This window comes from Thamnophis elegans, chromosome Z (genome assembly GCF_009769535.1).
Source record: "Thamnophis elegans isolate rThaEle1 chromosome Z, rThaEle1.pri, whole genome shotgun sequence".
Taxonomy (NCBI): domain Eukaryota; kingdom Metazoa; phylum Chordata; class Lepidosauria; order Squamata; family Colubridae; genus Thamnophis; species Thamnophis elegans.
In genome coordinates, this window is record NC_045558.1 from 86,790,267 (window position 1) to 86,934,445 (window position 144,179).

At 38.3% G+C, this 144,179-nt stretch overlaps 5 protein-coding genes and 2 long non-coding RNA genes across 10 annotated transcripts; 3 read left to right on the plus strand and 4 right to left on the minus strand.

Moving 5' to 3' along the window:
- Positions 1–1,823: 1,823 nt before the first annotated feature.
- On the minus strand, positions 1,824–23,202 carry PSME3 (proteasome activator subunit 3). Its single transcript, XM_032235300.1, has 11 exons — positions 22,976–23,202; positions 18,373–18,405; positions 17,947–18,009; positions 17,689–17,793; positions 17,443–17,491; positions 16,433–16,545; positions 14,138–14,206; positions 8,184–8,251; positions 8,015–8,069; positions 7,132–7,218; positions 1,824–3,891 (listed from the first exon to the last, which is right to left on the minus strand). The coding sequence occupies exons 1-11, from the start codon at positions 23,123–23,125 to the stop codon at positions 3,811–3,813; spliced, it is 873 nt and encodes a 290-aa protein (XP_032091191.1). The 5' UTR covers positions 23,126–23,202; the 3' UTR covers positions 1,824–3,810.
- A 44-nt stretch (positions 23,203–23,246) lies between these two features.
- BECN1 (beclin 1) lies at positions 23,247–34,094 on the plus strand. 4 transcript variants are annotated; one of them, XM_032235297.1, is made up of 12 exons: positions 23,247–23,373; positions 24,822–24,952; positions 25,281–25,348; positions 25,571–25,629; positions 28,237–28,327; positions 28,535–28,671; positions 29,362–29,556; positions 30,128–30,274; positions 30,982–31,131; positions 31,265–31,325; positions 32,696–32,838; positions 33,308–34,094. In XM_032235297.1, exons 1-12 carry the CDS (start codon positions 23,333–23,335, stop codon positions 33,474–33,476), a joined length of 1,392 nt encoding a protein of 463 aa, XP_032091188.1. In that variant the 5' UTR covers positions 23,247–23,332; the 3' UTR covers positions 33,477–34,094. The 4 variants fall into 4 exon arrangements, with proteins under 4 accessions (XP_032091188.1, XP_032091189.1, XP_032091187.1 ...); XM_032235298.1 differs by having other exon boundaries at positions 23,281–23,401; XM_032235296.1 differs by lacking the exon at positions 23,247–23,373 and adding an exon at positions 23,430–23,809.
- On the minus strand, positions 33,796–39,661 carry CNTD1 (cyclin N-terminal domain containing 1). Its single transcript, XM_032235301.1, has 7 exons — positions 39,486–39,661; positions 39,308–39,383; positions 38,367–38,523; positions 37,748–37,910; positions 36,616–36,760; positions 34,464–34,560; positions 33,796–34,319 (listed from the first exon to the last, which is right to left on the minus strand). The coding sequence occupies exons 1-7, from the start codon at positions 39,655–39,657 to the stop codon at positions 34,212–34,214; spliced, it is 918 nt and encodes a 305-aa protein (XP_032091192.1). The 5' UTR covers positions 39,658–39,661; the 3' UTR covers positions 33,796–34,211.
- An 836-nt stretch (positions 39,662–40,497) lies between these two features.
- On the plus strand, positions 40,498–47,724 carry LOC116522583. Its single transcript, XR_004256982.1, has 3 exons — positions 40,498–40,782; positions 42,047–45,170; positions 47,640–47,724. It is a non-coding gene; the product is annotated as an uncharacterized LOC116522583 (long non-coding RNA).
- A 383-nt stretch (positions 47,725–48,107) lies between these two features.
- Positions 48,108–85,046, minus strand: WNK4 (WNK lysine deficient protein kinase 4). Its single transcript, XM_032237560.1, has 20 exons — positions 84,423–85,046; positions 71,051–71,223; positions 69,422–69,642; positions 68,276–68,433; positions 67,831–67,919; positions 65,510–65,729; positions 64,555–64,888; positions 64,104–64,213; positions 63,931–63,989; positions 62,391–62,532; positions 59,810–59,926; positions 59,528–59,704; positions 59,066–59,123; positions 57,748–57,900; positions 56,392–56,885; positions 55,770–55,866; positions 54,369–54,687; positions 54,078–54,280; positions 53,210–53,307; positions 48,108–50,529 (listed from the first exon to the last, which is right to left on the minus strand). Exons 1-20 carry the CDS (start codon positions 84,990–84,992, stop codon positions 50,527–50,529), a joined length of 3,795 nt encoding a protein of 1,264 aa, XP_032093451.1. The 5' UTR covers positions 84,993–85,046; the 3' UTR covers positions 48,108–50,526.
- Positions 85,047–85,248: 202 nt separating this feature from the next.
- Positions 85,249–110,274, plus strand: LOC116522668. The gene is made up of 4 exons (XR_004256988.1): positions 85,249–85,368; positions 88,034–88,061; positions 106,609–106,738; positions 109,315–110,274. It is a non-coding gene; the product is annotated as an uncharacterized LOC116522668 (long non-coding RNA).
- Positions 110,275–124,631: 14,357 nt separating this feature from the next.
- Positions 124,632–137,498, minus strand: VPS25 (vacuolar protein sorting 25 homolog). The gene is made up of 6 exons (XM_032237377.1): positions 137,394–137,498; positions 134,502–134,647; positions 133,425–133,478; positions 133,085–133,173; positions 132,192–132,267; positions 124,632–127,710 (listed from the first exon to the last, which is right to left on the minus strand). The coding sequence occupies exons 1-6, from the start codon at positions 137,441–137,443 to the stop codon at positions 127,598–127,600; spliced, it is 528 nt and encodes a 175-aa protein (XP_032093268.1). The 5' UTR covers positions 137,444–137,498; the 3' UTR covers positions 124,632–127,597.
- Positions 137,499–144,179: the final 6,681 nt, after the last annotated feature.

The window sequence follows — 144,179 nt, forward strand, 5'->3', positions numbered from 1 at the left end:
AAAAGGGGATACTACTAATATCATGGGATAAGTTCTAGGGATTGTCTGACCTAAGAAAGGCTATTCACTAAACATACTTACACAGAAAAATAGTCCAGATTCTGCACTTTCCTTCCTCTTGTTACCCGTATTTTTCTTCCCTTCAACTGCATCCTATAAAACCAAACCAATAAACTATAACCCCCACAGGAATTTATATTCTAAGAATTTAAATTATCAGCCCATTCAGTAGTGTGACAATCCCTGAGAAAAAAACTTCACAAAAAGAAAAAAGCAAAGTCTAACCAATACCATTAAAAGAACACATTCAAGGTTGCAGTACTATAGATTCAGGTTGAATTGGTGTCAATTCTGATGTAAGGATCACTTTGCTATCATTAGGAATATACCATTATATGTAAATGCATCCCTGGTCATTTTGTGCATTTTAATGAATTGCAAAATGAACAGAAATAAAATCTTTGTATGATAAAAAGGCAAATGACACCTTCCTACAAATCTGACTGTATTATTTATAGGCAGCTTAATATTTCTGAGAAAATCTCTACAAGAAAAATGTGTATGTGCATGAATCCTAAAACAATATTAGCTATCTATGGGAAGCATTTGGAAATTGCATTTCTGCCAAATGCTTTGAATACCAAGGTGAGCAAACTTTTGCTATCATATTTTGCATCTATTCACTGTTCTGTCATTCTGAATTTGCAAGCTGCACGTTAAAAAGCTTCCAAAGGTACAAAAAGATGTCCTGTTTTATTCTACACTATGTAGAACTTGCACCATCTTTTATGCAATTAAGAATTTGACCAGGAGTGCCTAAATTTTTGCATACAACTGTACCTTGCTTTAAAACAATGTATTTGATCATTGCTCTGACAATATACAGAATATGAGTGTTTCCAAACAGTGGATAGTTCAGCAGAAAAATTGAATTTCATGGAAGAGGCTTGAAGAGAAGTTGCTATTCTTATGTGGAGTCAAATATTCTATATACCTTCTAGGCAACACAGGTGTTTGTTCCTATGGGAAAGAGAGCTTTTTGTAGCTAGGTCTATTTCAGCCATACACTTGCTGACACATCTTTACTATGCTAAACTTTGCTTGTCTATCATATTACTGGATTTTTCTTGCACCTTAAGAGTGTGAAATGGAATTTATGCTTGCGCTCATTTCATTCAGCAGTATCATAATTAATTGGGAATAGGAAGAAAGCATTGAGTGATATCATAGAGTGATCCTTATGAAGAGCTGCAGAATTCACTAAACTGGAACCTCAGAGCTTTGAGTTACCTTATCAAGGTTTTTCTGGTCCTTTAGTACCCAATTAGATGAGAGGGATTTCTCCCACACCTAGCATGAACTCGTCTGTATCTTCACTTAAACATACACTCCTTTTGATGTCTCTAGAATCTGTAATTACTTACCTGCATTAGATAAGTCAGATTTTCCACACCAAGAACATTTTTATTCATCTCTCTAGCATGTTCTTCCCTGGTCTGTGGTGGTGAATGTTGGAAGGCTATAGTTCTATAAGCTTTAAGTATTCAAATTCATAATACAACGTTTTAGTTGAGAACTGAATGAAATGCACTGGATCTGCAAAGCTAGTGCTCTTCAACTTCAGTTCAGGAAAAGTTAGCAACGAGTATGGAACAGCATGACTGAATGGGCCAATAGTAGAGAGATACATGTTTTATTTAAGAAAACACACTCTGGCACTATTCATTACTAACCAACACTATCAATTCACATATAAAGATTGCAATATACGTATCTGAGGCTTTGCTCCTTTCCTCTTTTATGATGAAATTCTGTTTCTTGTGGTTTATTGACTATCATAACATAGAGGGAGGCATTTTTTTCTTTGTTTCCGTGGAAGGCCATGTTTCTCTAGAAGTAATCAGTCTAGGCTGCATCACATGCCGAGATGGACAGAGCTAAAACAACTAACCCATTTAGCCAGTTTGCATTTATTCTTTCCGGAATTCCTCTTTTTCACCCCTTTCCTTATTCCAATGCATTCTCTCTTTTCCCCCTTACAAAGAAGACACAGATCAAGGATTCATTGCTTTTGCTAGAGAAATAAACTGATTGATTGTAAAAGACGTTCAATGTCAAGCTGCATGAAATGAGACCAGATATTGCAAGCAGTTTACTCCTGCTTAAGCACATTCTGAATGAACAATATTCATTCAGCTTGGAAGCCAACTAGGTTTCAATGTATACTACAAAAAAATAAATAAAATGAGGATGTCTTCAAACTTCATCGAGGAGACCCACTCAAAATTATACCTCTTTCCCACTAACAGGGCTGAGATAAGAATAATAAAGGGCAAAAATCAAATGAATACACACAGAAATCTTGGTTACCAGTGCACTGGCATCTATGAGGGTGATTAAAGATAGATTCAAAGTTCCTGTTATTTTTAATTTGTTGGCATAATAGAAGTTGTACATAGGTTCAATGTAGCAAGGAAATATAAACAATCCAACAAAGCAACTGATACAAGGAAACAAAAGCAGGGAAGGCTGCTCTCAGGAGCAGGTGGTGAGGGCAGTTGTTATGTGAATTTTTACCGGGGTAAGGTATGGCTTGTCCAGCTACAAATGACAGTGATGCAGAAGCATCTGCAATGAGTTCAGGGCAATGAACGAACCTCCTGTGCACTTGGGAGATGGCAGAGAAAAGATCTCTTTAAAACAAGCAGGGGAAGCAGCCAACAAACTTCATTCATCCTGCCACTGTTGCTGTTGTCTATTTTTTAACAAATCTAACACCACTAACAAGACTACGGCACTAGATGGATATAAAGATAAATAGTAAATCTGAAAAGAAACTGCAGCATCCCAGATAGACAGCATCCCCTTCCTGTTCTCATGAAAACCAGAACGAGAAAAATGGAAGAAGCCAACAGGACTTATTCAGACCTAGCAGGACACCTAGGACACTTTGGGCATTCCTGAAAGTGAGGCAAGAAACAAGTGCTAGGCTCATTTAATTAGAGAAAAAAGGATTAAGATGAATATACTTGACCGTGTTTGATCGTTCATGCTGAAATTTGGCAGACCAATTTTGCTAAACTATCTAATAGGTTTGCTTTATCCCAAGAAAAAAAAAAGTGAGAATGCCCACCGCACTCAAATGCTGTGCTAGAGTTCCTTCTTAGGCAAGAGTAGATTTACTTTCTCATAAACGTCTGGAAGATTTTGTGTGTGATGTGTGTGTGTGTGTGTGTGTGTGTGTGTGTGTATTCAGAATGATAAAATAAAAGTAATGGAAGAAGTACGTGTAGAAAGGAGAAATTTACAGTGGCATTAGAACTTGCATGATTGGACAAATTAGATAAGGGCAAACCATGTTGAGATGAAAAACTGAGTTTCAGTGGGAAGACTGAAGTGAAGCTTATGACTAGAAACATCAGCTCTGAGTAGGTCGACAATGCTTTTGGCAGGGACAACCTACCTAGGAAGCAATTTGTCAGGGATGCTAGATCTGGATCATTTAGGGCTTCTGATCTCGGGATCCTTGCCTGCAGCAGCTTGGCAAATCTCCCATTCCTACCAATATAGGAGAAGATGCTCTGTTCTAGCCTTCTATATCTCAAATACATAGTAGGAAAAGGGAGAAATTTAAAGATCCAATAAAAAAACCAACCAGAAAAGGACTAGGTGAGAGTTTCTTTAGATGTTTAACTAAAAGTATGGTGAGGACTGTTTCCAGCCAGTTTCCCCATCTTGATAGTCACATAAATTGAGGCAAAGACTTTCTTGAGCCTACTGAAGAGTTCATAAGTTCAGAATGCAGCCAGTTCAGTAGAGGGTCTCTGCATTGCTGCTCCGGGGTCGCTTGATCTTCTCAATATTCTTTAGAATCATGTCATGCAGAGTCACCTGGAAGGAGAGAATCTGGTTGTTAGTTTTTCCCCCTGACTTTGGCAAGTATATTTGTTTAGCCATGAGTATCATATTTCTCTCCAGAGAAACTCAGAACAATTGTTGGCCAACAACTTAACATTCTATACTTCAATAAATGAAAGGTTGTTTGGGAACTATTGAGTTAAAATTAAACCAATTTCATAGACTCATGGGTTTCCCACAAATGTTTCCAAGATACTATCAATTGAATAGATGATTCTTTAGGTATAGAGGATTCTTTTTCAATAGGCTTGCATTTGAAGTGTTGACCTGAATCATGAATGCCGTTGTAGTTGTAAATATAAATTGCCACTACCAAGAGTGCAATACCACAAGATTGAAGCTGAAATAAAAAGAGAATATCCTACCTTCAAATTAATCAACGTTACAGTAACATAGCCTTTCCTAGTCCGATACTTAACAAAAGTCATCAGATTTCATCTCCCAAAATTTTCAGTCAGTATTGTCATTTACCATTTTCTTCTCCATTTCCCAATATTTTTAATAAATGAAAAGCATTTCTTTGGCAGACACTAATGTTCCAGACAAGAATCTCAAAGAACAGTCCTGCCATCAGTTACAATTTTGAAATTTTATTCCAGTAGATCTGGAGGGAACTACCAATCCAAGAACATGGAAGTACGTAGTGCCACTCCTGTCTATCATAATGACTAATCTTCATAGTGTTTGTCACCTTTATTTTCATCACTTTAACACATCACGATAACTATGATTGAGAACAAGTTGTCAAAAGACCTGTCAGGTTTACAAATGAGAAATTTGGAATTGCATTTCCATTAGCTACTCCTATAGTACAGTATATGGAAGAAATACTGAAGTGAACACAACACAATGGTATAAATTAGCTGCACGGCCCATGATTAAATATGTTTTTTCTTTCAATTGTTAAAAAAGTATTAGCTGCTATTGACCAGTGCTAATGACTTATGTCACTTGCCCACAGTTTAAATGAAAGCTTTTAAACTTCTGGTTGTAACTTTGCCACATGAAGAAAGATCTCTAAGGATGAGAAAGAAACCTGTCGGTGTGGTAATGTGTCACCAATGCTATATGAGCAGCAATGGCTATCAGTTGGCTTAAGAGTGCAATTCAAGGTTCTGATTATTATCTAAAAAGTCCTACATTACATAGGGCCTGATTACCTAAGATACTAATTCCTGCTCATCAGTTAAGATCCAGCAAAATGGGTGTGTTCCAGGACCCCTCTATTAAATCTTGCCATTTTATGGGATCTAGGAAGTGTACCTTCTCTGTTGTACCCCCACCATGCTGGAATCGCATCCCTCAGACATAAGCATGGCACGCTTTCTTCTAGGGTTCTGGAAAGGTTTGAAAAACTGGCTTTGACCCAAGGGGCTGATGGGTTTCTCTTGTTGTTTGTTTAAAGGCCCATTTGTTTTGTGGATTTTATTAGAACATTTAATATCTTTAACTGTTTTTTACACTTAAAAAAAAATTATATGCAATCCAGACTCCACTGGGATTGGGTGGCTAATAAATTTAAATATATAAATGAAAACATTAAACAGCAATAAGAAGATAAGCATTTCAAAAGCCTTATTTGAGAGAAATGTACTTAAATTTCACATTACTGATGATTTTATTAATAAACTAGTGTTAGTATTTAGGTATACTTGGGTTCTGTATATGTACACTCTTTAGTTTTTTGAAAACAATTTCAATATTTCTTTCACTGAGAAAGAAAAAGAAAGGTTTCTGTTAGAAGATTTTCTTTATGTGTTGTGCTCGGCTATTAAGGAGTTCAAAAAAAGAAGTGATCACATTTCCAATATTTCTCACCACAATTTGTAGGCCCTCAATTAGGTTGCTGCAGGAGACTTTTCACATTTAATTAATTTTAGATCTGAAGCAATTTTAATTCATTGTACTTTTCTCAATGTAACATAAAACATGTAAAATGTCCAAATAAACCAGGGAATTTCTTTTTAAAAAATCTGTAAAAGTAGCATAGCTAATTGATCATGTTTTTATCGTTATGCCCTGGTTCAGAAACTATGTTATGCCACTTTGTTTAAATTTAGTTTGTGGAAGAAGCCATAATAGCCTTGGGTTACATAACACAGTCTGGTTTGAATTAGGTTTAGAATGTTATGTGTGCCCAGTCTGTAAATTCTACATATTATGTGAATAGAGTAATATTTCCCATTTTTATGTCCCCCCCCCTGCAAAAAAAGCATAGGATATGCTTAAAATAGGTGATCTAATTATTAACTAAGGAAGCAAAAGTATCAATTATTCTATTCTTATTTTTCATTACATTCTTCATTTCTATTTCATTTTCATTACATTCTTCATTTCTATTCATATCTAGCATTGATCAGTCTGAGTAGTTACTCAGACTGATCAATGCTAGATATGAATAGAAATTAAATCAGTATCACTTAAGCACTTGTCTGGTATTTGCAAATCCAAACAGATTGGAAAGTTTCATGTTATCTGAGGGTGATTCCTTAAATAAGCAGTGGGACTGTTCTACAATCAAGAAGCCTGCACAATTATATGGAGCCACAAAGCCAATTACATGGGGACTGCGCTTAAATATCTGTTTATGTTTCTCTAATACAACACATTACACAGAAATGTTTTACTTCTTATTTATTTGTCTGTTTCTTGTTTTGTTAAAAGATATCCAAAGATTTGTTTTATCTGTTAACCAGCATATATTTTACTGTATTTCTCAATATTTCAATGGTTTGGACAATACTGACTATTATTCTAAGATGGGCAGCAACCACAATTTCATATACAGTTGAATTATAGACTAAAAAGTATTTATTTTCCCCCCACAAATAATTTCAATCTCTTTCTTAAGGCTTCCAGTATCTATGCAATTTGTTACTCACTAGCTTGCTTATATTAGTATTATTCCTTAGAAAGGATATATCACCATATTTCTTTCAACAAGAAGTTAATTGCTAATTGCTTCTGCTGGACAAATGATAAATCTAAATAAATAATCTAAAACAACAGCACAAAAATACAGTACTCGACATACTATTTATTTGCAACTTCCAATACTTCTCACTTGACTATGGTAGCTAGGAGTTATACGAGTTGAATTCAGCAACACACAGAGGTCAAAAGACTCTTACCTACTTTTGTGACAGGAAACTCTTAATTCATTAGGAAAAGGGATATTATCTTCCAACTTGGGAAGAAATAACAGTAACTTACATATTGATTTCTGAGCTCTGAAATGATGAGGCGGAGACTGATGTATTCTTTTTCATCCATTTCAGTCACTGTGCGGCGATAATCTTCCTACAGAGACAGTTATTTAATCAGAACCATTTAGTCCAGGGCTGCCAAACTTGCTGCCTGTGGGCTGGATGCATCACATGCTGGCCACGCCCACTTTACCAAAGGAGGGGAAAGTTGCAATACATCACATGACAACACAGTGACAATACAAACTTGACACCCTTGATGTAGTCCCTACCAAGCAACAAGTAGGAGTGAAGAATTTTTAGGATCTTTCATTATTACTGTATGGCTGGAAGCTATAGTACAGATTTCCCATCTCTGCACTAAGACAACTTGTAGCTAAGGAGTTTCATTCCATCTCTCAGATTTAACAGTACAAAAATCTGTCATGTTCTCAGGGTTTTCATAAACAGAACACCAACCATTTCTGGAATATTATTAATTAAATTCTAATTAGAAAACTAGTCTTATGTGAAACTTTCAGAATGGAAATCTGAAGCAAGGATGTGCACTTAGGGTAGGATTGGGTAACTTTTTCCAATTGTGGAAGCGAAAGGAGGGCTTTTTTTTTCGTCCAGTGATAAGGGCTGCAAGTTAAGAAAGTTAATCACCATGTTTTAAAATATTTTATACTTTTACCCTAAATCTCGAGAAAATAGTTATCCAGCAATACAATTGTTTCTAGGGGTTTCTAGAGACTTCCCACTTTTTATCTAATATAGATCTAGGCATTTTATTCATAATGTTATTCCCAAGGAAAACATGCTCTAGAATCTTTTCAATTATTTCTAATCCACCCAATGGTCCTAAATCTAATTCAGTAGTCAATTTAATATCTCCACTTAACACTTACCACATGAGGATATTTTGCTATTTTAGAAACCAACTTTGCTCGTGTGATGTAGTATCTGAAATAAAAGGGGGAAAGTGCTACAATGGGTGGTGTAAGTGACACACAATATATACTCTGGAGAGTTACCCATCTAGAAAAAACTTGAAATGGTTTGCAAGGAGATATTCACCTAGAGATCTGGTCTAAATATGAAGCTGCCTCACTCTCCACAGTTCGGAGCTCCGCCACAGTCTCTTCCTGCAAATAAAGAAGTTAGCAATATTAAGAGAAGACTTCAAACTGAGGATAATTATAATTGGCTACATCCAGACAGCATTTATAGGTAGAATACAAGACTTGGTTTAGCAACAGTAACTGGGGCTTGCAGCTCTGTTAATTGAAATGGTTGCTAAATAGGAAATGAAGTGCAGGTAGTCCTTGACTTACAACCATTCACATAGTGATGATTCAAAGTTACAACAGCAGTGAAAAAAGTGACTTATGACTATTTTTCACACTTACAACTGTTGCAGCATCCTCAGTCATGTGATCAAAATTTAGGGGCTTGGCAATTGACCTGTACTTATGACAGTTGTGGTGTCCTGGGGTCACTTGATCACCTTGACAACATTCTCATTGACAAAGTCAATGAGGAAGCCAGATTGACTTAACAACTACGCTACTAACTGATCAACTGCAGTGATTCACTTAACAATTGTGGCAAAAAAGATCATAAAATGGGACAAAACTCACTTAACTATTTCGCTTAGCAACATAAATTTTGGGCTCGTTTGTGCTTATGTCAAGGACTACCTGTAATTGGGTTTGCTTTCTTTTCTTTTTCCCAATCCCTGCTGGCTCAAAGCTGAAAAGACCTATCAGTTTCATACCCTAGGCTTTCCTTTGCTTCCCAACAACTTTTCTATCCTTTGGAATGCTCATCTAGAAAGTAGACACATAATGGGAAATAGACATTGAAAACAATGCATTGGTGCCAGGGCTGGGAGCCATGGGATACTATGCGAACAGCATGGTATATTGCCTATTATGTGCCTGCAAACTTTCCTATAATCCCTTCCTTTCCAATTTCTCTACTCTGCAAAGGGGGGTGGGAAACCAGGCAATTTTGGTATGCAAATCTGTCCTATGCCTGATCTATTTTTGCACTTCAGAGTGGTGAACAAGAAAATAGGGAGATGGATTACAAGAAAATAGGTAGAAATACAATGGGGTGATTGCACAGCATGGTTATGGATCCTAGCCTCAAACTGGTACCATCACATCCCTTTTGCATATATTCCCCATTTTGTACTGTTTACTCTCTTCCAATTCCTTCCTCTAATATCTTTCTGCTCTACAAGAGGTAACCAGATACAGAACAATGTGTACTGATTATAATGGTGATCATATGATTAAGGAACACAACAAATGTCATTGATATGGTTATAGGACATTTTTTTTCAGCACTATCACAATTTTAAATGGTCTCTGAATGAGGCAGTTGATAAGCAAGGACTATCTCTGATCACAGCATTATGCCTATGAATTCTAACTTCCAATTTAAATAACCTGAGTCAAATGAAATAAAAATAATCAAAATGCAGTAGAATAATATAAAACACTAGCACTGTGATGGCGAACCTATGACATGCATGCCCGAAGTGGCACCCAGAGCCATGTCTCCCGGCACATGCAACATCGCCCGTTCATTTTCTGGGTTTCTGGCATGCTTGCACATGTGATGATCAACTGGCCTTTGTGCAAACAGCAGTGCTGGAAATCGGAAGAGCTGGTCTTCAGTTTTCTGGCGACAGCCAGCTGATCAGTGCGTTTGAATGCACAGCTGTAACTGGATGACCTCCTGGAGCGCATGCGCGCGTCAAAAACCAAAATGTTCTTTTTTTGATGCATGCATGCCCCTTGGGTAGCTCCTCTTCCTGGTTGTGGCCAAGATGAGCGCACGTTAAGTACTCCCTTTTCGGCACTTGGTGCCGAAAAGATTCACCATCACTGCTTAGCACAATAACATAGTTGGAAGTGACCTTGAAGATCTTCTAGTCCAACCCCCTGCTCAGGCAGGAGACCCTGTACCGTTTTAGACAAAAGCAGTCATATCAGGGAAAACACTTCCTACAAGTCAGTCAACTTCTAAATAATGATTTGTTCTTCCCCCATTAAGAGAAAGTTCCATTCGGTCGATCGGAAGTTCTCCAGCTGAACAGACGTGGGGAGTGTGAGCTATGAAGAGCCTCACATGAATCCTGTCTGACAAACCAATTCCGAGATCCTTTTTGGATCAGAACCCACCCACCCACTCTGAAGAAAGAGCAGCATCTCATCAGACCCAGAGGGAGTCAACAGGTTCCGCGCAGGTCGGAGATTGGCTCTCTGAATCGGAGTAGGAGCAACAGCGTGGTAACATGGCTGCACAAGAAGCTGGCTTCAAGCCAAAGCAACTGAGCAGGAGCATACAGGACGAGATAAAAGATTAGTAAGAAGATCTAATTAACCCACAGTCATAAATCAAAACTTGGAAAAGGCAAAGAATCTTGAGAGTATAAATAATATTAATGGACAGATCTGTATTTTGGCAAAAAGAAAGAAAGAAAAGCCAACATGGGTTTGTCAAAAACAGATCATGCCAGAATAATCTTATTGCGTTCTTTGACAAAGTGACAAAATTAGTGGACAGGGGAATAGCGTCGATATAGTTTACTTAGACTTCAGTAAGGCATTTGATAAGGTAGACCAAAACCTACTACTAGATAAAGTAGAAGAATGTGGGTTGGATAGCATCACCAGCAGATGGATTCGTAACTGGCTGACCAACCGCACTCAACATGTAGTCCTCAATGGAACTGCATCTACATGGAAGGAATTATGCAATGGAGTACCCCAAGGCTCTGTTTTAGGTCTAGTACTCTTCAACATCTTCATCAATGATTTGGATGAGGGAATAAATGGGGAACTCATCAAATTTGCAGATGACACAAGGCTGGCAGGAATAGCCAACACTCCAGAAAAAAGGCTTAAGATACAGAAGGATCTTGACAAACTTGAACATTGGGCATTATCTAACAAAATGAAATTCAATGGTGAAAAGAGTAAGTTCTACATTTAGGCAAGAAAAACAAAATGCACAGGTGCAGTATAGGTGGTACCTTGATCAATAGTAGTAACTGTGAGAGGGATCTTGGAGTCCTAGCGGACAACCATTTAAATATGAGCCAGCAGTGTGCAGCAGTTGCCAAAAAAGCCAACACAGTTTTAGGCTACATAAACAGAGGGATAGAATCAAGATCACGTGAAGTGTTAATAGTGCCTTGGTAAAGCCACCATTCAGTTTTGGTCGCCATGATGTAGAAAAGATGTGGAGACTCTAGAAAGAGTGCAGAGAAGAGTAACAAAGATGATTAGGGGACTGTAGACCAAAACATATGAAGAACGGTTGCAGGAACTGGGTATGTCTAGTTTAATGAAAAGAAGGACTAGGGGAGACATGATAGCAGTGTTCCAATATCTCAGGGGTTGCCACAAAGAAGAGGGAGCCAAGCTATTCTCCAAGGCACCTGAGGGTAGAAGAAGCAATGGATAGAAACTAATCAAGGAGAGAAGCAACTTAGAACTGAGGAGAAATTTTCTGACAGTTAGAACAATTAATCAGTGGAATAGCTTGCCTCCAGAAGTTGTGAATGCCCCAACACTGGAAGTCTTTAAGATGTTGGATAGCCATTTGTCTAAAATGGTATAAGATTCCTGCCTAGGCAGGGGGTTGGACTAGAAGACCTCCAAGGTCCCTTCCAACTCTGCTATTGTATTGTATTAAAAGGGAAAAATGGAGGGTTGAATCACTAGCTCAAAAAAAAAGCCATTTGCTTGAAACAATTTGGACAAAAAAGGAGAAAGTAGAGAAGTGACAAACCACTCAAGTACAAACTCTAAATTTGGTTTTGGATTTGAAATAGAAACCAAACATACCGAGGAGATTTGCTTTGTCCGAATTTCTTCTAACTAATATATCTTAAGCAACTCCAATTAATGAGAGGTGGAATGTAACAAGGGGAAAAAATCAAGAAAAAAGTACTATTTTCTCACTAATAATTGATAACCTAATCTTGCTGGTGCAGGAAGATTTAATTAACCAACTGCCATAAATCAGAACTTGGAAAAGAAGATGGCGAAGAGAAACATTCTCAAGTTTGGCTGTATGCAAGTTTGTTTCAATAAATATATTCTGAGTAACTATAACCAACGAGAGGTGGAAGGTAACAAGGGGGGAGGGGAATAATAAAATCAAGAAATGGGAAAATACAAAGGTTTTTTCTTTGCAAAAGATCAAGATGGCTCCTGTTTCTCTTCTGCTTCACATTAGCTGAATTAGCTAAATTTAAGGTGGACCAAAACTTTGAAGTAAGAACTGTATAACTACAATTTTGAACTGGACATTAAGGAAGAACAAAAGACTAAGATGGCTCCCGCCGCTCTTCTTCTCCACATCAGTTGAACTAGCTAAATTTAAGGTGGACCAGAACTCTGAAACTCACGAAAGTCTAAATAGAATTGTGAACTCAGAGAAGCAGGAACTAACTGAAGGAAGAAGTGAAGAAGGGGGAGGGATAATGAAGCGATAGAAACGATGGGAAATAAAAAGCAGACAAAAAACTTCATTGGGTTCGACAGTGGTATAGAGAAAATTGTAAAGGGGGATTTATCCCAACAAAAGGGAATAAAAAGCAGACAAAAGATGTTTTGGAGGTTGACATGGCATAAGGAAAATTGAAATAGGAGGTTATACCCCAACAAAGGGAAATATAAAAGATCTTTTTGACAGAGGTTTGGGGAAAATTGAAGAGGGTGGACGTGTCAAAACAAAGAAAAGGGAGAAGGTACAAATAGAGAAGTGGGACAAAAGACTTACTAGGAAAAAATCAGAAAACTAGAAATTGTTATATGTGAAAATATAAAGCTAAGATAAGGGGTTATTCCTAAATATGACAATGGAGTTGCTAACTGACTGAATATGATAATGGAAAGATAATTAAATAAAGGTTAAAACATATGGAATATGGACAAATATGAAAATGATATGGGGAAATTGTAAAGCAGAGGTTTGTGATTCACTTTTATACATGATAATTAAACTGAGTTGCTAATTGATTGAATATGACAATAGAAGGACAATTAAGCATGGGTTAAAATATAGGAAACATGGACATATATAGAACTTTTAAAATGATGAACAAAGTGAGATGTGTACCGCTTGTTGTTCTATATAGTAGATTAAGGGAATTGTAATGAACATTGAATAGTAAGGATTGTTATTTAAAGACAATTAAGGTTAACCTAAGCCAAGATAGGGAAAAATGGAGAGGGAACATGAAATATACTTACAATGGGAAATTATTGAGATTTAAAGACAGAATCACAAATTTGGGGCGTGTAAGGATGCATAATGATATAAATATAATGATGAGAATAGCTGGGAATTATAACCAGGTCTACATCTCGGCCAAAAATAGGCTGGGGGTGGATGGGTTTAAAAACACTATTACTATATATGCATACTTCCCCCCCCCTTTTAAAAAAAGAAGGAAAATATAAGTTAAAATTAAATATGTATATTGAAAAAGAATTATAAATACCAACAACATAAAATGGAGCTTGCTCAGAAGCTGAAATACACAAGTAAATGAGATGAACAGTGTGAAGTATAGGAGAGAGGTAAGGAAAGAAAAGAGGGATAGGGGAGAGGGGAAGAGGAGAGAAAGAAGGAGTGGAAAGGAGAGAGAGGAAAAGGAGAGAGGAAGGGAAAGTAGAGAAGAGAAGGACGATAAAATGAAGAAAGGAGGTAGGGAGAAGGAGAGAGGGAGAAGAAAGTGATGGATAAGGTACAAATATGGTGTATGGAGAGCAGAAGAGCCAATAATTGTTTAATTGTTTTTGGGAGTTGATGGTAAGACAAATTGATGTGAACATTTAATAATATAATACGATGTTTGCTACGTAATAGTATACATGTGGTTATATGTTATGAAAATGAAAAAATAAAAAACTTTATATGAAAAAAAGGAGAGAAAGTTCCATCCATAGTACTTTATCCATAGGCATAATTTCCCAGAATTATCTCTTCAATACTTAATTTACCTGAATAGAAACACCAAAGTTGTTTCCATCTTCTATCCTGGGAATCAGCAGTTGTACCCACATTTTGACCTGAAGAACAAAACTGCATGTTAAAGAATTGCTATCCTCCTGGATAGTCTACAAATGTTTTGCTAGCTGAGCTCTGCATGAACCATTTGCTTAACTGAGAGGCCATTTTTTTCCAGAATAGTCATAAAAAGTAACAATTTAACAAACATTTGGCCCTTAGACCCTTATGATCAATTCTAACATTGGGTTAACACTGATTGATGAGTTACAGCCCTTCAGACGCAGGAGCACAGTCATGACTGACTGCACCTCCATCCAATCAAAAATTGATACTCCTAATAATTGTCTACACAGAAAGTATCTTTGTACAGCACAGCAGCAGCCAATTATATCCAAATTTCTCTACAATCTACAATATGTAGAACTGATTATTTGACAGATGACATATACCGTATTTTTCAGAGTATAAGACGCACCAAGGTTTTGAAGAGGCAAATTTAAAAAAAAAGTAGGTAGGTAGGTAGGTAGAGGGGGAGAAATACAGTAGGTAGGTAAGGAGAGAGAGTAGGTAGGTAGGTAGATGTTTCCAGGTGTATTTATCCATGTGCTGGAGAGGGAAATCGGTGACAATTTGCAGCACCTAAGACTTTGTTTCTGCTGGCACAGCACTTGATCAATGTAATTCTCATCAATCAGTTAAAGAGCTTTCCAAAAGGAAAAAAGTTTTTGTACTCTGCAAACCTCGTGAAAACGGGCCCATTTTTTTTTTTAAAAAAAGGCATGAATAGCCTTGGGGGGGGGGGCTTGCAGAGTGCTGGGGGGGGGCAAAAATGAGCAGAAAATGGCCCATTTTTCGTCAAAAAAATTGCATGTATAGCCTTATGGAGGCTTATAGAGTGTTGCTGGGGGCCGGGGGGGGGGGGCAAAAACGGGCTGTTTTTTGCTCATTTCTGCCCTCCCCATCCCCCAGGAGCTCTCTGAAAGCCTCCATAAGAGTATGCACGGCCATTTTGGTGAAAGGAACGGTGCTTTGGGAGGCAAAAAATGCTGTATTCGGTGCACAAGACCCACCCAGATTTTCAGCCTTTTTTTTTTGAGGAAAAAAGGGGAGTCTTATATTCCGAAAAATATGGCAATTTTTTAAAAAATAAAAGAGTACTAGCAGTCCTTAACTTACAACCAAAATTGAGCCTATTTTTTTTGTTGCTAGGCAAGACAGTTGGTTAAGTGAATTTTCTTACAGCTTTTGTATGACAGTTGTTAAATGAATCATTGCAGTTGTTAAGATAATAACAGAGTTGTTAAGTGTTGGGGTCTGCTAATGGCCAGCAGAGCTGGCAGCAGATTTGGACAATGAGGAAGTTGGGGAGGAACATAAGCCAGTCCTGGAGTCTGGGGAAGGCTCTGATGAGGGCTCTGCATCGGAGGCAGTGAAGGGCCCAGGGTCGTCTGACAGTTATCAGCTGCCTTTGAAGCCTGTTCCTAGTGTGTGCATATGCAGAGTTGCCAGACAAAGAGAATAGATAAGGAACAAGGTTTGACTTGGGGTAAGGCCACAGGTGGATGGTGAATGCCCCTCCCAGAGAAAATAAAAGAGGAGGGAAAGGGGATAGAGTTTGTAGGAGACAGTTAGTTCGCTTAATTGGTTCATGTCTCTCTGAGACTCCTTGCCAAGTTTTGAAGATATCATCCTGGCAGCTCTCCAAGCCAGATAAAGTCTCTGACTGTAAATTTACCCTTGAAAGACTTTGCTGGATGTGAATGAGAGGAATAACTTAATAAAAAGAGGTTTGGTCAGGACAAGGAGTCTACTTCGTCATTTGGAGAGGCCTAGGTCAGAACATTACGTAAACCTGTCTTCCCCATTCACTTTGCTTGTCAGGTGATTTCAAAAGGTGATGTTGTGCACTGCATTCATCATAAATACATGCCAATTGTCAAGTATTTGAACTTGATCATATGATCATGGGAAATGCTGCAACTTTTGGTCACATGATCATGGGAAATGCTGGAATCAATTGTGTGGAAAATGGTTGTCCGTTACTTTTTTCCATGGCATTGTATTGTCACTAAATGATTGTTTGTAAGTCTAGATTTGTAACAAATGTTGCCTTAGTATAATACCTCTGCAAAAGATATCCTAGAGGTGCAGAGAATATTTATTGAATTGTAAACTGCAATTTCAGAAAAGCATTTGATTTTATCTCTCCCCTCTTAAAAGCAGCATGTCTAATAATTGTTTTGTAAAACAGAATCTCAAGGCAAAAAAGGCAAACCAATGCTTACTGTATTGCACTTCTCAATCAGCAGCCGAATCTCTGGTTTTACTTTCTCAATGATGTCCACCAGTTGCTGGTTGCTCTTCAGCATACCATTAGGCATGACAAACACTTTGGTACCTAGTGCCATAGAAAGAGACTAGTTGTAGGTCCTGCCAGTTCTTGCCATCAAAGGCTGAAGGAGGGGTGATAGTGGACAAATGGGCAATATGATTGTGTGTACGTGATGGGAAATAGGGAGGGGGGAATGACAGGTGATGAAGACGAGAATCAGGTTTGTACCAGAGACACCACCAAGGCCATGCACCCTGGAAAAGAAATGTGAATTGCCTACATCTCAATGTTCTCATAACTTGGTGAGTTCTGATTGGTGAAGCATGGATTGGTTGCAGAAAACCTTTTCTGTATCTTTTTCATGTGGAAAACCTTAGAACTAGCCTGACTTTACTGCAACCAATTTTCTTAATAACAAAAAACGTTTGCTTCAACCTAATGGAGTCAAGGGTCTTTCTTTGGGGCAAGTCTGACACTAGTTACTTATTCCAGGGAAGCAAGCCACCCCAATTTCTCATAGAAATTCAAATCTTTTTTCCCCATTCCACTTTTAATCCAATTTTTAAACTCCGTAGTACAAGTGTTGATCTCTGGTTGAGGTTATGGTAATAAGTAATCACCTTCCATTCTTTAGATTACATCCAATTCTAGGATCCTACTCTGTTCAAATTATACAGAGACACTGCTTTATACAGAGATAGAAAAATGGCATTTCAGAGGATCATTTCAAATTCCAAAAAGCTTATCAAATATTAAGCAGCCAGCTTAACATGCATTTTGTTCCTAGTACGTCCAGATGCAAAATAAATATACATAACATTCATGGATTTTTTTTTGTTACCATATCAATGTTCTAGGATTCTGAACAGTTTTACCTACTTTGTGATCTCAGTGTTTTCATCAATTAGGACAAATTTCCAAAAACCAAATTGGTAGCCAATAATTAACTAACACAAAATCTACCTTGGAAGGTCTCTTCACAGTCTTCTAATTTTCGCTTTTTCATATTGGACTAAAAAAAGAAGAGAGGAAATATTATATACATAGTCTTCCTTAAGAGTAGCCTCTGGAAACAGATGCTACAAAGCAGATAATTGCTTCAAATGCCAAAAAGCTTTGTTCTCTCTCCAGCTTATCAGCAAGTATAATTAATATAATTATGTTGTTTTAATCAATCATTAAATGTTACAAACAGATGACCAACCTTACCCCATCCAGTCCATCATGACTGTTTGTCAGCAGAATTGGGTCCGGAACAGGAAGGTTCATGTCTGAGTGGATTTGTGTGAGATCATGAATGTTCAGAATGGGATCCTAGGGCAGAATATCCAAAAGAGTGAGGTATTTATGCTCAGGAACAGTATCCAATGGGGTATTAAAAGCTAATAACTAGCAGACTGTTATTTGATAATGTATCATTCTTGAAATAAAGTATCATTCTCAAAATAAAGGAAATAAAGCTCTTACCTTAAGGAACCCATCAAGTTCTAAAAGCTTCTTTGGGAAAAAATTTGCCACTAGATCCTCAGCCTGAAAGAGAAAGACCACTAACTATGATGCATGAATTTTATTAATGCAACTGCTGATTCCATAAAAGGAAGGCTAAGACCAAGCCTTGGTATGGATCAGGAGAAAACACCAAATAGATAAATGCTTGGAAAGCTGAGCTACTTCTAAAGATACATAACAAAAGCCCTACAATTTTCTGTCAGTAAGCACTAAACTATAGGGAAAGCCTCTTTTATGACAATCAAAAGCAAATGTAACAATCTGAAGCCATATTCGTTTTCCAGTATTGAGGGGCTGCTGCAAAGAAAAGATCAAATTATTCTCCAAAGCTCTGCTCTAGTCAAGTCTATTCTTTGAAATTGCAAGCAGAAATCAGACACTTACTTCACTTGTGATTCTCTCCCTGAAAGAGTCTACCTGCAAAAGAGAAAAGGTGCAGCTTAGTACAGCATATCTGAATCAAGTGCAACATCATCACCCCAAGCACTTTCTTTGCTCACCTGAATAAATTACAATTCTCCTCACAAATACAAACTTCTACTTGCAAGTGATATTTTTGAATCATTGTTGCAGAATATAAGGCATATATAATAAATCAATTAGATACTACAAAACCAGCAGATACTTTAGAAGAGTATTAGATTAAAATATTTTTAATGATTTTCTATGTATTAGGGCCCAGTATAGCCCTCTTCTCAAAATTTCACTGTTTTGGAACCATACACATGTAAGTCCTCAACTTACAACTAGAACTGAGACCTGAATTTCTGTTGCTAAGCAAGGCAGTTGTTAAATGAAGCATAGCTGATTTTACTTTTTGCCATCATTAAGTGAATTACTGCAATTGTTAAGATAGTAACACGTTGTTAGACAAATCTGGCTTTCCAATTTAACTACTTATTAAGCGAATCACTGCAGTCATTAAATGAATCATATAGTCATTAAGCAAATCCAGCTTGCCTCGTTGATTTTGCTTACCAGAAGCTTACTGGGACAATCATAAATGACAAAAAGTGATTCTAAAATGCTGTAACCGTGGTAAATATGAGCCAGTTTGCCAAGCTCTTGTATTTTGATCATGTGACTATTGCAACAATCATGTGAGCACTGGTCCTAAATGACTTTTTTTTCCAGTCATTTAATGGGTGTAAATTGAGGATTACATGTATCACTTTTGCTTCCTACCTAGTTTGATTTTGTATCATTGCTGTTGTTTGCTTTCATCTATTTTTATAAAAAAATAATTGCAGTGCATATACTGCAATTATATACACATACATATATACATTTTTATGACAAGCGGTGAGGTAGCCTAGAGGTTAAGATGCTTGCCTCTCATTTGGAAGGTTGAGAATTTAATCCTAGACAATGACAGACAGTACTATCAGGGCACAAAGAGAAAATATCTGCTGTGAACTCCATGTAGGCATCAGGAAGACCACCTAACCAATAAATTACTCAGCTCCATTCAGTCACCCCAACAACTCTGAATTAAGGGATTGCAAAATTGTAAAAGGGAAAAAAAAACCAAATTTTTATGCTGCCCATCTTCCCTCCAAGATGGAAATTAAAATTAGTCTGTATAAAATAGTACTTATATATTCACAAATCTGTAGTTTGTGAGATATTGGTTACCAAAATTATTGTTTCAGGAAAAGAACAATTTTTTTACTTCTTTTTATTTGTTCATATTACTGCTTGAGCTAATATGAATTTTCTCCAATATTTCAAAAATTCATTAGTTTCTACCTAAACCACTGTTCAAATTATCATTCTTCCATATTGAAAATATTTTTGCTGATTTTTATCTTCTTGCACCTTGACATGCTTATTATTCTCAATTTTTCTGCTTAATTTTCAATTAGATTGATCACTTATTCCTTTTTCCCCCAAATATGATCTGCTTCTTTTGCATTAAATTTTAACGACTTTTCAGCCAAAATCCTAGAAAGACTAACCTAAGTAATATCATATTGAACTGAATGGTTTTACTTTTTTACTGACATGTACAGAACTGAAACATACTCTACTATCATGCCTTGGTTTATCTTCATTTGATCTGAGTTCTTTTTAACTTTTCCCAATTCAAAATTTTTCATTAAAGTTGCAATATATTATTTTATCACATATTGTGTCTTATCCCTCAAAATTTCTGTCAACAGATGTCACCAAGGTCTCCTACTTTTACAAGTATTAGAACTTTCCTTATTAATACTATATTTGATTTTTCTTAATCTCTTCCTAAATTAATTATATTTTGTTAGTGTTAACTTCTTTTAGTTTCTGCTAACTAAAAGTAAATTCCCATCTTTCCCCTTTTAAGAACAGCAGCAAGAACAAGTAGAATTTCAAATGAAGATGGTGTCAATAAATTTTATTTACCATTATCCTATTGTTCTATAGTGCATTCAGAAAGTATTCAGACCACCTTCACTTTTGTTAATTTTGCTATGCTGCAGCCTGATTTTATAGTTGAAACTTTCTTTTTCTCATTAATCTACACTCAGTAGGCCATCATGACAAAGTGAACACAGCTTTAGAAATATTTGTAAATTTATTAAAAATAAAAACCTGAACTATCACATTAACATAAGTATTCAGACGCTTTGCAACATGTGAAATTTAGTTCAGGTGCCTCCAATTTCTTTTGATAATTGTTGACATGTTTCTACACCTTGATTGGAGTCCACCTGTGGTAAATTAAATTGATTGGATGTCATTTGGAAAGGCATACACTTCTTTATAGAAGGCCTCACAGCTGACAATGCATACTGCAGCAGAGCCAAAGCCATGAGGTCAAATGAATTGCCTGTAGAGCTGAGACAGGATTATTTCTGCTGCATTGAAGGTTCCTAAGAGCACAATGGCCTCCATAGTTCTCAACTGAAAGAAGTTTGGCACAACCAGGACTCTTCCAGGAGCTGGTTACCAGATCAAACTGAGCAATCAGGGAAGAAAGCTTTAGTAAGAGAGGTGACCAAGAGTTCAATGGTCACTCTGACTGAGCTCCAAAGATTCTATGGGAGATGGGACACCTCGCCTTGGTGCCAAACATATAAAAGCCAGCTTGGAGTTTGCAAAAAAAACACCTGAAGGACTCTGAGATTGTGAAGAACAAGATTTTCTGGTCTTGTAGTCAGAATTCTTTAAATCGTAGGGTCCCATAAAAAATTGAAAAATATATAGAGAGATATAGATGATGCAATAGAATTTGCTGTACTATTTATATTTTAAAAAATGGAATTGCATTTTACAAAGCCAAAACTAATTTTAATTTTATTGGTGAATAGAAATAAACAATGTTATTCAAAATGCATTAACATTTCATTTTATTAATGTGATGAGGTATCATATTAATAAAACAAACATTATGGTAGAACAAAAAGAAAAAAAAATAAAGAAATTGGAGCATTCTTAACGTATTTTTTTTACTTGAAGCACTTTTTTAAAAAAAATCTGGTTTAAGTTCATCTTTTATACACTTCTGGCAATAAGGCTCATTACATTCTACTACTCTTGTTGCTGGTTGCGAATTTGTGCCTGACCATCGTGACCCCATGGACAACGTTCCTCCAGGCCTTGTTTGCCTTTGATACTGTCTGAGTGGGTTTGCCATTTCCTTCTCCAGTGGACCACATTTTGACAGAGCTCTCTGCTATGACCTGTCCGTCTTGGGTGGCCCTGCATGGCATAGCTTATAACTTCAAGGCAATAATCCATGAAGGGGCTGTTAGTTTTATTTTTGAGCAATTTTTAGGATTGAATTATAAAGAAAAATTAAAAAACTGCATTCATAATTAACATTACATTTACATATCTTTCTTAAAATATAAATCCAACACCACTGGTCAAATTGATTTGGCTTAAAGTCTGCTGTTTTATTACAGCCACTAAAAGGAATCCATTTTACTTTACGCAATTTTTTCACCCATTCAATCATTTAAAGGGTGAGAAATTAAATAGGATTTTGAAGCAGTTATATATATTTCTCAGAATACAATTACTATTGTGTGCAAATCTTTTCTACATATCAAGATTTACCTTTGAAATATATACAACTACGACTATTGCAGATTCATTATTATTTTCTTTCACAATTATTCATAAGTATTCTGTAATTACATTTTGTCAATAACAATGTAATTTTGCTTACTAATCTGCATACTAGACATACTGAATATTACTTTTTAAAATTCAATTTAAATGAATCCTATTTAATACTATAAGACATTGTGGAAGACCTATAACAATGTCAATATCAAATGGAACCTACCGTTTTACCCAGTAAATTAAAAAAAAAACTTTGTATGTGCTGTATTCAAATAATAGAAAATTACCCCATACAGCCTTTATAGAATAAAATCCTACATAACATTTGTTAAAATCAAAATTATTGCTATAAAGCTACACATCTAGGTTTTGCAGGAAGCATGGTGGCCGAATAATTAATAGTCTTGAATTATGTTCCTAAATTATATAAATTGGGGTGCTTTTCAAGGTAAATAAATATCCCATCCAAGAAATGTGTGAAACATACAATTTTCGTGGAATTCAATGATCTCGCTAGATAAAAAAATATTCTAACGCAAACATCTTGTTTTCATTGCCATGGGAAGCTGGAAGAGTTGCACTGCTTGGCGGGTTTTAACTCCCATGATAAGAATAAACAGCAAACTGTCGTGTTTGTTGGCCTACAACCTGCGTAACTATAGAGGAATTTGCGGTTCCTCTAAGCAGACTGGCTGACGAATGGAAGCCCAGTGACGCCCTACCAGTAAAGCTCCCAACGGCAGATCACTTGATCCAAACACGGGTCTGTGGCTTGTCGCTGTAATAGAAATAACTACCACGCTTAGATCACGTTCGACTGGCAAAAATAGTCGCCGTGGCGGCAACTTGCTTGCGTTGACCTTCTATACCACTCTGCACATGCCTAAAGGCACGCTCGCGGCGGGCTTATTAGGACTTCCCCATCCTCCCCGCGTACCTTGATCTTAACTTCTGGGTCCACCTTGAGCAGAGAGGCCATAGTGGGGCGGGGAAGCCAATATTCCGAGCCAGATCTGTTTCCTTTTATCCCGCGCGCGCGACCACCTGAGAAAACCACCGGCTTCGTTACCGCCGGAAGTGAGAACATAACGCCCCGCCACCGCCCTTTCTTAACCAATCACAGAACGCGATTTTAGCCAACGTGATTGTTCCTTGAGCCTTTGTGGGACAGGCCTTATCCGGTGCTGTGCACATGCGCTGAAGAAACAACTTCCGGTTGATATGGGTGAAGCTCGGTAGTAATAAGTGAAGTGATTGACGTGGAGCCAATCAGCATAGAAGTAGGAAGTTGAGGATGGTTCGCGTTCGAAGTGACTTTTTCCCTGCAACTTACAGGTTATCTTCCGCTGTGTAAAAATCCTAGGTATTATTTCCTTCTGTAGCCGTTTGTTCTTTAGTATCTTTTGCCCCTAAGAGATGGCCTACCTTCCATGGTTCTCTTTTTGATTATTGTATTGCCTTTAAACTGAAGCATTTTTGCGTTTTGGATCTAGCTGCGTTACTATGGTCAGCAGATGGCAGCAAAGAGCCAACCAGATACCCGCAGCCCCAACATTGTGGTGAAGCCACTTCGTGGGCTTCCTCTCTGCTGCTGTGAATATGGGGGTGGTCGTGACAGTAACACGTATCAGTTGTGCTGTTTCCATTCGTGCAAGAAGGACATCACCGACTTTGCATCTCTGCAAATAGCTTTTCCAGTCCAGCACACAGGCTCCCTCTCTGATGCCACGGAGAGCGAGAAGGCGGCCCCGTCTCTGTGCCTCCTACGGGCGTGAGCAGAGTGCGATTTCTCCGGAAGAGAAAACTTTCTGCGAAGTCGTTTTGAGAGGCGGCGGGGTTGCTTGGGAGGGAAAGCACTTTCAGAGGAAGAGAAAGTCGACCGTGTTGTTGTGAGGGAAAGGTGGTCTAGCGGTGATTTTTTTTAACCAATCGATTTCGTTCGCTCCTGGGGAAACTTTAAATACGTATCGATTGGGTATCCCTCCCATCGTCAGGGAATCTGGTTATGGCCACTTAACAAGCACATTATTAGTTCGTTGTTGGGCGTGAGGTAGGTAAGAACGACAGAGAGACTTGGATGGAATCAAGGTAGATTCCAACGAATTTACCCTTTTGTATTCCCAGCCATAATTTGTCTACCAGCTTCATTTTAAACTGGACCAGAAGAAGGAAACTAAAGCTGTGTTCTTTATAGGTAGTAAATATCAGTAAACTGCAGTAGAACAGATTATGCATTCAAAGTACCTCAAAGATAAGTATGTGTATTGTTCCATAAGATGGGGTTGCACTACCAAAATCATGTTAAGGATTGAACCGTACTGGTACCTGACTAATTTTTGTGAGTAGATTCTTAGTTTGGACAGTTCCTGTTTTCCCCAAAGATACTTAGTATCAGAACCTAGCTGATTTTCTTGGGAGTTACACTTGAAAAGGTGATGATTAAATCATATGTCATTAATTGGATTGATTCAATATGTGTCATCAAATTGATGTCCCACAGGCATAGAGTTAAGGTCTGTCTATGCATAGATAGGATATATAAATAAATGTTCTCCATGATAATGCCAGAGGAAGAGATGGATGATCACTGTAATAATAATGGCAGAAACATTCCATTCATGCTGCATGAGAGAAGATACCTAGTATAGTAGTAACCATTCCTGAATTTTTACAATAGAACTACATAGATAGAAAACACAAACTGGATAGCAAATATAAAATATAAATGTATACCTACCTACAAAATGTTAGAAACATTGTATTGACTATCTTTTTACTTTCAGAGATATGGATGCATATAAGTCACCTGCTTGTACCATGCAGGTCAGCTTTGTTTGCCAGCGTTGTAGCCAGCCCCTTAAATTGGACACATCTTTCAACGTTCTTGACAAAGTCACCATCCAGGAATTGACAGGTAAAAAAAAATGTGCCTAAAGCCAATGCAATCATGAATTCCATATTGTGAATGCATACACTTGTCAATGGCTGAGAAAATTCAATGAAAGTAGAATGTAAGATTGTTGGAAACAGTCAGTAACACAGTGTTGTTATGAAGAATTCAGCAGAGCTTAATCTGAGGCAGTTCTCAAATCTGAACTCTGTTTCAGAAATCTCCTTGGAATTGGGAAGCAAAACCTCAAAGGAAAAATATTATTGACAGATATAGTAATATTTCTGCTGAGTTTAGCGTTATATGCAAATATTTTTATTTTTTCTGTGGTAATTGTTTATCTTTTGTGTAGCTCCTCTGCTTACCACTGTTCCAACAAAACTGAGTGATGCACAGGAGGAAGAGACCCCTTTGACTGAGGTAAAGTTAGCATATGATTCTAAATTAAAAGCAATACATCATTAGAAGTTAAACACCAGTCATTATTAGGAAGTATTATTTTTTTGGCATTTAGTCTGCAAATTTTCCTTATAATATGTGTACATTGTAAAGTGGCAGGTTATTAAAAGCTGTTTATGGACTTAAACATTTATTTCTCTTTGGTAAGGAATCACAAGATGCTAATGCTAAATTTCTTTTTAGGAAGTGTTTATTGAAAATCGCCAAGATGGAGTGTCCAGAAGATTCATTCCCCCAGCCAGGTATTAATTATTATGTTCTCTGCTCTAATACATTTGTAGTAAATGCCATTCTTTCACAGACTGGACATTTTGATCAAATTCTGATACTGAAGTCTTTCTGAGGTTGTTGCATTTTAATTCGGGTGGAGGATGTGCACATGCACACACTCATCTCAGCTGCACACTCAGCTGCTAATAAAAGCAAAAAAATAGAGGAAAAGCTAGAGCTAGAGCAAAAGATAATAAAAGAAACAAGAATTCTCCCTACCTATAGGAAGTGAAAACAAAATATATTTTAGTTCTTTCAGCCTTCCTTTGAAAGGAAACACAAATAGTCCTATGACAACTTATTAAGGTTCAATTCAAGGTTATGACAGCACCACTTACAAATGGTTCTTGCACTCATGATCAATGCAGCATCCCTACGGTCATGTGATCAAAATGTGATTGCCTGGCAACCATCATGTATTTATCATGGGTGCAGCATCTCAGGATCATGTGATTATCATTCGCGACTTTCCTTGAGGGCTTCCAGCTAGCAAAGTCAATGGAGAAAACTGGATTTGCTTAATGACTGACAAAAAAGGTTGAAAAATTGTAAAATCACTAAGTCAATAACAATTGATGTAATGTAATCTGGTGCTGAGCTGTGGGAGGGAGGAGTAAAGTGAAATATCAGCCTTGAGTTGTCGTTATGCAGAAAGTGATGCAGAAGAGACCCTCCCTAATTTCTTCACAGTTTTTATCAGATAGGTATGAAGAGTTTACTCTGGCAAGATTATGCCCTTTTGTGAACAGCAATTTAAAAAAATGATTTGAACATCTACACATTTAGTACTTGATTTCCCATGCCTGACTATTGCTTAGCGATAGATAGTTCTGGTCCCAATTGTTGTCATGTCAAGGACTACATATAGTTCATTTTGAACTGGATTCTCTATTATAGAACAACAATTAGTACTTGATTTCCCATGCCTGACTATTGCTTAGCGATAGATAGTTCTGGTCCCAATTGTTGTCATGTCAAGGACTACATATAGTTCATTTTGAACTGGATTCTCTATTATAGAACAACAATTTTCAGAAGGAGTCTAGGAATTAGGGGAGTTGGTCCAATATTATTAGTTTGTTTAGTTGCAAAAATTTAAAAAGCTAGTTATGTTTGCCCTCCACAGTAATGAGACCGAAGTATCCCCCTATTATTTCTGCCATAGGACATTCATCCCTGCCATTTTTTTTCCAGATCAGAGCAACCATTCTACAAAAGATTTTTTATGTGGCCATGGTTCTTGATAACTTGTATAAACTAACTAATATATATTCTAATGAAAAGGAATAGTTTTCTAAGAGGCATTTAAATTGAATCCAAGTGATTCTTGGATGCAATGAATCCAAACAAAACTTTGTTATTTTTTAACTCTATTGTTTATCTCTAACAATTCAGACATCTTTTTCTTTGTAGCTTAAGCCTGCAAATTATAGATTCTGTTTTCAAATATAGTGTATAGCAGTGATGGCGAATCTTTTTTGGCTCCTGTGCCAAAAGTGGGGGGGAGTGCAGGGGGATCATGCATTGATGTGCCACCCATAATGCTATGGACGCGACTCCCCCCCCCCCTGCTTTTGGCGTGGTTTTTTCACCCTCCCCAGGCTCCAGAGACTTTCTAGGAGCCTGGGGAGGGTGAAAACAGCATTCCCTCCCTCCTTCCACGCCCTCAGGGGGCCTCAGGAGCTTCCCTGAAGGCTCTGGAGGGTGAAAAATGGACCTATGAGGAACCCTGAAGTTCGGGAATGGTGATTTCCGGTTTGCTCGCAGGACCAGTTTTTGCCCTCTGGAGCCTCCAGGGAAGCCTCCTGAAGGCCTCTGAAGGCTCCGGAGGGCGAAAAACAGACCTATACGGAACCCGGAAATTTGGGAATTATGATTTTGTTTGTCCATAGGACCATTTTTCGCCCTCTGGCGCCTTCAGGAGGCTTCCCTGAAGGCTCTAGAGTGCAGAAACCAGCCCTACGAGCAAACTGGAAGTCCAGTTTGTCCTTAGGGCCAGTTTTTGCACTCCGGAATCTTCAGGGAAGCCTCCTGAAGGCCCCTGATGTCTCTAGAGGATGAAAAACGGCCCTATAGTTTGGCCATAGGGCTGTTTTTCGCTCTCTGGAGCCTTCAGGGAAGCCTCCTGAAGGCGAAAAACAGCTTCAAAAGAAGGCCGAAGTCAGCTGGAAGCCCGAGCATGTGCACTGGCCAGCTGATAGAGCAACACCTCGTGTGCCTTAGCAAATGGCTCTGTGTGCCACCTATAGCACGCGTGCCATAGGTTCGTCATCATGGGTATAAAGAGCAAAACCTATTTACTATTTAGGAACTGGAAATTGTTTGTGGAACAAAATGTAAACTACTATGGTTTAACATCAGAATTTTTGATGTTAAAAACCTCAGCCCTCTCTGGGCATGCATGCCGTCATCAGCTGCTCTTCCAGGCTCCATCACGTGCATGCGCACCGGACAGCTGCTCTCTTCTGGGTTCCAGCTTGTGCATGTGCACTTCAGTTTCGGCACTCAGTCCCAAAAAGGTTAACCATCACTGATCTATGAGAACACAGCTTATAACAAAATCTTGCTGCATTTTTCAGGATGATGTCAACAGAAAGTGCCAACAGTTTCACTCTGATTGGAGAGGCCTCTGATGGAGGAACCATGGAAAATCTCAGCAGAAGACTCAAGGCAAATTTATCCCTATTCTTGAATGTACTATCAGTGTTTAGAAAAGAGTGGTTGGAAGAATAAAATACAATAATTTTCAACTTTTTTTATCAAAACAAAGCTCTAATGAATAGTAGTTTTGTTTGACAAAAGCTTTCTGTCTCATTTAACAAATTGTAGAACTATTTTCTCTTTTCTTTTCTAAAATGAGCTTTTCTTTCCTTACAGGTCACTGGAGATCTGTTTGACATCATGTCTGGCCAAACAGATGTGGATCATCCTCTATGTGAAGAATGCACTGATACACTTCTGGACCAGTTAGACACACAGCTTAATATTACAGAGAATGAATGCCAGAACTACAAGTGAGTAATAAATTTCAGAAGGACTACAATATGTTCTTGACAGAATAAAGACACAGAGTTTTACTTTTGTTCACTAAAATATTTTTTACTGAAAAAGGTACCATATGCTCTCAGACACGTATATACTCAAGCTGTCGCAATTCAGCTTCTATTTTAAAATATAACAAATTATAGGTAATCCTTGACTTGTGACCATAATTTATGTTGCCAAGTGAGAAATTTGTTAAGTGAATTTTGCCCCATTTTATGACTTTTCTTGCCACATTTGTTAAATGAATCACTGCAATTGTTAAATTGGTAACATGTTTGTTAAATGAATCTGGCTTTCCCATTGAGTTTGCTTGTTAGAAAGTTGCAAATGATGATTACATGACTTCGGGACACTGCAACCATCATAAATATGAATCAGTTGTCAAGCATCTGAATGTAAATTACATGACCCTGGGATGCTGCAACAGTCATAAGTGTGAAAAATGGTCATAAGTCGCTTTTTTCAATGCTATTGTAACTTCTTACGGTCACTAAGTGAACTATTGTAAGTCAAGGACAACTGTATATCTACACAGATTTGATACTCAGAGATTACTGGCTGGGTTTCCAGGTACATAATTGTGAAAGAAAGTGAGGTTAAAGGGTTCTATATGGTTCATTGCCACCCCATATAATCACTGGTTTTTTGTTTTTTTTTAGGAAATGCCTTGAAATCCTGGAGCAAATGACTGAAGATGACAAGGAGAAATTACAGTTGGAACTGAAAGAATTTGCTCTTGAGGAAGAGAGGTTAATTGAAGAATTGGAGGAAGTAGAGCAAAAGCGCAAGGCACTGACTGATGATTTTGAGAAGGTCAAAACTGAGGCTGAGAGGCTGGATCAGGAGGAAGCTGAGTGAGTGAAATATTGCTTAAATATGTTGTTGGAGTTCATATCCAAGTTTTCATGTTTATTGGTGACTGTTTTTCCATTTTTTTCCTGCTTATACTAAAATTTCCATTTTTTATGCCTATACTAAACATCTTCCCGCTTTTTATACTGCTTTCCCAGCTATTACTTACCACATTCTGCTACACTTCATTTTCTCCTTATCCCTGACAGAATTTTTATTGGTTCTTGTGTTTTTCACATTTCCTTTAATATCCTATCTGTGGCTCACTTACTCTAGCTATCCTGAATACTTGATAGGAAAGTCCAGATAGAAGTAAATATAGTTTCATAAGTCAGACAGGGAAATGCTTATCTTTATGCCATCTGTCTAGCACTAGATAGGAACAATTTTTTTTACTCAAATTAATTCTCATGAAATTAATTTCTAATTCATCTGAACATTTTTGAAGCCTCTTAAAATTATCCCTCTTAAAATTTGTTCTTTTGGATTTGCCACTATTCTACATGCTGAATCCTTAAAGGTTTAGGGAGGTCCTCCAAAGAATTAACCTTATTCTCTTGATGTTTCCTGGAGGTATCAAAAAGAATACAGTGAATTCAAGCGGCAGCAACTAGAATTGGATGATGAACTGAAAAGTGTTGATAATCAAATGCGTTATGCGCAAATGCAGCTGGACAAGTTAAAGAAAACCAACGTATTCAATGCTACTTTCCATATCTGGTAAGAAAAGAGATTTGGATAGATAGACTGGGATGGGAGAAATGTAGTAGAGTACCAGTAGTTGAATCTGGATGGAGGAAAATGCATTTAAGTTACAACATATATACAACAGCATATTTGATCATTTGGGCTCAGCAAAGTTGAAAATTTCAGAAGACTGGACAGCATTAGAGCGAGTATAATAGTTTCAGTTTAAGTTTGCTGCAGAAGTCTAACTGAATACTGTTTTCAGTTTATACTTTACAGTGTCCACTCATGGTTGGATTCTTACTTTCCACTTTTTAAGAAGCAACCCTTATTTGAGAGTCTTAGGTCTTTCACCATGAATAAATAAGCTCTTTAATCAATATTTATTCCCTTTTTGGAGGGTACTATCTGTAGTATTTTTTTAATGATAACTAATTAGTAATATTTCACACATGGTCCTGTCCAAGATCCTTCTACCCTTGTTTTAAAGTTTCATATTGCTTTGCCAAACTGACTGGAACTAATAGAGATGGATTTTAAATAATCTGGGCAATATCAGACTGACTTCCTGTGCTAAAGACAGATTTTCATAAAAGCTGTGGATCTTGATGTTTATGTTTGGAAAATCATTTAAATTTTGGATAAGGTCCATAATTTGCTTAAAAAGACTTGTTTGTACTGTGGGTTAGATTTTTCTGTTTTCCTCAAAAGCTTAGCTGATTAGATTTCTTCCTGCATAGGCATAGCGGGCAGTTTGGCACAATAAACAACTTTCGTCTAGGCCGCCTTCCAAGTGTCCCTGTGGAATGGAATGAGATCAATGCAGCCTGGGGGCAGACTGTTCTGCTTCTCCATGCCCTTGCCAACAAGATGGGCCTGATCTTTCAAAGGTAGATACAGAGACATCAAGCCACCCCTCCCTTTGTCAGCCATAGGAATGGCAAGATTAGTTGACTTGTTTATTGGTGTAGAAGCCTATTCAACACTTTTCAATCAAATTATTCTTGTGGCTGTTTCTTGCAGATATCGTCTTATTCCATATGGAAATCACTCTTATTTAGAGTCTCTTACTGACAAATCTAAGGTAAGATCCTCACATTTTAGTTTCCAAAAATCCCTTTCATGCACCTGCATTTTGGATTTCTAGAGTACTGTATCTGTTTGTACTTAGAAGAGATTAGTCAGTTCGGAACAATATATATCCAGGTTGCCCAAAGTTTTTAATCATAGTTTGGCTATTCCACTTTAAATATAATATGTTGAAATATCTTGGTTTCTGAGTATTTATTGATGGGAAATGGGCTTAATAAAAGACAGAATTGATTTAGCTTTTAGCATTTTTAGTTTAATGAAATATTCATGCATGATAAAATACTTAGATGAAGAAATTGAATTTATATTTTGGAACTATTACACATTGTGTTTATGCAGTGTATGTAAACAAATATAATAAACATACAACTTAAATATGTGAACACTGTACTGCATATTTATTTAGGGACGTGTTTGAATATTATCTTCTTACAATTGTACTGTTTAATTTGATATTTTATATAGTCTCCTTAAATATGATACTGAATGTGTGGAACATCAGTATGAATAAGTGTTTTTGGGTAGCATCTCTCTACACTTGTTTTACCATGGATCCCATAGGGATTTACCATATTTTTCAATGTTTAAGATTCCCTCCCCCCACCTCCAAAAAAAGTTTGTGGAAATGTCTGTGCATCTTATACAACGAATGTTGCCAAAGCCCCGCCCATCCACTGGCACCCACCCTTCAACCTCTGCCTCCCAGCAATTTGCTGCACCTATCCCTGCTGCCTGGAACAGGCCAAAAATGGGACGTGTGGAGGTCGAAAATGGGACGCACAGAGGCCGAAAAGAGAGGTGTCGATAGGTGGCAGCGGCAATGCGTGGTGATGGTGGCAAGGGGCAGTGGTTATCACCGTAGCCTGGAACAGCTGATAGGCAGTATTCCAGGAAACAGATCCAATCACCAATCAGCTGTTCATGCTAAATCAGGCTGTGCTAAGGTGACCATGTTTGCTGCTTGCTGCAAGGAGGCAAATTGCTACGGGGCAGAGGCAGATTTTTTTTTCTTGTTTTCTTCCCCAAAAGCTACATGAATTTTATATCCAAAGCATCTTATAGTCCAAAAAATATGGTATTTGTATTTTAAAATGCCCTAGATACTAATTGAAAAAGAAGCTGGGGTTTATGAGAAACGGATAATTCTCCATTGGAGTAAAACAGATTTTATTTTCTTGTTTCCTATAGCCTTGACTTACGGTAGTTTAGAAGAGCAGTAATAAACAACAAAGATTATTCATGCTACCTAACTTGCAATGAATGCTCTTTATTGAGTAAAGACGCTAAGCAGCTTAATTAATAATAATGTAGAACCGTAGGACAATTCCCTGTATTTCTAATATGTACATTTATGTCTTCAAGGAGCTGCCTCTTTACTGTTCAGGAGGCTTACGGTTTTTCTGGGACAATAAATTTGACCATGCAATGGTGGCATTTCTAGATTGTGTACAACAATTCAAAGAGGAAGTAGAAAAGGGCGAGACCCGTTTCTGTTTACCTTACAGGTAAATGTCAATGGTGCAGAAAGTAGGTTTTCTTTTATTACAAATTTTAATTCTGTCTGGTTAATCTAAATTAAGTATCTCTTGCTGAACTATTATATAATTGAATTATTTTCTATTAATTTCAAGGTATCAGGTATACCAGAAGTTTTGCTTTTCTATTTTAACGCAATATAACAACAGCTAGATTATTGTGGTTCTTCAAAGTACTAATAATAAGCTATCACATTTAGTGGTCTTGGTATTTTTTAGTTGACTCTGCTTTGTCATTTGGTTGTTGAAAATATGTCAAATAAAGAAAACTGAAGTTCTCTCTCAGCAAGAGCTTTAACATAAAACTTATATCTAAAGATTAATAAATCAGGGCATTACAAAAGAGGAGTGGGATTTATTAAAAAAAATAATGTAGTGCTAATTTAAGATAAAATGCCAGCATTTTCAGTGTCTAATAGAATCTGTTTTTCCAATACAGAATGGACGTGGAAAAGGGCAAGATTGAAGATACAGGTGGAAATGGTGGTTCCTACTCCATTAAAACCCAGTTTAACTCAGAGGAACAGTGGACAAAAGCGCTCAAGTTCATGCTGACAAATCTGAAGTGGGGTCTAGCTTGGGTTTCTTCGCAATTCTATAATAAATGACAATTATGAAGGAAAAAGAATTCAGCATGGCGCAATATACCAAAATAGGACTTGGGACTGTGACAGCCATACATTAATTTAGAAAAAGAAAAATCCTCAAGCTTGATATTACATTATAAAATGGAATGAAGCAAAAAGCTTCATAGCATAGTTTACATAACATGTAGCTAAAGTATACAACTAAGCTTAGGAAAAGAATCATGTATTTTCTCCAATAGGACAGGAAAAGGAGACAATATTCGTGGTCGAGGCTCTGCTTAGTTAGGTTATTGTAGTTTCATTATTGCACTAAACTAGAAATACAAAATAAATACACTGATTTTTTTTCAGAATAGTTTATCAGTTCTAGAGAGAGGAACACATTAATGTATTTTTTGTCAGGTACATTTACTTGTTTATACTAAAGCTTCTGCTTTTACATGTAATATTTATTGTCATAATCCATACATCTAATATTTGTCTTACATGCTATAATTCTTTGTGTTGTAATGGTTATGCAAGACTGCTGTAAATGGTTTTGATGCCCTAATCACGGACAAGATACCTTTCTTTGAATCTTCCCTCTTAAAAGATTAAGATAACAAAAACTGTGTGATATCCATTAAACTATTGAAGTTATGAGGATGTGTAATGCCTTTTTAGTAGTTATCTGCTTACAAATCCCATGCTTATGTCAAATACTATAGTACATTTCTTGATAATTAGGCTCTTCAACTTCAGAAAAATGAAGGGTTTCTAACAATCATTCACTCTATTACCTAGACTGTGCTTCAGAATTGCATAGACTGCCTCAGTAATGCTCTGCAGACTGATGCCTGTGGTGCTGTTGAGGTAGTCCACAACCTTTCAAAAGAAAGACAGAAAAGGTTTAGATGGATATGCTATATCCTATAAAGCTAGGGATCTTATGGCTAGCAAGTCACATGTAGGACAACAAAAATCTCTTCATTTAATACATGAGTGGACTAAATGATAAGATATATGTACCTGATTCCAGTCTTCATGATTCAGCAGGAAAGAACTTGCACCAATTACTCCTACAGCTAGTAGCATGAGGTCTTCCTTTACAGATACAAATTTGGCTCTATGAAATTAAAATGACAAAAAGAACAAGAACTGTATTTCAGCAATATAATAATGATGTACATTTGGAAGTACAAACTTCCCCTGTTTTCCTTAAAATAAAACCTATCCCAAAATAAGCTCTAGTATGTTTTTGTGCTTAATATAAGCCCTACCACCAAAATCAGCCCTACTTAAGAGTCTACATGGCTGGCCGGCTGACCATTTCATCTGGTTGCTCACTTTGCCATGGCCGTGAGGTGGGGTGGTGATGGAGTTTACCTCAGCGCTCCCACAGCCAGGCCATCCATGCTGACACCTGCCTCGCAGTGGCAGCACAAATAGCCATGTAGAGCAGGAGCCTACATGGCCACCAACCCACTTCTGCTTGCAGCTGCAATGGAGCAGCCACAAGGACAGTTGGGTGTCAGGGTGTGGATGGCTTGGCTGTAGGGGCCTTGAGATAAGCCAGCGTGGGGCGCATTGGGCAGTTCCACACACACCCCCACCTCACCTCGTAGTCGTGGCACTAGCATGTCATTTTGCCACCTCCTCTGTTTTGGCCACAAGTAAGCAGAAGTGGGCCAACAGCCACATGGTGTTCTGCTGGATGGGGCTGCTGGAGCCTCTGCCACAGAGCAAATATCGGGGTGTGGGTGGCCTAACTGCGGGGGCCTTGAGGTAAGCTGGTTTGAGGCATGTGAGGCAGCTCCAACCCCCACCCTCGCTTCACAGCAGTTGCACTGGTACACCACCTGGCCTCCTGTCCCACCATGAGCAAGCAGAAATGGAACTCCCGTAGATGGAGAAAAAATAAGACACCCCCCCTCAAACAAGCCCTAGTTTATTTGGGGGCCCAAAAGAAAATAAGAGCCAGTTGTATTTTAGGGGAAACATGGGTATTTAGCCATATCAAACCAATATGGTAAAATAGTTGATTATTTGTAAAGCATTTCTGTTACATTCACTCATCTTTTGAATCAAAATATATGTTTTGAAGACATAATGGCTAGAATGCCTATCGCATCATTATATTTAAATAGCACATTTCTCACAAATTCATTGTGTTCAGTGGAGCCCACATACTGCTGTGAGTATCCATATAATAAAACAGTATACTTTCTTCTGAATTTCTCCTGTTACATTGAATATATTAGGCAACAGTGCTGAGTGGGGCTGTATTTTGCTGGCAGCTAACAATGAAGAGATAAATTTAATGTTTTCATCTCCCAAAAACTAAACATTAACAAAATTTAATGTATAGCCAACAACCCTATTAGCATAGGAAAAATATTTTTTTTCCAATTTCTGTATATTGCGCCAAAGTGTTAAAAATGTAACATTGGGAACCGAAGGTTTTCTTAAGAAAACATGCAGATTTGTGAAATCAGTGACACTTTTCTGTAATTAAAAAAACCCAGATTCAAAAAGGTTATTTGAAATGTTAAAAGGCAAGTAAAAGGATCCAAAATAAAACCGTTTCTATTTAAAAGTTCACTAATGCAGAGGCTGCCAACCTTTGGGGACCAGAGACCGGTTCTATGGAGACCAGAAGGGGTGTGGTTTCGCATGCTGCCTGCATCCTGTGCATGGGGCTTCGCTTGTTTGCTCAGCCCAGTTTTCAATTCTGCAGCTTTTAATTTTACGCCATAACTCATTCCAGTGGTGTAAAACAAAGTAATTGTAATTATGTCTTCCCAGTAACTCCTCCAATTCATATCACAATAACTTACATAGGGAATATTTAGGTACATTTAAAGTTCAAAACTATCCCAACCAAGTAAAAAAAAATGCTTTAAGCTGAGCATTGTCCATATTTAAACATTCTGCAGAAGGAAAGGTTTATATGATCCCAAAAAAATCATTATGATGTTTGCATACTGAAGCTAGATTCTATCAGGAGAGCATTGTTTACAAACACATCTCTTTTAAAATCTGGTAGTGGAAAACTAACCCAGATATTCTTGGTCTATAAAGTTAATTTCCCATTTGTGCTGCTTCAATATGCACAACTCTCAAATTTTGACTTCCCTTTATGGCATACATTTATTGCTAGCTTGCTTCTTTCAGAACTTACAGTTGAAGTTCACTTGGTGAGGAGTTTTCTATTGAAGACTTCAGCAAGGTATCATAAATATTGTTCCGCAAAAGATATGATAAACTCAATAAATGTTTGCACATTTCATGCAGCTCTTTTGTGGGACGTAAATAGCCATTGTATCCTAGTATTGGGAGGGGAAAGTCCAAGAATTAGATGCTATAAGAAAGAGAGTGGGTTTCTATAAGGTGTGAGAATCTATCTCCTTGATCTTATGATCTGTGAGCCATGGATAAATTTGCTTCCCTCACTCTCTTGTTTCTGTCTATTTCAATACTTTCCAATTAGCTAACTCCATGTCCAAAGCAGGACAAGAACTCATCATTTCCTGGTTCTAGCCTTGTGCCTTAAACACTACGCCAAATTGGCGGTCATATTATAACAACCCATAAAACCTAACTATCTCTGTGATGCCTGTGATAAAGATTGAGAATAATCACTGATCCACAGCCCATTTTATTGAAACATTTAGCTTTCTAACCACTAGAAGCAAAAAAAAAACCCACACACAAAAAAACAAAGGAATAATAGGATTGCTAAGAACAACAGGGACATGGCCCTGTAGTTCATTTGTTAAAAGAAGAAAATGTGTAGTCACTGCCTTCCCCTGAGATGTTCTGTAAATTGTCACTTTATCCTACTGCTCTAGGATGTAATTTGGAGATTTTTTTTAAGAGCAGCAAAAGTTGGATAAGTGCTTCCACCTGCTGTAGAACCTAGGAAATAAAGAGATTTACCAATTTAAGAGTGGCTGCTCAGCTACAGTAAGAGATATAGACAAATCAGAATCCATACCAATTTTTTACCGTTTCCCTAAAAATAAGACCTCCCCGAATAATAAGCCCAATCAGGCTTTGGAGCGCATGCCCTAAAATAAGCCCTCCTCCAAAAATAACCCCTCCCTGAATATATTGCAGCACAGTAGCAGCTATGAGGTGACCACGCTCGCTGTCTCCTGCACCTCAAAAATAATAAGACCTCCCCAAAAATAAGGCCAAGCCCTTATTTTGGGGGTCAAAAGAAAATAAGACCCTGTCTTATTTTTGAGAAAACACGATACTAGCAGGGCAAAGCTGTTTCATAGACTACAGTATATGTTTCCTAGGTATACCTAAAACTTCTAGGAGAACTTCAACATAAGCAAGTGGAACTGGAACATTGACTTGAAAATGCAGAGCCTTCAAAATAGCTAGTTCTGATTCTAATAATTCTTCTGTAGTGTACGAGAAACCCAAAGACTTCAGAAACTTCAGAACCATTTTGTTATTAACAATCTGTGTAAAAGAAGTAAGAACATTACATCCAAAATGCCAATTTTACTTTGCCATAGTGTACTATGTTTTATTGGAATGGGTATGTTGCTGTTTTTAACACAACATGAATCATATTAAAAAGCTGCCCAATTAATTCTTTCTACTGCTAATAGTTTATATTTATTTATATATCAAACTTCTTAACCATCCCATCTCCCTCATAGTTGATAGTTCATCATTGTGAAAGCCAACTTCATATATAGTCATACATCTCCTTCAGCACTAACAATTAACGCAAGCTATTTATAAAGACACCATTGCTGAGCAGTTTATAACATCTATTTTCGTCCTCTGATCAGATTGTCTAGTGAGAAATAATTATATTTTTCTCAAATGCACACATGCATTTAACAGTCCTTTTTCTGTCATTGAGAAAGTCCACAAGATATCTCAGAAACAAAACTTGAATCTCCTTACTTTGTAATGGAAAGAAAGCTTGCTGGCAAGCTGAATGCAAGAGACTAAACGCAGCATATACGTGTCTTCCATTTGTACTTTCAATGAGGCCCAATTGCTGTCTTCTTCCTTTCCTAGAGTCAAATTAGAGACCTCTTCTAAAAGTTTGAGCATATACCTAAAAATACAAAAGCATTGATAATGTATCTAGAGAAAAGAGTAGATACTTACTTGAAATTTGCTTTATAATTTACAGAAACAAGTACCCGTGTAACTACACTGATTTTACAGAGTGACAGCTATTCCAAAGAATCATGAATTAATGTATGAAACAGCTACAATAAGCTTTAGGACCTTCACCACCACCACCACCCGCCCTGCGCGCCCAAGAATCGAATTGTCCATTTGATTCAGTATTTTTGGTGCAATATATTCACAATTGGATATTAACTGGGATAATTAAAGTGGCACAAGAATGCAATTTAAATACTCCAGACTTGGTTTCAGACAAAGTTTTATAAAAACAAGAGATGGGAAAGAAGCATGCAAGAAAAGAAAAAGAAGCATTGAAATCTAAATTGTATATTTGTAGACTGAATGCATTTGTAGTGGTGTCCACAAATTCCCCCTCTGATAGAATTTGGGCTTTTGCTATTCAAAGCAGGCTTGTCATTAAATATCTTTTGATTTGTAACTGTTGATAAAGTATTTCCCACAAACAATCTTTTGAGACTTTAAAAAGGAAGAGTATATATTTTAGTTTATATATTTATAGGTTAAAGCTGTGATTTGGCTGCTATAACTACATCTATAAAACAATAAAGGTTACAAGAAATAAAACTGCAACTTTAAGCACATCTACTTAGAGGTAAATACTACAAAATTAATTTTATTTAATCTGTGGTAAACATATAAATTAAAGGTTCTATCCTAATATCGACAGTCAAAGAGAAAATAAATACCTTTCAAATATTTCTATTGCTTGATATGTGGCTGATTCAGTTAGACTCCACTTCCCAGCTAAAAGAAAAACAAATTCTGGCACAGACACAAAGAAAAATTATCATAGTTAGAGGCTCTTCTAAAATGTCTTTCAGAATTTCATCTCTGTTTCAAGAACTTGTTAAGGCCAATTCTTACCTACTATCTGTGTGACTTTGAAACTGCCTGCCTCATCCCGCAGCTCACTCAAATATCGCTCATTCTCTATAGCCATGTGAAGCAAAGTATCTTGGATAATTCCAGGGGTCACTACTCCAAAGATAGGTTCTGAATATTGGTATCGGGCAGACACCTGTGCAGGTAAGCCCATTCTAAAAGTATTGTTAATACTCTGAAAAAAAATTATCATTAAACTACAGTAATTGATTTCTTCCAACAGTTTGTTCTGTTTCTATTAATAAGGAATATAATGATGGATAAAACAGGGTACAGTGACATCTATCATATTAAGATATTATCTATTGATGTTTTATATGTTAATGCTGTTCATGTAAACTGCTTAGATTTAACAGTATTGAAATGCCATTAAAGCATCAAAAATAAATACAATTCAATGTAAACTTTATGAAAGGGGATAATAAAGTAATTTAGAAATTTAAAGATTAAATTAGTCTAATATAAAATTGTACTTTCTTTAAGCTCCTGCAGGGAATACTCCTAAATGCATCTCTGACTGAAGATTAATTGTAGATGAGAGAGAAGAAAAGTACTGAAGCGGTAGGTACATTCATGATATGGCTAGTAATATATTTCATATAAACCTATCTTTAGAAAATGAACAGCAACCTTATTTTAAAAATCCGGCTTTGTTTAAGGGGACAATACGAAATACATTCAGAGTTGTGCCATTAAATTGCAATAGCACATATTAAATTCAATTAGAATATGTGTGAATTTATCGAGTAAATTAAATACCTAGTCAAGGAAAGAAAAACTGTGCTTCTCCAAGTTTTTAGCTTTCACTTTGAAGGGGAGAAAAAAGACACACAATTAATTTGAGGAAATCCTCATCTACCATACCGTGCCATAAACTGTCAGCTCAAAATATATGTCACACCTCCCCTTTTAATTAGAGTTTGCCCTTATCAAAGATGGCAAAAAAAGCATGACCTTCACAGCAGTAACAGTTTTTTTTTTAAAAAGCCTGGCGTCGCGATAAGCGTACGTCATAGCCCTCAACAAAAATGGCCGCGCGGTCCTCACTGGATTTATCTTCCTGGAGTTGATATCTACTTTCTTGCCAAGGTCCTGGGAGAGATGTCTGCGCCACAACGAGGAGGGAAGTTTTTGCGCGTGCCGCCGATGAATGCCAACCCGCAAAGGATGGCTCCCGCTGGATTTAATCCAGGGCCGGGCATGAGGGTGGTTCGGCGAGGGATGAACACTCGCAACAACGCCTTAGCGCTCGGGCTAGGAGTTGCCGTCGCAGGAATCTGTATCCTTTTGTAATCTGAGTGCCATGGCTGTCCGAAAGGGAAAGCGTGCCGTGAGCCAGTTTCATTGTTTGCGTCCTTGGGCTTCAATAACCTTAAGTTGTCTGGGTTCTTGCGCGTCTCCGTAAGTCCACAGAAAATGGAAACTTTTCTGTTTAAAATCGGGGGCGAGGGCGGAAATTCAGACCTCTTGCATGGCAAGCAATATCTTGGGCCTGCAGACCACTTAGAAATGGATTGTTTTCTCCCTTCCCTCCCTGATTTTAGGAGGGGAGATCAAGATCCCCGCGTGGTTTTCTCCTATTTTGCCCTAGTTTTATTCTTGCAGTTACAACTACTCAAGAAATGACTGGCTGGCAATTATTCTTCAAATGCCCTGGTCCAGTGAATACTGAGTTTCTGTTCTCATAAGCCGAAGCTTATCCACTACACCATCTTGGAAACTGAAATCTAGCAACTCCAGATTATACTATAAATTTTCACAGTGAGTTGCATGAAGCAGAGAGTTTCCTTGTATGCTTTGGCTCCAAGGAAGCAAAATGCATTGCTCCTAGCTATATCCCAGCCTATTTCCTGGATCCAAATAGCTAAGAGCTTTGAGTTAGAATTTACAGGTATTGAGATTTTTTTTTAACTTTTCAAAGATATAAGAAAGGTTTTGAAATGTAAACATGTATTTATCTACATTTTAGTGGTCCTTTCTCCAGAATATGGGAATCCATCACTTGTTCATACAGAATACCTCATCCAAACTGATTGGATCTATCTCTATCTCCCCCCCCCCCCCCTTCCAGAATGACATTGTGTTTTTTTCTTAAAGCATATCTGACATCAAGGGTGGTTCAGTGGCTAAGACACTGAGCTTTCGATCAGAAAGGTCTGCAATTCGGCGGTTTGAACCTAGTGCTGCGCAACGGAGTAAGGAGTAAGCTTCCGTTACTTGTCCCAGCTTCTGCCAACCTAGCAGTTCGAAAGCACGTAAAAAATACAGGTAGAAAAATAGGTATCACTTTAGTGGGAAGGTAACAATGTTCCGTGTGCCTTCGACATTTAGTCATGCCAGCCACATGACCATGGAAATGTCTTTAGACAGCGCTGGCTCTTCAGCTTTGAAATTTTCTCTACACTATTCCTTTGCATCCAGTTTAAGGCAGAGAGAGTGTCATGGTGCAATACCTCTTGACTGGTGGTGGAAATGACTGTAAGATTTATTTAGCAGAGGCTAGTAGCATGCATACTGGAATTTTCCTGAGCTGTCATGTGCAGATACCTACACCATGTATGCTTTCTCCCAAGATGGCTTGCTGAAGGAAGTAGAATCAGAGGCTGAAATCATGCGAGCACAGGCAGCAAAAACCTCATCAGATTGAGATTGAAAGAATTGAAGAATTACTCATTTTAGATGTTGAAAGTCAACATTCCTCTTTGTGCGTTCAGACTACTTGACGATAAGTTGCACAACTCCAAGGATAACACCCTGCATTTCAAAGTGTTCACTGATAACATATATATCGCCATGTCTAAGCTATAAAAGCTATTTAAACCTTTTATCTGCTTTGTGAAACTCCAATAAACAAACTCAATGGAGGATAATTGTGTGTGAGAAGTTATTTTGGGGTAGAACTCCAAACTGCCTGAGGAAGAAGGCTCAGAACTTTATGTACTGAGTTATGTTTTAAAATATATTTTACATCTGTAATGATTTATTAATATTAGAAATAGTATAGGTGAACTCTTTGTGTTCCTCATATACATGTAACTTACCAAGGTGTCAGGTTTTATCAGCATATTTATATTTACTAGAGCTGTGTAAACTTCAAAGTGGTATTTCATTTTCATGGTGCTTTGAGGGGGAAATAGACCTTCAAAGCTGTTTTATGAAGTAACATGACCCCTGCTATCCTACCTTTGCTTTGTATTCTGTAGGTCCCTCCACCCCCACTCAGCTAGAGCACACACACAATGCCTCAATAAGGTTACCAATGTTGCCTCCACAATGGAAAGCTCTGCTAATCATGTCAAATTCTAAATTCCTTGCAAAGAACAAACATATTTATAAACATGACAAGAAGCAAAATTGTAATAAGAATCTTGCTCAAAGGATTGTTTTTTAAATCTTTTAAATATTCTTACTTAGAATTGTAGGTTCTGAATATAATACCTTTGAAGACTATTGACCTAAAACATGTGTAACCATTATATTTGAATTGTTCATCTCTTTTTCTGCAGCTAACTGTAACAATTTAATTAATGTATTTTAATCTTTAAATCTTTCCAAATTGGCAATTATTATTAGAAAAGAAATATTTTATTAGCTATCCTAAAACTCACCATCCATCTTGAGTAATCTGTTTGAAAGTATGAGGTACTATGGAATAGATAAAATGCGAGGTTGCGCTCCGAAAAACGTCTATGGATAGCAGCACAAAAAACATTTTATTGATGAGAAATAATAGACAAAAACAAGGTTAATTTAATGCAAGATATTAAAGTTTTGTCCATTTTAAAATAGAACCAAGAGAAGAACTGATGACAGAAGGATATAATTGTCAGTGATTCTTTTATTTACAATTATTAGAAAAGTAGACAAAAATATAATTTTGAATACTAATATTTAATTTGAAATATAACCATGTATAAATATAAACATATAATTACTAAAATGCATAAACATTTATTGAAATTTGAAATAGAAGAACAAGTAAGAGAATGAATGAATAACGGCGACCAGAGGTGAGGCAGGCCCCATTCCTGACCTTTCGGAAAGATAACCCTGGCCTTGCTTGGAGTACACAGAGCAGCATGCAACCATAGGGCTGGCTAGCACCCTGAAAGCATTCCCTATCTTTTAATTAATTTTTAACATTGAATTTTATTCATATTTGCCTCTTTTGCATTTTATATACTGTTTTTATATTTTAATATTTTATTTGTACACTGCCCAGAGTGACTCTGAGGGAGATCAGCACTTTCAAAGTTTTTGGTTATAATATCCAGATGGAGGCTATTCACAATTTCACAACCCCTTTCCTAATCAATGCCCATATTGGACCCAATCCAATATCTGAATTTAACCAAAATCTGAATTTATAACATGTTTATACCGAATCATGTGCTACTTTAATTCCTGCCCATAATGTTTACAGCAATCTGCAACTCTTTTATTTCATCATTTAATAATTATATTTGTCACTTCATTGGATAATTCTAACTCCATATAATTTAAGTTAAAAATGCTACCCTTTGGAAACACTCTATTTATTACTAGTCATTGTAAAGCTTGTCTTTTCATTGAAACATTTTGTGCTTTGATAATTCTATTAAAATACCTCATCCTATAGTTTGTTCCGAATGATTTTTGAAAGTTATAAGCAGTGCCTACCAAATCCCACATTATACATGTATTTGTTGTTACTTTAGATAGATAAGCCAATTTAACTTTCCAGAAAGTTGTAAAGTTAGTTGAACTCATCTATATTTTCTTGTCCTCTTTCCATCCACAAAAAGATAAGACTTTTTTTTAAGATAAATGTTTGCTTAGTGTCTTCTAGCACAGAGGTTATACTTGGGATTACAGTATATTAGGTTTGAAAACAGACTAAAATCAGGTTCTATAATTATCCAATTGCCCAACTATTAACTTGATTTCTGCTTTTAATGGGTTTAACACTAAAAGAATGAAATTTCTTTAAGAGTCCTAAAAAGTATATGTTTGCGTCTATTATTATTGCTTTACATTCTTTTTGTTATTTAATTACCAAAAAAAATATAGACACTCCCTTACTTATGAACTTTAGAATGACAAACGTTTACCCATACAAACAAACCTATCCCTGACTCCAGTCTAGAAGGTTCTATAAGTAGAAAATACATTAGTTTATGCATGCTGTGAGCCTCCTATCAGGAAGGTGGCAGTACCACATCCTTGGCCAGGAGCATGTCTGGTAGGCTCCATGAGCCTTAACTGAGTGGAGCAGAAACGGACATGAACATGCCTGAACAGGGTCCAAACACCTCAGGAGAAAAGAATTGCTGAGGCACTAAAAATGGTCTCCACCTGAATACTGACACAGGAGGGGGCTCTATCAGAGAAGAACAATTGACTCATATACATGCTTGGAGAGGTTTAATGGCAGGAAAATGGGTGGCATGAGAATGGGCATTGGAGCTGGGAGTCTCTCATTGCTGGGAAGCTCCCACCAAATTTGCTCCTACTTATCCCTGTGAAGAATTAAACGGTGTAGCTTGCTTATCGTTTATATGATCAAGACTAAACAGTGTACACCTCACCCTTTCATTTGTAGATTGTACTGGTTTATCTTGCTGGCAGTTCTTTCCCAGTGAGGGTCCCAATGGCCTGTCTTTGCCCCAGTGGCTGAAGTGTGAGCAAGTAAGTGAGCAATGAGAGAAAGCTGAGATGTTCACTGCTGTTTAAAGAGCATTCAGGGATTAGGGTTAATTTGCAATTGATCAGGTGAAGAAATGTAACATAATTTTTTTTTAAATACTTGGACTTATGAAAAAGGCACTTAGTAATAGCCTCTTGGAAAACAATCTGTTCATAAGTAGGGAACTGTAGCCGTTTCTGTAATAGCTGCCATGATATTGTACATTAAGGGGTTCTTGGCTACTTGGACTTAAAGGTACTTTGCTTACCCTCAGACTATTTATGATTTAGCAAGAGCGTATACGAGTCACAATTCTATTAATGTGGAACAAACGTCTCTTAAAATGTAAGCCTTTTCAGTTCAGATTGATCCTCAAGGTAGCTTAAACTAATAAGGTCATCCAGGGCATGAACTAATACGTAATTTCAATTGAAAATATCCAGAGAATGACTACAGTGTTTAAATAAGATAATTCTATTGTCACACAGAATTAGTACCAGCACACTAATATTTTTTTTCCAGATATTAGAAACACATTACTCACATGTAATTTTTAACAGCTTTGCAAATTATCGCACATTCCGAAGCATTTGATGCTTCGGAAGCATCAAAAGTAACAATATTTAATGAGGCTCAGAATATCTGAGCACTCCTTTTCAAAGCAAAATTTATTTCAAAAAGTGGGATCTCAGGGCAGGTCTGGCAAAAGATTATGGCAAAGATCTTTGCCAAAGGAATTGGTGAGTAAATTAATTCCTTGGAATTTCTCTGGAAAAGGAGATTGTCCATGTATGCTCCATATGACTGTTTCCCACTAGACGGCAGGACAGTCGTTTTCTGTGGATTTGAGTGCTGGGATATGATGAGATTAGCCATCTTTCTCACAACTCCAGTGGGACTTTTTAAAAGAAGCTATGTTTGCAAGCCACACTTTTAGAAATTGCTCATTAACTATTTCTAAGCTATTAAAGACCTTCACAATTACAAATTTGAAAATGATTGTGAGTTTACATTTAATCATGAAAAAATTTTTAATTGTAAGCTTAAAAATTCAAAGAATCTGAAATAAACAGCAAAACATAAAATAGGATTTTGAGCCTAGAAAGTCCTAAATGGATTAAGGGTCCAGATATAAAAAGATTTGGAATTACTTATAAAGCACAAATAGCTTCTGATATGGTTTTCACATGAAATGGATAAATATTTTAATAATTTCAAAAATTGACCATTAGAGGGAACTAAATTTTTTACATAAAGGTATAGAGGCTTGAAAGTTGGTTTATGTTATAACAATAACAACACTAAAGGAGAATTTTAAAGAATGGGATTAGATAGAAAACAGTAGCCACAATGTTAACAATATTAATGATGTCTGCTTCTATGGAGAAACTTACAACCACAATTGAGCCCCAAATTTTTGTTACTAAGCAAGACAGTTGTTAAGTCAGTTTTGCCCCATTTTGAGACTTCTTGCCAGAGTTATTAAGTGAATTACTGCACTTATTTAATTAGTATCATAGTTGTTAAGTGAATCTGCCTTCTCAATGACTTTTTCAAAAAGTTGCATAAGGTGATCACATGACCTTGGGACATTACAACTATCATAAATCTGAGTCAGTTGCAAAATGTCTGAATTTTGATCATGTGACCATGGGAATGCAGTGTGAAAAATGTGGAAAATGGTTGTATTACTTTTTTCAGTGCCATTTTAACATCAAATAGCCACTAAACAAAGGATTCTGAGTCAGGATTGCCTGTATGTTCAAAAGATATTATTGAAAAAATATCAGATATAGAACAAATGTTATTTGACAAAATAAGAGATGGTATCAAAACTGATAGGCCAAGAGAATGATTTAGAACAGCTGTCCCCAACGTTTTGGGTGCCAGGGACTGGTTCCGTGGAAAGAGGTTTTTCCAAGGACTGGAAAGGGCATGATTTCACACACTGCCTGCATCCCACACATGCGCAGATAGGAATTCACTCATTTGTATGGCTCAGTTTCTGGTGCACCACAGACAGGTGCTGATCCACCATAGCCCAAGTTTTGGGGACCCCTGATTTAGAGAAAGGTTTCATTGATTGTACAAAAGAAATTGGTTAAAGTTTGAAGTTGAAAAGGGAAATACAAATGATAAACCAAGAGAGTGATCTAGATAATTTTTCAAAAGAGGTGTGATGGAACATATATATGAAGGTGAGGTGAAGTGATGGTTTACAGAAAAACAGCAGATTCTTTCAAAGGAGGGAACATGTTTGAAGAAAGAGGGCAAGACAAGAAACTTCCACCACAGAGCTGGATTTTGGGAAGCAGAAATAATTTGGGATAGCCGGTCTCTAGAATCTCCCAAGGTATAGCCATCAGTTTAGGATAGTATATGTTTAGTCTGGAAAAAAATCTGCCTATACAGCGTAAGCAAATACAAGAATTGAACTTTGGCGGTTTTGTTTTGCTTTGTGTTGGGGCAAGGCCTGATGAAGCTTGAAAGCTTTCTGTGATGGGACACAGAAGAAATGAAGAGAAATCAAATCCTACAAGAATATTTGAACAAACTGAAGATTGACACTGATAGAGGTAAAAGGAAGGAATATAAAGATGGGTTTATTTTAAATAGTTAAAATAAAATATGTTACTAATAGCTACTCTTTATGGACTTTCTGCTGAAACTGGGACTGGAAAAAATGCTTTATGGAATAGATAGCAGATGGGATATTGCATAAAGTGATAAATGTTTGTAATTTTAGAGAGGCTGAAGAGTTACTAAAATGTATACTTGTGGTGGTTCTTTATATTTTGTTCTCTTTCTTCCTTTTTCTTTGTTTTTGCACTTTTCACTCATTTCTCTATTCTGTTTAAATTTAGTTAGATTTTTCCTATTATAATAAATATTCTTAATAAAAATTATATAGGGGTGACTTCAAAAAGTAGAAAAAATAAACTTGACATTTAGTATTTAAGTGTGCCTGTACTTTTTTTCTCCTTCAAATGACAAAAAAAAAGATTCTTATTGCACAGGTCCCTACCCCTGAATTGTTGAGGTTTTCTATTAAGCAGAATTCTTGCAGGCTTTGGCAAGAATTTCCAGGCCATAAACTTTTTGATGTGCTACTTTGTCAACTGTATTGTTGCTCTTATTGTTTCTTATATATTTGGAGTAAGTGAATCATTAAACCAGCAATTGACTAGAAGCCAGCCAAGGTATTTATCAAATGCATATTTCTTTAAAGCTCAAAGAAAGGATATTTTTCTTTAATAGAAAATGTGTCCTATGCTCTTTGTTTGTAATTCAGATTTTAGCAGCAGGATTTCCCCCTCTTATTAGAAGTGATTCTAGAATATTCTCAGGTCTAGTGATCAGAGCTAATTAAGGCAATTATAACTTAACCTTTTAATACTACTACTTAGAGTATATTTTGTATGAACCAAAGAAGCAGGATTGAGCTCAATAGTACTCCATCACTTTTGTTCTTCAAAAGTGGAATACAAGAATAAACTATTTTCAGAAGAACTACATACTTGGCATGAGTAGTCCCCCCCCCCAAAAAAAAATCAGGTACACCAGAATTATTGGAGAGTAAATGACTCAGATAGTTGAAATGTGTGACAGTTCCTGCTTGTTGCTTTCATCCATTGCCAATTTCATCCATTTGCTTTGTTGTTTCTGTTAGATCCTCTCCTTTCCTTCTAAAGAGTTTTGATCATAATATTGTTCCTCTTTGGTATATTCCAGCTATGGCAGTTTTTATAAATACATTTCTTTTACTGTGGAATATGCCTTTTGCATCAAAGATGTTTACTATTAAAACAATTTTACTGGAGATGTAAGAAAAAGTAGAATACAATGCTTTCTCAGCTTGTGAAGAGAGGCATTGTATGCATTGTTCTTTCTCTTTTACTGGCCCATTTTATTCCCCTGGAAGTTCTACTGATGACAATGGAGGTGAATTCATCTATACTTACTCAACTATTACCATAAATTTGCTGCTTTTGTGCACATTTATCTATCTATAGCACCAAGGAAATGGAAGACTAGATTCTGTGGCTAGAAGTCTTCAAATAGCAATTTGGGGGGGGGGGGGCGGGGGCTCTGCCAAAAGCACTGTAGCATTAATGCTGGTGTGCAGAACATTGGAAGTCAAGAGAGGACTTAGTAGGTGGGATCATCTCAATACAGGAATGCAGCATTCCTTGTTTAGTGAGCGGGGGATTCAAAACACCTTCTGGATCCTGCCCTCCAGTGGGTTAGCCTCCTAATAAAGCCTTTATTGTGCTACTGCTTGCCTTATTAACATCAATACTTGGGAGGAGGGAGGAGTCAATTATTTCCTACTTGCAACACTTGTTTTTTCACTAACCCTGCTTCTCAATATTTGAATCTAAAAAGATTATGGAAGAAAAAAGAATAGCTTTCTAAAAGCTCTTAGTCTGAACACAACCTCAATAGGGAGCTCAGAATATAGTAATAAATATTGTATAGGGAAGACAGGGGAAAAAAGGGTCAAAGAATCTAGACTGTTTTTGTCTGAATTATGTTTATTTTAATTGTTCACATTTTTTTTATTTCGGCCAGGTTGGTGCTGCTTTATGCAATATCATATTTCCTTTCAAAGCCCGCCTTTATATATTATGGTAGATGTACAAAATCTCATGTACAAGGCTTTCACTTCAAAGTGCAGATACCTTTGTAAAAAAAAAAAGTTGAACCTTAATCAAGGCAAAAATTTCCAAAAGTGCAAAGGAGACTGTCACTGCTTTTAGGGCTAAACTTGCAGCTGAATTAATGAGCAGAGGACCTTTAAGGCTAAGGCATATTCATCTCCCATAAGACAGCTGCTTAAAGAGAAGCCTCAGGTGGTTTTCGTAATTAAGGAGAGCAAGTAAGATCCTTCTCTAGGCCCTGATCTCCCTCTTATCAAGGCACATAGTCAATAAAGCTTGAAGCATAAGGATTCCACTCCAGAGCATGAAAGAGCTCATAGAGCACACTTTGCTTCTATTTTAGTTGCATTCTTTAATAAGAGAGAAGCAGCAGAAAAGCACGCACATCCTGACATTTTCATGAGAAATCCTCCCAAATTGCAGGGGCTTGACATCCCTTTGCATATCCAAAGCTTATAAAGAAAAATTCAGTAGCACTGAAGTATGGTCATCCTTATTTGTTTGGTACAGATACAATTCTCAGGAGCATCAATTCTGTTCCTTTTTTCTCAAAATATCTTTGCCATACTAAATAATAGTGACAGCCCTTATAAACAGGGCAAAAGGCATAGGTTGCAAAAGGCCCTTTCATTCCATCCTTTTGAGGGTGGGCACCAGGTTGAGGTAGAATCCACAAAAGCATCCTCCAATGGTCTGGTTACTGAAGAAACAAAAATAATTTGTGAGAACAATGAATTTTAAATAGCAGGCACTTGATGTCTACTCTGATTGATGAAATGGACTTACTTAACGTGCTAAGCCATAAAAATGCATCATTTTGTAGGGGCTGATCATTTTTATTACTCAGATGTTACTATACTTCAACTCATAAAGTCCCTTGCTATTGATATTGCTGGCTAGGGCTGAACTAATGGAAGTTTTAATTCTGGAATGTCACAAGTGGTGCACTCCTAGTACATGATATTTGAATCTTATTACTATGGTTTAATAGATTTAATTCATGGTTAGCACAGTATATGTTTTATTTCATTTATCAGATTTATAAACCTGTCCATCTCACTGATGTGACTGTGATTATTTAAAAAACAATTTTAAATAACCATTAAAAACAACAAACTAAAAACAACTTTTAAATAACTATTAAAACAATAAACTTAAAATGCATCAAATCTCACATAAATTACTTCATGGCCTCCCTGTTCTTGTAGGATTCCCAAGCCTGCTGGAAAAAACCACTCTTAAAGAGATTTCTAGAATCCAATAGGGTTGAGGCTAATCTTGCCTTGAGGGAATGATATTCCAAAGAGTGGGTGGTATGTAGCAGATGGAACCAGTGGTGGGTTGCTAATCGGTTTACTTCCGGATTACTTATGCGTGTCATGCGCACAACGCATGCGCAAAGTGTCTGGGTGGGTGAGTGAGCAGAGCCTCCCTCCTCCGCCACTACTGGTTCAGCAGAACCGGGAGCAACACACCTCTGCATGGGACCCGTAACATGCTTTTCCTGTCAGACCTAGATGGATGCTTGATGTAACCCAGAAGAGGTGTTACATATTATTAACATGTATCTAACAAACCATGATTAATATATTCAACCCAGACAGTCTATTACTATAATGGCATGATTTCTCTAGCCAGAATTTGATACCTGAGAATTTCAGCTTCTATTCAGCTCTTGTCCTATGTTATGCATAATTAGAAATTTGGAGAAAGTATTTCAAGTGTTATTAATGGACATAATTATTCTAATATCTCTTGAAATATTAAACATGGACTTGGTTGTCATATTTTGACAACTATAGCAAAATAATAAAGATGTATAGTTACACTTGTGTTTTTATTTCTGAAACTTTTGAAAACTAGTGTGCTGTATACAAGCTCTGTTGTTTGACTCTTATAGGGTCCTGATCTATATTACATATTATGGATCTGCACAGTAAATCAGTTGTTTAGACTGGATTTGGCATTTTTGTCCATCTATCAAGTCCTTCCCAAGGACATACAATAGGCAGATGTTGTTTGATGATGTGACAAAAATCATTGTAAGATATAATCTGTTCCAAGTAAAGCTACCTTTTGCAATTGACTGACCACAAAATAGAAAAAGTAGTAAAAAATAAAGCAGTACTCTAGAATTATAGAATTCAAACAGACAATACATGTTTAAAAATTATTGATAAGAAAAACAAGGAATTCTGAACAATGGATATGGCACTTGGAGACAGCAGAATAGAAGAGAAAGAACTGGAGAAAAACAGAAACCACAAAGACCTGCAAAATAGAATGACTGGCAAAAAAAAAGCAAAAATGTACCAATAGTAATAGGCACCTTGGGTGCAAAACTACTGGAGCATCACTTGAACACAAAATCATCACCAGTCAATAGCAAAAGGCAGCTTAGTATTATATTTTTATCTCACCTTTTATATATAACTTAAGGCAGCAAACATACATGTTCATGAGTGAGATCAAGTTTTGCCAGGGCAAGTTTTTGATATGAACATTGCTCTTCAGATATTTATTGTTTCCTGCTCTCTTTAAACAATCTGAAGATTTTGAAAAACTTATTTTCCTAATTGCAATTTTTCCAAGTATTTTTATTAGCTTCTTATGCACCCTCGTATACTATTCCTCCCGCTCTCCTGACAATGTATATAATTGAGTTATAAAGTGTCCTACAGTGGCTGTTGGCAAGTCTATACAGTATGAGCCATAATATATTACTGATGGGATAGTTTTACAAACCAGTAAATTTATTCTTAGGTGTGGTTTAGACTTACTAGAGAGGTACAACAGGTTACTCCCTTCTAATGAACAGTGCTTGTCCAGGCATTATTTGCCAAATGCTAATCAAATATTCCACCTTGTCCTTTTTGGTACCATATTTAACATTCTATCTCTTTCATTTTTGTAGCGAATTAGTGAACGTAGAAAACATTTCTGGTTTGGCTAATTCATGCCTGGAATTATCACATTTGGGAAGAATGACAAAGTGAATTTTGCAGTGGGGGAGAGGGGTCAAACTAGTCAGCCTGAAGAAAACAAGATTCTGCTGTGTTGTAGTACAAGTCTGCACTATCTGCATATACGACAATATCTGCATGTACCAAAGGATCAGGGCTTGTGGTCCAAGGCTGTGGGGCTACTTTTGCCATGTAGATGAAAATATCTGGATACCATGCATGGGAAAAATTGATCTAATTTCTTCAAACAAGAAAAAGGCAATATGGGTTGCACTGCCCAACAGAGGGTACTTAACCTCTGGCCCAGAGCAAACATTCTAGAAACATTCTAGTGTTTCTCAAACTTAGCAATTTTAAGATATGTGGATTTTAACTCCCAGAATTCCCAGCCAGCTGCATGCCTAGTCCATTCCTTACCAGACATCCAATATCACTAGCAAACTTCACGCCTTTACTTTGTCGCTGTTCCTGGGAGGCAAGGTTGCTGCCACCCACAGAATTTCTCCTCATGATCCCTGGAGAGGCAATAATCACATTAATGCAAAGACAGCTGTTAACAAAAATCAATACATATAATATGGGAAGCTAACATCATTATACAATATCACACACAATTACAATATGTATGTTACTTGCATTAGGATGGTGGGGGGGGTGTTTAAAAAAAATTATCCCACCCACCCATCCTATCAAAATCTTAATCAAGATCATTAGTTTCTTCTAATATTAGAAACAAGGAAACAGTTATTTTAACTACTGCTATGGGATGAGTGGGGGTGATTAAAGTCTCCTCCCTTCTCAGGGATTTTATGTGTCTGGAAATAGGTAAGTGAATGAATAGCTGTACAATCTGTATGTGAATGAGGCTAAAAGGATTTATCCATAAAAAGTTGCATTTGTTCACTATTAAAGTGTTTTCATTGAATTCAGGGCTATAGTCTTGTTATTTCATTGAAACAATTTTTCATAAATAGGTTGGCATTTATTTAAAATATGAAAGGTTCTCAGCTTACAGACATCCAGGAAAGGCCCAGAGCTTGTTAACAAAACAGCAGTGCTGAATTGTTTCTCACAAAACATTGAGCTGGTGTACACAGAATCAGGGTGGGGCACACTGCATAAGTTCTATATTCCTTTATTTGCCAAGGACATTTTCCAAAGTGCCACAAGACACTTTCTCATTTAAGTAGGCTTACTGAAATTTGCCTTACAACTACCGTAGATTAGTCAATGAAGTCTGTAGCATGCTTGCATGCACTTAGCAAGGAGGTAAGAAAGGACTTACCTTGTGGCTGCGTTGTGTCTGGGCGCTGTAGGCTGCTGCGCCTCAGGGTATTGGAGCTGCCCTTAGAGAGGCGGCGTTGGCGACTGGAGAGTATGGTGGCAGGTGATACAATTCCAGCAGGTGGCACCTTGCCAAGGCGGGCATAAAGCTCCTCTATTTCTTGTTTTTGTTGGGCCTGAAGCTTTTCTACTTCAGAAAGATGCCTGAGAAAAGAACAGAAATAAAGGGATTATTACTGAATGGAATAGAGGGAAAACTTACTTACTGCCAAGTAGTACCAAGACTACTCACTTCTGACGCAAGGCTTGTAGTTCAACCCAGACGTCATCATCTTCTGTGTTATCTGAATCATCGCTGCTGGGGCAGGAAGGGATGTGCATAAAATTCATCCAAACAGTATTGCCATGTGGCAACTCTCCTTCGCCCTCTCCTTCTGCCACAGGAGTAGTGCCCTCCTCGCCTTCCTGCACAGGTGTTTCACCAGGAGATCCACTATCAGATTCAGAAGTACTCGAGATATCGGGTCCATTGTCTTTGGGGGGGGATTCTGATGGGATATTCCGTGTGGGTGTCACCTGGAAACGGCCCAGGATTTGTGGCTTGGTCTCTCCTGATAAAGAAAAATGAAGTATGAAGAGGGCAAATCTTCCTATAGAGTAATATTTTTCAAAATTAGTAACTTTAAGATGTGTGGACATATACTCCTAGAATTCCCCTCTAGATGTTACAGTTACCAGCCACTGCTCACAGGATATTATGAAGCCCAAGCAATGCTACTTAAAGTTCCATGAAATCTATGGCCCCAAACAAGTAACAGAGTGCCAAGCAAAGGAAAGACAGCTGGTACTTTTGCCTCCCATTTCATTTGGTTAATGCCCTGGCTGTGACTCATTTTGAAAGCTGGTGAAAGGTCACGGCTTATAAGGTGCTTATATACATGCTTCCATAAGAGTGGTAAACCTTCCCTGTAAAACAAGACAGCCAAAGTTTCAAGGAGAGGGATGCATTTGGAGCTCAGTTTGGGTGTCAAAAAAATCAAAATAAAAGCAAAAGGGCTAGCTCAGATCCCCTTCTCCCTCGTTCTCTTTATCATGCCTGGGAGAGTAATAAAGCAGGAAAGTATGGTTTTAGAACTTTTCCATCGTTCCCCAAGTCTGATGACTACAGCAGCAGCCTTGTGCCACCTGCAGCAACACAAAAAACTAGCCATTGAGTCAATTGATGCTTGAAGAGAAAGGCACCAGAGAAGATTTTCAGGGATTGGAAGGGACAATTTTGCAGCCTGCCATAGCCAATATTTACTAGTTAGACTTCCCATTAAGGTCACTTAACCACATCAACAAAATGGATGCAGTCAAGCATGTGAAGAGATTTTGCACACTTTGCAACTGTTGGTACTCTCTTAGGAAAAGAACAGAGTTTTATATCAGTATAGCTAAGAACAATTTAAGCCTAACACATAGTATTTGTAGAAGGGAGTGGGGTGTCAAAATTTGCAATGCAGCATTGTGTTGCAAAATTTATCCCGTTTGAACAATATATGCATCACCACATCTGGCACTGTGCTGATTTTGAGCTATCTGAATTATCAATGGATAATAATATATGCTGCTCTTAGTCATGACTTTGCACCACAGCTACTTGCAGAGGGCTTCAAATTTCCTGCTCCAATTCTTCTGAAACACTTCTTACCTTCACTGACAGTTGTGTGTTCAGCAGGGGAACCATTGGAGGTAGACTGATCTGATACGGTTAATTCTGTTCCAGACCATGAAGAAACAGGAGGTACCTGTGGAGAAAGGGAAATAAATCAATAGAGAATTTCCTATTTTTGGTCCATTCACCAGGCAGTGGAACTCTAGTTTATTTCTTCAAGAGATATCTGTGTTATCCATTGATAATTCATTAAATCAGAGGATTAATCTGGGATTCAGACAAGCTAAAATAATGTACATCTCACCCTGATAGGGAGAAAATGCTACAATCAGGAGTTCTCAGTCAATATTTAACTGAGGTTCCTATGGAGCTGAGGTAAAGCTTCCCAAGAATGTTCCTCTGGTATAATAATAAAAAAATCCCCATGCCCATTGTTAGAATTGCTACCTTTGATGACTAAATATAAAGCATTCACTATTCCCTAAAATGAACAAACTTCCATGTAACAATGTTCCCATTTGTATTCACTCATCATAGTTAAGTAATACATTTCAACAGTACCTTAGAATTGAGGCATAAGGATACAAGAGAGCCTCTTGTCCCCATCCCCCACCCCCACATCTATAGGCACACAAGATACTTGATTCAAAAGACTTACTGGATGGTTCCCAGCAACCACGGGGACTGGAGTTGGCTTACAGCCTGGAGACACCACTGACCCCAACATTCCATTGACAAAGTGGGCTGGTTTTGGGGAAGACCCCAGCTCAGGATAGATAAAACGTACGGTAGTTGGGCTTGGTGGACACAGAACTGGTGGCTGTGGGAGTGGCGAGGTATAGAGAGGCCCTGTCTGGGCAGTCCCTACAGATACTGCTGGGAGAAATGACTGGGCCATACTCATCATAGCCAGAGAGAAGACATTGGCGAAGGAGAACAAAGGGGAAGTAGAGGTAGACCACATTGGGATAGGTGGTGCATGCACAGCGGTGCCAATGGATGGGGCAGTGGAATTGGCAAGGGGTAATGTGGGGAGAACAGAATTTGGCAGAGAAATTGGTTGAGGAATGGGGACAAAGTAAGAGGGAGTTGTAGGAGTCCCTGGATACATATGGTAGGTTGGCCAAGTTTGTCCAGGTGTACTGGTGATGCCTGTAAGGAAAAAAGCAAATTGGCAGGTCAGTTGCTCCTAAAAGCAAAGGAAGGGAAATCAGCTGTATTTCACTCATTATGTAGCATTGCAGAAAGCCTTCCCCATGTTTGCAGAGCAGCTGGACCCAGTTAATTTTGTTCTTTGCAGTCACCAATCAAGCTTTATTTTCTAATTAATATTGTGGATCATTTCCCGGCTTTTTCCATCAATGTCCATATTTTGCACCTTGGGAAACTAAAATATGTGATGAGTTTGGCATGGCTGCTTATGTATTGATTGATTCTATTTCAAAAGGTTTAAGATATTTTAAAAAGAAATAGAGGAATGGGAGACTAGTATAAGATAGAGTGAGGGACATAATGTATTGTGTTACATAATTCACTTAGATTTTCCCATATTATTGGGATTACAAAAAGTCTTGCCCCTGCCCAGATCAGAAATACTGTAAGTAAACCATTTACAAGTTTTTCCAAATTCAATTTCTCTCTTTGTTTTTTTTAAAGCATGGTTCATGCAGGATATCAGACTCCTCCAGATTATCCCTTTATTTTTGAATAATGTTATATCATTATCACCAGCACTATTTTGATCCAGTAACTTTTTCTCAGCTCAATCCACTCACAGGGTTGTTGTTGGGAAAGTAGGAAGAGGTGATATTATATACACCACCTTGTGTGGTACAACATAAAGGCAGGAAATAATAGTTGTTATCATCTTAGATATCTAGCCAATGTCCAGCATTTTACATTGCTGGATAAAGATCTTTCAAGATAGCAAGCCTGGTTAGCATCCCTGAATGCTGTCTACTTAAATAGTATTTTACAACTACTGGTAGAAGTAACCACAAACAATCCGTTTTACCTGCAGATGTAGTTGAGAGCAGTGGCTGCCCAAGGTTTTGGGTAGTTGTTGGGGGAATGGTGGGGCTGAAAGGATCATTCTCAGAAATTGCATCCACCACTGAAGTATGGATAGGTGATGACACAGGCTGTCCTGAGCTAAGGCAACCAAAATCTGTAAAAAGTTGAATTCTTAGAATACATATTTAGATCCTTTACTACAGATTAACATCCCTTAATGAATATCCTATAAGGAGGAATATGAATATGAAGAATGAACATCCTATAAGGTCTTTCATCATTTCTCATTTTCATGTTTGCTAGCATATTATTTTTGATAAGGTATAGCAGTGATGGCTAACCTTTTTCTAAAGGTGTGCCAAAATTGTGTGTGCACGTACTATTGTGCATGCATGCATGCATGCATGCGTGCCCACCCACCTGTGTGCATGACCCCCACACCTACACATTTGCATGTGCTCCCTGTACATGCGCGAGTGCCCTCTCCATGCAGGGAGGGGAGTTTTCACCTTCCCCAGACTCCGGAGGCTTTCCTGAAGCCTGGGGAGGGCGAAAATGGCCTTCCCTGGCCCTCCGGAAGGCTGAAAATTTGCTGGCTGGTCCATGTACGTGTGCTGGAGCGGAGGACTGCTGTCCTGGCAAATATGGCTCCATGTGCCACCTGTAGCATGCATGCCATAGGTTCGCCATCATGAAGGTATAGTATTCAATCATTATATCTTCTTTTCTTGTCTTATGAAACACATTTGTATTCCAAAACAGCATAAAGCAGATAAACTCTGTTTCAGTTTTTATTAAAACCTTGAGAATTGGCAATTGCAGCCTAATGCAAAAGTTTACACTTAGAATTAAATAATTCTGAATTCACAAATATATTTTGGGTACCCAAAATGAATGGCATTTATAGTGCCTCTTCATTAAAAAATACTATTATTCCAAGCATTCTTTGTTTCAGCAATATAATCGAGAAAAATTGAGACCATATGAAAAAAAATCATTTTTATTAATTCCCTAGGAATCTGTCTCCTGCACTTTTTTTTGGTGAAAATAATAGAATCGTAGAGGAAACCATAATTCTTTGAATGTATCAATAACTGACTATTAAATTTTGGAAAGATTTATCCTTCCATTTTTATAAATAACAAAGACTAGTAGGAGTAATATTATAATGGGTTAAATTCTCAGAGGATTTCAGTCCTATTTCTTCTCTCATTGCCTGTTAGGTTTCAGTATCTGAGAGATCAGACCCAGTAAATGAAATAGCTTTTCAAGTAGCAATTGAAAAATAATATGGGTTAAGCAAATGTTTGATTACATACCACTGAGAGATGATGATGAGGAGATGGAACATGAGAGGTCTTGCAGTGGCAGCTCGGCCTAAAAGAAAACAGGAAAAAGGTAAAAAATGTAAATAATCATTCAATAGATAATGAAGAGAGATCTCTCTGACCATCTGAAGAACGCTCTATCCTTCTTAGCTATTGTGTATTTGGGATTAATGGAAGAAGAATCGTATTCGAGGTTCAATTTCCAGACAAATCTGAATTTTTCTTGTAATAAAGTGCCTTAATGAAAGTGGCCTCAGCATTTTAAGTTATTGTAGGATGAGTATAGGAAAAGCCAAAGGAAAGATGGCTTATCTCTATTAGTGTGCTTAGCTGACCAAAAAGATGAGGAGATGCACCAGCTACTCATTTGGAAAATAATAAAAATGAGCATTTCCGGATGCTAAATAAATATTTTCTATCCTAATTCTCAACCAGTAAAGATATGAAACTCACTGAGGGAGCGTTAGTAGCTGAAGTAGGAGATTTACATTGCACATCAGGCTTGCCCAGAGCCCCCTGTTCTTTGTTCAACTTATCCTTCTGGAGTAGTGCTTCTACACGCAGGATAATATCATGAATTCCTTGGATGAATTGCTCCTGTTCAGATTTCAGTATAAATTCCTTGGCAACCTGGAAATCCAGAGGCACAGTCACAAGCAGAATTAAGGAGGTTCCATCCTGCCCCCAGATCCTACTGTTATAGATAATGTGAATTAAAAAAATCAACATCCATACCATGGCAGCTGCGATTTCCTCAGGATTGTCTCCATCCAGGTCAAATTTGAAGGTGACCATCTTGTTATTATATGTTTGTAGTTGACATTCAACTACTTGATCATTCTGATTTGGCATCTACAGAAATTAGGGGGATTAATATTAGGGTTTCTGTGAACATGTGCAAGCAACACACACAGACACACATACACGGGAATCCAGCCTTCTTGATGGGCTTCAAACTTTGCAAGACAGTTTGTTAGAACATGGATGATTTGGAGAGGAATTATTCCTGCCAGCATGTTAATCATACAAAAGGGGTTTTTTAATGCATACATTTATATGTATTTCTGCTGAGATATTTTACAATATTACAGTTAAGTAGATTGGCAGAAGCCTAATGCATACCATCCAATTTATATAATTTTGTTTCTTAAAAACAAAAATAGACTATGAAGACACTACAGTAATATTCTGAATAATTAGTTATGATATGTGTATGGTTGGTAAAGATTTTAAACATACATATATAAAAGATTTTGAAATTATGGAAATTCCATTGCATATAAAAATGCTAAATTCCTCTGAATAGATTATTTCTGTATGCTACTTACAACAAATAACCTTCCCCAAAGATTAATATAAAGTATTCTCTGAAAATCTGAAGGTCAGACAAAAATAAGGAGTTTAAAAGTAGTCTGTACTGATTCCTCAGGCTAATTTGCTGAATTAATAAATGTGGAAATCCAGAGCTATTTACCTAACTGAAGTTATAATGAGAATATTTGGAAGGCATTCAAAAAGGACAGTAGGAGTTAGTAGGGTGTAGTTGTTAGTAACTATGTCATGGCCTAGAAATCAGGAGCCTGAGTTGTAGTCCCATTTTAGGAAAATCAGCTGGCTAGGTGATGTTCGGCCAGTCACTCTCTCCCAGTTCAACCCACCTCATAAGGTTATTTTTATAGGAAACTGGAAGAAGAAATATTAAGTATGTTTACCACATTGAGTTACTTATAAAGTAATAAAAGCAGGTTAACAATCTAATAAATAAATAAATAATACTAGATGATCAAATCTTATAATTACAATTCCGAAAGGAGATATTTAGATATTCAGTTCAAATACAAATTGTTTTTTCTGTTATTTACCAATTTCCGTTCCTTGTACTGCAAAATAGTTCTTATATGTTTATATAGGAAGAGAGGGTGATTCTTACCAGGACAGCAGGGAATATAAGTACATAAAGGATTAAGTATTTATTTTATTAGAGAACAAGAAATAGATGAGAAACTAGAACAAACAGGGGAAGGGGAAAATAGAAATGAAAAGAAAGAAGCTCCCCAATGTATAATAGTACAGAGAGAAAAGAGAAAAATCTCGCTAAAAAAAAAACAATAAAAGGAAATCTTGGAGATGGGTGTTCAAATAACGCAACAAAAAGATATAAAGGACACTCAGGAGGGAAAGATTAGTAGATACAAAAAATTAATAAGAGATACAAGAGCTCAAGAAAGAGAGAGAAAAGATTGACCAAAAAAAATAAAAAAAAATGGAATTCTAGAAAGATTAAGAGATGATGGATAATGAGCAAATATATTAATAAAATGGGAAAATACCATAATCCCAATAAATGCAGATTAGTAAATTGTAATCCAAATTAGGCAATGTAACTGTATTATTAATATGAATAGTGTGTTAAAATATATTGTACTCCCAGGATGGATTGAATATTGTTTATAATTGGTGTTGTTAGTATTCCCATACATTTTGACGCTATGGTGGCATAATGAGTGATTTTCATAATATTGAAGGACAACACCTAGGAAGGGATAACAAATATGGGACACAAAGAAATGTTATTTATATTTAAATGAATTAATGGGGAAATATAAAAGAAATATGAAATGAGAAAAATATTGTCAAAGTTGGAAGATAAGAATTTTACATACTATTTGTATTATTATTGTTAATGTTGTCCAAAAAAGATTTGGTCCAGACAATGCAATGTCCACAAATTATGTATGTTTATACATAATACAAAGTATTTTCTCTATCAATATAGTAGGTACTACACTTCTATTCAACTCATTTCTCCAAATTGCTGTCTTTTTAAAAAAAAAAACCAGTCCATAGGGCTAACGCAGACACAAATGTCACAGTGGTTAATTATCTGACTCTAGAATTGTAGGGGAGCAAATCAACATAATAGCAGGGAAAGGACACAAAAAATTTATGCAACTTAATATTGTGTCCTCATCATGTTTTATTTAAGAAAATGGTTCTAGATCTGATAGACATAATTAAATTTTATGCCAAATTGCACGGTTCCATTTTTTCATAAAGAGCCAGCTTGGAGTAATGGTTTAGGCGCTTAAGGTAGAAACCAGGAGATGGTGAGTTGTAACTTCTGATCAACCGTTCTGGAGTTGCTTTGCTTATGATTATAATTTTCCAGGGCTATTTTCTCCTTTTTCCACTATTAATATTATCTCACAATCTTAGTACAGTTGTATCTATATAAATCCTTTTTTCTATTATTGTCTGTTAATTACAACAATAATAACAACAATAAAACCTAATTGTTGCAAGTGATAGCACTCACATTAGTAATGCGCAGACGAGATCGGGCACGACGGCGAGCCAGCCTTCCAGAGCTTCGCTTGGTCAAGGGCTTTGATCTATCCTCACTTGCAGAGAGACCCTCATAGCCATCACTCAAGCCAGAGGCCACATCAGATGTGTAACTATTCACAGATGATGAGGAGGAAACAAATTAGAAATGTGATCAGTTTGGATGTATCATAAAAGTTATCTCACTTCTTGTCCTTTTTAAATTTATTGTTTCAGGCAAAGCTGAGCCTTTCAAGAAATGGCCTTAATTCTTGCTCAGAGGGAATATGTACCTTCTTGTCCATTCCATCCTTTCCAAGCTGGAAAGGATGGAAAGTATAGAGAGGGGAAACAGAAGTATGGGATATTACCACAAGATTCCAATGCAATCCTACCAATGGTAATTTCACCACACCTTTTCTGCTATACATATTCAACCTATACTTGCAATTCTTTGCTACCCTTAACAAATTGCCCTTACTAAAGGGTTTTTTTTTTTTTTGGCCAAAATGAAATTCCCATGAAGTTCTTCTGTGAATGTGAGCATTGTCTTCCTCTTAGGAGAATCTGCTGTTATGTTCCTTGGTCTTCTCTCTCTTTCATTCAAGTAACCGTTTGGGAAAGGCCTTGAGAATAGCTTTCCTGTTTGTTGTGTAATTTAGATTTAGATCTATGTCCTTTCCCAAAAAGCACCATGGTGAATTGAATGCCTTTTTGCTTTTCTTTTTTGTTTCAGACAGCACTGATTATTTGGATTGGGGAAATAAAATCAATATCTGATAAACTTCAAATAGAGAAAGCAAGCCCAGATAGGCTGCATCAGAGTTCTATTGTCAGTTAGTTGGGCACAGTAATGGTTATTAGAAGGTGGTCCATACAGCCCAATACATCTTTGGCATCCCCAGATACCAAAGACAGAGATTTTTTTTTCAATCAAATTTTTATTTTTTATTCCAAAGACAAAGTTGTTGAATCATGGTGCCTTGGAAATTATTTAAATTATTTATTGAAGAAAATGTATATGTCTGTCCAATTCCCTCTCTGTTACTCTGGGCAGTTTACAAAGATAAAAACAACAACATAAAAACAATAAAAAGCAATAATCTCTCCCTCCTGGCAACAACCACCAGTCAATCAAATAAGCCACTTGTTGGGCCCCATCCCACTCTGGGTGCCCCTGCCCCACGTTCATCAGTTCTTCAATGCCTTGCAAAAGGCTGTCAAAGTGGGTCCAATGTTATCTCCATGAGGATGATGTTCTGAGTTATTTAGAAATTAACAGATGCTGGCATGAAGTAGAGCTCTTGTGAAGGCAAGCACTAGAGGGGGAAAGTCCAATATATAACAGACGTTTTAAAAGCACATCTTCCTGGGTAATCCCTATAGAAGTTATCTTTATTCTAGGGAATTCAGCTTTATTTATCTCGGTACAGTATATTTTAGGGTTTAGAAGAGAGAGCAAGCAGCAAGATATTGTTCACTATGCATCCTGAGACATAGCCCATAATAGCTAACCTCTGAAATTCTCCTACCTGTCGACGGGGGAAGAGATGTCACTGATAGAGACAGGATCCAGGCTCACAGCAATGGTCTGTGGGTATAAAGAAGGAAAGGGGAGTTGCAATGCCTAGCCAATTCATCTTCTCCCCATGTCTAAGCCTCAGCCACGGCAGCTGCACATGCCAGGGACAGAATTTCCACTCACCGAAGCAAAAGAATGTCTTGAAACAGTTATTGGGCTAGAATGACTCTTCAGTTTTTCGGGCGAGTCCACAAATCCAGAGGAACTTAAATATCCATCAGTTTCACAATCAGCTGTGGAGGGAAAAGGGGAGATATAAAGTAAGATTTGACTGCATCTAATCTGGTGGCCTTTTAAGCTTCCCAGAGCACTGATAATTTTGCGCAGCTTCAGTGTAAATGTTAGATCCCTCCAAGACAAAAAGAGAGCAAAAAATCTCAGCAAAAACTGACAGAAATATTTAAAAGATGCAAGCTGGAGATTTTCAGAATGCTTGTGCAGCTGAGTCAAACTTCAAATGCCTCTCCGTCTGGGAATTATAGAGACTGTGGTTCATTATGCTGGAGGTCATATGTAGTCATACAGTCAGTCATTGGTTGAAGATAGAGACAACAAAATGAATGGGTGTGCTTACATGTGGTAGAGGAATAATTGGGATGAAACTGGAATGGCTGGTGCTGATCAACCTCTGGCTCTTCTGGCTCTGTGGGAAAAGTTGATCCAAGGGCAGAATCGGCAGACCCTGGTGTGGTGGGGTTTGAGGTCTGGACAGGACTGAGAGGCGAGGGGGAGTCCAGGTCCAGCAAATGCAGGATATCAGGAGTCATTGCTAGAGATTGCTCCTGGCGCTTCTGCTGTTCCTGAGCTTGTTTGGTCTTCTCCCGCTGGCGTTTGATAGCAAGAACTCGCTCTCGCACTGCTTTTGCCACTGGCTTGTAGTCTGCCTCACATACAAAGCCTAGAACCACCTGCATGATGGGCCAGTGAGATAAAGTAGAAGGATAGCAGAGCAGGAAGACAGAAAACAGAAGGACAGTCAGACAAGGTCATACATCTTATCTGTTATCTGCAGTACTGTCCTCAGAGCAGACTCTATTGTAGATGTGTAATTAAATTGTAAGTTTTGGATGTGAGTGTGAGGTAGGTTTGTGATTAGATATATTTACACACACAAATCTCTGGTGGTGTGAGCAATTCCTGAGCTACCAGCAGACAGAATTTGTAGAAAAATATACATCCAATGTGACATTGTAAGGGAACAGATAAAGAGTAAATCTCAACTGTGATAAATCTCACGACACAGAATGCAATGTGAGAGAAAAGATAATATGAAACTACTCTGATTTCTTAAATACAGATTTGAATAAATAATGATTATTCCTATGTTAGGATATGATACTGCCATCATAAGAGTTAATGGATAGCCACTTCCCTCAGAAGATGTGCCATTCTTAGGATGTGCTAGTACAAAATGCAGTTAGAAAAATAAAAGACAGAGATGGCTCTACTCTAAATCCCTTATTTATAAAATATTCTAACCTGGAAAGATTTGGAGAAATAGTAGAGAAATGAATGACAGTAAGGTGTACCATTTCTTGAGCAACTTCCTCAGCCACATCCTTATATAGCTCAAAGTAAAACTCCAAGGCATTGTTGTCCTTGTACTTCCCATGCAGTTTTTTAGTGTCATCCATCCGTAGCCAAAGCTTCAAAGTGGTCTTAATACCATCATCCTCTTCGGCTAATTCAACATGGACCCCTGTATCCTCATGGAAGAAGGAGTGATCCAGAAGATCCTGGATGGTATATCTGCAGGGAAGATAGGGAAGCAAGTTGAATTTAAACTATTCTGGAAAAGGAAGGTAACAGAAAGTAAGTTTAATTCCCCAGATTGTTATTTCAATGTGACTTAAAGAGGTACCCAGGCCAGGATCTTCATAAGTACATGAACACCAATTTATCCCATGCCCTTAACTGCTGTATTTTTCGGAGTATAAGATGCATCTTTTCCCTTCAAAAAAGAGGCTGAAAATCTGGGTGCGTCTTATGCATTGAATACAGCATTTTTTGCCTCCTGAAGCCCCACCCCTTCACCAAAATGGCCATGCATACCCTTATGGAAGTTTTCAGAGAGCTTGTGGGGGCTGGGGAGGGCAGAAGTGACCAAAAACAGAGTGTTTTTTGCCCCGCCCAACCCCCAGCAGCACTCTATAAACCTCCATAATGCTATGCATGTATTGTTTTTGACAAAAAACAGGGCTGCTTTTTTTGCCCCCCCATCCCCCAGGAGCACTCTGAAAGCCCCCCCCCCCAGCTATTCATGCCTTTTAAAAACAATGGACCCGTTTTCGTGAAAAACGGGCCGTTTTTGGGAGGTTTGCAGATTGCAAAAACTTTGGAACCCATTTTGGAAAGCTCTTTAACTGATTGATGAGAATTACATTGATCAAGTGCTGTGCCAACAGAAACAAGTCTTAGGTGCTGCAGATTGTCAGTGATTTCTGTTAGATCGGCGGTAGTAACTTACGGAGGCGTCTGAGGTAACCGTAACCTTTTATTCAAGCAAGAACGTGTTAGAACATCAACAGTAAGTAGACCGGCAAGTCTCCGTCGTTTGACAGCCTTTTATACCCGGATGTCAAACGGTTTAACCAATTGCCTCACGAATGACAGCCCGGCAACCGGCAGGCGCGTCCGATTGGCTAAGATGCGCCTGGCTGCTGCCGAGCTGTCATTCGTAAGTCTGAGGACTTACGAGGCTGCAACAATTTCCTTCTCCAGCACATGGATAAATACACCTGGAAACATCTACCTACCTACTCTCTCTCCCCCTACCTATCTACTGTATTTCCCTCTCCCTCTATCTACCTACGTACCTACCTACCTACACTCTCTCCCTACTACCTATTGTATCTCTCTATTTCTCTCTCTCCCCCTCTATCCCTCTATCTACCTACTTATTTTTAAAAAAAATTGCCTCTTCAAAACCTTGGTGCGTCTTATACTCCGGTGCGTCTTATACTCCGAAAAATATGGTATATAAACTTACTTCTTAACACCCCCCCTTTTTTGTTAGATAGCCTCCTCAATATTCAGCCAGTTGTGAGTGTCTGAAACTTGTTTGGTGCTCAAGAAAGCAGAATTTGGGTTTTGTTGTTAAACCAACCCACCCTACCATCTAATAGTTTCCATGACACAGCTGTCTCCCACATTTAATAATGACAGTCTCTGAAGTAGCATTACAAGTCTGGGGGTCTTGAATTCCAAGGGAATTTGAGATTTAGACTGACTATCTTAATTGGTGATTCAGTATTTTATGTCCATCCTGACAAAAGGCATATCTCAGGGTTGACTCAGCCTTCCATCCTTCCGAGGTGGGTAAAATGAGGACCCAGATTGTTGGGGGCAATATGCTGACTCTCTGTAAACCGCTTAGAGAGGGCTGAAAGCCCTATGAAGCGGTATATAAGTCTACTGCTATTGCTATTGCTGTGACAAGGCAACATCATAATAAAACATGCCAGTTGCCAGGTGTTCAAATTTTGATCAAGTGGCCATGGGGATGCCGCAACAATTCTAAGTGTGAAAATTGATCATGTCACTTTTTTCAGTGCTGTTATAACTTTGAATGGCCATTAAAGGAAGGGTTGTAAGTTGAGGACTATTGTATTTTAAAGGGGTGCAAATAGGTACTGAATTCTTTTTACCCATTCCTTACCTAGGTCTACCCATACTCCCTACCCATTCCTACTTAGATTATTTTTTGTGTTTACCAGATATTATGGAATTTTTAAAAGGGGTTCAACATGCACTTTTACACCCACAGGCAGATATGCATGCAGAAACCACAAAACAACACCGATATTCATTGATTTAGCATAATCACGTAAGCAGCTATGCTGTTCTCTACCTTTCATTTTTGTTCATTCGGATACAACCCTCAATTATCTCCTTTAGTTCAGGCACCTTCACCTTGTGAAAACTGTTTGGTTTCATACCCTGTTTTGAGAAACAAGAGACAGGATCAAAACGGGTCAGGGTAGAAGGGAGAGCAATTCCATCTCTTTTTCTCTTATGACAACAAATCTTGCTTGCCTTTCCTGCTACGAAGAAAAAAAGGCAGTTGCTTAGCCCTTTTCAGTAAAACCTAATTACCTGGGCTAACACACTAAACTAATCTGGATGCCTGGAACATGGTTCCATTCTAAATCCAAAATTGCACTAGCAATCTAATTAAAAAAATTAGAAAGTAATCATGGGAAAGTTTCTTTCTCCCTTTCCACCACATAAGGACACTGCAACAGAGAGAGCCAGGAATGCAGAGAAGTGAGAGAAGGTGGAGGTTGTACTCTTACCGAGGTAACCTTACGATAGATCTGAGCTGCATTCTGGCATTCTGAATAGGGGTATTCTGAGGTTGCCATTTCAAGCATGCACATGCCAAAGGCATAAACATCCACTGCTTCATCATACTTTTCCTCATACATCTCTGGAGCCATGAATTCAGGGGTTCCTGGAAAAGGAAGGAAAGGATTTACTTGAGACTTAATATTAACTTAATATTAAGTGACACCATGGCAGTGCCCAGGACATCTTTAAACCTTGATTTCCCATCTCTACTTAACATCTCAGACAATAGCGCCTGGTATGTACAAAGTTTTTAACAGGCCCTGGGCAAAACTCATTCACATTTAACCATGAGATATACAGATAGTTCTTGACTTATGACCACAATTGAACCCAACATTTCTATTGCTAAGTGAGACATTTGTTAAGTGAATTTTGTCCCATTTTACAAGCTTTCTTGTGACATTTGTTAAGTGAATCACTGCAGTTGTTAAGTTGTGGTTCCCCATTGATTTTGCTCATCAGAAGGTCACAAAAGGTGATCACATGACCCCGGAACATTGCAACTGTTGTAAATATGAGTCAGTTGTCAAGAGTCTGAATTTTGATCATGCGGATGCTGCAATGGCAATAAGTATGGAAATGGTGATAAGTCTTTTTTTTAGTGCTGTAACTTCAAATGGTCACTAAATAAACCATTGTAAGTCAAGGACTTTCTATATAAAGGCCATAAAAGACCCATTTAGTTCAATGGGAACAGTAATACATTATTGAAGCAACCTTGTGAGAATCGAGAAATACTTAAAGTAACAATTCTGTCCCTTAAGGTTTTGCTTAAAAGATTGCCTCTTCCATAGGAAGAATAGAGCAGAGTGGAATAGAATAGAATAGAATAGAACAGAACAGAACAGAATGCATAAGTATATAAGAGTGTGCATATGTTCCCAATCCCAGCAAAGTTATGCCATTTAAGACTACCATCTGTGCAACTTATGCTTATTTCCAAATTTTGGAAGCAAATAGATCCAAATATCTTAGCAAGGTAATCCTAATAATTACTATTGCTGAATATAGTTTTAAGGATGAATGGCTACATAATGTCAAATCAATATATTCTGCTACACATTCTTTACTCTCAAATACACATCAAGTACCTATGACACTCTTGGCAAATGAAGCACACTTGAGTGTGGCCAAACCAAGGTCTCCAATTTTGACTGAGCCAGTAGGGCCTGTGATAAAGACATTATCACATTTCAGGTCCCGATGGATTATTGGGGGGGATCGTGTGTGTAGAAAATGGAGTCCTCGAAGAATCTGTCTGCTCCATCTCTGAAGAACTTTCATCTTCATCTCCTTGAATCGTTTCAAATATCTACAAAGAGAAAGAGAGATCGAGAGAGAGATCCGGTTCAGAGCCATCTCATCATCATTGACTGTGGGCCATGATAGGCAGAACCTAAATGCTTTCAAAATGCCAAAGATATTGATGAGTCAAGAGTCTCCAAAGCAGTGTTCCCAAATAATCCCATGATGACTAGTCTACTCAGTGATATAATCATAAACTGGTGATTAAATGTTTAACAGAAAAATAAAAGAAAGGAATAAAGTGAAGTTTCCTTATCTTTGAATTTTCTGAAGTTCACTGAAAGAATAAAAACAAATTTCCAATTTCATTGTTTTAGAAATATTTCTTTTTTATTATTTTAATGCTTGTAAGCAAATAAATTTAAATAAATAAATACCACATAGTTCATGAAAATACTTTTTAAAAAACCACAACCCAAGGAGAAAGAATGTGATGGGACTCTGACCACAACATCTATCATCCCACTGATGACCAGAGTTGATTCAACTGAACTAACTGGCTACGTGGCTGCCTCCTTCCTCTCTTACTGCTCCATGTGCATCCAGGGTGAAATTTAGCAGGTTCTGACAGGTTCTGGAAAACCAGTAGTGGAAATTTTGATGGGTTCGGAGAACTGGCAAATGCCACCTCTGACTGGCCCCCGAGTGAGGTGGGAATGGAGATTTTGCAATACCCTTCCCCCAGGAGTGGGGAGGGAATGGAGATTTGCAGTATCCTTCCCCTGCCATGCCCACCAAGCCATGCCCACAGAACTGGTAGTTAAAAAAAATGAATTTCACCACTTTACGCATCCCTCCCAAAGTTGCACTCTTGATGAAAGATGACCATCATCCGAAATACAATGCACCAATCTTTGGTTCAAATATATCTCCAGAACTGAATATTGGAAACATGAATTACAGATTCAAACTCATTTGTAGTCTGAAGGAATTCACCTTAATGCAACCCAATTATCTTTGAAAGAAAAACTTCCTTTCATTGTCCTACAATGTAGCAGAGTGGTCCTTATTTGAATCCTATTCCCACACTGATTAATTGCAAATAATTTGTTTTTGCAAGTAATCAGCATTTGGATAAAAAGTTGTTGGTTAGCAATTAAGGGAAAACATGCAGGAAGCCTGAAGATCTCAGTTCAGACACTTCTTTTTCTTCAGCAGAAAGAGGAACGTATCAGACAATCTTTGAAATGTTTTCTAGAGAAATAGCAATTCACCTTAATGCAACCCAATTATCTTTGAAAGAAAAACTTAATATTTTGCTGCACAATGACCCTCTCTGTGGCTTGTAGACCTGTCCTTTAATACAGGAGATGGGTTAAAAAATGCCCCCCCGCCGAAAAAAACCTCAACATAGCTCCTCCAAAGCTGCTTTTCATTCCAGCCACCCATTCCCATCCAATCTGTTGTGTGCTCACGTTTTAAGTGTGCCTGACGTCATGAGTTCTGTCACCAGCACAATGCAGACTTGTCCTTTGATAGAAGACTTCCATGAGTCATAGAAACGGACAATGTTAGGGTGTTGGAGTCCCTTCAGCATCTCTACCTCCTCACTGAAACGTTGCCTTTCCATTTTGGATAATTTCCGTGTCTAACAAACATGAAGAAAAAAGAAAGAATCTCAAAAGCTCATTTTTGAGGCTGTTGAATTCATACCAATATACTGTAGTCAAATTAAGATTCTAGATTTTGAAATCAAAATTTCACATTTTAAAATGCTCACATTTTATTTCAAACTGGAATTGTGAGAGATATTTTTATTCATAATATTAATTCCAAGGAATGAATCCTTTGAAGGGAATGATTTTCCTCTGCCTTACTTTTTCAGATAGTCTCATGAATGGATTATTAGGCATCCATCAATGCTATCTACCCCTCTTAGCTTTCCCAGACCAATTACCTTTATCTCAGTGGAATAATATTGATCTCTGAAGATCAGAAACTTATTACATGAAATACAACCAAAACTGTTGCGAGCAGACACCTATACATGATTATATGTGTGATATCCTCTACAATCTTCACATATCTACCTAACCTTCCACACAATTAGTTTTCATTTGTCCATCCTGACTTTCTCCCTGTCACTTGGTGTCTTCCAGGATCACAGACATTGGTGAGCTCTCCAATTATGTTCATATTCATCACAAGCTTATTTTACATACTTTTAATTGGCTTTATTGCATTTTCTGCTTTTTCTGCCTGAGACATTTAACTCATATCTTCTTTACTATTTATCCTAACATTTTTGTATCTAAAACTGAGATGCTTACTCCTCTCACTCCTCACAGACCTCAACTGCAAGCTGGCCATATTCATGGCTGTCATAGTTAACTTCTTCTATGGTATGTTCCAGTCAGCTGGAGATTATACAAACAAGGGACTGAGATCCACTAGATATTGGTATGGAAAATAAAACAGAGTCAAGTAATCCCCTTAGGAAAATAGAATTTTGAAGATATTTTTATTCTTGTTTTTAAGTCAGAAGAGTGGTCAGTAAATGATTATTAAGGAGAATATGTAAACAATGTATACTTCTTTGGGAAAGCACATTCTGACTTATTATATAGCTGCATCAGTATTCTTTCCTAAACTTAAGGTTTTTAACTAAACACTGAATTCAACCGTGAATAACACAGGTATTGGGAAAATAAAGAGAATATGTAGTATATTTGAGTCAAGTAGTTAGAGCAAGGACCCAAATCTGTCTGAATTTACCTCAGTTTTAATTCCACCATACCTCATCGCCTCCTTGAAAAGAAAAGCCAGCCAGAACCCTACTCAATTCACAGGCCATACTGAGCATTAAGTAGAAAATGGAAGGTCAAAGTGAATAATTAGGCCTGATCTGTCTATGCAAAATGTGAATTAGAAGTAAAACTGATGATGATAAATTAAAGTTGAATTTATAAATGTTCCTTTATATCAAGGTTGTGCAACTCAAGAGTCAGATGAGGCATTCTCTGGTCTGTTGACAAATATAAAATGAAAAAGGTGAGGCCAGAATCTAAAATGGGATAGATTTAGGAGATTTAGGTCCTTTAAAGAAGGGTTTAAAGGGTGGAACATATGTCATAAGCTTTGTGCAATCAGCAGGGTGCTTCTTTAGTAACATTTTACCTGTAAAAGTCAAGATAGTCTGCCTAAGTACAATATTTGATATTCATTTCAAATGACCATGTTAGGTAGGAGAGAAATCCAGACAGCTGAAATCTGGTACTATCCAGTCCGTACCAGCATCAAATTACAAACTGGAGGTCCCTGAGGGAATACTTATTTCAAACATAAAACCAGAAACAAGTACAAAGTCCAGCAGAGCCAATAATCACTTGATATTTTATTGCCTTTTCAGTCTTCACCATAACACTGTATAGTAATTAATTTAGTCTCTCTCTTGTAAAAGAGAGCACTTGAGGAAGGCTTTACAAATTTCCTTGCTCAAAGTTTTTCTATACAAATGTCAATGGCCAGCATGCGGAACATATTTGTTTTTTCAACTAGGAAGCAAAATGGAATCATCAGAAAGTCCTGTGGAAACTCTTTGACCACCATTACAAAACACACAGCAGAATACCAAGCTCCCCAAATTAATGTTCATTTCTCTGACACACAGCACAGAACCAAAAGTCAGAAGAATATTCTGAGAGATAAGGAAGATAACATAAAAAGACAAGAATCCTGGACTCATTTTGCCATTCTTGGGAAGAGAAAGAAGTCTAGAGCAAAATTTATCAACCCTGCTTTCCCGGGTTCATTTTACAGCTATAGAAAAGGAGCACTCTCATATAAAGATACGGATTAAATATCTAGAAAATCACAGTCATCCTCGCTCAAGCAACCTGTTCTTCTAATAGCCACTGTAATTCCCTATCTGCAATGGTTAGATTGCCTTTAAAAAAGCTGCAGGAGAGGGGGAACTAGAGAGGTAGGTAATGGCAGTAATCCAACTATTTTTCTTGCAAATCAGAATTGGATCCAATTGGCTAAGTGCCAAAACTGCTGCCACCACCAAATTCTCTGCTCCATCCACTCAGTGCTGGAACAGAGGCACTTTCTGGGTTGCAGAAATTGACTGTGTTAAGAAATTCCTCTGTGTGCATGTGGGTATTTGCAAGAAGAAGAAAAAAAGAAAAACCAAAGGCCCAGGAAAAAAATACCACACAACTGTCCATGTCTGCCTTCTTTCATATTCCAGTAAGCATATTTGGAAAAGAAACAACAGGGAAACAGATGAAATGTGTTAAAAAGAGGCAGTTTTGCCAGAGGGATAGTGTCTGTGATGGCCCTGTGCCCACCTGTTAGACCACACTTCCTCCCTGTGCCGGCAGGAACCGCCTCACCTCCCTATTGGCCAGAACCTCTGGTGGAGCTGGAGGTGGATCATATTTTTATACTTTGGGGTGTTTATGAAGTTTTGCTACAAATGCAGCTGTGTGTCCTCAGCCACTGTGAAAGCTTCATTGTATGCAGTTCAGGAGGGGCCCGAAGAAGAAATCCAGAGCTGGAACAACTTTATAAATAAGGAAAACCTATAGCAAGGAGCATACTTGTAATTTTTATGGAGGTGGAACTGTTGCACAGGAGGTTCATTCCCTCATGAGAAGTGTTCTGAATTAGTTTCTATGATAACACTTTTACAGTACTATGATAAATGTGATTCTGCAGAGTCTACATATTAATTGTATTCATATATTACACAAAACCAGGATATATTTAACTATGGTTTGTTAAATAAGCCACAACTAACTAGGCTTATACTACATCTGGGTTTACAAAACACAATGGCTGGGTTCTTATAACAAACCCAAATCACATTATGGCCTAATGCAATATTGGAGCCCGCATCTACATCACAGGACTATGTTTCTAAATAAGCTCTAAAAAATCAGCTTAGAAACAATTAGAAATGGGGAAAATTAATTTGCATCATATCTCTTAAATTTCCTGAACAAATAGGTACAAAACTAAAATACTTACAAAAGTGTGTATTAGGACTACAGTATCATTGCAAAACATGTGAAATGCTGTGAAAACATTAAAACAGCACTTAAGAAAGAGTCCTAGAAAAAATGCATATATTTGAAAAAGTCAATATAAAAACGCATTTCTTAAGTAGTACAGAAATGTATGCATGTTTGTATTGCTTACAAAGTTGCTGGTACACATATAAGGCAAAAACAAAGCCAATGTAGCTTTTACTAGAAGCAAGTCTAATTTGGAAGATTTGCCTCTTGAAATTAGAAGATAAGGAGTGAATTATTTAAAAGAAAACAATATTGAATCTCTGTATGAATTTGACACCTATTATATAATTTGATGCATCTTAAAAAAAAGGAAACCAGTTTTCTGAAATGTTCAAATTCTTGAGATTTCTACTCCCTAAGCCTCAGCAGGTTAGCTAGTCATTTAAAAGGGAGGTGCATAAGCAATTCTACCTCCCTAGAAATACCTTCCCTATGATTCATTCCTATTCTGAAGGAAGAAGGGGTGTGTCAACCCAAAAATGTCTGGACATGGACATCACCTGGATTCCCTTAAAATGCCTAGTGACTCTCTAATCTTATGGCATCAGTTGTAAGAGATGACCAGGCTGAGGCTGAGCCTGAGGGAGAGGTCAAACATGTCATCAGTCATGAGTCCCTGCACACCCACAAAAGATCTAAGCCCACCTTGAATTCCTTCTGCTCTTATCTCCTACTACTTTCCCTTGGCCATTAGTAGTTTCTTGTAGAGAGTTCAAGCTTACAATAAACCTTTATAACCATTTGAACTGTCTGATCTCCTGATTTTATTGGTGCTTGACACCAGCCCTATAAAGAGATTGGGTTGCTACTGAGCAAAATTAAAACTTACTAGATTGCCAGCTACCAAGATGTCTTAGTTTATAATAAATTATAAAATCAAAATTCAAACCAAATGAGCTAAAAACAGTTACCAACATCAGTTAAAATTAATCTCCATGGTTAATTTAATTTAATAACAATTAAAATCCATGGTTAAAGGTTTTATCCAAAACAAAGTTTCTTTTGATAGTGAGATGGGTGGCATATAAATTTAATTAATTAATTGAAAGCATGTTTCAAAGCCCCTTTAGAAACCAACAGAATGCTGAGGTCTCTCAGTTCAAGAGTGTGTAGTAGTGCGTTCAGGGCAATTGTAGAAAAGGCTGAACAGAGATGATATGAGGTGACCTTTTGGCAACTATAAACCAGCTCCTTGGGTTACCTCAATGAGATGTGGGGCAAGGGCAGAGATCACATGGAAAAAGATGTCTTTCCAAAATCTGATTAATGGCAGATACAATTTGCTGCCTGATCAATTGCTTAGACAATGTAATATATGAACTTCCATCAATTTGTTTTCATTAACAAGGCAAGATTCAATGAGATGAAATCATCTGTCAGCCCCACAGTGCATCCCCATCTGGAGGGACTAGTCTCCTTTCATGTTGCTTGATAAACTATTAGTTTTTGTAGAAATACTGGTTGTCTAAACTGACCTCCCCCAAATAACAAATTGGTAGAATGAAGGCTGATACAAATGATTTGACAAATGAGATTTACTGTAATTTCTTTGTTTCATTGTTGTGAGCAGCCTAGAGGCAATGAGTTAGGTGTATACAAGTTTAATAAATTGGTTATACAGTTAGCCAGATGTTTAGACTGGATTTGTTATCTATCAAGTTTGGGAATAGGAAGATGTTGCTTTTTGATGGTATTAAAGATCGTCACAGGATGTTAGCTGTTCCAAATAAAGGATATATTTTGCAATTGACTGAAGGTGATTTTGTCAATGCCAATGGTTATCATCATCACTACCACCACCACCACCAGAAAGTGGTCTATGATAGATCTCTATCCACAGCATTCAAGTGCATATTTAGAAGCTTATTTCTTGCTTTTTCCTTCCTTGCAAATTTGCCATCTATTTCTCAGCACAGGAAAATAGCTAACCCAGGAATTCCTTCTCATAGGCAAGACCACAGATCAGATCTTAAGACAAGAGGTAGGGCATTGGGTTCAAATAACAGCTGTTTGAAGAGCTGACACCCAGCCAATACTATTCCAGGCCTTTGCTGCAGCCTCAGGTAATTGATATGGATGGACCAAGTTTGAAGATGGCTATCTCTTAATCTTGGACATGATCAAGAATGCCAGGCCCAGAAAGGGTACCTCCTTGTAATGATACCTTCAACATTTACACTTACATACTCTGCCTATTTCAGCATTTTTCTCCAACTAGATTCTCTTAGAGCAAGATACAGTTTTTGCAATAAAGACCAGTGAAGATTCAAAGGGGGCAAATGGATTACTCATTGGTTATGGTACCTTCTAGTCTACACACACACACACAGTCTCAGTACTGAACCTAAATGCTAGGTTTTGCTCTAGTTGTAGAATCCACATTATAACTAAAGAAAATTGTCCATGTATGTACACTGACCTTTTCTCCCCATTCTGCAAAACCCTAGTTTAATGAGGGCAGTTTTTCCAGTTATGGGATCCCTTTTCTCTCATTTTAAAATCAATCACTGCCCATTCATACTATCTACTCACACTACATAGGAATCTCAGAGCTGAGAAAATGTCATTGCTAAAATTGTAGAAGAACCCTAAGTAGAGTAGTTGCAGTTAAAGAAAGGACATGTGGCCAGAACATTCGGAATAATGGAGATAAGGAATAGGTGGCATACAAATTATGTTGTAATAAATGAATTGGCACACCAGCATTGTACATAATGCATTCGTGATTGTACCTTCTTTTCCCATGTCATTAAAGAAGCGCAGAGTCATTCCTGGCATTTTTCCTTATTTCTTAAAAATAGTGCTCTCTAAGTCCTGTTTCCCAGGCACCTACTTAATTGGAATTAAACAAATTGTGAGGAAGAAATACATATGTCTATATTATTATTTATTTATTGGTTTAGTATTATTGGTCTTAAATTTTTAAGGTATGAGCCTTAAAGTAAAAATAAAGTAAAATAAGTAAAAATAAGTAAAGTAAAATAACATAGGGACTATTGTGCAAATTGCCCATCCTACCAAAGTATCCAATATCTGAAAAAGCCTGGCACATAAGCATATAGGCATAATTACTACTTTGCTTTAAAGTCATGGCACCCAAAATAGCAATGTTTGCATTTATGAATGTATTTATTGAATCCTGAATCCTGATTCTGATCCCACAATATTGATTTCAAGTTTCCCCGCCTTTCTCTTGGGACCACAAACACATCCAATTCTTCCCTTTAATACTTGCAAGATCACTTCAATAAATATTTATCCTCTCCTGACATCCTCACTACTTTTCTTCCCTATACTTCCCCCACCCCACAAAAGAGGGCAGGCATAAAATTGCTTGAACCTACTTCTGAAAACCAGAAATAGACCCAGACAGCCCATTTTGGATGAAGAGTCTGGGTACCAACCGCTTAGGTTTGTGGTTTGCTGACCACAGATATTTTAATAGGTAACATAATGAACAACTGCAGGAAAAAATAGGACAGAAGTTTATTTAAAGAACAAGTGACAGAAAATCCTGTGTTTCTACAAAAGCCTCCATAGTACAAGAACTGATTTTAAGTAAAAAAGAGAAAGAGGGAGGGAGAATGAGAGATAGTAAGAAGATATTGTAAATTTTCGTCAGGTTTTTTTATTTTTAGTTAGCATCTGCAAACTGAAGAACATCAGTGGAGATTACTCATGGCCTATGATTCCTATTCAACTCTGTGACATCCTACAATTATGTCAATGAATTGCGACCAGATTCAGGCTAAAGTAAGAAATCTATCTATATATCCATCCAGTCAATCATTTACCACTTTTTCCCAAAAGATCTCTGAGCGGCTTTGCTTGAGGGCAAGAAATTTAAATCTATTCCAGAATAGCATTAAAGAGCTAATTCTGTATTCGAAAGAAGCCCAGAGATCACATTTGTATTAAAATCTTGCACCACAACAGACCAAAAGGTTTAGTCCTCTGTCAAAACCTGTCCAGTAGGGGCAGCCAATTTTTTGCCCCCCCCCCCCCCCCAGTTTTCTAATTTAGCATTTAAATTCAGTTATGAGAAAATGGCCATTGTTACTTTTGAGCATATGTAGAATGTCTTTTCTTAGCATCTAGTTTCTAGTAAATTATCATCAACTTTGCAACCTTAATGTGAAAAGAAAACGTTCAAGGTTACACTATGTTACTTTGAGGAAAGGCCCAGCCAACATCCTAATTTCCACTCAAGAAACCCACTTTCTTACCATTGAAAAGCATCTCCTTTATTTTGAGGTCAAACTGTAAATGTACTAAATAGGATGGCAAGGAATACAACAGGATGCAGATTCCCAGAAATAATTTTAATACTTATAATACCACTTCTTTATACTGTAGTTAATAAAGATTTATGTGCCCCCCCCCCCCCCAGTACAATCATCAAAGTCCTTGCCATGGATATCTAATAGGGCTATATCAGTAAGAACAGAATGTGGGAGAAATAATCAAGATCTACCTAGTTTCAAGACATAAGCATAAAGAAAAGCTAACAGTTTAAGGCGTTCTTGTCCTGTATCCAGCTAGGGCACTATCTGCTTACTCTAATGACTTCAAGGATATTTACCTTATTTGCAGATAAGAATTTAATCCAGCTGTGGCTGTGACTGTGTGTGGCAGGAAAGTGAGATAGACCTAGACAGCAATGAAGTGTCTCATTGTGTATGAAACAAAACTCATAATATGCTAAACCTGCCTGAGTTTTAAAAAATCAAAATTGGACAGAGAGCAAAGAACAATATTATTTGCTTTTCTGGATGTAACAAGAATTGGGAATTCATGGTCTGAATACATTTTTAATTGACAGAAATGAAGAACAGCCAAAAGCAGAGAATTATTAAGGAGAAACAATAAGTGGATTCCAGAATTTCAAATAATTAAGTCATCTTCACTCTTTGGACATCAGTCACATCATCACAAGCTCTTTTATTTGCTTACTGTAATGAATTAACATCACCACCAGTGATGGGTTACCATTTTTTTACTACCAAATTGCTCATGCGCATGCGTACACTCATGTGTGCATGTGATGATTCTGCACATGCGCAGAAGCATCCAGGTGGATGGGCAGAGCCTCCCACCACTGCTCCCGATTTGGGCTGAACCAGGAGCAACCCACCTTTGATCACCATCTAGCCTTTTGCTAACTACAGAAGAAAAATAAATCAATACCTATGCCATTTTCCCAAAAGATGATAATCCTGAATGTAATAAATAATAACCTTAGTCATGCTAAACCAGAAAAACTTGATTTAAAAAAAGATACTAAAAAGAATTAAAAAACAAGATTATAGAGAAAGGTAACATTGGGTTAAATCTTGACTTTGTAGAAAGACAGAAATAATAATAATAGGAGGTGTGTATTCATGGTTGAGCTGTCATGTTACATGGAGACAAATACTGTAGTGAATCCTCAAATAATTGTGTTTTAATAAGCATGTTGTAGTGGTTGCCTTCAGATTCAAGAAAATTCCAAAATTTCTATAGAAATGACAACAAAGAAATTGCTTCAACAATAGCTGCAAGCACATTTGCTAGAATATAACATGTCTAAAATCCATCATTGCTGTAATACATTGGACATTTCTGATCAATTTGATTTGAGATTTGATAAAATTTGCACAAAGGCTGAATTATCTAAAAGAGTTGTACTGAAATAATGCAAAGGTTTGGTTTTAGAAGGAGCTATGATCAACCAATCATGCATAAAAGAAAACATAATTCCAAAAAAAGAAGCAATTATTGCCATGTACTTCGTAAATAAAAGAATACATGTGTGTGTTTGCATGACACTGCGTTATGAAGTTGTGGAAATAAGCATCCTTTGTTCATGTACTCAAACCAGACTTCTTTGTAGATTTAGGAGATTGTGGACAAAAATTCCATTTAGGAGAAATTACTACATAAGCAAAATGAATTGAGATTGTGGATTATAGCAATCTTCATTCAGCAGCAACAACAGTAAAGTACCAAAAAAAGAAAGAAAGAAAGAAAGAAAGAAAGAAAGAAAGAAAGAAAGAAATGACTAAGACTGGAACTGAGATAGATTTATCTCCTCCTTCTGCAAAATAAACATTTCTTTCTTCAGAGCAGGTAAAGTGGGGATAACTGAAAAATGCCTTTCAAGGGGAGATAGTCATGGTCTATATTTGATAGTTATATCTGCAATCATTAAAACTCAGTTGTCCATGATGACCCTTGCCTAGTCCTAAGCAAAGTGAGAAAATATTGCTTCAACATGGGTTAGGATCAAATATGGATCCCGATTGTGATCAAAGAAATGCAAGTTAATATTCAAATGCAAGTCCTCAGTACATAAACCAGTCTTCTCAGTTAAACCCAGTGATCTAAGCTAAGCCACACATGCCTTTTTAGAATGATAGGTTTAGCCATAGCCTAGTGATGCAAGCTACCATGTGACTAGTCATATTAATGTTTTGCATAATTACATGTTTCATTCTGATATATCTTACCCAATTTCCTCTTGTCCACAGGCAAATAATTTAGGAACACTGAGGTTTTCATACCCCCACCCAAAAAAAGAATATCTCACCACTATGCATTAGGACAGATTCGCTCATTAAACTTTGGCCCATTGATTGTAATTTCCTACTTTTTCTACCTGAGCATACAGCAGAGATCTCTTTTTCTGATATTCCATATCTGATTCCACAATAGTGGAGTCCAGGATTGAATGCTGAAATAAAATTACTGGATACAATATAATTTTCCAGAAACTTCAAAGTGGAGAATGCTGATAATGGGTCCTTATGCCAAGAGCTATTTATAGGGATTCTGGTTCACATCATCAAAACATTAATGCCCTTTATTGCCCATTGGCTGAATGTTTGGGGAATAAAAATATTTAACCCACTTCAGAACACAATGAGAGAAGAAGCATACAAATAAATATCGTAGCTTTTTTTTAGAGAAGAAAAAACTCATAGAAAGAAGAGGAAAGGCTGTGTTCCCTTGGAAAGCAAGAAGAGTGAAATGTTCTTAAGCCGATAGAAAAAATGAATACTGAGCAGTGCAGCAAGAATTAATTTTAGAGAAAAAGAAAATGGAAAAAATGTCCAAAGTGCTTGAGCTAAGGAGCAGGAACTTAAGAAATCATAACATATAGCAGAAGGAAAAAAAAAACTTCTCAGTGAAGGTTACATTTGTTTGCCAAGAATTGGGCAAGCAAGAATTTTGGGGCTGGAAGAACTAAAAAACTTTTGTAAGCAGTCAGAAAGTGGCAGAAAAGAAAAAAGAGAGAAGTCAAGGCTGAGCTTCACATTTGTACTTTTTTTTTTAGTTGCAGTTATCCAATTAGCTACATCAATCTTTTTTATCCTGGTTGCTGTCTAGACTTGACTGACTACAGCTGCTGCCATTTAGCATAACTACCACCAGCTGTAGATGATGGAAGTTCTAGTAACTTAATTGGGATTTGCTACTGGGGTTTACTACTCAAATTAGGTGGCTATATCTGTTTTAAACAATTATCTGACTTTAGAAAACAGTGTTTAGCTGAACTCCTATAAATGGATCTCATAAACAGGACATAGAAATTGTATTTAAAAAATCTGTTTATATTACTTACAGTATTGAATTACAGAAGCTTTCCACAAACACTTAATTAAGCAAAATGTTGTTTTAAACTAAGGTAACAAAGATTCAACAAAGTCCTTTAGAAAACTGGTTTAGTGCCTTGAAAAGTAAGAACTTTGGCCTTCTCTATTTCTAAGACTTTCTACTACTACTTACTCTCAGAAAAAAAATATCATATTTCTCTTAACTATTTTTCTACAACCTGAAGGATTCCTTTTACTATTCTTAGAACACACAAACTACTGGTACTTCTATTCTCATATATGTCCCAGTCATAAATGAACACATAAACATTTACTTCCAGATACTTATGGGAATATACTTCCATACCTTTATGGCACACAACTTGCCAAGCAAGTCACATTGAACTCTGATGAATTAATCCCTCTGGCAACAAAGAAAAGAAAATAGCTGCTAGCCTAGCACTTTCCCTGACTCTATCATGCTATATCCTGGAAACTAGAAACTAATCTTGATGGGATGAAAAAGCAAGGGCAATTGCACCTTTCACTCCATGGGAAAAGGAAAATTTGTCAATATATACTTTTACTTCAATTCATTCCGCAGGAGTACTGGAAGTAATACTCAAAGAAAGGTCAGTTTGTATCAGACATTAGTCTTGGAACCCGGGTGGATAAAAGGGCTAAATTCTAAAAAAAAAAAAAATGTGACTGCATGAGTCCAGACAGAAGATCATTCCCTCATTATTGAAAAATAGATCTTGAACTTGAGATTGAAGACAGACGTCTTCAAATTAAACTTCAAGTACACATTTCTCTAAAAAAACATCCATAATACTTTCCAGGTTATTTAGATTACAACTCCCATCAAATCCAACATCACGAGTATGTAGGAATTCTGGGAGTTGCTTGAAGTAATTATGTCCCAAGGTCAGCTAATTAAAATCAGTATAATTAAAACATCACCTACAATTACTATATCTCTTTATTTTTATGCATTGACACTTTTAGGGTAACAATTTTTCCAGTAAGTTTTTGTAAAAAGAGGGGGGGGGGATGTAATTTGTATATCTTAGCTAACATTTAGGATTGGCAATTGTACTGGTTTTTTAATTGGATTGCTTTGGGAGAAACACCTTTATAAAAATGAATAATTGAACAAATAAAAGTAATCATGATATACAATAAGACTTCCAGAATAGTCTTAGATTATTTTGAAACATATACAAACTAGCAATAGTGGCTGAGACAACTAGACCATCGTAGTGCAGTAGAATACTCCCTGATGTTTTTCAAGGATACATAAGGAAGTTCAACCAATAACCTTGAGATGTGAAGTAGGGTCTTCTTTCCTTACTAAGCAAAAGGAGGACCATCTATTAATTATCTTCAAGATAATGCCACAGGCACTCAGTCCCTGCCTCTTTGCTGATTTGCAACTTTCTCTCATTTACCCCATTTTGGTTTCAGAACATTTCCTACATGAATCATCTACTCATCTTTTCTAATTCTCCAACCACTCCTCTAGAAGATAATTTGTCAGAGGCAGCATTGGTAACTTTCTAATAAAAGTATTTCATTTTGACTCAAGCTTGGTTTAAAGTTTTTTAGACTGGCCTAAAGATTCATTTTACACTACTTCTAAGCACAACTATATTTTCAATGTTCCTTTCCCTTGAAAATGGGAGAAATATTGAATGAATCTGCCTCCAAACTGGTGAAAAGCCTAGTAACAATATAAATTGAACCACCACAAACACAAGATTTTAGAAGTGGCAGGAAAATGTATGTGTTAGGTGTAATACTCAAATACACCATGTGCAAATACTTTATGGAGAAAACAAGGATGTAAATGCTTCAAACTTTGACTAAACCACAATCCAGTAAAATGATTGCTATTTGAATTGTTGTTTGCACAATGGAGCTATGGTATATCTATCTTTACCAGGAAAAAAAGGATTTGGCATAAACCTTCTCGCATTTCAAACGCTCCTCAAATTCAAAAGGTGCTCCCTTCCTCTCTCTTCACTATCCTCCTAACCAGAAATATTTTCGAGGTGTCCAAACTATCATATCCCCAACCAAATATATTTCCAGGGGACTCAGCCATCCGCACTTTGAGCTTTGTCTTTCATCTATTCCAGGACCTCCGGATCCCTGCTTGCTAGGAAACGTGGGACGCCCACTTTACCAACCTGCAGCTCGCACCAAGCCACTTCCACAGTGGTCTCCGTGTCTAGCCCTTTGTAAACAGTCTTGAAGGAGCCGCGGCCAATCTCGATGTCAAACTTGAGAAAGCGACCGTCCGGGGACGTGGCCACGGCCCGGGTCTCAATCTCTTCGTTTTCTTCTTGTTCCCAGTGTTCGCGATCTTGGCGGCTCTCCGTGAGACAGAGCAGAGGATTTGACGGAGCGACTTCGGGAGAACTCTCGCTGCTTGCGGATCCCTCGAGAAGACCTCGAGACTTAGAACTCTCTAAAGCTGTAGCTAGCGGCTCCATCCCCTCCAAATCCATGGGGTCGGGACTTGCGGCTACAGCGGGGGCACCATCTTCGCCGTCGAAGCTTCTTAATCCAAGCTCGGTCGAACTTCGACGGCTGATTTTGTAGGCTGATGCACGGCGACCAGAGACTCCGAGGGTCCGGGGACCCTCAACCTGGCCAGCATCTTCATCCATGCCGCAACTAGTCTGGTCCATCCTATCAGTCTGGGGTGTCAGCGCTCCGGCACCGGGGCCCGAGTGCGAAGCCCGCAGCATTAGCATCGGACGGCCAGTCAAGAAAACGCGCTATATCGGAGCGCAATTGCTTGCCTACTAAACCAGTGCCCAAGCAGCCGCTAAGTGCGCTCGGCGGCAGCACCGCCCCCCTCCAGGCGCTGCTTTCTCCTCCCCCTTTTTTAACTAACCTGTTATGTTCTGCTCGCCGCCTACCTCTTTTTTTTCCAAGGGAGCCACAGTGCACTGCACCGACACGACACGCCCACCCCAGAGGGCTGGAAGCGCGTACCCTTCCAAGAGCCTTCTTTAAGCTCAGTAACTCGTGTGTTCGAGGGTAGCAAAAGGTTAGCAACGGGATATCGTGCTACTGCTGCTGCTGATGCTGCCGCCGCCGCCGCCATTCCTGCTGTTTTTTTAATGGGTAATAGAAATGCAAAATGTGTTACTTTAGCTTTGGGAAAACGCCTTTCAATGAAAAAGGCTCTTAAAATCCCAAGTGCGTCAATGGGGCCAACTGCATTGTCATCGTCATTGCCTTCATATTTTCCTAGTTTTATGGCGGTTGAGAAGGTAAAAGTTTGTGGGCAGAGCAAATTTCTGTATTCTCTGTTATGCCTTGACTTTTTGATGAGACGACATAAACTTGAAATGTTTGCTTTTTAAAACAGGATTGGAGTTTACCAATCTATTTTCATTGCAGCTGATTTCAACCCAAATGCACCTGCAACCTCTGTTGTCCTATATAGCTGCTTCTTAGGAACGACTACCAACAAGCTTCACCTTTTTGCAGTTTAGTGATATTCACTGTTATTTTTCATCCATGAATGTGAGTTAGATACTATTCCTCAACGAATGAAAGATGAAGCTGAATTGTAATAGTTTGTTCAAGATTGTACCAAAAGTATTTTGTTTTAATGAAATTTTGACATAATGACTTTAGATAGAAATCTTTTCCATACTAGAACTAATAGATTCCTTAACTCCAAATTGAAACTTGTAGGCACTTTGACTGTTAATGCATTTTTTGTATGTAATTCTTTTGTGGCTTACTTTTCCTGCACCAAAAGCTGTTCCAGAAGCTTTATCCTGTCGTATATGAATTGGGATGCAGGATGCAAAAAGTGTATAAAGAGAGATTGTTGTATTTCTTTCTGGTCTACAATGTCATGGAAATCCCCAGTTAAGGTAGTCCCCACTGAATCTCATAATGATGAAGTCTACTCTAGCAATATATCCTACATTACACTTAGCTGAACTAATTCCATAAATTGCCTATGTGACATCAGACCAATTGGATTATAAAGGACTTTTTTCTCAATTTCCACAGTGATTTCTTTTTAACCAATCTTAGTGGTACCTGGTTCAGCTTGCTCAAAGCATTTGTGCTGTTGTTGTTAGTTGCAAAGTCATGTCCAATCCATCATGACCCCATGGACAATGTTCCTCCAGGCCTTCCTGTCCTCCACCATCCCCCAGAGTCCATTTAAGCTCATGCCTACTGCATCCAGCCACCTCATTCTCTGCCATCCCCTTCTTCTTTTGCAAAAGTGTATTAGTGTATTCTCAGCATTAGGCTCTTCTCCAATGAGTCCTTCCTTCTTATTAGGTGGCCAAAGTATTTGAGTTTCATCTTCAAGATCTGGTCCAAGGGCAGTCAGGTCTCCTCTAGAACTGACCAGTTTGATTGCCTTGCAGTCCAAGGGACTCGCAGGAGTCTTCTCCAGCACTATAGTTCAAAGACCTTAAATTCTTTGGCGCTCAGCCTTTCTTATGGTCCAACTTTCACAGCCATACATTGCAACTAGGAAAACCATAGCCTTGACTATATGCAAGCTTGACTGTAGTTTAATGCAAAAATGAGAGAGAACTGAAGGCAGAAGACCAAAGAATGCATAAATCTTCTTTCTCCCTCTGATTGATGTAACTTGATCATATAGAAATGTTTTGCCTTGTTCATCTTTCAAAGCATTTGAAAATGTGGGCATTTTTAGTAGTATGATGCTCAATGGATACTGTTCAGTAAATGATTTACAATAGGTATATTATAATTTATAATTAGTATTCACTTAGTTATATCTGACTGTTTTAATAATTCTTATTTTTGCATTCAAGTTATTTTTGTAGTATACTGGCTGCAACTCACAATTATTATTTTTTGTAGGAGGATCACGTTGTCCTTGCAGGTATATTTTCCTCCTCCACCCGTAGCCTTATCTGCTTATCTACAGAACACTTCTTTCTCTTTGAGGCACACTGCATTCTGACATTTACTTCCTTGATTAACTTAAGAAGACTGAAAACTGAATATTAAAAAAAATATTAGCAACTTAAAAAAATGCTTTCAGACTAGCATAGAGGGAAAGAGATATTAAACAACACCTGCTATTTGTAGTAACAGGAACAATACTATTGATGCAAATGAGAATTGTCATCAGCCTGGATTGGGAACAAATTCCACTCCCCCTCCACCCCCCCCTGGCCTGAAGCGATGATTTACTTTAAAAGTAAGCACAGTCATTCAGAGAACCCTCAACTGTGTGAAGGGTCACTTTTAACATAGCTATAGGCTCAGCCTTCATTTCGTGCTTAACTATGTGACCGCACCTGACCTTGATGAAATTATGAGCATAAGAAGACATGATCATGTAACGGCCTACTTTGTTCTGGGAACAGGCCAAGCTTTGCAAAGGCAGAGAGATGCTTTGGAGATTTGTCAGGAGAGTAGAACATACAGAAAAAAGTGAAATAGGTTAACAAGTGAGAACAGAGATATAAGTATGACTGCACAGCAAAGGGGAAAAAATCTGAGAAAAAACAAACCAAAAACATTCAGTGAAGTAGCAGGCCAGGAGATTCTTTATGGAGCAAAATAAGAACAAAAATGCTAAAGCTAACCATTGGGGGAGTCTTTTTCTGCTTGGATGGTAAACTCTTTGTCCTTGTAATTAAAAAAAATTCTTACTGTCACCACTACTAATTGTTCATGGAGTGAACTGCTAATATAAATACGGGGTTGTTGGACTTGTAATGCAAATTAATTATACTGTTGTTTTTCATGAGATTTAATGGATTATCTTTTATTTTAGATTTCAAAGGTGAGGAAATGGCGAACAAGTAAGTTTCTCTTAATGATATTCTTGGAGAATGTGATCATCTTTGCTTATGGATTACAAATGAGAGCTTTTCTGCTCTCATCTGCCTGATCTTATTAGGCTTTCCTTAGTTGCAGACTATGGAGATACTTATTTGTTGTATTAGTCATGATTTCACATGTTGCTCTAAGCCATAATGCAGTTTGCACAGGACTGTGTCTGAATGTAACTACTGTGGCTTATAAACCAACATTTATAGGTTAGCATAATATGTAAAGCCACTATTGTAGCTTATTCATATCCTATTTAAAATTATGTTTTACTGGAATAAACTGATTCCATTTTGGGTAACATTGAAGTTCTTTTCAGAGTCGAACTTCACAGAAAGTATGAAAAAATAAAGAGGAGGGAAAAAGTCTGAAGGAAAGCAAGGCTTAGCTACCAATATCTGGTAGAAGAACAAGAACTTGGAATGCAGCTTCCAGGTATACTTGATATCAATATTTGAAACTTATGAGGCAAATCCTTTGCCACACCATTGAGAAATGCCCAATTCATTCATTTCATTTAGCTACTTTCTTCAGATTCTTCAGATACTGTATATTCTTCTTTCTCTGTTTTTTTTTTTTTAACAAGCATAAGGCTAGATAAAGCCAAGAAGCTGGCCTGGGTCACCAAATAATATTTATGACTGAGCAGGAATTTAATTTGCATCCCTTTGGATTTACTTCATCTAAATAATTTAATTCACAAAGCTGAAATATAACAAAATTATGGAGGCCCCTTCACCTGCTCTCCCTGTTGCTCCTTCTCCCTGGATGAAGTCCGCCTTTTCTTGCAGGAGAAAGCAGCAACAATTATTCTTAACCTCCTCCTGTCTGGAGAATGTTCTCCTTTTTCTGGCTAGAGAGAGAAAGTGTACAATGATGAAGTTTCTTTGGATTCTCCAAACTAAGAGACAGTAGGACAGGGATGTTAGGCACGCTTGTGAATTTATGCATGCCCCTTACAGACCTCTTAGGAATGGAGTGAGGTCAACAGTAGACAGTCTTAGGTTAAAGTTATGGTGGTTTGGGGATGTAACAACAGAGTTAGGTAGTGCATTCCAGGCATTGACCACTCTGTTGCTGAAGTCGTATTTTCTGCAATTGAGTTTGGAGCAATTTACTTTGAGTTTGTATCTATTGTTTGCTCATGTATTATTGTGGTTGAAGGTGAAGTAGTTTAGCTTCCCCAGATTTCCATTCCTTAAAGGGATGGGTAAATTACCCAAACTACTTCCCACAATGAAGAGGAGTGACAGTGAAAGCAAGCAAAAGAATTTTATTTTCATTGATTTATTTAGTCATTCCTTTCTTAGAGCAAATTTCACTTGGTCCTGGACTTACCAAGATTAATCCAAGCCATGATTTTCAAATCCAGTTCCAATTATGGCTTCACATCCTGGTTCGCAGTTAATACTTAGCAGCAACAGCCAGTCATTGAGCTTCCTGAGACTGAGGCAAACATACCAAATTATATCAACCTCTGTTGTCCAATGTTATATTAACTTACTTGAATCAAACTCTATGGGAAGGAATGATGCACGTATATATTCAAAGGTGCCCAATTCACCCATAATTGGAGTCTTAAGAGCCTCGAATGGCTGTGAGGACAGGTGCTGTTTATTTCCCAAAGCATCCAGTTCCAGGTGTTGGCCAGTTTCACTTATGATCTATGGTTATTACTGGCTCTCAGCTAGCAGATAAGTAGCCTGAGCTAATCCCTAAGAGTGGCTGGTCTGAAGAATAGGTCTTGGCATGAGGGATGACAACAGGAGACTTTATCATGAAAACCCTTGTTGGTTTGTTTAATTCACCAAACTGTATTTACTCAAAATAGCAACTGTGGCTGGGATTAATTTTCAGTTCCCTAAGGTCAAATTGTTTCCCTTCCACGATAAGAGGAAGGAAGAAGTAGGGAGGAATGGAGCTGAATGGCCTGCTCTGTTCTAATTCCACAAATATTCCCTGCTAAGAGAAGAGACATAGTTCATGGCACTTTGGTAATGGGCCCTGAAACATACAGAACAAAGCTGCTGACAACAACAGCGACAAAAAGCACATGCCCAACCTTTTCTTCAGGAAAGTTACAACCGTGGAAGCCTGTTTCCTAATCTTATGAGGCCGACTCTTGTTTAGCATTAAAAAATTATTCATATATGCATATGTTCAGGGGAACTAATCTTTATGATCACGTTTGTGGACTAAATCTTTATATTGAAAAAAAGCTTTGACTGATTAAATTCAGAATAAATCACAGTGACTTTTAAAAGGGTGACAGCAAGTTATCTGACATAAATCAAACCCTTGTCTGTTTTTATTTGCTTTCAGTTCTAACTTCAGCCATAGAAAATGTTATCTGAAGTAATAACAACTGTGTGGATTTTACAGAACAAATGGGACTTTTCTTGAATCAGGCAGTATTAAAAATGGCTGTTTTCACCGTCTAAAAACAAATCTGTTGTGATTCAAAACTTTTGTGTTAGTGTTGGGCTTTCCAAAACATTCCGGACTTGCTTCAATAAGTTGCCCAAAACAAATATACCTTTATCTGCTAACAAAAATAAATTTAAATACTGGTAGTTTTATTACATTATAATGCTTATTGTTACAGCATAATGGACAGTGAAATGGAATGAATTGCCATTTAACACTATTAACACTCCCTTTCACTTTCTCTTACTAAAAATGTCTAACAATCTTTTTGATCAAGAAAAGAAACCACTGAGCTATGCAATGATTGGTCTTGGGAAAGCAAGCCATTGAATATAAATCCATGATCCAGCATATGGTGGACTCTTTATGACATTTCATAAAACCCCTACCTGTTCTTTTTGCAGTGGGAGGAGTTGCAGCCTATTATTTGTAGCTTTTTTTATTCCAAATTCTTTAGTAAATTTCCTACAAAAGTGCAAAATTGGAAATGTTGCAAAATTCCAACCTGAAATATAAAAAAATACTTTAAATATTATAAGGACTTGGGTCTTATCAATGTATTAAGGCAACACTTAATTTTATTATGTTTTGGGAAGTATGTCTCCGTTTTCACCTCAGTTCAATCAATTTCCTAGATGACTTTGAAAAAAATGTTAAAGATTGTTGAGTCAAAATAATTACTATTTTTCCACATAGTTTTAAAAATATATATACTGCTTATTGCTCACTTCCACCTATTGCCAGTAGTATCAGCTGCAGGTCAGCTGATTCATTTTTCATCATAGCTTCCTCCATTTGACTCAGCTTCCACCCTTGGTGACATGATTCTCATCACATATTGCAATCATTTTCATAAGTGATGCCTACATTAGTTTTTGTGCTATCTAATATTTGGATTCACAGTTCCTTATGCACACTAAAATCTTTTTTGCCTGATTTTAAATCACTGTACTATGTTAATTATGCTTCCACATTTCAAGTCTAGATTAATGTGTGCCAACTTTGGCAACTTTAAGATGTGTAGACTTCACTTCCCAGAATTCTCCAGCCAGTGTATTTGGGAATACTGGGAACTGAAGTCCATACATCTTAAAATTGTCAAGATTGATATTGGTCTAGATAAGCAGCTATTCTCGACATTATTTGTGAATATCCTGTGTATAAAGGAACAGAGCCTATGGTCCTGTAAGTATTGTTTCGGCACCTCCGCTTTCCCCCTGACCAAGATCATAATTCTCCTCCATCTCTGCACAGCTCTTTGTACTTACAGCTCCAAAGTTTGATCTGTTCTAGCATGTTTCACAGGCAAAAGATATTCCCCTTCTACACCTTGTCTATGAGACCAGAATTCAAACATGATTTGTTGCTTCTTCCTTTTCTGCTGCAATTATAGTTTTCCAACAAAGCTAGTTATCTGGATATCTTAGAGGGTAAATCTGCAACTCAAACAGGCAAGGGTCCTGTGAAGGAAGAACTTTGTACCCTGTGTTCCTTGCCAGTCAGAGTGGCCAAATTTTAAAGTGGGTAATGGAAAATCAGCAGTTCCCTTGTAACACGTGGACATTTATTTAACTCCCTTGCAAAAGTCAAGCTTTTAAAATGCATTTTAGGTGTCTCTGAATAGCTTATAGTAGAAATGTTTAACCTGAACAAAGAACCTTTTTATAAGGTGCTTACTTATTGATTCTGAATCTTTTCCTCAACCAAATAATACTTCCTTTTAAAAAACTTCATTGCTTTCTTTGAAGCTTTGTGACAGAAACAAATCAGATATATGTGGTTTATTAATCCTACCTTTAAAAAGCAGGAGTATGAGATTTTATATTTAAAAGAAAAATGAGTGTGTGAGGCAGAAGAACAAATCTTTCCAAGACCTGCCAGGCTGAAAACAATGCTACAAGTTGAAATCACAGAGATGCAGGGAGAGTTTGGCTCATTTTTCTCAAGGTGTCCTGTGTTCGAGGTAATCTGACAAGCACTTTTCTATCATAAGAATGTTGGAGTTTATTTGATCACAGCTATGACAGATAAAGAGAATTTTTTCCAGGTTCATTGTAATATAGAGTTGAAAGGAACCTTGGAGGTATTCTAGACAACCCTCTGCCTAGGCAGGAAACCCTACACCACTTCAGAAAAATGGTTATCCAATATTTTCTTAAAAACTTCCATTGTTGGAGCATTCACAGCCTCTGGAGGCAAGTTTAATGATTAATTGTTCTAACTGTTAAGGAAATTTATCCTTACTTCTAAATTGTTTCTCTCCTTGATTAGTTTTCACCCATTGCTTCTTGTTCTGCCCTCGGGTGCTTTGGCGCTTGACTCCCTCTTCTTTGTGGCAGCCCCTGAGATATTGGAACACTGCTATCATGTCTCCCCTAGTCCTTCTTTTCATTAAACTAGACATATCCAATTCCTGCAATCCTTCTTCATATGTTTTAGTTTCCAGTCCCCTAATCATCTTTGTTGCTCTTCTCTGTTCTCTTTCTAGAGTCTCCACATCTTTTTTACATTGTGGCGGCCAAAACTGGATGCAGTATTCAAAGTGTGGCCTTCCTAAGGTGTTATAAAGTGGTATTAACACTTCACATGATATTGATTCTGTCCCTCTGTTTATGCAGTCTAGAACTATGTTGGCTTTTTTGGCAGCTGCTGTACACTGCTGACTCATATTTAAATGGTTGTCCACTAGGATTCCAAGATCCCTCTCACAGTTATTACTACTGAGTGAGGTGCCACATATACTGCACCTGTGCATTTTATTTTCTTTGCCTAAATGTAGAACGTTACTCTTTTCACCATTGAATTTCATTTTGTTAGATAGCACCCAATGTTCAAGTCTGTCAAAATCCTTCTTTGTCTTAAGCCTGTCTTCTGGAGTGTTGGCTATTCCTGCTAGCTTGGTGTCATCTGTAAATTTGATGAGTTCCCCATCTATCCCCACCTCCAAATCACTAATGAAGATTTTGAAGAGGACTGGGCCTAAAACAGAACCTTGGGATACCCCACTGCATACTCTCCTCCACATAGATGCAGTTCCATTGAGGACTACACTTTGAGTGCAGTTGGTCAGCCAGTTATGAATCCATCTGGTGGTGATGCTGTCTAACCCACATTTTTCTATTTTTTCTAGTAGTAGGTTATGGTCTACTTTATCAAATGCCTAACTGAAGTTCAAGTAAATTATATCAACAGCATTCATCTGGTCCACTAATTTTGTCACTTTGTCAAAGAACACAATAAGATTAGTATGGCATGATCTGTTTTTGACAAGGCTATGTTAGCTTTTGGTTATTACTTTGTTTGCTTCTAGGTGTTCACTGATTTGTTGCTTGATTATCTTTTCCAGAATCTTCCCTGGTATTGAGGTCAGGCTAATAGGACTGTAGATTCCTGGATCTATTTTATTTCCTTTTTTGAAGATAGGAACTACACCAGCTCTTTTCCAGTCCTCTGGCAGTTCCCCAATTCTCCAGGATCTTTGAAAGATATAGTTCAGTGATTCTGAGATCTCATCTGCCAGTTCCTTCAGAACCTTGGGGTATAGTCCATCTGGTCCTGGTGATTTGAACTTGGCTAAGAGTAGACAGGTGCTCATTTACCATTTTCTTCCCTATTTTAATTTGTGTTCCTAATCTGTTTTTTGTGGTGCTGTTTTTTATAGGTTGGAATGTTTCTTCCCCTTTGTGTAAAGACAGATGCAAAAAATGAATTAAGTAGTTCTGCTTTCTCCCTGTTGCTTGTCACCTTCTTGCCACTTTCTCCCAGCAATGGACCAATTATTTCCTTGACTTTTTTCTTGTTTTTAACATGTTGGAAGAAACTTTTTTGTTGTTTTTTACTTTTGTCACAAGCTTTTGTTTGTTGTGAGCCTTACCTTTCCTCATCTTTGCAGCAAATAGCTCAGGCTATTTGCTGATATTCTGCCTTAGTTATGTGCCTCTCTTTCCACTTTTTATACTTGTCCTTTTTGTCTTTCAATTTGTCAGAGAGTTCTTTATGCAGCCATGCTGGTTTCTTTTGAGAGCTGTTATTTTTCTTCTTCATTGGTATTATGCTAGACTGGGCTTTTATAATCTCACTTTTCAAAATTTCCTGAGCTTCTTGAATTGTTTTCCCCTTGAGGTTTCTTATCCATGGAATCCTTCCCAAGCACTAAGTTTATTGAAATTAGCTCTCTTAAAGTCCAAGATTCTAATTTGACTTTGTTCTACTGCTTGTGCTTGCATAATGTTGAATTCCAATATTGCATGATCACTCACCCCCCCAAGGTTCCTGTAGCTTCACCACCTTCTATCATTTCATCTCTGTTAGTGAGAATTAAGTCCAATATGGCTGATCCCCTTGCTCCCTTCTCTACGTTTTGGGAAACAAAGTTGTCTGCTAGGTTTGTTAGGAACCTGTTTGATCTTCCACTTGGGATAATAAATGATCTTCAAAACTACGGAGTCATCTTGATTGAGCAGAACATAGATTGATGAGATACTACCAATTGATTTAAGAGGATAACTTCTATTCTTTTGTCTGTGGAGAGTCTTAGTCATTAGGTAATAGTTGCCTCAAAGGTGCTCACCCCTCCCCAAGGCAATTGGACTGTTATTTTTGTGAAAAGGAAGAAGAAAATGTATCGCTTCTCATCCATCTCATTCTCATTCATCACTAATGAAGCCTCTTGATGAGAAGTGAAATGTTTTCTTCTACCTCAAAGGGGGGTGGAGTCCAGTTGCCTTTTGAAGGAAAAAGTACTTTTGAGACATCTATTCTTTTGGGGTTCAGGTTTGCTTAAGTGTATATCCTTTATAAGTTCTATGAGTTCTAGATTGATGAGACAGAGCTGTGGCTTTTCAGGACATAAAAATTAAAACTGTACATAAATTGTCTCAAGCTACCCCATCTATGATCATATATCAGGAGGAAATTCAATGGAACAAGTTTTTACTATTACATTTTTCAGTGTTAAGTAGCTTCAATCACATGAAAATGAAAAAAATCTTGTTCACAATTGTTTCAGCTTGGATGCCATGATTAACGTACCCACATTAGATTTAATTAACAACTACTGATCTTACCAGTCAATCTAGCACAAATAATAAATAATGATAGAAATATGCCCCTATTGGTTATTCTAGATTTTTCAGCAGCTTTGATGCTTTCAATAGTTATAACATCTTGACAACCTGCTTTGATATAAGATTCAGGGAGATTCCCCCCTCCCCAATGATTCCTACTACTCTTTAGTAAGTTAACTCTAAACAGTAATTTGAAGAGATTCCTTTATACAACTTTGACCATTATTCTTTTTGAACCAGTAGATGCACGTAGAATATTTGTTCTTTGCTAACAGCATGCATACAAAATGTTTGTCTATCAATCCATTTATGAGAGGACCAACTGGCAAGAGTTACTTTTACCAATTTTTTTAAATATTTCTTAGATTCTCTCTAGTACCTACCTTTTTTTTTTTGCACATTGGTGTACTTCCAAATAAAACTGGGCTGCAACCACTCACATTTATTTTCACAGTGATGCTTTCACTGTGTATGTTGGGCCTACAGGCATTTGTGGAAATACAGATTGTTCCTGAGGTTGTTTCTTTCATTTGCAGATGCTAGCTATTCATAAAAAAAAATTAAAAGACTCTAAAACAATACCCAGAGCATACCAACAATCCCACAGTTCTACCTAGAGCTACAGATATTATCTTCTATTGGAGACTCTAAAACCCCAAAAGACCTAGTGGGGCAGGAGGCCTGAAAGGAGGTGTTGCCAGATGTAATCACATTAATAGAGAACATGTTGGGAAGCATGTCAAGGTAAACATTCTTCATTCTATATCACATCTATATTAACGTCTATATCATTGGTGGATAAAATATCATATTCATGGTAGTAAAACCCTGGAGGTTATATGGAAGGGCAGAACTTGCAATAGTTGGGGCATGGAAAAAGCAAGATGAGACAAGGTAGTGAGGATCAAGGTGATTGGTTTCCTATGGCTAATCACTAAGACAATAGTTCTAATCTCCAATAGAACAATAGTTCTAATCTTCACTCCTGGCTGATGTTTAATAAATTAAACAATAGAGAAGAATGTAGGTAGGATACCGTAACAGACAAGAATAATATGTAGGCCTCAAGTTTGGGTGTTCTTAGAAAATCCATTGCTCCATTACTTAGTTGGATACTGCACTGCAGAACATTGCCTTTGAACAACTTTTAGAAATTTTAGCTATCCAGAATATTGTAGATAAACTATTAGCGAAAGGTAGTTTTAGAAATATAACCTGACTTTAGTTAAACAGCTGTACTGGAATCCAGTGAATTTCCAAAGCCAGTATAAAATGTTGCTCTAGGGGCTTAATGTTTTCAGAAGAAAATATTTATCATCCTAATTGTCTACTTACTAAGGACTTCTAGAAGAACTCTCTTATCAATGTAATTATTGAGTTACAGAACAGAAATCCCTCCTAAATTATTCTGCTGCATACTCACTATGATTATACACTATTTTATAAAACTTATTCAAAGATATTTCACCTGACAGTTGACAAAGCTTCTCCATTTTATTTGAACTAGGTTGAGCTACAATTTTATTAACCTATATTGAATATATTTATTTATTTAGTTGGTGTTGGAGAAAACTCCTGGGAATACTGTGGACAGTGGAGAAAAAAATTCCAAACCAATGACCAATGGATTATTGAACAAATCAACTCAGAATTTTCATTCAGGGTACAAATGACCAAAGTTAAATTATCCTATTTTGGGTACATTATTCAAACACCCAGCTCCCTGGTAAAAATTGACAGCATGATGATTAGATTTAGTTATTGTGGTGATGGGAGCACCATTAGGAGACTTGAAAAAACATGTTATGGATAGATTGTCATTTAGAAAATTATATTGATAATGACTTAATGGCACATAATCAATAAAGTGAATTAATTAGGTAATCCATTCAAATAAACCAATTTGAGCACCTCTTTGATGAAATTAATACTTTCAATAAAAATAATCCACAAGAGACTTTCCAGAAAAATATTAGTAGCTAATTCTTAGTGAAGATTCAATAACATCTACCAAGAATTATTTATTGGGCATGTTAATCCAGATATAATAGGTATCTAACAGAATGCAAATAAAATAAAATCGAAAAGGATGTTTGAAACCAGTTTATGAAAATAGTCTAGACAAGGTATTTGTAATTTGTTGACTACATCTCTAGTATATGGACATAGCATTTGTTCATAAATCATTAATTTAGAAAGGCTTCCCGAAAAATATAGTTTAGCATTAATTAGTATATAAACTGTTAGATCAGGTGAACAGATGAGGCAGACTCAGGCTTCAGCAACAGCAGCTCTTTATTAAGTAGCAACTATGTACAATCCAGCAAAGACTCTGTCTGGCAGCAGCCCTTTTACAGGGAGCTGTCAGACCTTCAACCAATCTGATTTGAACACTGTTCCCGCCAGAACAGAGGACCTTGGTGGAAACTACTATACTGATTCTCAGTATGTAACACCCCTCTTAGTTGGATTTGTCCAACTTGTGACGTAGTGATGCAGGTAGGAAGGCTTTCTGGTGACTCACCCAGACCTGCGCAATTCAGTTGGCGCTGGATCTTCGGTCAGGTCGAATGGACATGTTGTCTCCCTGGCTTTGCCTGGTGCAAGCTCCTGGAATTTTCCATAAGGCGTGAGTGGCATTTATGGAACCGGTTCGCTCGGAACTTGCTGCGGCCCTGCAACCTCTTTAGATAAGTACCCCTGTATCTTCGGGCTTGAGACTTCTGTGGAAGGAGTGAATTCGTGCTCCTTTTAGGTAAGGCTTTGGCTAACTCATGCAGGAATTACCTCTGGCAGCCTAAGATTGGATTGGGAGACGGCTGTGGAGTTGGTCAATGTGCTGCCTCCAAGTTCGACCGTCCTCGAGCTCCAATTGATACGAGCGAGGTCCAGTAATGCCTGTAACCATGGCAGGAATCCAGAGGGCTCCTCCCAGCATAGTTGTGGGTGTAAACTTGATCCCCTATGCTAAAGTGTCTAAGTTTGCTAGTCGAATCAGGGGGTGGACCCTTGGGCCATCCTGTCTAAGAGTCCGGTCTTTCACTGAGTTGGTGGGCGATCTCACTGGAGGAGACAGAACCAACCTCAAGGCAGTCTATGAGCAGGACTGCTGTCTCAGGGGTTGGATCGGCAAACAGTTCTGGTAGAGGGCATCGGCTGATGGCATCAGCATGCCCCAAAGTGGTGCCAGGTCGGTTGAGGCAGTAGCTGTAGGCTGTGAGGAAAATAGTCCAATGAGTCATCTGCGGCAACAGCGAAGCAGGGGTAGGCCAGTCCCCAGCCAGGAAGCCCAAAAGTGGCTTATGGTCTGTGATGATCTCGAAGTCACGGCCATACAAATACTCATGGAACTGTTTTACGCCACCTACTGCAGCCAGAGCCTCACGGTCCAATTGGCTGTAGTTCCGCTCGGCAGCTGACAGGGTCCTTGAGTAGTAGGCAATGGGTTTCTCGGTTCCTTTGGGCATGCAGTGGCTGAGGACAGCCCCGACGCCAAATGGGGAAGCGTCATAAGTCAGCACAAGTGACAGAGTCTGGTTGTACTGGACCAAGAATGTGTCCGCTGACAGCAGTCTTTTCACCACGGCAAATGTGGCAGCTTCAGTTCTGCCCCAGGTCCACTTGGCCTTTTTGCTGAGGAGCCGATGCAAGGGCTCAGCAACTGTGGCTTTCTGTTTAAGAAAGATGCTATAGAAGATAAGGAGTCCAAGGAACGCCTGGAGCTTGGTCTGATTGTGAGGTATAGGGGCATCCTGGATTGCCTTATTTTGTTTGTTTGTAGGGTGAATCCCAGAGCTGTCGATGAGGTAGCCTAGGAATTCAACCCTTGGCACATTAATTTGGCCTTTTTCTTTTTTGAGGTGAAGGCCTTTTTCGCTAATTCTGGTCAAAACAGTCCTAAGTCTTTTGAATAATTGCTCCTTATTTGCAGCTGATACCAAAATGTTGTCAAAATAGAGGACGACTCCTGGTATCCCCTTCAAAAGCCATTCCATGACGCTTTGGAACAGTGCAGAGGCAATACTAACGCCAAATTGTAGCCATGTGCATTTAAAGGCACCCCTATGCGTCACAATGGTTTGGGCCTCAGCTGTGGCGCCATCTACAGGCAGCTGTTGGTATTCCTGCGCCATGTCTAATTTTGCGAAAACTTTTCCATGGTCTAACGAATGTAGTAAATGCTGTACAATGGGCACAGGATAAGCGTTTTGTTGTAAAGCCTTATTTATTGTGCACATAGTCCATGCAGATGCGGACTGACCTATCTGGTTTGGCCGGGGTCACTATAGGGGTCTCCCAGCATGCGTGATCTACCGGCTCTAGGATTCCCTGGCCAATCAAATTGTTCAATTCAAGATCGGTTTTGGGGCGGAGAGCGAAAGGGACTCTCCTGGGTTTTAGGCTAATAGGGGCTATGTTGTGGTCCAAATTAAAAGAAATTGGAGTCCCCACATATTTACCTAGACTGGTCCCGAAGGCATCCTCGAACTCCTTAAGGAGTTCCTCAGTGTTTTTATTGTGAATGGCATTGATTCCGGTCACTCCAAGCCCAGGGATTCAAACCAGTCAAAGCCTAGGAAGCTTTGCAGGGCTCCGCCGACTACTGTCACAGGAAACAGACCGTTGAAAGTACCTTGTCCAAGAACCAGGATTCGGTTCCCCTGGTAGTCGCATATGTCTGGAACCCTCAGCTTGGGCCTCCTCAAGTTGGGGACAGCTCTTTTTAGCGTAGCCCAGGACATAATGGTCAGTGATGACCCTGTGTCAATCTCCATGGAGCATGGAGACCCCTCAAGGAGGATTGTGACTTTCAGCTTTTTAGCCCGCGTCGTGCAGGCTTGACCGATGGTGGTCTAGAATGTTACCCCTTGCTGCTTGTGTCGCGGTTGCTATTCCCCTTGTCTCTGCGGTTTCGGGCATACAGGTTGGCTCCTTGGTTGTCTGGGTGATGTGGGGAACTCGCTCCTGTAGACTCTGGCGATGTGCTCCTTTCATTCACAGTGCTGGCAGATGGCATCCTGGAAACGGTAAACCGATCTCTGGTGGTTTCCTCCACAGCGGCGCAAGGCGGGAAACACGATTTAAATTCATGTGCTGATTCTTTGTGGTCAGCGCACATGCGATAGATGTAGTCATCGCTGTCTGAAGCTTCTGGCTCCGTAGTCTCGCGATGCACTCCTGTAGTTTTGTTCATGCTCTTTGGGCTGTTTTGTCTCTGTAGGGTTTCCATCGACTTGGTCGAGGACTCGGTAGCCCTGGCTTCGTCCAGGGTGATCTGTAGAGTGAGGTTGGTTTTGGCGAGATACCTCCTCTGTAAACTAATGTCCCAAACACCACAAATAATGCAATCTAGCAGGAGTTCGTCTAAATCTCTGAACTCGCTGTAGGCCGCAGCCTTTTGAAGTGCAGCAACGTATTGGTTGATTGTTTTGCCTTTCTTCTCGTTACGGAGGTTGAATTCGTGCCTCCACACGTATTTAGATGATCTGGGAGCTTAATGTGTCCACAGTGTCTGTTGTAGAACTGTCCAATTGACCGAATGGAGTGGCGTTGGCTTGGACAAATCTTTAGCTGTCTTGAATACCTTTGGTCCACAGTAACTCAGGAACATTGATTTTTTTTTTTTTTTTTTGGCCTTCAGACAGGCCCAGGAGGTTGTTTTCTTCAAGGAAGCATTCAAATCTCATCATGTAGGATTCCCAGTACTCGATGGCTGGGTCGTACGGAACTGGTGGGGCGTGCGTAGTCATCTTGTCTTGGCAAGCAGATTTGAATTAACCGATTTAAGATGGCTATTCTCTGCTGCACTTAACTCCGGGCTGGATTGACTTGCTGGATTGCTTTTGCTCTTTTTGGTGCCTCGTTGCCTTCCAATCCCACCTTTGTTGCCAGTGTTAAATCAGGTGAACGAATGAGGCACACAGGCTTCAGCAACAACAGCTCTTCATTAAGTAGTAACTACGTACAATCCAGCAAAGACTCTGTCTGGCAGCAGCCCTTTTACAGGGAGCTGTCAGACCCTTCGACCAATTAGATTTGAATACTGCTCCCGCTGGAACAGAGAATCTTGGTGGAAACTACTATACTGATTCTTAGTATGTAACATAAACTTTTTTTAAAAAATAAAGACATTTCAGAACCAGATGGCAATGTGAGTCATTTATCTAGATTATCTTTTGGGAACGTGATTGATATTACTGGGATGGCCCAGATTCAAGGCCATATTCAGCAAAGAAAGCTCACAGATGACTTTCAATTAATGACTTTTCCTCAGCCAAATTTACCTCAGAGGTTATTATTGTTGGGAGGAATAATACCAGAAATGAAAATGCTATATGTAGTCTGCCGTCTGCAGTTAAGGAAAAATACAAAGATGAAGAAAATAAAAATAAAGCATTGCTTGTAAATCATGCCACAGTTATCATTGGTAACAGTTCTGTGATTTGTTCATTATATACAACTCACTGAGTAATTTTTATCAGTTTCTATCTGAGTTTCTATCTGAGTTAATTACCAATAATCCCACACTCCATAAAAGTTACAAATATAAGATTGTAAATAGCAATAGCACTTAGACTTAAATACTCTTTCATAGTGCTTTATAGCCCTCTCTAAGCGATATACAGAGTCAGCATATTGCCCCCAACAATCTGGGTCCTCATTTTACTGAGCTTTTACCAATTCCAGAAGGATGGAAGGCGAGTCAACCTTGAGCTGATCAGAATCACACTGCCAAACTGCTGGCAGTTGGCAATCAGCAGAAGTAGCTTGCAGTACTGCATTCTAACCACTGCACCACCACAGCTCTTAAATCAGCATAAGGCTTTTTTTTTTAATCATTTAACATTTTTACTGAGTTATAAAATAAAGTAAGATACAAAATACAAAAGTAAATAGGAAAACGGTGGAGAGGAAGAAGGGGAGGAAGAATAAGAAAAAAAAATAAAAAAAATATCGACTTCCGACTTCGTTGCAGTAACAGTTCCACTTTTGTGCATTCAGTGATCTCACTTCTGTCAAAATATATAATAACGAAGTTCCAGATTTTACCCCAGGTCTTTTTCCATTAGGCCAAAAGGAAAAGTTCTGGTTTCATCTTTATCATTTTCAAAATTTTCTGTATTAAAATATTAATCATACTCCATTTTTTTGCTTTATCACAGATAATAAAGTCCCTTTTTTATTTTTATACTTCCAACATTAATTTGATATACCTTTATACATCTTAGATAACTTATCTGGTGTTAAATATCAATGATACATAATTTTATAGAAATTTTCTTTTAGATTATAATTTAATGCAAATTTTAAACTCTTCATCCACATATTTTCCCATTATTTAAGCATCATATTATAACCAAAATCCCTTGCCCACTGAACCTTACAATATTTTACATGTTTATTTCCAAATTCAATTTCAATAACATTTATAGATCTTAGCGATAATATGTTTGTTTCCACATAATAAAATTTCAAATTCATTTTTAACAAAGTCAAATCCATAGCACTTTTTATCCAGTTTAAATCTTTCAGTGGTTGGCAAGTAAACCAATGGAGAACATAACCTTCTGATTCAAGTTCTTCTCTTGGCTTTAGTATTGGATCACCAGAGTTGAGAGATAAGATTTTACCATACATCAATCAGTCTGGTTTTGTCACCATTTCTTTTCTAAAAAAAGGCTTCCTGTGGTTTGACACCCAAAGAGGCAGCTTCATAGAGAGCCTTGTTTATATTTATTCCAAACTCTTAGTATGGCACAAATCGGCATAAAGCTAATGCACTTGATGAAATAGATTCCAGGCCACAAAAGCAGATGCCTTAATAAAAGAGTTTGTGGTTCTGAAGTGCTGCAATATCTTATTTGTACATAGGTGAAGTTTAAATTTCTCTCTGTATCAATCACAGAATCTTGTCCAACTTATTTGTACTTCATTTCCCCATATATACTTTTAAAAAAGAAAACAGTGTGCACAACATGTGTAGAAATATGCTTTGTAAAAGGCTTTGAATAGAGATATATTCTTCTCAGATTATTACAATGGCACATAATACTGCATGGAATTTTAAGTTTTGAATAATTATGAATAGGATACTTATTCCATTGAAATTAATAATTATAGAAACTAGGCTTTTATATATTAAAATATATATCCAACTTCAGATTTTAAAAGGGTATGCCTTTAAAATTGCATTTCTTGAATTAAAATATGTTTGCTGCAGTAATAAAAATGTTTAAATGATTTCAAAATGATTTTAAATCAAATTCTTAACTAACCATACTTGGAAACTGGTTCAATGAATATTCAATGAATATTTTTAACTTTGCTGAAAACTAACTCTGCTGTAAAGTTATAAAAATATCAGTTGAAATATTTATTTATTGTACTACGGTTAAAACTGCATTCTAGTGAGCCCCAAAATGACTTCAACATTATTCAATAGGAATAACTGCAATTACAACAAACTTCCTTGAAACCTTTCTTGCTTACACCCAAGATAAATAGAAAAATATTGGACATCTTTTTGGATGTCCCTCTAATTCCCAGGATTGTGACTATAAAGTATACCCTCAAATATATCCTGAAATCCTTTGCTTTTCACAGAATTCCACAGCCAATGAAGATCTACCTGATAAACGTGTAGAGATATGTAATTATATCTTTTTTTCCCCTATACCTTTTAGCAAAGAATAATTGCAAATCCAAACTCAAATTGGAGCTGCATTTGGAACAAGTTAGACCTATATATGGGAAGTGGAGGGAATTGTATATTTTTCTTGGGTTTGAAGATCCTCAATCTTCCACATGGGTGGCAGCCTTACATAACACAAAAAATCTCTGGGAGATAAATTATGGACCCTGCACGAGGACCAGCAGAAATGTGTTTCTTGGCATTAGGGTACATGTAGTCAACTTTTTGAGGTTTCCCTGTTCTGACCTAGGCTTTCCAAGAGCATGAAGCAAACTCCTTGTCCCGACAAAAAAACCTTTTATTAATTTACTGTGAATTCTGCTCATTCACATCCAGCAAAGTCTTTCAAGGGAGGGTTTACAGTCACAGACTTTATCTGGCTTGGAGAGCTGACAGGATGCAAAACTTGGCAAGAAGACGTGGAGTCACGAACCAATTAAGCAAACTAATTGTCTCCTGCAACCTCCACTTCCCTTTCACTCCTCTTTTATTTCTTCTGGGAGGGGCCATTCACCGTCCACCTTTGGCCTTACTCCCATCTAGCCTTGTTCTTTAGTTGTTCCCTTCGTCTGGCAACTCTGCACATGCACACACTGGAAACAGACTCTAGCTGTTCGTCTGTCTCACTGATGTCTGACTCTGAAGCCAGCTGGTAACTGGCATACGGCTTTGGCCCCCACTCTGCCTCCAACACAGAGCCCTCATCAGAGTCTTTCCCAGAGTCCAGGACTGGCCCATGTCCCTCCCCAACCTCCTCACTGTCCAAATCTCTTGCCAGCTCTGCTGCCACAAAACTGCCAAAACCAGTCATAAAAGTTGTATTAAAGAAGTACAAGACACATTTTTGTCTGGAACGGTATAGGATCTCCTACCACGGGCCAAGGGTTAGACTAGAAGACCTCTAAGGTCCCCTCCAAGTCTATTATTCTATATTCTTTATCCTACTCAGTGAGTTGCTAGTACAGTTCCTCCTTTAGACCTGAAAATATGTGGTTAAGTATACAATAAAAACAACTTAGTTGAAGAAAAGATACTCCGTAAATCAGGCTAGTTCTACCTGTTCTACCTGCCCCAACAATGGAAGTCTTTAAGAAGATGTTGGATAGCCATTTGTCTGAAACGGTATAGGATTTCCTGCCTAGGCAGGGGGTTGGACTAGAAGACCTCCAAGGTCCCTTCCATCTCTGCTATTGTATTGTATTGTATTACTTGTGGGACACATGCAGCCTGGACAGCTAGTAATGTGACCCCCAAGATTATAACATTTTAACATTGTGATGTGATTTTATATGCATTAATATTATTATATATTTTATATGTGACCCAAGACAATTCTTCTTTACACAATATGGCCCGGGCAAGGCAGCCAGCCCATTCTCTAAATAATATTCCTTCTAAGAACTCCACCCTGAGTTCTTTGGGTATAAGTAGAGCCAAGGGATGGAATGGGTAGAAAAAGCTCCATCATATTCATGGACATTCTAACCTTTGGGATTAGAATGATCTTTCATCTGTTACTTCCATCCCGAACTGGATGCAATATTCTAACTAGCTCACCAGTACAGCATAAAGTACTGTAATTTCACGTGATCTTGGAAGCATGGCTCTGTGGATGCAGCCCAGGACTGCACTGGCTTTTTTGACAGCTGCATCACATTGCTGGTTCATACTTATGTGATAGACCACTAGGATACCTAGTTTCATCTCACAGTTAACTGCTATTGAGCTAAGGACCACCTATTCTATATCAGTGTATTTGGTTTTCCTTGCCTATGTGTAACACCTTAATTTGCTCAGCACTGAATTTTGTTGACTAGTGTTCATGTTTATCAGGATCCTTCTGAATCTTAAATCTATTTTCTAAAGTCTTAGCTATTACTCTGGCTTGATATTATCTGCAAATTTGATGTTCCAATTCTGTCCTTTCATCTAGAACATTTATGAAGATATTGAAGAGCACTAGGCTTAAGACAGAAGTCAGAAGACATAAAGAAGGCATGCTTTCTTCCATGTAGATGTAGTTTCATTGAGAATTACATGTTGTTGGTCAGCCAGTTCTGAACCCATCTGGTGGTGATTGCTGTCTATCCCGCATTTTTCTATCTTACAAAGAAGTAGGCTGTGGTCTACTTTGTCAAATGCCTTATTGAAACCTAAATAAACTATGTCCACTAGGCTGATTGATCTGGATTTGTTAATGTTTAATGATAGATACAAGCTGCTTATAATGTTTCAATATCTTGTCTAATTCATGTATATTTACTGGTAAAAGTAGAGAAAATTTCTTTAAGAACTGTTGCCTAAACTATTTTGCATTTCTATATGTCCTCATAGTTTTTACTCCCTCTGAAGAGGATGCCAGAAACCACAGGCAACCCCCCTCCCCCGCCGAACCAGATCCCTTTCCTTAGACTTCTGAAGTGAACAGGAGTCAATCTGTTTGAAGTGCAGAGACAGCCTCAAGGTAATGAGCCTATCCCATTTTCCTTTAAAATAGGACTGGCACTGTATTATATAGGAAATGTGGTAGTAACATATGCTAATACCTTCAGGGCTTAATTTGAGTTCAGTTCTAGAACTGGTTTCCAACAAAACAGCCCTAGATCATGTGAATTATCCTTGTGCACATGAAGAACAGATTTCCTTCATGGGAAATGGAAATTCCCCATCTTTGCAGATGCAGAATAAAAGGTTGGAGTCTAGAAGGATTTTTTTTTCAGTGCATTGAACAGGAACAATGTTACTTCTGGCTAGAAAATTCTGAGATTCTGTTACAAAACAAAAGAAAGAATTCTTATACAGGAAATACTCATTTAGCAATCACGATTAGGGCAGGCAATTTGGTCATTAAGCAAATAATTGCAAAGTAAAACAGCAATTGTAGTTATGATTTTATTTCAGCTTTACTTTGCTTTATAAATTTGCATAGACCATAAATGTGAGATTGATTGTAAAGTTACTCTTTCATCACCATTGTAACTGTGAATGGTTGCTAAATGAAGCAATTGTTTTCTTTCCAACAAGTGAGGATTACCTGTACATACGTACAATCAGTGACGTGCGGTGAGGTTTCTGGCTGGTGAGGCAGCAATTTTTTTAGACTTGTGGACTTCAACTCCCAGAATTCCACAGCCAGGCATGCTCAGTTCTGATTTAAAGCGACAGCATTTGTTTTTCTCCTTTGCTAAATAAGTTTCCTTCATTCTTTTTCTTCTCCCTTCCCCTCCTTCCTTCCTCCCTCCCCCCTCTCAAACACACACACACATAAACACACACACACATAAGTTGGATTGGACTACCTCTCCTACCCCCTTCCTTTCTCTCATTCAAACAAACTCTCTCAAACAAGCGCGCGTGCACACACACACACACACACACACACACACACACACACACACAAAGTTGGATTGGAGGGAGTCAGTGAGACTAGGGAGGAGGTAGGAAGCCAGCCAAAGAGCCATATTGGAGCACACGCACACTTTCCCCCTAGCCCCGGAAGGATCCAGCCCAGCTTCACTGATTACAGGTTTGAAAAGACAACGTGACTCTGCCTGCAATCAAACTACACATGGGGAGGGAGAGCACTTCCCTCCAGCCTTTGCCCAAAGCCCCGCACCAGGAGATGAAGTTTGAATTCCTCCCCCTCCCTCCAACCCACATGTCCCTTTTCCAGCTGTTTCAGAGAGGATTTCAACTCTGCACTTGCCTGTCATCATGAAAAGAAAAAAAATGTAAAAGGAAAAGGGCAAGAGCTGAGGTCAGACTGAGCTAGTTGCTGCCGGATTGTGGATGACTCTGTTTAGTGCTTAACTGTTTAAAAAAGCCTTTAAAAAGTGCCCTCTACAGGAGGAGGCGGGGGAACGTCGTGCCTCATCTACATCAGGAATTTTTTGGCTTTTAACCCTTGCTTAACTCTGCTTGAGTGATCATAAAATGCCAGACTAGATGAGGCACGTCGTTCTCCCACCTCCTCCTGAAGACGGCACTTTTTAGAGGCTTTTTAAAACAGTTAAGCACTAAACAGAGTCATCCATGGTGACTCTGGCAGCAACTAGCTCAGCTTGACCTCAGCTCTTGCCTTTTTCCTTTTACATTTTTTTTTCTTTTCATGATGATAGTGGTGAGGCTCTGCCTCCCCTGCCTCCCCTGACTGCATGTACCAATGCATTCAAAAAGTATTCAGATCTCTTTCACTTTTGTCAATTTTGTTATGCTGCAGCCTGATTCTATAGTTTTGAAAATATTTTTGTCTCATTAATCTATAATCAGTACAACATAATGACAGAAAACAGAATTTTAGAAATGTTTGTAAATTTATTAAAAAGAGAAACCTGAAATATCACATTGGCATAAGTATTCAGACCATTGTAAAAACATGTAAAATTTAGCTCTAATGCTTTTATCATTGCTAACATGTTTCTAAACCTTGATTGGAGCCCACCTGTGATAAATTAAATTGATTGGACATGATTTGGAAAGGCACACACTTCTCTAAAGAAGTCCTCACAGCTGACAATGAATGTAGCAGAACAAAAACCATGAGGTTGTTGGAAGAAATATTCTTCTGGGTTCCGTTCCAAGTGGGGGAAAAGACACTGGAAACATGAAGACTGTTTGGAAACATGGTTTAATGGTGGACAGGATCACATGGCTTGAGTTCCTGAGCAGAAAGGGGCAGAGATGTTGAGAGTCCCTGGGTTTTATGCCTCTTTGGCTTTGAACTTCCTAGGGCACAGGAAGTGTATCCTGATTAGTTGCTGTCAGAGGTCATAGCTAGTTTGTAGATTGTCTGTGTGCTAATAAGTTTGGTTGAAACTTGGTGGGTGGGGCAATGAAAGGCAATAAAATAGGGTAGATCTTTGTTATGTAGAATAGGCTGACTCAGGCCTTAATTGCCCATTGACAAAGGTAGAGGGGGCTGTTAAGAGTGAGTCTGTTTCCTGCCTAAAAACATGTTTCTCCATTTCTCATCCAGCAAAATATAATATTCTGTCTTTTTAATATAGGATATATTTAATATAGGATATTTTGTTCTTCTAGGAGAGGGGTGGGTGCTAACTTCCTACAAGGTCAAAGGAACTTCCTGCAGAGCTTAGAGACAGAATTATTTCTGCTGCACTGAAGGTTCCGAAGAGCACAGTGGCCTCCATAATTTTCAACTGGAAGAAGTTTGGCACAATCAGGACTCTTCCAAGAACTGGTCACCTGGTCAAACTGAGCAAGAGAGGGAGAAGGGCCTTAATGAGAGAGATGATCAAGAACCTGATGGTTACTCTGAGCTCCAGAGATCCTGTGTGGAGATGGGACAGATTTCCAGAAGGATAATCATCACTGCAGCTATCCACTGATCTGGGTGGCTAGACAGAAGCCTCTCCTCAGGGCAAAACCCAAAAACCACCTGAAGGATGACACTGTGAGGAACAAGATTCTCTAGTCTGATGAAATCAAGATTGAACAGTTTGGCCTCAATTTTAAATGTTATGTCTGAAGAAAACCAGGCACTGCCTATCACCTGCCCAACATCATCCCAATAATGAAGCATGGTGGTGATGGCAGCATCATGCAGTGGGGGGGGGGAGGGTATCAGAAGCAGGGACTGGGAGACTGGTCATGATTGTGAGAAAGCTGAATGGAGCATATCCTCAATGGAAATATATTCCATGGCACTCAGGACTTCAGACTGGGCTGAAGGTTCACTTTCCAACATGACAATGATCCTAAACACACAGTCAATACAACACAGGAGTAGCTTAGGAACAACTCTGTGAATATCCTCGATGGCCCAGCCAGAGCTCCAACTTGAACCCTATTGAAATCTCTGGAGGGACCTGAAAAAGGCTGTCTACTGACGGTCACCATCCACCCTGACTGAGCTTGAGAGGATTTTAAGAAAGAATGGCAGAAAATCCTCCCAATCCAGATGTGCAAAGCTTGTCGGGTCATACTCCAAAAGACTGGAGACTGTAATTGCTTCCAAAGGTGCTTCAACAAAGTACTGAGTGAAGAGGCTGAATACTTTTCCCAATGTGGTATTTCAGTTTTTTTCTTTTACATAAATTTACAGACATTTCAAAAATTCTGTTTTCATTTTGTCATTATGGGGTACTGAGTGTAGATTAATGAGGGAAAAAATGAACTACAACAACTGTAGAATCAGGCTGCAGCATAGCAAAATTGACAAAGTGGATCTGAATACTTTCTGAATACACTGGCAGTCCGGTGCACAAGGATCCCTTGTGTCTTACAAATAGAAAGAACAAACCTCCAAATGACTGAACCATTTGGTTTTAGATCTTCGCAGATGGATTGCTTCCAGCACTACTAATCAAATCCATTACATACTTCCTCCAGTTTGTGTTTGATCTCTAACTGTGTATCTTAATAAAAATTAATTACCTTGTTAGAGATTATTTTGTGGAAAAATACTTTAAACTTAATCTGGAATCATCCTGTAACTTACCAAGAGGTTGAAAGATTCTGAAGAGGTTCATAAAGTTGCCTGTCTTTCTTTTGGGTGTGCAGCTTTCTGATAAGACTGTCAATGATATCTCTTCTACCACAGCCCTCTTTTTTTACTCATCTTGTAGTGTAATCAACAACCACAGCTGTGGATGTGACTTCATTGCACAAAATAGGCTCCCCTAAAGCTAAGTAGGGCCTTTTTCATTGTTTTGCAGTCCTGTTGCTGGCCAATTCTTTAGATATTTCAGGAAAGTGGATTGGCAGAGGAGTTTTTAACAAACAGCCTTACCCCAAAGGGCAGGAAAGTTCTCTGCCAAAACCTCACCCCAACGAAATCAGCTTTCATCACACAGCTAGGGGAGAAATGTGGTTTGTAACTGGATTCACATCTTTTTCTCTATACAAAAGGTTCAACATCTCTCTACTTTGAAATATATTAAAAACAGAATAAGCACAATAACTAAACATAAGCCTATCAGTCATATATGAAAAATAAGGTTAGAAACCTACTCATCTCTCCAGCCTGCTATCCAGTATGACACCATTTTTATTTTCATGAGTATCAGTGTTCAGAGGAAGCAAACTGCTGCTTTTGCAGAGAAGTTTTCTCTCCCCCTCCCTCACCCCAACTCTGCGTCTGTCTGTCTGTACACCTCCTGATTGTGCTTGTGGTTAAGAAGGGAAGTTTTTGGAGTCTGCCTGCAAGTGAGGGAAGAACTCAATAGCGAAGAGGCAGGAGCAGTGCAATTGTAGAGTTGAATTTTATATGAAGTGGCTGCAGTTTTAGCAAATATTTATTAAATGTACCTGGAAAATTAAAAATAGAGGAATACTATCATTTATAGTAAATTGGAAGACTGGGAAAAAATAAACTTGTAGAACTCTCAAAATAGGAGGAGTAAACAGTATTTAAATAAAAGATGGTTGTGAGCCTCTTTATCTTATCCTCTATCAGCTGTTTCCTCATGAGGCAGGTTGTTTAATTAAGAATTAGAATTTCATTCAAAGAGAGCAAGGGCAGATGGAGAAGGTGATTTTGGCAGGAATGCAAAGCCCAAAGGCAGGGCTAAGCCAGGGCGTGTTGGAAAGACACGCAAGGACCTTGAGTGCATGTTAAAGATTTACTGCTCAAGGTCAGTAAGATATGGAAGGAGGGAACTCTTGCTTGGTAAAAAGAATAAGAAGACCCACTTCAAATGCTGCCCAAGGCAATACTGTTCCCACAGTATAAGGGAAGGAACTAAACTTGAGGAAGAAACAGAGCCTAAGGGTCACAAGAACTTGGCTAGAAATTTGATTTCTATAGAAGCTTCAGCTATAGAAAATCAAACATTTAAAGAATCTACTTCTGAACATCTGTATAGTTGGTTAACTGCCTCTCTCTCTTACACCCCATACTTTAGCTCTAGGAAACATCATCAAACTTCCAAGTTGTATTGTAGTATGACATCCATCATACTACATACATAAATACTACACATAGAGAAAAAAATAGCCAGTGGCAAATATCATACTATATACAGTATCTTTTTTATTTTAACTTTGTTGTTTGAACTTAGCCATGTTATTTGTAAGCAATGATTCATGGCTTATCATAAAATATAATTCTCATGATTTCACCACAAAACTATGACAATGTATGCAAAGGAGTAGCTAGTTTGTAAGTAGAATCATTCAGATAAAAAACATGGAACTGGTACTAATCACAATGCTTTGTCCCTCAAGCATGTGGTAATGCATTAAAAACCAAATTGGAAACTGCTAGAAAAGAGCCATTTTCCTCAAATTATTTATTCATATAGATAATTAAATCACTTCATCACTTTCTGATCTGCTATTCTGTTGGTTTCCTTACTGTTTGTTTCCTAGAGGCTGGTAACATACCAAGCTGTCTGAACATAAATTTTGTAAGAAATGTTAACAATCATCATGTAATTAATTGGTTGCCTTTTCCCTGAGGATGAGCAGTTGGGGCTTTAGAGGCTAGGTTGTACTTAAAAAGACAATGTCGAATTTCAATGGGCTGAATGCAAAAATTGAAAGAGGAAAGCGGACAGCATGTCAGTAATGTCTATTGCTACTTTTACAGTACATCAGAATGGGTCATGGTCCTTTCCTCTTTGGGCTTGAAATAATGATTTTTATCTTGAATGTGTCTGTATCTATGTTTATGTTTAATGTAATTAATTACTTTGGGCCATCAAGTTGTTGTAGACATTTAGAGGCCACAAAGATTATTTATTTACAGGTAGTCCTAGACTTCCATAAACAGTTCATTTAGTGACAGTTCAATGTTACAACAGCGCTCAAAAAAGTGACTTAATGTCTGTTTTTCATACAACCATTGTAGCATCCCCATGGTCTCATGATCAAAATTCAGACGCTTGACAATTGATTCACATTTATAATGGTTGATAGGGTCATGAGGTTACCTTTTGCAGCCTTCTGACAAGCAAAGTCAACGTGGAAGCCAGGTTCACTTAACCATGTTATTAATTTAACAATTGCAGTTATTCACATAACAAATTTGGCAAGAGAGGTCATAAAATGGGGCAAAATTCACTCAACAAATGTCTCATTTAGCAGCAGAAATTTTGGGCCCAATTGTGGTCGTAGGTCAGGACTACCTGTATTTCAATAACACACCCATTGCTACTATTGTCTATTCATTTTGTGTAATGGACTGTGAGCAAAACCTTGAGAGATAAGAACTGCAGCCTAGACAGTGGTTTGATAAACCATTCTGAGTCCAAATCAGGAATATAATTTAAATAAGTACCTCAGAATTGGTCCTCCCTAGTTGTCTGGAATGAAAAGGCAGACAGGGAGAAAGTGTTTTCAGACTTAACAGAATAACAATTTTTGTTTCTTAATGTGTTAAATTGTTTATTCATTTGTGCTTAAATGAGAACTTTTTTGTTTTGTTTTCTTGGCTTTCTATTTATTTCAGAAGTCTTCTCCAACACCAAATTTCAAAGGCATCAATACTCTTCCTACTTTGCTTCTTCAAAGCCCAACTTTTGCTTCCATGGCTTGTGTTATTCTGATCTTTGTAGTTATAGACACATTCCAACATTTTAATATCTTTTCCAAGACCTTCTTGGCTGTTCTACCCAGTGTTAGAATGTGGCATATACCTTGACTATCGTTTCTTTACTGTTGATGATTGATTCTAAAAGGTGAAAGGTATCTATCTTTTTTATATCTTCCTTTTGTTAATTCTAAGGATGGTTATTCTACCTATTGTAATTAGTTGAGCTTTATATTTAATTTTAACATTTTAATCCTATTTTTTTCTGTGCTCCTTGACTTTTATTAATACAGTTTATGGAGTAGTGTCATCAACATAGCATATATTATTGATATTTCTTCCTCATTTAAAATCATGCTTATTTTCTTTTAATCCACCTTCCCTTAATATATAGGCAAGTCACTTGTTTGAACATGATAGTATATGATATGATAATGATAGTGTGCAGATTTGCCACACTGCTATGTCAACCCCGGAATCAATCTGTTTTACTATGTTCTATCTATATTCTGATTTCTTGTTCTGCATATAGGTTTCCCATGAGGACAAAGGATGCTCTGGATTTCTCATTTTTGAGCATATTCCACATCTTGATGTGATTAACACAATCAACGACTTTTCTATAATTAGTGAAGCACATAGTGACCTCAGGCAGGCAAGCAATAGTTTACTTAGCAGCATGACTGATTCTTCTTCTGTGGCTTGCCATATTTCAGTGACGGTGGCTATTCCACCATTTCCTGTAGGATTGTGACTTTGTAATTATTAGATCGCTGGCCTAACTTTATCTTTTAGTACTACAGTTTCTTGTAATAGGGAATATCCTTTATCTTTGGTTCTAATATCTGTACCATACAGAATTTATAAATTATACTCTTTTACCCCCCTTTGAATGGTTTATTGTCTGTCTAATGGCATACTTTGGCAAATCAATTTGAAGATGGACCCTCATTCTGAATTTGGAGTTCTTTTGAAAGGCTTTCCTTATTTTTCTATGACTGTTTCTAATGCATTTACAGATGCTGTTGAAATATTGTTTCTTAACTCTTCTAACAGTTGTCTAAAATTTCTTTCTTGAGATTTATCTCCTTCTTAGTTTTAGCTTCTCTCCTCTTCTCTTCTTGGAAATTTCCATGGTTGTTCTAACATTGTTTGCTTTCTCCTCTTTCTTCATTTTTGGCAGTCTCTTTTCCCATTCATTCTTAACAATATCATGCCATAATTCCTCTGATTCTCTTATAGTGTGGTTCAGGACTTCAAAGTAATTCCTGATGTTTTCCTTGAAAAAAAGATATGTTCAAGATGATTTTGTGGAAATTGGCCTTTTTTTAAAGCTTCCATTGGAGCTTGCACATGAGTAATACATGATCTGTTCCATAGTTAGCACCTGGCCATGTCTTTGATGCTATAATTGAACTCTTCTATCTCCAAGTGGGTAAGACACTACGCTAGAAACTAGGAAACTGTGAGTTATAGTCCTGCCTTAGGCATTAAAACCATATGATTGACTTTGGGTTATCACTCTTTCAGACCATCATACTTCATGGGATTGTTGTTGTGGGGGAAATAGGAGTTTTAAGTATTGGGTGGATGGATACGCAGGAGCCATGGATAGCCAGTAAGAGGTCTTTATTGTTACAGAAGTAAGATGACAACGATTCCTGGTTTCACAAACACGCCCAGTATTTATAGTAATTGTAACAATCACATTCCAATCAGGGGCCGGGTACTGCACAGCAGCTGCTGATGCAGTACCTCGGCCAATCAGGGAAGATTAGCTGTTAGGGAAGGCTAGCAACAGCCTCAGAATACATAACAAGGAGGAAGAAATATTGGGTATAGTCCAGAGGTGGGATTCACTTACCTTCCCTATTGGTTTGCAAATGTGATCATATGTGCCATGCCTGTGCATGTGCACCACCTTCTGTGCATGCCCAGTGCTTGTGCATTATGTTGGAGCAGGTGGGTAGAGCTTCCTGCAGCCGTCGCTACTGGTTCTCCTGAACTGGAGAGAACCAGCTGAATACAATCCTGCTGTAGCCACTGCCTTGAATTATTTATAAAAATAAAGAGAAAGTTAAATATAAATATGACTATAAAAGGTAAGGTAAAGGAGTCCCTGCAAATTTTACTTTGCTAGTTGTTGATAACTATGGGGACAGTGTTCATCTCTCTTTCAAGACCATTGAGCCAGCGCTGTCTGAAGAAATTTCTTGTCACGTGGCCAGTCAAGCATCACGGAACAGTTACCTTTTCACTCAGGTGGTACTTATTTATCTACTTGCAATTTGCATGCTTTTGAACTGCTCAGTGGAGAGGAGCTGATGCAAGGACTGGAGCTTATCCCTTTATGTCTCAAATACACACAAACATATTTGTGTTTATGTATGTATGTATGTATGTATGTATGTATGTATGTATGTATGTATGTATGCTCTTACATACTATCTTCTGCTATAGAATAGCAGATATATCCATAATTATATAGAGAAAAACTCAATTCCACTGATATATTCTGATAGACTCATGAAAATCCAGTTATTATATGATGTAAAATGTGAATGGCCTTTTAAGGCTGTCAGTTTATATGGCTGTCTATCTTTCAGTTGGATTGTGTTGTTTATGTTAAAGGTATGATTCCCAAACTGGACTCTCTGATACTCTCAGTATGAACGCATAGGATGCCGTGGAATAGTTTAAGTTTTCAAAAGAAACAGATTAATATTTAGACACTGCATGAATTAACCTGGTATTGCTGTTTCCCTCTGTTTCTGTTAATCCTGCAGTTCCCAAACACTGCACTGTATTCAATTTCTGTGAATTGAGAAAGTTTGGGTTAAAGACAAGGCCTAATATGAATAATTCCCAAGTTGTTCAAAAGTGTCTTTTGAAACTATTAAGCTTTTTCTATGAATAAATAACTTTTGTCAATGTCAAAGCTCTCAATCTTGGGTCCTGAGTGCTGCGTACAAGGGGAATCTTGTCTTTATGGTTTCTTGATGGACAATTTGTGAGACATTGTTCTTTGCATTTGTTGCAAAGGAATTATCATATTTGCAGAGACAGATGGGTGTTATAGGGCTGTGGGCACCTATATCAGGTGTTATTGGGGCTCGATGAAGGGACTAATTACCTACAGAATTAAGCATCTATTTTGAGATATATTCAGATATCCACTTAACTGGCAACTGGAATTTTCAGTAAGAAGGATTATGGAATTCTTTGTTTCAGTTGGTCATTTCTTGGACAGTTATAGGTTTTTTATAACTTTGGCTCCTAGTAATTTGTGAATCAGGTTTGGAATGCAAGACATCAGTTGTCTGTTTCTTATGTTTTCTTATTTTCCTTTAAAGTTTTAACTGTGTGAATTCACAGCACTGGAGATCAGCATTCTGTTATCAAGAATGCACATCAAATATCTTTGTAATTTCCAAATTATTTATTAGAAACCATGGGACAGAGAGGGTTTTTTTTTTTTTAAAAAATGTGTTTAATTCCTTCTTTACACCCAGCTGGCTTTCACACATGAAATTATTATTTATATTTATCATATGTACCAGTGGTGGGTAGCAAATATTTTTACTACCGGTTCGGGCTTACTCCCCCACGCACGCAATGCTTCTACGCATGTGTCTGGCCTCCCACCACCATTACTACCAGTTCAGCTGAATCGGGCCGAACCAACAGCAACCCACCATGGATATATACCAGAAGAATTACTCTGCAAGAAAATAATTTTTTTTATAAATTTGGCTCCACAATTATAATATTAACATTTAACACAAATCAAATGCTCCTGATTTCATAATCAGTATAATTTTAGATGGATTTAAGACACAGAATATTTAATATATGAAATTAATATTGTGTATATTTTTCTATACATTTTTATAATTCATAAATAAATTGCACAATATTATGTTACGTATCCAGGTATGAACAGGCTCAGATTGTTAAAGATCAGTCCTGTTAATTTGAAAGAACCTACTCGCCTCCACATTATGGAATGTTTAACCTCAGCCTCTTAGCCATTTATTATGCTGTGTATAAAGATACCAAATTCAGTAATAGATAGTATTAATTTGAAACATTTAACCAATCTGATTCTTAATAGCTAATGGGTAAAGAGTGAACAATTTTACTTATTATTTCTTTTTTATTGCTTTTAGATTAGATGTTTATCCTTGTAAACCACCTGGAGTCACTGAGAGAGTTGTTGGTCATATCAATTTTTAAACAAATAAATTGCAGCAGATCAGCACCATCTTGTGGTCTGTTTAAATGATGGCACTTTCTTTTTATGTGTTTTATCATCAGGGCAGCTTTGGAATTTACCTTTCATATTTTTATATAACATAACTGCTAGATAATATGGGCTTTTATACTAATCTTATTCTTAAATACTTAACTGTTTATCACTGCTGAAATTAATCTACTTGTCAAGGAAAGAAAAAGCTAAACATCTAGTCATACCAATACAGAATACTATACAGCTGGGAAGTTACACTACTGAAATTTTAAAGTGTTTTTTGTCACTTCTCATCAGGTAGCCATACCCTTCTGGGATTCAAACCCAGGCTACTTGCATTTTATGTAGATATATTAACCTATAAGCCACAGGGTTCAAATCCCGGAAGTGTATGACTAGCTGATAAGAGCTAAATATCTGAAATAGATCTTTACTAATCTCCCTTTATTTGTTTTTCGGTAAAGGATAAATTCAACACAAAAATAGTTTGTCGCAAAAGCAACTGCCTGTTGAAGGCTCCTGGATTGGTGCTGAAAGGTGAAAACAGAAGTAGTATGCTCTGCCCCATAATTGGATTGGGTCAATCTGGATAAACCAGATTGCCCTGACAAACAACATGAAGACACAAAGATATTCTGGGAGAGGAGATTTGAGACCTAAGTCTCCTAAGTCTCAGCCATTGTGTTTGAATTTGGCACTTTTGAATAGTTTATGAAAAATTGATGCTTTCAAATGGTTTTTGAAAAACTTTCTCAATTGTGAATGCAGAATGCAGAATGCAGCACAACCATTCTGTAACTAATGAGATCCATTGAATGTTAATATTATTGGCTTATGTTCTCTTCAGTAACTGTTTGTCTCAATATAATACCTGTTCACTCCATTCTAATTTTTCTTAGGCTTATATCGTTTGCAATGAAATGCCTTCTTCAGTTCTAATGTATTACATGTATGCATTCTAATATTGGTGGAGCACCAACATATTTGATGCTGTATCCATAACAGCTTAGTCCCAGTACTTTCTGGCAAGTCTTCTTTGCCTCCAGGAAACTCCTATTTAATATTTTTTTTGTATGCTAATTTATTCATCCATCCACAGATTCCCATGTCATGGTAATTGAAAATAATTCAGTTGGCAAGAGTAAAGCCTTTCATCTCAGTTCTGGAATGCTGTCAGGAACAAGATTGGGAAACTATCTCAGGTCAAATTCAGAAGAATGTTATTTATCTGTATAAAAGCCTTATGTGGCTGCCAATTTTTAAGAAATACAATTGGAGTGGCTCATAATAGTTATATAAAACCAAGCATACAAGCAATAAATAACAAAAATAATTTCCAATAAAAACAAAAATCTGGCACCACAACCTATCTCCTTTAATGCAGCCGGCATTACAAGCTCCAATCTTATCCTATCTCAGCCCTTTGGGAAATTTAAAACAATTCAGGAGCCACTTGCAAATAAACGCCCCTTCCATATGGATGCCACCTTGAAAATGCCAATAAGTGTAATGATCAGACAAGCTGACTTCCTGCTTGCTCCCTATTTTGATTTTTTTTTATTTCCTTGGGCCTGAAGCCACGTTTTGGAATCACCACCAGATGACAGATGAGATGAATAAAAGCAATGGTCAGGAGCAATGTTCCCTCTAATTTTTTTCCCCGGTGTGGGCGGAAAAGTATAGTGTTTGAGCGGGACATTTTCATGCCTGAGCACCTGATTTTTTTTCACAGATGTCACCCAAGACAACAATGAAATCAGTGTTATATCAAATCAAACTAATAAAAATTTAAAAATTGTAAACGAATAAATTTAGAAATATTTGTTCAAAAGCAAACTCACCACAATTATCTTTTCAAACTCATTTTGGATTAAATAAAAAAGAGCTTTGAAATGAATATATAAATGGCACTTAATACTAGTAATATTAAAATAGTAAATGTTTGATATACTTCATTTTAACGAATTTCACTTGATATACTTCATTTTAATATATTATATGCAATTTGCTATTTTAAATGAGTAAAATGATTAAAATCCCCATGCATAAAGTCTCATTCACATCTAACAGTTTTCTTCCATCATTAATTTGTAAACTCAAGGATTTATTGCCTGTCTGTTCAACAATGTTTGCTGATTGTTTAAAAAATTGTGGCAATTTATTCCTTTCTATAAAGGTGGTTTCAGTAACCTATTACTACTGAGCTCTGGGAGACAATTCTGCATATAACTAATGATAGTAACTAGTGACCCAAAATATCCAACAAAATTGCACAGATAAACTGACAGATAGGAAGTGTAATTAGCTTAAAAGCAAAAATATTCTCAATGGCTTTGAAAATCCCAATGAATTATCAAGCATCATGTGATGTCACTTGACCAGTTGGAGACTCAAAGATAGCTAAGATTGCAGCCAGGAGAGGTAGAACAGGGAAGATTTTCTTTGAAAGGGAGAGATGCACGAGGAAACAGATCCTGCTTTCTGCATTTGGATTCTATGGCGCGCACGCTCTAGGTGGGAGTTTAGGATCGCTGCCGCGCCGCCCTGGATTTGCCAATGTGAGTCTCAGGTGGGTAGCCTCAAGAGAAACAGCATCAGTGAGCCTCAAGCCTTCACTTTCTACCTCATTGTGTCACTGCCGCCGTTTCTCTCGAGCGTGGGTTGCTCTTTGCGGAGCAACCCACGCTCGGCTTAGTTGGCTCGTTCTTGGTTCGCGACCAGCCCCCACTCCCACCCCTTGTGGGCTTTTATGTATTAATCGAGGCACGGATGCTGGAGAAGAAGAGATAGCCGGCAGCTTTCACACAATGCGTTTATCTCAGAGGCTGAATTAATCATGCGGATCAGAAAGACACGGAACTTTCTTTCAGCGAGTTTCGGCCAATCACTCCCCCCCCCAACGAGGCAAATTTAGCCTTCTTAAACTTGTGCAAAGGCAGCTGCGGGCAATGGTCCCTCTAAATAGTTGCTCCAGGAATCCCGAGCCACCTCAAGTCTTCAACCCAGTCACTTTGCTGCCCTGCTGCACCTCAAGATTCCTGTTTAGCTGGAGGGGGTTTCAATCGCGATTATGCGGCCACTCTGCAGACTGCAGTCCGTTTTGGGCAAATTACACTGCGCGGCAGTTAGAAACTGCTGCGCGGTGTTTACTTTCCATGTGCGTGCCCGTGCACCCGCGCACCTTAGAGGGAACACTGGTCAGGAGCATATGTGTACAGCTCCTTTGGCATACCATTAAGTCTCTATTTTATCATTCTGTTCAGTACCAGACACATTTAAATAATATTTAGTTCCTTCTTTGTTGGGATGATTTTCCATTGATGTAAAGTGCAGAGACCAGAATTTGATTGGAATCATATACATTTATTCTGTAATTGGCTTTCCAATATTGACACCAAAAGCCTATTTTGGAAGGTTTTTCTCCTGCTCCATGAATTGTCCATTATTAGACTTCTCATTTATTATCCAAATCTATCCCACATTGCTATTGAAAGCTGGACTAATTGGGATATGGGATAAAGATCATATGACTGCAGCACTGCAAGTTGTTTCTGCAGATGGTTTCCCCCCCTCTAAATCATTTTAACAAACTTCGGCCCTTCCTATCCACAAGCTGTATTCTACAAAATTAGTTTCTGTCACCAGTTGTTGCCATCTCCTCAGGACCAATAGATGGGTTGGCCTGTTTCATCATCCCCCCACCCCCCACCCCAACGAAAGCTGCAAATGGTGCTACTGGCAATATAATTAGTTGAACTGATATTTTTGATTATTTATGCAGCAGATATACAATTGTCTGCTGTTTCTCAGTTGTGAATCTTAAGCTATTGGCTGAACTGCTATAATGTTGTGCAACTATTTTATTGATTACATTTGAAGCCAGATGAAAGCATTTAAGACCAGGAAAAACTGAAAAACCAATGGGTTAAATATTTTTAGACCTACTCAATAGGCCATCCGCAGTTGATCAAGCTGTCTTATGGCAGATTTTTCAGCTGTCAGTTTTGGATGCTCTAGACATGCCTTCCTCTGCTGAACTCAAGAAAGCATAGATGAATTTAAATAAGCAAGAGGGTAGGATATCATTCTAAGCCTCTCACTGTGGCTATTAAAAATAGGAAGCAAATCAGACTACAGAAACAACAGACGTATCTCACTGAGGTCCATCATAGGCATATACAGACTTGTCACTTTTTCAGAAAAGAACCTCCCAGGTGGCTTTTGGCCAGAATGGATATTCACAATGTTATTTCCCATAAGGTAAATTCAGGAGAAGTGTATTGAGAACAAACCTCTTTACTCTATTTTCATTTACCTTTTAAAGGCCTTTGCCCCTGCAAACAGGGAGGCTCTCTGGGTCATTCTGAACTGTTATGGATGAATGAAGAAGTCCATGAAATTGATTCATGACAGAATTGACAGGTTATTTTTTTTACAATGGTGATAAATCAGCTGCATTTGCTGTTTCATGGAATAAAACAGGGTTGTGTGCTAGCCTGTACTCCTCAATGTGTTCTTTGCTTCAGATCCTTTGCCAGGTTCTGAAGAAGATAGCTACTTTAGGTACCAACTGGACAGCTCTCTCTGATCTTTGATGCTTGAATAAAGACTCTTGTACAGTTATTCAGGAAATCCTCTTTGCTGATGACTTCGCATTTCAGATGCAAAGACAGTGATCCCTGTAACATTTTTTCAGATGTTGCTATGCTCCTTGGCGTATCACTTCGAACCAGACTTTATTGGTCCGTTCCACATTCCAAACCTATAGGACCAAAAATAACTGTTGACATTCAGCTGATAAATATAGAGTTTCAAATATTTGGGAAGCATCATCTTGAGTGATGGGTCTTTGGACAAAGAAATCTACAGAACTGTGATTCTCCCTTTTCTCCTATATGGATATGAATCTTGAACTCTAAACAAGGCACATCAAACAACTGTAGAATTTCTCCTCTGAAACAGAGAGTAATGTGCTTTCTGCTCCATCCTTGGCATGTGTCCAATTTAAAGGTCTTGGATTGTACCTGGTCCACCAGCATTGTGTCCCCAATTATAAAAGCCCAGATGAGGTGGTTGGGAAACATTAGAATGGATGACCATTGTATATCTTGCCAGTTGCTGTATAGTGTAATGAAGTCTGGAAAGAGTGCTTAGACAGACTATGCCAGTTCAACAAACATGTTATGAAATGAATTGTATTTCACTGTAACACTCAGCTACGAGAACTAGAAACTGCAACTGCTGACAGAACCTGTCTTGATACCCTCTGAGGCCTCCACTGACTGTGAAGACAGGTACAACTGATACAAACCGTGAATAGCATCCTGTTACTGCAACAATGGACTTCTAGTGCCCCCTTCAAACTATTCTGTACTTCCAAACTGGAACTAGAGGTTCCTCCATGTCCAGAATGAATTATACAACAGCATGTCTTCTTCAAACCTGAAAAATCATTATATCTATTTGATGCCAGATGAAAGCATTCAGATTGCTTAAGTTCAAATAAATGTATTTTATCTGGCTTTATAATATTTGAAATCTACATGCCAGTGGAGTGCTGAAGATTTCACAGCAACTTACTAAAATTGCCAGAGAATTTGTTTGGTAAATTATAACTGAGATTAATAGTAGTAAAAGCTATTAATGACTTTGTCTATAAAACACAGTCTCAGCATTCTCCAATTTTGCAATACTATGATCCCTTATGATAAAAAATTAATTTGGGCAACATCCCATGATTACTAATTATTTCATTGCAGTTAGTAATACTTGGAACTTCTGGACTTCATAACCATGTCCGAGCCAACATTTTTAAAAAGTTGGAACTCTCTTCTGAATGGAACATGATTCTCCCAGAAGATTCCAACATATAATTTGAGAACCTATGCACTAAGTCACATCACAATTTAATACAGTCCTTGCTTAACTATATTCAGTTGCATCAATATGAAAAAATAACTTTTTGAGCAACCCACACATTTACAATCTTCACAGGTCTGTAAAGGAAAGGAAAGCTTAAGATCAAAAGCACAATTGCAGTTTCTCTTAGTGACTGCTTTGCTTGATGATTATGTTTCTAGTCCCAATTATAATGGCTAAACCAGGACTACCTATATTGTCCAAATATAGAACTCTGGAATTAAGTTTCTTAACAAAAAACTGTTCTAAAGCTTACATTGAGCATGACTTAAAAGTCATGGTTAAATACTTCTAGTCCTCCTTGCAAAATGAAAGAGGTAAAAGAGCATTCACTAATTTGTAATGCTGTAATTAGCAGTTTTACTGGCTCCATTTTGTTCTATGAAATTCTTCTTTGAAATTCAAGAGTGGAAGATGGATTATCTCCCCTTATGTCAGTTTTTATGGTCTTCATATCAATCCACAACAGTTTTTCACATTGTTTTTGAGAGCAGGGAGAAGGAATAGATTCACCTAGCAGTAAAATTAATGGAATATTGACTAAAAGAAAGGAAGTCGATAAACAATCATCTGTTTCAAGCATGTTCAGTAAATAATGCTGTAATACGACAGTAATAAATATTAAACGTAGGACTACCATATCTGAACTGCAAAATCCAGTCAGCCACTAGATGGAAGCAGACATCTAAAAACTACTTAGTTTTTATTTCCATTTAATGGTACAATAATACAATTTTGCAACCCAAGTATGTCTGTCCTGGTTAAATTAGTGTGTTCAGTAAATAAGCGAATGGATAAATGGGTAAGATAAATAAATTCATTCAAAAGCTTAAAACATCACAATTGTCTCTATGTTCCATGCAAATACATTTCTAGAAAGAATGCACAACTGATTTGAAGACATTTTTACAGAAAGTCACAGTCCTCCTACAGGCCAAAGTAATCATCCAAAGGATTAATATAATACCATAATACTTCATTTGTTAATTTTATTAGAACCACTATCATCATCTTCCCTGAGGTATTTTTGTAGTTTCTCCTGCTCCTTTCGGTTGTGTGTTGTTGCAATTCATAAGGTAATTATAAATAAATGCAAGATTAATTTCCCTTTTAAAAAACTCCTTTCAAAAACATAAAAATGGCAGAAATTAGGAAAGCTTTTTTTAAAGATCTAAGGATGTCAGGATTTAAATTACTATTGTCATAGGACAGTACTATAGTTTTTCATGAAAAATAGATTATATGCTCTAACATCATATTTTAGTTTAAAGTAAAAAAATACCCTAGAAACTTGTTTTGGAAGTAAGAAGTTATTATTCTAATAATCTATGGGTATATTCTCAACATTCACTGGGTCCAGAGAACAGCCTGTCGTTGCATACCTCTTTTTATTTTCAATAGCCATACAAAGATTTAGGAAACCTCTGGTAATTTAACTTAAAAGCCTATTCTCATTTATGTTCTCAACAAATAAGAGAAAATATCTCTATGTAATGAGTTGGAACTCTACCATACAGTATCGGCTGAAATGTATGTTTAAAGGAAGAGGTCTAAAGTAATGTGGCAAAGCTGGGGCAACAATATACCCAATAGCCAGGATAGCTCTTTTGAGCTATGAAAGCCAATTATTCTTCTCTAAGTAGCAATGTTTTGGCAACAATTTTCTCTTTTTGCCCTCTTCCAAAGCTTTTGTGGATAGACAGACTAGAGCGCCATAGTTATAGACCTAATTAAATATTTGCCAGAAAGATGAATCCTTTATGATGTGAATAGGAGGCAAGGGTCTAAGGCAGATAAGAGACCTATATTTATAATTCTCTTTCTCAGCATTCATGGATGTTATCTAAGGACAATATGGCAGCTAAGGGCCAAGGTTCAAAAGGCTGTTGCCTAAGGAAGAAACTTTTTGCCTTGGAGCAGTTTTCTATCACCTGCTACTTGTAATTTGAACACAATCTATGTGACAATATACACTGTAATTTACCATTTATTATTTATTTATTCATCAAATTTCTATGTCGTCCATCTCCCCCTACAAGGTGACTCTGGGCAGCTTACGAATTATCCAACAGGTGAAAAATAATTAAAAGGTTAAAATGAATCAACATAAAAATATTAAGAACTGTGCCTATAAGGGCCAAATGGGACAAGAATGAGATATTTTTATTCCTCAGCCACCTCCAACAGTGCGTGCCTCCCTCACAAGGTCAGCTGGCAAAAGCCAGGTTTTCATATCCTTCTGGAAGGCCAAGAGAGGGAGGGCAGTTCTCCTCTCTGATGGAAGAATGTTCCACAGGGATGGGACCTACCTGCTTCAATATTAGCAGATGTGATATGTAGCAGGCCTCCTCTGCTGCCACAAGTGGAATATGCTTGTCCCATCAGGGAAAGACGACTCCTCAGATACCCTGGACCCATGCCGTGTAGGGTTTAAAGGTAGTGACCAAGACCTTGTTTTGTGAATTCATCTATTTCCACCGGCATGAGCTCTGATTTACCTACTGGAAAGTCATGCTTGATTAACTAATTCTCTAATTGACTAATTATCAATATTCTTTCTCATTTGGTGAGATGTCCTATATGTCAACTGGAAAATCTTTTAAGCCAAGGAAAGGTCCATGAAATTCAAATAATAATCTTTTGACAAATCCAAAGGTTTATCAAATACTACCTTCACTATAGTCTATCAGTTAATTATTTTCACAATACCTACTTAATGCTGTTGTCAATAGGCAGGCTAGGGAAAATACAACTGATTCAGTTTTGAGCATATCTAAAACAAGCTCATGAAAATAAGTTAATTTTGCAATCCTATCGATCCTTTGCATCATACCCTGATCTAAGCAACACATCAAATACATTGCTAAAAGTTGCAACCACTGCAAGTAAGTGATCCTAAGAGCTGCACAAAAATTTCTGAAGAACATAATTTCCCCCCATTTGACAGCAGAAGAAATAGTTTTTCAATACAATTTTCTTGGCTTTTTAAATTTTATGAATGTGATTCAAAGGAAAGATTTCATTTCATAATGAACTTGCAGGACATTAATGCTAAAAAAATCTAGGAGAAATGCCCATCTTCTAGACAAGATGCTAAGTGTTGAAAGATGAAATCAGACTAAATACAGACATGAAACTAACAATAATATGAGTGAGGGAGGGAAGAACTGAAGGTCCCCTTGGTGTGAGAAAAGCACACAGAGATAAGCCAACACAGAGGACTTTTCTGTAAAGACAGTATAGTTTAATTTGTCCAAAGTCTTTAACGCCCCATTCTGTTGTGGATAGCACAGTCTACGTGGCTTTCTGCCCAACTGGAGAGAGTACTGCATTTTTGATCCCCCAAATTATCCCTAAATCATTGCTGCAAGCAGCAGGGCTTATTGTCTGCTTCAATTTGGAAGGCCAAACTCAAGAGCCAATAGTTATTTTGTGTCATATGAGCACAAGGAACATTCTGATTCCTCCATAAATCTATTCAAATCGTCATAGCGCAATAAAAGGCAGAAGCTGCAGAGAGAAGAAAATGGAGTCAAACGCTGAGCCATCAAGATATAATTTGCTGTTTCAGCCTTCAACGCAAGGAAACCAGAGCAGAGAGAAACTCTTTAACCCAGAACACCTTTGTACAGTCATACTAGGCAGCCAAAGCAGAATCTGCATTAGAAGAATTTGACGCCCCGCCCATCATTCAGAGTGAATATTTCAGCCTTATGCTCCTGTTGCAAGGCCTGCAGAGCTCGGAGAAGTACTAATTCTTCCAAACCATGGAATTCTAAAAGAGAATAAAAAATATCCTTGGTTGAGAGAAAGTCACCCATGATTTATGTACAAGATAATACAAAAAATTGGTTGGGGATAGAATTGGTGGCAACTTACCTAGCAATACAGAGAATGAGGAAAAAGTATCTTGCTAGAGCTCTGAATTTGCATAATATAAAAAAAGCATCATGTTCCCTGCATTTGCAGGGAATGCAATAATTCTTTTAAATATCTAACATTATCAAGAAAGGCTAAATATTCTATAAACAATGGCAGACAAAGTTTACAAAAGTTTTCTTCAGTCATGCTGAGATATTCTTGCCTAAGGCTCATCACCTGAACTTAGAACAGCATAACCAATTCAGTTATTTAATATTTAGACCAAAGAATGTACTTTCCAACCACATATTATGAAATATTTACCACTATTGAAAATTTACTTTCCAACCAGTCTGAGACTATCTTATTACTTTGGCATAACAATGTTTTACACAAAGTGTAGAAAAGGAATACTTTTGGATGACCTGTGGCAGAAACAGCACAGGGGTACTATTAGTTTGAATTTATATGGCCACCCATCTAATAAGAAGTTACTCTGGGTGATGTACAGCAAAAAAAAAAAAAAAAGGATGAAAACATACTTGTATTCTTAAAAAAAACACATATAGGAGATTCCATCATATATTCATTCATCCACATTGTTCTTAACTTTAGTGAATTCCATATCATTGATCATGTATTCTTCTAGATCAGCCCTGGGAATGGGGGGTAGGTGGCATGGTTCTGTACTAATTCTCCCCCTTTTTTGGAATTGGCTGCAGTCAATGTTGATGGAGAATGAAAATCTACACACACATACACAGACACAGTCTTCCGGTTGATGTCACAGCGATTTCAGACACAAGGAATGGGTCTCCAGGTTCCTTGTGCTGAGTTCTTCCTGTTTGTGGGCTCAGGAGGGAGCCAAAGCCGCCCTGTAGGCTTTGGTGAAGCAAAGAGGGGCACCCTGTGAGGTCGAGGATAATCGCAGACCCCCTGCCTGACCAGGGGTCTTTTCCCCTCTCAGCCATGGCAAGAAGAAGAGACAGCCTAAAGATGGCTGCCACAAAGCTGGGACAACCAAAGAACAACTAAGACTTGTTGGAATGAAGTAGGTGGACTGTGCTGGAACCGGGGGAGAGGATTTTCCTTTTGCTTTAAATTTAACCCCAAGGAACAATTTAGAACTATCGGCTCAGATCTATATTTTAAAGTGGCATCTAGCACTTTGAGTAAATACCAAACCAGAAATGAAAGGCACAGGAGAGAAAAATAACAAATATTGAAATATATAGGAAATTGGGGGGAAATGGTATTGGGAAGGCATTTTTAAAATGCTGTAATTACTTACCCATGAAACTTATTCTGCTTTTATAATTGTTTTACAATTGTTTACCAAAACAACGTTTGAGTAACAATACTGAAATTTAAGTGGAGAGTGCCACCTGGTAACGAAAGGGGAAACTACACCTACATGAAAGACTAAAAATATCGGACTATTTTTAGCTACCCCATGATTATTGGAGTCCCAAATATAAAAACGAGGAAATTATTCAACTAAAAGGACACTTGAATGTTATGCTAGATGATTGAACTTGAAAAGGGATGCAAAGAGGCTTTTGACAACCTCTGGGACTATCTAAATGAAACTGAGTGTCTATATACGGGATGTAAAGAATTGGGACTAGAACATTCCCTGAAGGGTAATTTAAGGATTGAACTAATAGTTTTTGGATTGTTGGACAAAAGTTGAATCTTTTAAAATAAAATAAGATACTTTATAAGGAAGAAATGAGTGGAATTCTGAAGGAGATGGAGTTACTTTTTCAAAATACAAAAGACATCATGGAGAAAAGATTTAAGATGATAATGGACAAAATGGAAAATACCAAATGAGGAATGATGAGTAAAGCTCAAGCTGCCCAGGAAAGGAAGGAGTCAACAGAAGAAACGAAGGAAGAAGAGAAAGAGGAGATAACAATGAAAATAACAGTGATTGTTGAATTAAACTGGGGGGTAGGGATATTAAGAGAGTTGAAAGATATGTTTGAAAGGGAGATGGGTCTGGGTAGAAACCTTAGAAACTGGGCAGTGGAAGTGGGTAGAGTTAGGAGAAGTGCTTCTTTTTGTTGTGTTGATTTTCTTTTCCTTTTCTCTCTCTGTCTCTTTCTTTTCTAGGTACGTGACATGATTAGAAGTTAGATAGGATAGACGGATTTTTTTTTAATAAAGTGACATGATTAAAAGCTAGAATAAGTGATAGAAATAAGAAAAGGGGGAATATCAGTGTATACTTTATAATAAGAAAAGTAAAAACAAGATATAACATGGAATAATTGAATAATGATGGACCATAGCCTAATATAAATGTGTATTATTATTAGAAATACATAAGTTGACTCAATATAATAATTATGATTAATTTTATTAGTTTTATTCATATTATAATATATGACAGCCAGGTGCCACGCTGTTCACACATTGATTTGATTTTTTTTTTAAAAAACAGAAAATAAAAAAACTTGGGGAAAAAAAGAAAATTTAGCCCCCTGTGAGGCGCTACAGGGTTTGGCACTCTCTCCTCCTGTTTAACGTTTGCATGAAGCCACTGGATGAAGCAAACAGTTTTAGCTGAGATATCAGTGCTTATTTCTACTCCAGGTCACCTCAGTGATGGTATGGAAGTTCTTGTCTAAATGTCTAGAGGCCACGGGAGCTAGATGGGAAAGCTCAGCTCAGGCAAGACTAAGTGGATTTGGGGTTTTGGACCTTCTAGTCCCAAGCCCCTCCATTTTTAGTTGTGGAACGGATGGCACAGCTTTAGATAGAGCCACTGCCCAATCATCCTGAACGCACAGGTCCTGCTCAAAAAACAAGTGACAGTTACTGCTAGAACCTTTGCACACTGGGCATGGGCAATTGATACAGACTTTTTGAGCACATCTGACACTACTGTTCCGCAAGTTGCACTGGCTACACTGTGTGCAATTCAAGGTGTTGGTTCTTACTTTAAAGCCCTGCATAGCTTAGGGCTGGATTATTTACAGAACCATCTCTATCCAGTAGTTTCTATCTATCCTATCTATCTCGCAGTAGTATGCTGTACTATTGGTGAAGCGTGGCACGACAAAACCGCGCTCCACTAAAGTGCGCCCGATTAAACCGCGTCGCTAACGTCATTAGCAGGGCGACAACAGCGACCGCAGAGAAAAAAGGGTGCTTTAAATAGCGCTTTAAAAGCAAGCCGATTCAAGTTAAGGTAAGGGTTAGGTTTAGGGTTAGGTTATGGGTTAGGTTTAGCGTTAGGTTAAGGGTTAGGTTTAGGTTTAGGGTTAGGTTAAGGGTTAGGTTTAGGGTTAGGTTAAGGGTTAGGTTTAGGGGGGTTAGGTTTATGTTTAGGTGTTAATTTTAGCTTTAGCGTTCACAGCATGCTTTTTTCTCCGCGCTGTTGTCGCGCTGTGATGACGTCAGCTACGCGGTTTGTCGAATGCGCTTTAGTCGAACGCGGTTTTGTGGTGGAACCTTGGCGAAGAATGTTGGCTGGTTGAGCTAATAGGAGAACCTTTTCTGTTGTGACCCTTGTCCATTGGAATATCACTCATTTGGAGATTAGAATATCACCCACCTGGTGATTGGGCTGGCCCTAATCCTGCTAGCCTATTATAAGACTTTGAAGATCTGATTTGTGTTCAAGCCTGAGGCTTTGAGTGTGTGACGGAACCCATCTCCTGGTTATCTTGAAGGCTTTTTAAATGATTCTCCAGCTGCTCTGAGTTTTATTCATTTTATTTTGTATATGCATATATTTTCTATTTATTTAATACAAATATAAGTTGTGAGCTACCCAGATTTTTGTACTGGATATGGACAGCCGTATAAGTCAATTGAGACAAAAAGTAAGCCCTCCTGGACTCTCATTTTCTGCTCTAAGGCCACTGTTGCCAGGAAAGCCTTTACACAGCTTCATAAGTAATCTTACTTTTTAGGATTACATATATAGATTGTTGCAAAACAAGCTTAGAAATTTCAGCTAGTTCTCAGATTGTCTTTCTTTTTTCATTGCTTAGCATAGCACAAATGGAACCAAATTAAAGGCATGGTCATTGATCTGGAACACAGTCAAAATAATGACCTCTATGCCCTGACATTTCATTGATAAATAGAAACAAATTAATCAGAGAAATATTCAGGGCATGAATCCAGTTTGTAAGAATTAAAATCCAATTACATTTAGAAAATATGAAGTATATACTCTGCTATTGTGAAAGCTGTTTATCTCTCTTCTATTTAATATAAGAAACTTGAAATAACTTTTAAAAATTCAGCAAGGGAAGAATGTGGATAGCAAGAAAGGTTCTCTGAATTAAAAATGGGACAAAGAAACACAAACAATTGATCTCTCTTTTGACACTGTCATATATTACTATAATGGGAAATGTACGAGATGAAAGTTACCTTCTTCCTCTGTATCCTCGCCATTGGATAACTCATAGAGTGTGAAAACCGAGTTTGTCGATCCATTCTTCAAAACCTGGAAATGGGGAGGGGACAGGTGGAGAAATACAACACTTGATTTTTGATATCATTGAGTTTTATATTCCAAACTTTTTTTCCTGCTAAAGATATTCACAATAATTAAATAAATAAATATAAATAAAACATGAAAATATATAACAAACATTTGTAAGAAATAGATTATTATATCTTGCTAATAAAATGTACCCCAAAATACTGAAAAACAATTAAAGCAACGGTCAAGTGCAAAGAAGCCTCCTGAGAAAACCATTGTAGAGTTGGGAACACCAATAAAAAGCTTTTTTGTCATCGGTCATCAGTCTAACTTCTGAAGACATGGCTTTGGGAGAAGAATTTCAGACATCAACCTCATCTAAACAGACTTAGGAGGGTAAAAGTTATTGATCTACTTTTTGTATTCTATCCATGTACTGTTTTAAAAGATAAACTTAACATTATGAAATAGAGACAAGTTTCCTGTGAAATGATTAACAACCTGGCAACTAGGTTTAAACATTAAAAATGAGATAATATTCAAGATTTTCAAAGCTATTCATGAAAAATAATATAAAATTTGCTTGTTATAATTACAGCTGGACAAAATTGTTCCAGGAATTCCACACTCTGGTCACCTAAACTTTCATTTAAAAATATGACAAAAGGCAGAAGACGTTTGTGTTGTGATGATGAAGATAGAAAAGAACTGTGGGCTCCTGCTGAAATTCAGATTCTGGGAAGAGAGAAAGGAACTGTTTCAACGTATCTTTACAAAACTATTTTCTACCAAAATTTAATTAATTTTGCATTGTTACCCCCCAAAATACTGCTCTTACCCATTGGTAAATTAACTTGCCCCATTCCTCTGGACATCGCCACAGGATAAGAAAGCTAGACTTGTTCTTGTCAAGCCATTCAAGATTCCCTGGAATGAAACATAAAATATCTCTATTATTAATGTCTGTTAAAAACATTACTTGTTTTTACAGAAGTGATGAATTCAGCCCTAGCTATTCAAGCAGCCTGACTTATTTCTAGATAAGTCTTATCTAGTCCCTTAAGGCTGCATGTCTTGTCACACCTACTTTGATGTTAATCTTAATGAAATGAAGGAGATATGTATACCTGCAGTTAATTATATTTGTGATTAAAGAGGCATGTTACCCTCAAACTTACCTTTTTTTCTGAGCTCCTCTAACACAACAAGGATGGATTCCAGTGAGAGTTTTCCTGTTCCATAGTTAAGAAAACACTAGGCACAGGATAAAATGTGATAAACTACTTAACTCAAAGGAATTCAAGATTTGGGATTGCAACAAGATGTTAATGTAGCATTATGTAGCCTCAAACAATCAAATCATCTTGCTTCTGATGAAGCACACACTTTAATCCTCCCATCAATTGTACCATGCAGCTAATAACCATGAGTAGTATTTGGCCACAGAATGAGAAGGAATGAAAATAGTATTTATGCAGCCCAGAATTTTGACTGTATAAGCACAGTAAGAATCTGGCAGCAGTTGTAATTAAACTTCAGATTTTGATTGGAATAAAATTACTATCTAAAATTCTATGGAAAATTTCTATTAGAAAAAAAAGTTTTTTTAAAAAATTACAGGAACATCAGAAAACTTGATAATCAATATCTTACAAAACCAAATCTAAAAGAACTGTATGGAAAATTATTTTCTAGTGAATATTGTAAAACCGTTATACTTTTTACAATGTCAGTTAAATTAAACTAAATTATAGAAAAAAATGATTTACAAAACTCTTCATCAATTGGCGATATTCTGTGTAATGTTTTCTTTTCCAAGCCACCAATATCTTGCCAACAATAAGTATCACCTGAGCATTTTGTTTTTAACACAGCTTCAGGGAAATCAATATCAAGGCATTTTATGTGATTTCAAGCAGAAAATGGCATTTTTAAATAAAGCTTAAAATCAAATCTTTAGAAATCAAGAACTTTTTCCTCAGCAGAACTAAAAAAACTTAAGGTAAAGTGGTTTACCTAAAAACAAAATTATTTTAGAAGGCAAATCTATTCTATGTACTTTTCACAAATCATATAATCCTACATCTAGGACCATACCAATAGCATACTCGGTTAATGCTACAATCTCATAGTGCTTCAAACTTGAACTTTTCACTGACAAAAAAGCCAACTCTTTTATCACCAGGAGTTGGATGAATTCCTTGTCACATCACCAAGGCCGGTCAGACAGACTCATGATAGTAGAGGAAGGATACGCTGCAGTTTCCAATTGTTGAACAGTGGACTCTCTTGAGCCTCTGGAACAGTCATTGTATAGAGCTTGTTGAGGCGGCAATATGACAGCACTAAGGAACACCATGCTGTCAGCTGCTTTTGTCTTGTATCCACATTGGGCTGCAACCTAAAACATAAAAAGGAAACAGAGGTACTATAAAAGAATCTCAGAAGCTCAATAATTTTAACTGCGAAATCAGAATCAAGGAGTAGAACTTCCAGAATCATACGCCAAGTCTTAACACTTCAGTGAAGACAGCTAAAATTGACTAAAGATCTGAATACAATACAAGAAATCATCCAACAAGAAATCATCCAAATTAGTCCTGTTATTTTAAATACCCCCCGAGTTGACATTTCCATAATTGCCAACAAAACTATACATTCTTTATGATTTTTCCAAACTTCCATAAAATAATTTATCAATTTGCGTTGCAATTTTGGTGGGATGGTCCAGAGCCAAATAATTTAACCAACTCAGTTTTATATGAGAGAGCTGAGGTGGCGGCTTGGTTAGGGTGCAGTACTGCAGGCCACTTTAGCTGACTGTGATCTGCAGTTCAGCAGTTCAAATCTCACCGGCTCAAGGTCGACTCAGCCTTCCATCCTTCCGAGGTGGGTGAAATGAGGACCCGGACTGTGGGGGCAAGTTGCTGACTCAATTTGCTAAAAAATTTGTAAACCGCTTAGAGAGGGCTGAAAGCCCTATGAAGCGGTATATAAGTCTAATAACTAACTAACTAACTAACTAACTAACTAACTAACTAACTAACTAAATAAATAAATAAATAAATAAATAAATAATATGCCTGGTTTAGCCAGTTTAATCTGCCTAAAATACTGACATTTTTGCAGTCATTATCACCCAAATATTATCATGGATCCAACAGTCTGACTGGAAATAGCACACCAAACCATCTAGAAAATGTCCTTCAAATAAAATAAAAAAGTAAAATAGTGTCAGCAACCATTGGTGTTATCAGTTCAGATAAGGATGTGGTGAGCAAGAAGTATTTTATATACTTCCTTTTGGCAGATTTTTACTGTTTCCCTAATTGATTGTTTGTGGCTATCAAAGAATGGTAGCAAAAGGCTGCTCCAATTTAGCATATATTTGAGACAGGTGCTGAATCCAAAAACTTATAATTTTCATCTGTTTTTCTTATCTCTTCTGCTCTGAGAATATTCTTGTTCTCTGGATTTCCTGTTGTCTCCAGTTCCCTTTCCTTTCTTTTTCAGTTTTGTTTTTAGCTCCAAGATCCCAACTTTCTTTCCAAATCTTTTATTTTTTGTTACTTCATCACTTCCTTTTTCTGATTTTTTTTCTTTTATGACAGTATCTCTGGTCAATTAAATGTCTAGTTAATTTAATCAGTGCTCAGGTAGCTTAATCTTTGTAATGCCATGATGTTCCCAAGGAGCTGCTTCTTTCTCAGTTTCATGTTCTTCCCTCCTACTATTTGGCAGATGATTACAGCATCACACTATCCTATAATCTATATCGTATAACATTTATTTAATATCCTCCTTAGTTTATTGCCCTCTTTCCAGGTAGTATTCCTGCATCATTTCATTCAAATTCTATCTACCATGCGGAAGAGACAAAACAGTAAGAAAGTACTAGCAGGAGACAGTTCTGTTTTACTGGTATTTCTTCTCCTTAGAAAATACATACTCCTTCCTGTCAACTAAAACTTTGCTTCTTGCTGTTTTCACCTCCATCTCCCACACTGATTCTGAAACTCTCCTCTCCTCTCCGAGTGCACCTCAATCTTCACTGCTACATTCAAAGTTTTGCTATCAAACTTTCATCAATTGAGATAAGAGGCAGTCCCTCAAAATCCCAAACGGGCTTCTTATTCAAATCCATTATTTACTTTCATATTTAAAATTCCATAGCATTCCTCCTATCTTATTTTATGCAGTTTTTCTTGCTATACAAACTATACTCTTCCAAATTTCTTACCTTCTATCACAGTTCCATCTATTCTTTGTAATCTCCTATGCCTAAAATCCTCTTTAAAATCTTAGTAACACCTTTCTATTTCTTTAAATGTTTCCTTGAAATCTAAATTTCTTCAAAATCTTTGATATAATCTAATATTCTTACTCCCAACACTAGCTATGTTTTAAGTACCCACAGTTGCATTTCCCCAATATATCCTATATAACGCTTTGTCTTTTCATTCCACTGTTTTTCTTCTTGACTATTTCAAGTTCAGATCCCTGAGGAAAGGAGTGTTTTTGTGGGGGCGGGGGTGGGATAGGATTTCGTATGAAATGCACTACACTGGACACTATTAACAACTATAGACAAGTCAGATCAGACATTCCATTTTTAATGCAATAATCCTAATTTTGTTTCAAACTAGATTACAGAAAAGTGGATCGTGTTAATCAAATTAGTATTTGCCCTTATGCATTTATAAATACATGGATGGGAAACCTGATACTTTACAGATGTTGAACAACTCCCTATACCTCTCAGACTAGTTATGCTATTTTGAGTTATAGATCAGCCCCGGGAGTGGGGGAAGTTCCCTCGGTGAGCTGATTTATTATTACAATTAATGCAGGGATACAAAGTTTCCTCCAGAAATCTTGCAATTCAAACGCTCCTAGTAGTTTTTTTGGGAGGGGCGCGGGGATCACACACACACAATCCACCATCCGGAGCAAAACTGGTATCTTTTTCCCGAGAGAAGACCAGAATCAACAGTCGTGGATCGTCTCGCTCCGCTCGAAACAGGCAAAAGAGTGGGACTTTCTACGGAAAGCGGGGCACCTCTAAAGCCTGTACCCCACACCGTGCCTAGAGGACACGAGCCCCTTAATCTCAGGGACATATAGGATGGAGAAGACCCGGGACTCACGTAAAGAATGGCGGGAAACTGTACTGCCAGGGCCACTCGAAACTCATCATCGCCGCTGAGGCCGAACGGAACCTCCGCCTTGGAGGACTAACTTCTGGTCCGTCCTACAAATAATTCCGCTTCCCTTCCTGTTTGGAGGCGGCCCCTTTAAAGGACTCCAAGAAACTGCAACCCCAGGACGAGGCAATAGATCTATAAATGTAGAATCTTCCGGTTGGGGTTGTATAAGTCGGAAAATTTTGTTTGCGATTAGTTTTAAAAGAGAAGTTGCAAGTCTGCGGAGCACACGGCCTATCAGCTTGCAATCAAGCGTCTGTTGAATTTAAATTAAGGTGACCAGATTTTCAGATTGGTAAAGAGGGACACCATTGACGGAGGGGGGGGGGGGGGCTTGATTAAAAAAATATTTTTTGTCAAAAGGTCACCCCAGGACACTGAAACCAGCATAAATACGAATCTGTTGCCAAACAAAATTTTGATCACGTGACCATGAGGATGCTGCAACGGTCACTAAGTGTGAAAAATGGTCGCAACGGTCGCTAAGTGTGAGAATGGTCATCAGTCACTTTTTTCAATGCCATTGTAACTTTGGTCACTAAATGTTTTCCCCCTCCCCGAGACTCCTCACTTCTTCCTTCATTCCTCTTGCTTATCTACCTTCACCTTATCCGTCTTCTGCTCTTTCCCTCCCTTCCTTTCTCCTTCCATCCTCTCTTCTTTCCTCACTCACTCCCTTCCTCCTTTTCTCTTCCTTCCTCCTTCCATTCTTTCAGCTTCATTTCTTTTGCCTATCTACCTTCTCTGTCTTTCTGCTCTTTCCATTTCTCTCTTCCTCTTTGCTTCTGTTCCTTCCTCCTTCCCTACTTTCCTATTTCTTCCTTCTTCCTTCCTTCTGCCTATCTACCTTCACCTTCTCTGTCTTTCTGCTCTTTCCCTGTCTTCCCCTTTCCTCCGTCCCTCCCTTTCCTTTCTAGTTCCATCTTTTCTTCTTTCCTCGCTCCCTCCCTTTTTCTTTTTTCCTTCCTTCCTCCTTCCTCTTGCCTATCAACTTCATTCTCTTTGTCTTTCTGCTCTTTCCCTCTCTTCCTCTTTTCTTCGTACCTCCTTCCCTCTTTTCTCCCTCCCTTTTTCTTCCTTTCTTCTTCCATCTTCCTCCTTCTCCTCCCATTCTTTCTCCTTCCATCCATCTTTTCTCCTTCCATCTTCTCCCCCCTCCCTTCTTCTTTTCCTTCCCCCCTCCCTCCTTCCTTCCTCTCCTTCCCTTTCTCGCACACAGGAAGGGGAGGGGGGGCTTTCTAGTCGCTTTCACAGCATAATTTCTTTACCTAACTTTTAAAAAACGGTGTGCAAATCAAACTTGAGATTTTCGTAACCTATGAAGCACCAAGTTATTATCTTCTGTTGTTGTTACAAATTTGCAGCTACTCCATTCTTTCCGATAGGGAACTGCATTTCCCAAGATGCCTCAGGTCCTCAAAGCGCTGAACATGGTTTTGCAATTGACTCCAGTGAGGCCCGGTAGCCGCTGGCTTGGGTGGCTGTCAGGGCGCTGACGGCGGAACGGACGCGCCGTTTGTCACTGCTTCCAGCAATCGAGACGGACGAGGGAAGCGGCGGTGGCGGACGTCGGCAGCTACTGTAATGACCGCTCAGGCGAGGTGCGGAGGAAGAACGGAAGGTCCCTCCCGCCCGCGACGATGGCTCCAGCCATGGACGAGCAGGCTGGCCCCGGCATCTTCTTCAACAACAACGCACTGCTCTTGCTGCCACCTCCGGGTGGGAAGCAACCACGCCTCGCAGACTCGCTTCCCACCGCAGCACAGGTGCCGCACAGGGGTGGTTGCTTCCCACCCGGAGGTGGTGGCAAGAGCAGCACGTTGTTGTTGGGGCCAGCCTGCTGGTCCATGGCTGGAGCCATCGTCGCGGGCGGGAGGGACCTTCCGTTCTTCCTCCGCACCTTGCCCGAGCAGTCGTTACAGTCGCTGCTGACGTCCGACGTCCGCCACCGCCGCTTCTAATTAATATAATTATTTCTCCATCTCTTTTTCACTCTCTCTCCAGCGCACAAACCCAAATGCATAGGGCAGCCCACCTCACACACAGGTAACTCCTGGTGGCTTACAACATTATGATGCACGTCTCCCCATAGGAGAGGAGATGGGGAAGCTGGGGGCCTTAACCAATCGACAGCCGGCGTACCTCGTCATAATGGGGGATGGATTTCTTGCCAGGAAACGCGAGGGTTGGACAACGGCGGAGGCTCGGGTTTGTTTTTTTTCCCGGGAATAAAAGTGAGCATAAGACTTCTAAATCCCCAGCAAGAAAAGAAATGCAACTGTAGTGGTCTCTCCCCCCCTTCCTCTAAAGAACAAACGTTATCCTGCCGCAGAAGCGAAGAAATCTCAGATTTCACCCTTCTGCAACAGCCTCCCTCGGGATCCCGCTCGTGTCCCAACAGTGGAACTTCACAGCCCCAAACCCAGTTTCGGGGTGACCCATTGAGAGACTAATCGCTTCTTCTCCCCACCCCAAAGACCGTATTTCCCCGCCGCTCCCTCCCCCCCGCCTCGCAAAGCTCTCTACAGCCCTTCCAAGCCTACCCAGCACCAAGTCCTCCTCTCCAGCAAATCCTACACGCGCTCGACGCAGCTGCTGCTTCTCTTTCGAACTACACGGCTCCCAAGTTGGGGCATCTTTCCCTCCCCTCGCAGCTCAGGGGCTTCCTTGAGGGGCTTCTGCTGCTGATGCAGCGGCGGCTCCCCCAGCTAGCGCTCCGTTTTCAGAGATTTTCCAAAGCGCTCGCCCTCTTCCCACCCGGCCGTCTGCTTTTAAGCCCCCCCCAAGTAACCCCTTCCTCAGGCTCTCTGCCAGCGCTCTTCAACTTCATCCCCACCATTGCCCGCTCCTCCAGCCCCTAAAAGCGGTGGGGCTGGGGACCGATCCTGAGCTAACCTACGCCATGAAGGCAGCCCCTCCCCGGTACCTTTGGTGCATCCTCCCGTCGCTCCCTCCCCCCACCCCGCAAAGCTCTCTACAGCCCTTCCGAGCCTATCCAGCACCAAGTCCTCCTCTCCAGCAAATCCTACACGCGCCCGACGCTCCTCGGTCCACATATCTCTTGCCGGCTCCGGGAGAGCTTTTTGGAAATGCGCAGCTGCTGCTTCTCTTTCAAACTACACGGCTCCCAAGTCGGGGCATCTCTCCCTCCCCTCGAAGTTCAGGGGCTCCCTTGAAGGGCTCCTGCTGCTGCTGCAGTGGCGGCTCCGCCAGCTAGCGCTCCGTTTTCAGAGATTTTCCAAAGCGCTCGCCCTCTTCCCACCCGGCCGTCTCCTTTTAAGCCTCCCCCAAGTAACCCCTTCCTCAGGCTCTCCGCCAGCACTCTTCAATTTCGTCCCCACCACTGCCCGCTCCTCCAGCCCCTAAAAGCGGTGGGGCTGGGGACTGATCCTGAGCTAACCTACGCCACGAAGGGTGCCCCTTCTTGGTACCTTTGGTGCATCCTCCCGTGACGCGGCCCGACTCGGGGCCTGCTATTGTTGGGTAGTGTGGAGCCAGAGGCCGCAGAAGGAAACTCACAGCTCGGAGCTCCGCCTTATCCATCTCCCCACCTCAGTGCGGCCCGTCTCGGCCTAGACCCTCCGTGGCTCCGCCCCCCACGAATCCTTTTCGTAGCCGAGGGAAGGAAAGGGGGGGAAGGCTTCTGGCAGCTCCCGGGCGGCGATCCCACTGCCATCCGCCCGCTCACTCGCTTTGCAGCAATCCAGACTCACTCACTCCCTCTTGCATCCCGCCCCATGCGAATCTCCCCCCCGCACCTTCTCCCAGGTTTCTCTCTCAGGGTAGGGAGGCCGCAGGCTGGCAGTAGCCGCCGCGGTCTGGCTTTCCCCCCCGCCTCGCCTCGCCTCCTCCACTAGCCTTTGTTCCTCCACTGTAGGGTGGCTGGGGGGAAGAGACGGCCTGCCCACCCAACTCCGCAAAGGGGGAGAAAGAGAGGAGGGCCGTCTCCTCCCCCCAGCCGCCCTACTGTGGAGGGACAAAGGCTAGTGGAGGAGGCGGGGCGGGGGGGGGGGGAAAGCCAGACTCCCTAGGGAAGGCCTTCCCTTCCCAGCGCTGTTCAATTTCGTCCCCACCACTGCCCGCTCCTCCAGCCCCTAAAAGCGGTGGGCCTGGGAATCGATCCTGAGCTAACCTACGCCATGAAGGTGCCCACCCGATGCGGCAAAGCCTCCCGATTCCCACCGGTTACTCACCAGTGAAGCAGCAAATGGCGAAGGCGAAATGAAATGGAGACTCGCACGGCGTGCTTAAGTGGACTCCAGCCAATCAGTGAGCTGGCTGGGATGCCGCGTGCTTAAAGTTTTCCATCCCAGCCAGCTCACTGATTGGCTGGAGTCCAGGCCAATCAGTGAGCGGCAGGCTGGGCTGGCTTAGATTTTTAGTGTAGAATAGAATAGATGGGGGAACGGAACGAGTGAGCTAGTGGCGGTTGATGATGGGCGGGGGAGCCAGCGAGCGCCAAAATAAAGCGGGGTTTTTTGAGAACCGGGCAGGATGCGGGAAAAATGATGAAAAGTCATGCCTGTCCTGCCAAATGCAGGACGTCTGGTCACCTAATTTAAATGGCTGGGAGCACTGGAACGTTTTCTAAGCAGTGTGATTTTTTTCGATATACTGTGTTCTTTCTGTTCTGAAATTTGGCGAGAGGTGCCCCGCCTGCATTCAAACAAACAAACAAACATAGAAACGAACAAACAAACTCCGACTTGAATGCAGAGTGTGTATTAAGATTTCATTAAAACTTATTTGCAAGAAACCTCTATAGCAACGTTAGTCCCAGGCTGGTTTGTTTGTTTGTTTGCTTGCTTGCTGAACCTTCTTTTCCAATGACGAAGCTGTCGGGAGATGTCTGTGAACGCGTTCTGTATTAATCCTGTCTATTGCAATCAGAATCCAGTCTCGTCTTCTCTCTTAGATTCCACTTCTCGGGAGTCTAAAATTAAAAAAGAGGGGGTGTGAGGGGAGATGATCTTACTACAGAAGTTTTATTAAAGTTTCAGATGATCCTGACACATGACGTGAGGAAAATAGAATGTTTTCACTGAAAAAGAACAGTCTTATACAGCTAATTTTGTTATTTTGCTATCAAATGGGTATTGTTTTGTTATACAGTCTTTTTTAATGTTATTTTTATTTAGAATTGCAAATGTGAAATCTCAGTCACAGTGAGTCTTATTTAACTTCCTGCTATTTTTTATGTTACTGCTTATAGTCATAATTTTAGTTACAGATATAAAAAGACCTGATACTGTATTCTGTATTTGGGAACCTGAAAATATTATTGAAGATTTTATAGAGATGCAATAAATAAATAAATGAATACATACATATGAGGGTAATCCTGCCCTTACACAAATGTCATGTGAACTATTTAGACCAGTAATGGCTAACCATTTCTGACCGAGTGCCAAAAGCGTGTGCATGCCCAGCCCCCCAAAATGCAATGCAGGTATGCCCCCTGCGCATGCGCCTTGCCCCCGCACATGTGCATCCCCTGATCCCCCATATATGCATGTTCCCCCTGCAGTGCCTCCCCTGCACGTGCATGGCAGAAACCTGATGACTGGCTGACGGGAGATACTGCGCATGCGCGGTGGAGTTAAACTGGCACAACAGCTGGTGTGCCCACAGAGAGGGTGCTGAGGCCACACATTTGTTAAACATCATTATGGTACCAAGAAACCTATAGATTTTATCATTTAGCTACTAGGGCCATGAGAAATAAGACCCCTAGCCCAACACAGCTGCAGTTGCTCCATATGGGAGAATAGCTATTCTGAAAGGTTTTTAAGCCTCAGGATAAGGATAACAATAAAAAAGGTACAAAGAATCAGCAATATTTTCACTGTTTGCTTTTCCTACCAGTATTTCCTACTGGTGCCAATCTTGCTAAGAGCTTTGTGGATACAACACACTGCCTCATGGGAAGTGAACTCATTTACTGAAGTAGCCCAGTTTCCTGGGTAGGCACAATACATGGAGCCGTAAATTAGCCAACCACATGTTGATCTAGTATCACAAATGAAGCCAATTTAAATATGGTTGTTAAGAGGACAATTTGGATCCTGAGAATATTACCAATTCTAGGAGAGGTTCTAAGAGGATTCTAACACAGGATGGGAAGCAATTTCAACCACACTCTGGTAGCCCACTTCTCTAAGGAAAAGGGCTCAATAACCACCCATAGAATCTTCTCACAACAGCTACTTTTAATCTGGCAGCACCACTTTCTATCTATGAGAGGGATAGGGCAAGAGATAAGGGAAGCCCTAAAGTGAGCAGTAAAACAAGATCCTAGAGGCCTCACATTGGACTTCCAACAAGACTGGAAATAAAACTACCATGCTCCAACTTTTCTTTCTTGACAAACTTGAATGAAATTAATTGTTTATATCACTAATAAATGTTGTAAGCCATCTTGAATTATCTGTATGTGAATTGGGCGGCTGTAATAATTTGTTTAATAAATAATAAATAAATGACCGGCAAGGCCAGTCATTTTTCCTCTGTAAGTAGCTGTCTTTATTGCTTTGTGTGCTGGGTTCATCCTTAATATAGTAAGTACAAGCAATTAAAGTCTTCCTTTCTGTGTCTCGTCTTTGTGCAGATTATTGGAGCAAGGTGGTGAGATGGTGGTGCAGGAGACGCAGAAAAAGACAGTAATCTTCCTTTTCTATTATTTTGTGTGCTTGTTTCATCCTAATACAGTGCATGCAATTAAAGTCTTCC

Bases quoted from the DNA above. Each gene is read 5' to 3' on its own strand.
- PSME3 (XM_032235300.1), bottom strand. From the start codon at position 23,125: ATGTTCTCACTTCCGGCGGTAACGAAGCCGGTGGTTTTCTCAGGTGGT. The intron at 8,252-14,137 runs GTAAATTAAGTA...CTTTATTTGCAG, and splicing joins ACTTTGGTGTTTCTATTCAG to GAAGAGACTGTGGCGGAGCT. The intron at 8,070-8,183 runs GTGAATATCTCC...CTTTTATTTCAG, and splicing joins TATTTAGACCAGATCTCTAG to ATACTACATCACACGAGCAA.
- WNK4 (XM_032237560.1), bottom strand. From the start codon at position 84,992: ATGCTAATGCTGCGGGCTTCGCACTCGGGCCCCGGTGCCGGAGCGCTG. The intron at 69,643-71,050 runs GTGAGCACACAA...TTCTCTTTGTAG, and splicing joins ACGTCAGGCACACTTAAAAC to ATATTTGAAACGATTCAAGG. The intron at 64,214-64,554 runs GTAAGCACACCC...TTCCCTCCACAG, and splicing joins CAATTATTCCTCTACCACAT to CTGATTGTGAAACTGATGGA.
- VPS25 (XM_032237377.1), bottom strand. From the start codon at position 137,443: ATGATGAGTTTCGAGTGGCCCTGGCAGTACAGTTTCCCGCCATTCTTT. The intron at 133,174-133,424 runs GTAAGTTTGAGG...GTTTCATTCCAG, and splicing joins AGAGGAGCTCAGAAAAAAAG to GGAATCTTGAATGGCTTGAC. The intron at 127,711-132,191 runs GTAACTTTCATC...ATTCTCTTTTAG, and splicing joins CGAGGATACAGAGGAAGAAG to AATTCCATGGTTTGGAAGAA.
- BECN1 (XM_032235296.1), top strand. From the start codon at position 23,553: ATGGCAGCAAAGAGCCAACCAGATACCCGCAGCCCCAACATTGTGGTG. The intron at 28,672-29,361 runs GTGAGTAATAAA...GTTTTTTTTTAG, and splicing joins AATGAATGCCAGAACTACAA to GAAATGCCTTGAAATCCTGG. The intron at 29,557-30,127 runs GTGAGTGAAATA...TGTTTCCTGGAG, and splicing joins CTGGATCAGGAGGAAGCTGA to GTATCAAAAAGAATACAGTG.
- CNTD1 (XM_032235301.1), bottom strand. From the start codon at position 39,657: ATGGGCTTACCTGCACAGGTGTCTGCCCGATACCAATATTCAGAACCT. The intron at 38,524-39,307 runs GTATTTATTTTC...TTGTATTTTTAG, and splicing joins GCAATAGAAATATTTGAAAG to GTATATGCTCAAACTTTTAG. The intron at 36,761-37,747 runs GTATACCTAGGA...TCCCAATACTAG, and splicing joins AGTTCTCCTAGAAGTTTTAG to GATACAATGGCTATTTACGT.